At 47.7% G+C, this 109,653-nt stretch overlaps 1 protein-coding gene across 1 annotated transcript; it reads right to left on the reverse strand.

Annotated features, from left to right (window-relative positions):
- Positions 1-21,641: 21,641 nt before the first annotated feature.
- On the reverse strand, positions 21,642-74,094 carry LOC144120294 (monocarboxylate transporter 12-like). The gene is made up of 5 exons (XM_077652686.1): positions 73,962-74,094; positions 72,154-72,410; positions 35,329-35,472; positions 21,826-22,689; positions 21,642-21,745 (listed from the first exon to the last, which is right to left on the reverse strand). The coding sequence occupies exons 1-5, from the start codon at positions 73,994-73,996 to the stop codon at positions 21,642-21,644; spliced, it is 1,404 nt and encodes a 467-aa protein (XP_077508812.1). The 5' UTR covers positions 73,997-74,094.
- Between the last annotated feature and the right edge of the window lie 35,559 nt (positions 74,095-109,653).

The raw sequence follows: 109,653 nt of genomic DNA on the forward strand, positions 1-109,653 counted from the left end.
TTTCGGCGCATGCTCGGTGCAATTCGTACTGGCAGAAAGAATACAGTAGGGCTGAAAATGCAACACTTTTGTCATGCAGCTGCATTTTGCATTACAGACGAACTGAAATTCAATTGCTTGAGACAGTTGTTATGCGTGCGAGCTAGAGCAGTAATTATTCCTTAGCCATAGCAAATATCGACAAAAGCAGTTGAGCTGACAAGCACATAACAGACAGTTAAACAGATTGTGCACATTTCCTGAGGTTGTGAAGCATTGTTAAGTACAGACCTTTGGGAGGAGCTCAACGGGCCGCATGTGCCAATTTTAGCGCAACTAAAACGCGGTCTACCTTGTTAGCAGCAACGACAGCTCCGCTGATACCGCGTATCGAGAAACCCTTCAAGGTTCAAGGTTCGTTTATTACATGTTTATGGTACAAGGTTCGAGAAAAATATTGGAATACAGAAGGAGGTCCCAAAGTCAGAGACTGTGGACGGGACCTCCTGTAAGAACAATTGTAAAAATGAATTACAGACAGCAGATGCAAAAAAAAATTTAAGTTTTTGGCATCATAAATGAGCAGTGAGTGAAATACGAGAAATAATGCAAACCCTTATTTGAATGAAAAATGATTACACACCCAATATCATACAGACCAATACAAAAAATAACTCATTAAATAATATAAATGACAAAACTAGTACCATATACCAAGTAAAATACTATTAGGGGGATTGTAAAAAGTGACGGAGAGCGGATTTAAAGGCACAGATATTAGGTGATTGCTTAATTCTAACTGGTAATGAGTTCCATAATGTGGAGGGAGTGAAACGAACTGTTTGCTTTCCATAATTAGTGTTAGGCTTAGGGAGTAAAAAGTTAAAGTTATTAGCAAAACGCGTGTCGTTGCGAAGCGGATTTTGATCAATGCTAGTTAACGAAAAAGGAGGTAGATTTCTAACAGATTTTTACATAAGGGTACATAATTTGTAGTCGATTATTTTGGGCACTGATAAAATATTGTATGATACGAGCAGACGAGGGGCATTTGCAGAGTTGTGACTATAAGTGATAATTCGAATTGCTTGATTTTGAATAGTTTGCAGAGAAGATAAATGCGAATGATACGTGTTTCCCCAAGATGAAATGCAATACTGAATATAGGAGTGGATGAACGAGTAATAGAGGGAAATGAGAATGGCAACATGGAAATACGGGCGAACTTTAATTAATACTCTAATACCATACGCTATTTTTCGGGAAATAGATGAAATGTGGGTCTGAAATTTAAGATGTTTGTCCAGTACTTCGCCTAAAAAGGATACGTGATCAGCTGAAAGGATTGAGTTTGAACCTATGCTAACAGACGGGTTTTCTCAAAGAATTTTTTGAGGTGACCTAGAAACTATAAAGCTGGATTTGGACGCAATAATGGATAGCAAATTATTTATGCACCAATCGAATACATTCTGTGCATCAATGTTAAGTTTATCGACCACTTTATTTATATGTGAATCTGAAGTTAGGATCGTTGTGTCGTCAGCATAAAGAAAACAGTTGGAATTATAAAGACACCTAGGGAGGTCATTGATATATAATAAAAATAGAAGAGGGCCAAGAAGGGAACCTTGCGGAACTCCAACGTTAATAGTCTTGAATTTTGAGTATGTTCCCGAGATGTACACGGCTTGTTTTCTATTGAATAAATAGCTTCTGATTAGCGGAAGTGCAGGCACTGTTATGCCGACAGCGTCGAGCTTATTGAATAAAATCGCATGGTTGAGGCAATCAAAAGCTTTGGAAAGGTCAATAAATAATGCACCTGTAAAGTTACCTGCGTCGATGTAGTATTTAATTTTATCGTTGAGAGCGATCACAGCTAATTCGGTGGAAAATCCCATTCTGAAACCGAACTGGTTAGGTGAGAGAATGTCAAATTTTGTTAAGTAATTGTTTATTCGGATAACAATGGCTTTTTCAATAATTTTACTGAAAAACGAAAAAAATAGCGATTGGGCGGTAATTATAAATGATTTGTTTATCTCCCTTTTTGAAAACTGGAATTAGCTTTGCCTTTTTCAATGCTGTAGGGAAAGTGCCCGATTTCAAGACCAGATTGACAATATGGGGGAAGACATCGCAAATGAGATGCGCAATTAACTTAATATGGGATGATTGAATATTATCGAGACCTGGACTGGCGTCCTTCAGGTTGCGTATTATTTTGCCGATTTCATCAGGGGAGACAGGGAAAAGGAAAATGCTATGAGGAGATCGTTGTTAAGTTTGATTAGCGGCAGTATTTATTACTCCTGAGGCTAGAGCAAATGAATCACTAAAGGCTTCAGCAATGTCTGAGGGATTGGTATATGTTACCTTACCGGAAGTAATTGCTGATATGGGAGCTTTCGAGTTGTTTCTGTTTAGGAAGGAATTAATAACTTTCCATTGCTTATGAACGTCATTTCCAGCATGATTTATTTCTCTTTCATAATAATTTCTCTTCGCTGTTCTAAGGAGCAAACCTAATACATTAGAATATTTCTTATAACGCGTTAAAAGCCTTAGGTTGAATGGTTGCTTTTTGCATTTTCTATACAGGTTATCTTTCTCAAACTGCTTAAAAGGCCGGAAGTCATCCAGGGATTATTCGGAGTTGAAAACTTCTTATTGCAATTATATATTGCAGCTCCAATGCAGTGCACATGAAAGCTTTGTAGACTAGAAAACCATAAAATATTGCAAATTGTATGGGGTCACTTCTAGAAGCGATACAGGGGCATTGAGGGACGCCGTAGTTAAGGGCTTCGGATTAGTTTAGACGGCTTCTATCGCACAACACACGAGCGCCTTTCGCGCTCCGCCGCCATAGAAACGCGGCCGCCGCGTCCCGGATTGAACCCGCGTCCTCCGGCTCGGTAGTCGAGTGCTCTAACCACTATGCCACCGCCGCTGGTGTATAAAAAGTACCTCAAGTCCTCCGAGCATTTGCATGATGCAAGGTCTTCGCCGTCGCAGCCACTCGGCTACAATGTGAGCAGCAGTGCGCTCGTATACGTAATGCTAGGCTACGGTTGCTGGTAGTCCATATATTCACCGCCTGGTAGCGCGAAGCCTCTCGGAAATATATTGCAGATCAATGCAGCAGCAGAGTAAAAACAGGAGAACATTTTAGCGAGTGAATGAAGCGTCCTAAACTTCTGCGCGAATAGACGACGGACGCCGAAACGTTCGCACTTGCAACGCGTTGCAGAACGTCAAGCGCGGACAAAATAATGCTCACCTTTTTTACGACTTTATTCGCGGGTATTAACACATGAAGAACCAAATTCAAGCTTGTCAATTCCGCATTTCAAGCAAAGCGCTGTACACACGCATCTCGCTGAAAGTACCCAGCATGCCTTGCGGTTCGTTCAGATTGGACACCACCTATTGGGAGAGAGAGTGTATGGGAGGATGGGTGGGGGGTTTGAGGCATTCCCACGTGGAATGACAAAGGTCTGGGTGTCCTCCGCAGTACGGCACCCCTCTGTTTATCTAGCTGTAAAGGTGTGTCTGAGGCTGGGGAGTGTTAGTTAGAAGCTGGCAACTTCCGCATTAACATTGATTAATACGTCCTGCGTCGACAGCCCCGGTCGGAAACCGAACATCGCGTGTGGCAGTGAGGCGTGGTTGCTGTGGTGAAAGCATTTATTGGATGTTCAGAGCAAAAGAGGTATGCTTGGATCAGCCCGTAAGTGACCGGTCCTTAGGAGCACTAGGTGGAGGTCTCTAGTTTGGGACCCCGGCGGCGGTGGCCGCCGCCCGGGCGCGCCCGACTGAGACTTGTTGGGCCTGCAGGTCGTGGCAGCCGAGCAGGGTCACCTCCCAGTCCTCCCGGGTTCGGTTGGGGAAGCAGGGAATAGCCGGGTCCGAGGGCCAGGCCCACACTATGTGATAGGTGTCCGGAAACACCGCTCTACATTGGGTTGTATGGGGTTTTATGGCGCATAAGCAACTATGGCTATCATGCGCCAAACACAAGGTTAGATGATGCTATGTCAAGTGTACAGAGGTTACATTATAATAGATTTAAAACACTGGCTTTCTTTAGAAACTTACAAACAAGTGAAAATTCGACGAGTGTTTGCTCGCCTAAAAGCAATGCGGGATGAAATGGAATGTGTTCATTGTAAAATACCGTAAAAACTTTTTCTCTAAGTTCTTCGAGATGCGAACAAGAAATTAAAATGTGATTTACCGTGAGCTCTTCACCACACATTTCACACACAGGTTTGTCTTTTTTTGTTAATAAGAAGTTATGGGTGATGTGTGTGTGACCTATGCGTAAACGACATAAAATTACTTCGATAAAACGCTCTTTATGGTGGCATGATTTCCATTCTTTTATAATGGGCTTTATGGTATGCAGCTTGTTGTGTCCTTCATTTTCCCAAGAAGCTTGCCACTTGTCTCTTAGTCTGCTATGCACTAACTTCATGTAATCCCTAGGAGGCAAATTCACATCTTTTATTTCCATGGTTCTGGTTTGCGCAGCACACATGTCGGCTCTCTCATTGTCCTGAATACCAACGTGACTGGGAACCAAGCACAATTTTATAACATGTTTTTGTGTTGTGACCTTTACTATATTATGTATGATGCTTCCAATCAGTGGCTCCGTGGCATTTTTAGAGTTTAATGCTGTAAGGACGCTCAGTGAATCTGTATAGATGATGCTGTTTTTGATGTTTTCATTTGTTATTTTCTGCACCGCAACACTAATAGCATAACACTCCGCGGTGAAAACTGTAGCACATGAGGGAAGTCGTACTGCATTTTCATTTTTTCCTTGTATTACTGCGCTTCCTACATGAGCATGAGTTTTTGACCCGTCAGTATAAAATGGAGTGTAATTTCTGTATTTTTCTTGTAGTGCTAGATATTCTTGTATTATCTGGTCGTGTGGTGTACAAGTTTTCCTGAGGCGTGTTAGTGTGACGTCACACACTGTGGGAAGAGTGTACCACGGTGGTAGCGCTTCGCATCTTGGGGCAATATTTTTAATTTCATTTAGTATGTTTAGTGCTTGGCATTTTTCTTCGAAGCGCAAGAGCAACGGCTTAATTGCGTGAGGCTTGTTGTTGAAGAGTATTCTGGATGGGCATTTCGTGACGATTGAGTAACAGAGATGTTTGGGGTGAGAAAGGATTTTGAGGATGTATGTACAAGTTAGTGCAGTTCTTCGATCTTCTAAGGAAGGTTCATTCGTTTCCACATACAGACTTGCTATTGGTGAAGTTCTGTAAGCACCAGAAGACAACCTTAAACCAAGATTGTGGATAGGATCTAGTCGTTTTATGTAGGACGGTCTTGCTGAGCCATATACTATGCACCCATAGTCTAACTTAGAGCGAACCAGAGAACGATATATATGTAATAGGCATGCCCTATCAGATCCCCAGCGTTTTCTTGACAGTAGTTTTGGCACATTGAGGGCTTGGGAAGCTTTTTTCTTTAATGTGTTTATATGTGGCAAGAAAGTGAGCTTTTTATCGAAAGTTATCCCTAGAAATTTATGCTCTTGTTTGACAGGTAATTGGGTTTGGTTTAGATATATTGTGGGGTTGGCCTGTAGGCCTCGTCTCAAAGAGAACAGAACCGCTACTGTTTTCTGAGGGGAAAATCTAAATCCGTTTCTATCTGCTCAGGTAGCCAGTTTATTTATTGTTATTTGTATCTGTCGCTCACAGGTGGGTATGCTGGATGACGTGCATGCTATTTGGAGGTCGTCTACGTAAACAGAGTACATTATGGATTTTGGGATTACTTTTCCTATTGAGTTCATTTTGATGATGAATAAGGTCGTGCTGAGGATGCACCCCTGGGGTACGCCAGTTTCTTGTGTAAAAGTGTTGGAGAAGGTTGCACCTAGGCGGACTCGGAACGTGCGGTTGGTTAGGAAGTCATTCAAACAGCTCAGCATCCTGCCGCGGATACCTAGGTCCGCTAGGTCACGGAGGATACCGAACCTCCACGTGGTATCGTAAGCCTTCTCCATGTCGAAGAAGACCCCGATACAGTGCTGGTTGTGGATGAACGCTTCCCAAACTGTGTTCTCAAAGCGAACGATGTGATCGGTCGTGGAACATGTCTTTTTAAAACCGCACTGGTGTATATCTAAAAGTTGCCGGGACTGAAGTATGAAGGTTAGTCTGATGTTTAGAATGCTTTCGAATGATTTTGCTATACAGCTAGTGAGTGCTATTGGCCTGTAACTGGTGGGAGTAGTTGGTGGCTTGCCAGGTTTTAGGAAGGGTACTATGATTGCTTCTTTCCATGCTTGGAGGATTTCTCCACTCATTCATATTTTATTGAAAAATTTTAGGAGAGCCTCTATGGCAGTCTCAGAGAGGTGAGCAAGCATGGCATAATGTATATTGTCTGGGCCTGGTGCTGTCTTTTTACCGGATGTTAGTACTGTGTTTAGTTCCTGCATTGTAATAACCTGATTGTAGTCTTCGTGTATGCATGTTCCAAAGGGAAGTTTTTGTTTTTCTACTATTGTTTTGTGCTTTTGAAATGTTTGCGTATAGTTGGATGAGCTTGAAACTGTGGAAAAATGCTCACGCAATATGTTGGCCTGTTCTTCTAATGTTGTTTGAGTACCGGGTGTTGTTAGCATTGGAAATGTGAATGGAGTAAAATTTCCAGTGAATTTCCGCACCTGCTTCCACATTTTCTTGGATGTTATTGAGCTGTTTATGGAGGATATGTACTGTTGCCATGATGCCCTTTCTGTGTTGCGTCTGATGTATCGTGCTTTGGCTCTAGCCCTTTTGAAGATGAGCAAGTTTCCTGCAGTGGGATATCTGCGAAGGTTGCCCCAAGCCTTGTTTTGCTGCTTTTTAGCCGATGAGCATTCGTTTGACCACCAAACTTTATGTGTTTTTCGTGCAATTTCAGACGTTTGTGGGATGGCTTCTATTGCTGCAGATATTAAGCATGTGACAAATTTTTCATTTAGTTCTTCTATAGTAAGGGTTTCGGCATATTCTTTTTCTAGTGTGGCCTTCGTTCTGAAAAGTGCCCAATCGGCGAGGTGAATTTTCCATCGCCGTGGCTTCGTAGGGATGATGGATGTAGCTGATGTTAGCTTTAAAACTGTAGGTAAGTGATCACTTCCCCGAGGGTCGTCTAAAACATCCCAAATAAAATCATTAAAAACCGATGGTGATGCAAACGTTAAATCTAGGCAGGTCATTTTTCCAGAGCTGGGGCAGCAGTACGTTGCTTTTCCAGTGTTCATTAAACATATGCTATTTGAAAGAATAAAATCCTCGATGAGCTGACCCCTGGAATCAGTATGCTCACTTCCCCAGAATGAGGAGTGTGCGTTAAAATCCCCAATTATGACATATGGCTCAGGCAACTGTCCCAGAAGTTCTTCTAGGTCATGCATAGTAATTGTGTTGTGTGGTGGTATGTACACAGAACATATTGTTATTGTTTTATGGCTAATGATGTTTACTGCGACCGCTTCTAAGTTCGTCTTTAATGATACCTCTCTTGCAGGGACATCGCTTTGCGTAATGATAGCGACGCCTCCTGAGAGTCGGCTAGCTTGTTCTCGGTCTTTCCGGAAAATATTATATTTTTTTAAGATGTTTGTGTGCTGTGGCCCAAGGTTCGTTTCTTGCAGGCACACAGCTGTAGGTGCCATTGTTTTGAGCATATCGGTTATGTCTGTGTAGTTTCTGTGTAGACCTCTACAGTTCCATTGTATTAGATATGCCATTGTGATAAGTTGGGGATTGGGGAAAGTCACTTATTTTCAGGAGCAGTGATTCGTGGTTTCCCTTTTTTCTCTAGGGAGTCTCGCCGCCGCTGCAGCGGTGGCGAACTAGGAGTTGTATCCATCGCCACTTTCGTGGCGCCGGATTTCTGCGGAGATTCCGCGGATGCGTGTATTTTAGATGTCCGCGGACTTTCGCTGACATCCATCTCCTCCACGGTGGACGTGGAGGATGCTTCTTGGTTGCGATGGCCCGTGGCCTTCGCATTCGTCTTTTTTGCTGGCACCGCTGAACCAGGCCCTGCTCCAGCGGCAGAGTCTTTTGGGCCAGTAGTTGCCTTCTTATAGGGGTGGGGCGACAGGTCCAGTTCAGCATAGCTGTTCTGGGTGTCTATCGCCGAGGATGCCACTGCTGAAAGTAGGGCCTGAGGGCCTCCGGCGAGGATCGCGTGGACTTCCCGCGAAATTTTCAGCCCTGTGGACTGTGTCATTGACTTCTGTGGTGGGGACTTGGTTGTCGACCCCAGGTCCTTCGGATCGACCTGTGTGCCGACAGAAACCGAAGGCGGCGGCGGTCCCCGCGTCACCGCTTCGGAGTATGTCCCTTTCTGTTGGAAAGAGACACGTTTTTTTGCTTCAAAGTAGGACAGGTTTTCTGTGGTCTTCAAAGTTATGATTTGTTTTTCTGTTTTCCAAACTGGGCACGACCTGGAGTACGCGCCATGTGCGCCATTGCAGTTGATGCATTTTGGAGTGCGTTCGCATCTTTCTTCTGTATGTGCGTCTTCTGCACATGTGACACACGTGGGTTTGCCCCGGAAAGCCAACATGCTGTGTCCAAAGCGCTGGCACTTGAAACATCGTCTCGGATTTGGTATGTATGGGCGGACTTTACAATGGAGGTATGCGGCGTGGATGGAATCAGGGAGAGTTGTACTATTGAAAGTTAGGACGATGTGTTTTGTCTTGATTTCAGCATTATTTCTCCGGATGGTTATTCGTCGGGCTGCTATTACTCCTTGTTCAAGTAGTTCTTCTTCCATTTCCGCATCCGTACTCTGTAGGAGTTCATATTCAGATATGACGCCCTTTGAGTGGTTCAGGGTGCGGTGCGGGGTTACCTGTACGCTCATTTCTCCAAGATTCTGTAAAGACATCAGTTTCGCGCTCTGTTCTTTTGTGTTTATTTCTACAAGGAGATCTCCGGTTCGCTGCTTTTTTGCTTTGTAGTTTTTGCCTACACAGCTTTTTAGGGTGTTGGCGATGACAAATGCAGACAGGTTGGCTACCGGTTCATCAGTGTTTGAGTGAACCATGAAAAACTTCGGAAACGCTTCTGGTTTCTGTGGCATCAATTGTTTCGCATCGGTGCGACTCCTTTTTGGGAGCCGATCAGATTTTTTTGAAAATTTTTCCATACGGCATGTACTGGCTAAGGGTTCCAAATACTTTGTCGCCTCTGATTCACCCTTATACACAGAGGAAGGTCCCGGGACTCCCCCCCTGGTAGACAGACGAGGAGCCCATCGGCCGAGGATTGACCACTTCCTCGACCGCCACCGTTCAAGGTTTCTTCCCTCCACCTTTCAACCTATCGCCACGGTACGGATGACAGCTTCGGTATGGGGGCTAAGGGTCCGTGGTGGCGCCAAGCACCAACACCTCGTTACACAAGGTGCCCTTGCGGGACACCGCTCTACAGTGCGGGCAGCTGTCACTAAAGGAGGGGTCAAAATGTTTTTGGGCTGCCACGCAGAGCAATGCATTAGAGAGGTTAAGGCGGAGAAAGGGCCGCTCATCCGCATTCTTGAGGCCTTTACATGGGCGGGTGGTAAAGGCGATGGCTATCTTGATAGTATGTTACAATACCTTTGAAGGTATAGACCGGATTAAAATCAGGGCCCTGATCCGGTGGGGAGGAGAATAAAATTCGAGACCACCGCGATAACCCGCGATAACCTGTACCTCTATGGGAGCTCAAAGCATCATGGGACGATGAGCTACTTGGTGCAAGACAGTAGGTTTTTTTTTTCAGGAACACAGAGTGGCGTTACAGAGATATCCGATTCCGTATCCACGGCGCGCTCCACGCAAAGACGACTTCGGCGTAATAGTGTGCGCAAAAGTCATAGTAGCGAGAACGCAACAGCACACGATGCCAATAAAAGGTTTTTGTTTTCCGAAATGCTGTGGAAAAAACCTTTTAAATTGTTGAAGCGACAACATTTTTGTAAACATATTTCTTTTTAAAAGTGCGCCTGTTAAGCACGAAATATTGGCTTTTGTGGTCTGCAATGCTTGGCCAATAGGAGAGCAAGCCATCGCTTATTTTGGGCAAACTTTACATGTACATGCATTTCTGCTCGTTTGCTGCAATTTATAGACAGGATATTGAATGTTAGTGCAATATAGCATCACGCAGGAATGACACAACAAGAAGGAACGATTTATTCAGGCAGCCCCTTTTATAGCCCGCCGGTGAGGTGACGTTGTGATCACGTGGTCAAGCCAAGGTTTGCCGACGACGCATCATCTCTCCCCCCTTAAAGAGGAAAGCGTACAGGTGGCCGTCGCTGTCTGGTTGATCTTCGCAAACCAGGCGGGCCAGTTTCCGTCCCGGATGCTTCTGGGCTATCTTGCGACGTGGTCGGAGCGTCGTCCGCAGGTTCCCGCTTGCCAACTTCTCCAGGGGCTCTGTCTTCTGATTCAGTCCGACGTCTCAGTTGGTCCAAGTGCCGCCGCTGAAGACCTTGCTCCGAGTCAACGGAGACCATCCTGGAGCCCTGTTGACCATGCACTACTCCTGGAATCCACCTGCGACCTGCTCCGAAACTGCGCATCCAGACCGGTTCTCCCACATCCAATTTAGTCGCACCTACTCTTCGCTGGCTTTCTGCCGACTTCTCACCGGGCGTGATGCAATCCTTCTTTGTTCTTATCTGGTAGCCGAATAAGTGTTCCGCGGGCGACTTGCCATGCTTAACAGGCGTTCGGCGATATCGGAACAAAAACCGAGCTATACGCATTTCCAGGTCTTTTCCAGGGTTTTTCTTTAGCCCTTCCTTGAGCGTGCGCACAGCTCTTTCGGCTAAACCATTCGATTGTGGGTGATAAGGGGCTGTTGTGAGTTGCTTTACGTTGTTTCGTGCCAGAAACTCGCGAAAAACGGCGCCCACAAATTGTGGACCGTTATCTGAAACGAAGGTTTTTGGAAGGCCGAAGCGTGCGAATATTGACCGTAGTGCGTCCACCGTTGTTTGCGATGTGGCAATTTTCATTGGAATTGCTTCTATCCATTTTGTTTCAGAGTCTACGACGACCAATACCATATGTCCGTCCATTGGGCCTGCGAAATCTGCGTGTAGTCTGCTCCATCTTTCCCCGGTTGCTGGCCACGCCAAAGGTATCTGTGCCGGTGGCATCGCAGCGGCCTGTGCACAAATAGAGCATGATTTCACCAGTCGCTCTATGTCAAAATCCAGACCCGGGTACCAAAACAGCGTTCTCGCCGTGCTTTTCATGGACGTCATACCAGGGTGCGTCTCATGGAGCAGCCCCAACAAACGCTTTGCCGCCACCATAGGTAGAACAATGCGATGTCCCCAGTACACCAAATTGTGGCTCACGGTTAGCTCTGTTCTTCTGTTGAAGTACGCCCGGAGATGCTCAAGATCCTGCGGTAGATACGGAGGCCATCCGTCGGCAATCCACCTTTTGACCTGTTGAAGAGTGGCGTCTCGGTTTGTCATTTGTTCAACCTCCCGGGCGCCGACCGCCGTTTCCTCAAGACACTGGGCATACAAAACGTACTCGTCGGGAGCGACATCCCGCGGCTCCGTAACCGGCAATGGCAAGCGACTGAGGGCGTCTGCATTGGAATTCTCGCTGCCCTTGCGGTACTGCAATGTGTAGCTGTAGTTGCCAAGGAACAAGGCCCAGCGCTGGATTCTCGCAGCCGCCATCGGTGGTATTGGTTTGCCTGGATTGAATAAACCAGTAAGAGGCTTGTGGTCGGTTACTAACACGAACCGATGTCCATACAAGTAGTCCTTGAACCGTGCGACGCCGAACACCAGTGCTAGTGCTTCTTTTTCTAACTGAGAGTAGTTACGCTCTGCCTTTGTGAGTGTCCTGGACCGGAATCCGATGGGGTAGTCAACACCGTTCACACGGTGGGACAAAACGGCCCCAATGCCTACTGATGACGCATCGCACTCAAGCCGCAGTGGCTTATCCGGGTCGTAATGAGCAAGGAACTTGGAAGCCACAATTGCCTGCTTAACTTTCTGAACAGCTTTTTCTTGTTCCTTGTTCCACTCCCACTTGGCCCCTTTAGCTAGGAGGGCGTACAGTGGAGCCAGCACAGTGGCCAGATTGGGCAAGAACTTGCCGTAATAATTTACAAGTCCGAGAAAAGCTTTCAGCTCACTCACTGAAGTAGGTTCTGGGGCTTCGATAACAGCCTTGATGTTATCGTCCTTTGGTCGCAGACCCTTAGCGTCGATCCGATGGCCGAGAAAAGTGACTTCGTCTTGCCGGAATTTGCACTTATCCTTGTGCAGTCGAAGACAGTACTCCCGCAGGTGTTGCAGCACCCTCTTCAGCCTTGATACATCGTCCTTTTTTTCAGCGATGATAATATCATCCAGGTACACCTGAACTCCTGGAATATCGCCCAGCAGCGCGTCCATCCGCCTCTGGAATATAGCTGGAGCAGAACTTATGCCAAAAGGTAATCGGTTGAAACAGAAGAGGCCTTTCTGAGTGTTCAGCACTGCTATCTTTTTGGCATCCGCGTCTAAAGGTAGCTGGTTGTAGGCTTGGCGTAAGTCCAACGTCGTAAATACTTCTCCGCCATTCAGCTTAGCAAAAATGTCGTCCACTCGAGGCAACGGGTACTGTTCCATCACTGTGGCTGCATTCACTGTCATACGAAAGTCTCCGCACACTCGGAGAGACCCATCGCCCTTTAAAACGGGTACCACTGGTGTTGCCCATTCGGCGGTTTTCACAGGCGCCAGGACATCTTGCGCAACCAGTTGGTCCAGCGCTTCAGACATCTTGTCCCTCAAAGCGTAGGGAACCGTACGGGCCTTAAAAAACTTTGGACACGCATTCTCTTTCAGCTGCAATGTGACCGGTGGTCCCTTGCATACGCCGAGTCCTGGAGCAAACACGTCAGCATATTCGTTGAGCAGCTCTTGCAGTTCCGTGCTGTCAGCTTTTATCTCGACTGGTTGCACACTCGCGACCACACGCGACAGCATTGCCACCCCAGCCTCGTTGAATGCCTTGATTGTGTCTCTGCCGCACAAAGATGGTCCGACGCTGTCGACCACTACGACCGTACCCGGAATGCCTTTCCCGTCGCATGTAGCCGTCATACTGAGCTGTCCGACAACTGGAAGTTCGCCCAAGAGGCAGGATAGCTTAAGCTGTGATTTGCGCAACGGCGGCCACAGCGCCTCGTACTTCCGGAACGTCGCTACGGAGATGACACTCACGGGTGATCCTGTGTCCACCAGCATAGTAAGAGGGACGTTATTCCAATTAATGTCCTTGTAAATTGGCCGAACCTTGCGGATGCTGGCTTCTTGGTGGAGAACCGCTGCAATAGTGTACAGGGCTTCGCTGTCGTCCGAGCTCGTGTCCCCTGCTGCTGCCATTGCGTAGGAGCCCTGGCGTCGTTGGCCTCCCGGGTGCGATGCGTGCCGAAGGAAACTTGTGCTGGACTGGCACATTCGGCGCAGATGTCCTCGTTTGCCGCACCGGTAGCACACCGCGTGAAGGTGTTTGCATTCCGCCTCGGTGTGCGACTCGCCACCACACCTGCCACATGTATCGCACTTCTCCAGCCTTGGGCGCGGCTTCGATGAACGACTCTTTTGACGGGCAAAATGTACCTCTCCTGGCTCTGAAGAGTGCATGCTTTTGGCGTTCTGGGAGGCTTTCTGTGCCGAGACAACAAAGTCTTCCGCCTCTTCTAGTGTAAGCTTCCGTTGAGTCAGTAAGTGTCGCCGGACGTCTTCATCTTGCACACCGCACACAATTCTGTCCCGTAACATGCGCTCCAGTGACGTTCCGAAGTTGCACTTCTCCGCTAGCCGCCTAATTTCAGCAATGAAGTCCTGGGCAGACTCCCCGTCTTTTTGCGAGCGCCTGAAGAAAGCATAACTAGCAGCGATCTCGTTAACTTGCGGAGCATAGTGGTCTTCCAAATGCTGGACGACTTCTTGGTAACTCAGCTCATTCACTTGTTTTGGATGACACCGCCCCTGCACAACTCGCACCGCACTGTCTGTGAGCGAAGCTATGAGCAGCGCTCGCTTCTTCGTTGGTTCCGCGATGCTATGGGCTTCGAAGTAAGCCTCCAGCCGAACGCGATACGTAGGCCACGTACCTTCTGCATCCGTGAATTCCGGTGGCCGCCCGGCACTCATTCTTGCGCACGTAAGTTCGCCTAGCGCCGGCGCGCTATCTCGTCGCCACTGCAATATAGCATCCCGCAGGAATGACACAACAAGAAGGAACGATTTATTCAGGCAGCCCCTTTTATAGCCCGCCGGTGAGGTGACGTTGTGATCACGTGGTCAAGCCAAGGTTTGCCGACGACGCATCAGTTAGGACATTCTTGATTATTGAACAACGTTTGTTTTTTATTATTTTTTGGCCAAAAGTTGTGGTTCTGCAGTCGGCAGCTCTCCGCCCCATGATGCTTAGAGCGCCCATGGTGGTACAGGTGGTCTCGAGGAAGCTCCATTCAAGCTCCCATAGGCGGGGCACCAGCTTTCCCTCCAGTTAATAGTAATAAACTCTATGATGTAGCACAGTGAAACACGTTTACACAGCACGACAAACGACAGCAGCATCAAACGCACGAACACAGCACACCGGCGGCGAGAGAGCGACTGGCGTACGAGAAGCGCGCCCAGACAGGCTCCCAAAATTTGTTTTCTTGATGTTTTTTCCACTATTGCGTCACCGCTGGCGTCACGCTGGCCCAATTTCAAGGAGCCGCGCATGCGCACCAGCTCTCTCGATGGAAACCGCCTTGACGCGCTGACTCACCGAGATGCCGCGGCGGGCACGCTCCTCTGCCGCCCAGTGACATCACACCAACGTCACATGATGTCGCCTTGGTAACCGCGTTGTCTAAACGCCACTACATTTCCAACTCTCGGTCCAACTGCCTCAGATTTTACTTGTTGAACCTAATTGACATAATTATCGCATTTATCTATTAATATATAGATAACTGATCAATTAATTAGTAATTGTATAATCATAAACCGCCCTATTAAGCATGTTGTAATTAATACCTCATTATTACGATTAATTACACATTATCTGATTGCGTATCGATTTTCTCTGATTAGACCCCTTTCACCTTACTCTTCTTTTGTGTTTTCAAATTTGGCGCCACTTTTTCTCCGGCCCGCCCACTTTTGGATATTTTTGGCTCTAATTAAGTAACTAGTCATCAAATTTTGAATTTTTTAGCTCAGCATCCTCACACCATCCACTTTCGTTTACAACCACTCCTTTGATGCTATCTCTTCTGAGAACGTCGACGCTTCTGCCGACACGTTTTGATGACACGAAACCGCCGACATAGCCTAGAAATACGTTCGCATTAAAAAGGGTATACGGCCGCGGTAGTTCACAACACCAACACAGTTAACGGGCTCACCTTCAGAGCCCGCAGTGCAACACACGCAGAAGAGGTCGCGATTGCTCTCGTGGCCTCACATTCCTATTCAAAACATAACCATTGGCTCGCGAGGGGACTGTCGGAATGCCGAATAAGGCTGGACTCCCTTTCTAGCCTATCGCATCTACCAAAATTCCATACGGGATACGGACCCCGCATACCGTTACCTTAAATGGATTCATGCTCATCACGGGTTGGCCGGAAACGAGGCAGCAGACGCAGCCGGCCGCGCGCTCTCTCACCGGGCTGTTTTCTCCTCCCCACCCGATCAGTAGTGAGGCGTGTTCTTCCATGAACGGTTGTATCCTGGCTAGGACTGCGTGTTTGAATAACTTTCCTGCAATACGTGAGCTAGACGGGACACAAATGATTTAGGGACGGCTGCTTGTCCGATTTGGGTATCAAGGTGATATCAGCATGGCGCCACTCCTCGCGCGCGCCGACGACCACCCCTGATAAGGATGTGGTTGTGGATCACCCCAGGCGCAACCTCTCTGGGCGGAAGCTGTTGTGCGGCTGTGGCGAGGTACACGGCCGTTTCGTTTCCACCAATGTCGTAGTGGCCGAGCACCCACTGAGCACGAATGCTGCACATGCACTGCGCGATGGGCTCAATGCGCGCGTGTGCCATGCACAAAAACGGGTGTCACCACCGGAAGTTTGCAGTTGGCTGAGGACAGAGTGATTTGATAGGATCAGAAGTCCCTCGGGGCCAAAATCCATCATCGGTGCTCGAAAACATTGCTCACTGGCTCGAAGGAAGTGACGTTATCATTCTAGAAGTGACGTCACTTCCACTAAAGGTGCCAGCAGCTGCGGATGCTATCGCATTGCGACACACGACGGAATTAGGAGTCGCGGTTAATATTTGTGATTTTTTTGTTTTTTAGGAAACAGCGCAGTAGCTGTCTCGCTTCTTGGTGGACACCTCAAGCGCGCCGTAATGGGAAGGAGTAAGGTGGGAGTGAAAGAGAAAGATGCCGTAGAGGAGGTCTCCGGCATAATTTCGACGACCTGGGGATCTTTAAGGTGTACTGATATAGCGCAGCACACGGGCGCCTTAGCGTTTCGCCTTCGAAACGCGGCGAAACCAAAGCCACCTGCACGTGGCTCAGTGATTAGGGCTCTCTGCTACTGATGGTAGTGGCGAAAAACATTTATTTATGATTATTGACAAGAAAGAGTGGGAACTGGCCTGAAGGTCCAGCCCCCGTACAAATAATAGGCGGGGTCTTTTGTCCGGGGCCCCGGAGGCTTCCGCGGCAGCTCGGGCCCTAGCGACGAGGGCTCTTTGGCACTCTAACGTAGAGCAGCCGAGCAGGGCAGCCTCCCAGCTCTCTCGGGTAGGTGAGGGGAAAGGGGGCAAGCAGGATTAGAGCGGCATGCCCACACTATGTGGTACACGTCAGAGAACCAGAGAACGAGCATCCACAATGCGGGCACTCCCCGTTAAAAGCCGAAATAAAATATCGCAGCACTGGCGGGCACATACCGTGTTGGTATATAAGCGAAGGAGCCAACGCTCCTCGCTTTTGGTTAGCTATTTCTCGTGGGGGGGGGGGGGGGGGGATGAAAGCGCCTATGCTGTGCTTGATATAACTGAACAATGGGATTGTAAGGGATATCCGGGTTAGATTCTGATACCTCAGGCGGCGAATGTCGAGGCGATGCCCGGTGGTTGAGTGCGCGGGATAAGGCGTGTGCAGCCTCGTTTCTCTCTAGTCCCGCATTTGCTGGGATCCAGATGACACGTGTGGCCGGACGACCGCGATACACGCATCTATGTAAAATTTTGGCGGCACGTAGAGAGATTCGTCCTTGTTCTAGATTCCGGCAGTCTCCCCAGGAGTCGGCGATGAAAACCCGGGAGTCTGGTTCTGCAGCGGCGAGTGCTATGGCGACCTCCTCCGCGTGTGTAATGTTGGGGGCACGGAAAGTGAGTCCCTGAACGTGCGTGTTTCGATGGATTAACTGCGGCCGTATACTATCCCCTGTGATGTGGGCCAGCAGAATCCGTGCAGAAGACTCCGTGGCTACTGAGCCATAGTTCCCGTGGTCGAACCCGACCACGGCGGCCGCGTTTCGATGGAGGCGGAACACAAAAGGCGGCAGTGTGCTGTGCGATGTCAGTGCGTGTTAAAGATCTCCAGGTGGTCGAAAGTATCGTAATAGTGGGCGTCACTGGGATTCTCAGATCTCACGATAGTTAGGCGACAAACCCAGGCTTGGATAGGCAGGGAGCCGTCTCTGCTTGCACGAGCACAAGTTTGCAATATCTTCTTGGTTTCGAAGCGTATCTATGGCATGCAGGTGTTGCATTGTGCAAGGGGAAAGGTACAGGCAATGCATAGAATTTTTGCGACTTTTGCGTGGTGCTCTCAATGGGAGCCCACGCGTCGAGACAACTTGTTTCTCCCTCTGGAGGTTGGGGGAGCTGGTCTACAGCACTTGTTTTTTCATCCGCTTGTTTCAAGGTTTTTCTTTTGTTTAAACAGCAAACCATCCCTTCTTCCTTGCTTCGTTTAGCACACGATTAAGCGCTCATTTGCCTATTCTGTTTGCGCCCACTGGTCATAGGAGTTGGGGGCATTCGTGGGGTTTTCTTAAAGTAGTCTCTGACACATTCCATTTTCTCAGTGTACGGTTTTCCTTAGAATTCCTATACAACTTATCTACAACACAGACTACAAAAAACTCTGCTTGACACGTTTTTTGTACCGATGTATTGGTTGCCTTACCTCTCCTTTCTAGACAACAGTATTAAAGCCGGTGCAACGGATGTGTGTTTAAGCGGCCGCAAAGCCTTTCTTTTTTAAACTGCACACGTCAACCTTGCCTGTCAAAACGTCGCTTCGTGAAAAAGGGACTTTGTGCCATGGTCTGTGAACTGTCGCTTGTGTCAGCAGCCAGAAACTATTGATCGTTGCTTTGTGTTTTGTCGTGATACCGTGTTTGTTTGGGACGTTATTCAATGAACTGTTAAAAAGTACATCGAGATTAAGCCCTATACTATAAGATTTTTGCCTACAATGGAAAGTTCTAAGGTTCCGTGTGATCTTCTAGTGCTCATGAGACACAATAGCCTGTGGAAGAGCCGCATGACAGACCGCCACGCGGAGCCGCCATGTTCATCGAAGTCCCTGTTCAGAGCGGGCTATGGTGCGGGGGTATATGCTGCGCAGGATATACCTCCTACATGGCTCCCTTTCCTCGATGCATGCACATGTCTCCCTGAATTCTGATGTGCAGGAAAAATGAGAGCTATATGCTGGTGTGATTGTGTATGACGGGTTGCGTAATGCGATCTGGTTAAGTCGGACTTGAAGCCTGTCAGGGTGGGTACACTTCCATATAATAAAGAAAAAAAAGCCTTCGTAGTGTGTTCTGCGCGTGCTCGCCTCGCAATCTTAAAGGCCTTTGTTCGATTCCTCGTATCTTGACAAGATTTTTTATTTGGAGCTTTTCTTGTCACAACGCCGACGACAACGCCAATAACGCCCACATCGCCTTTTATGCGACAAGAGCTCCTTAACGCTATCGCGTTAAAAATCAAGGTTACTGTCCTTGGGCCGGAGCAAGCCCCACGATATATCATGCCGCTTGGGAATGCCTGGAGAAAGCAGACCCAATGTTAACAGTGCCATACCCGACACACGATCAATGGTAGGCCGCCCTGGCCAGCGACAGCCTAGGCCAGCAAGCCTGGATGGTTCAGCCAGTCCGCAAAGCAGCTTCCGGCAGCGTAGCCGTGGACTAAGGGCAGCGACCACCCAGCTCCTGAAAATTCTTCTGGCTAAATAAACATTTCTCTCTCTCTCCTCAAAGAGTCAAATCTTCTAAACAAGTTATATGACATTTAAAAAACTTAAAAGAAAAGTTATGGCATTTAAAAATTGCCCTTAAACCAAATCGCAAGTTTCTTACAATGTGCGCTTTTCAGTAGTAGTAGCAAGTGTTCAATGTAAAATGAAAACAAAAAGGATGGTAAAAGATTTTTGCTAACCCCGGCATCTGCCATCACTACGGTGGTGGTGGTGAAAAGCATGTATTTTGCTATGTGTACAGAGAGGTGCTCTGGTAACAATATTCGGCGGAGTCCCTCATTCCGCGACCCCGTTGGTCCTGACCGCTGCTCAGGTCCGCCGAAACAGGGCCTGTTGGACCGATAGTTACGGCGTTGGCACCTGAGCTGGGGCAGTGGAAATAGAAGATAGCAGGCAGTTTGAAGAAGTGAAATGAAAGAGGTGAGGGGACAGTAAGAAAGGATAAAGGAAGAGGTGATAAAAAACCATTTAAATAACAATACATTTGTACAATATGCACATGCGTGTGGAGTTAAAAGAAAAAGGAAAAACACAGGCGCACAACCGCTGGGGTGGGGCGCCCAGCTGTTGATCGTCCAAGGTAGCACACGCCTCCGTGAGCGTTCCGTCACTGCGCGACACAACCTAGAGCAAGACCGACGAGACGTCAAGCCCGTCTGTTCGAGAAATGCACAGAGGCTCACCAAGGTTCACTCACTGGTGCGCGCACTGCCCTGCGGCCACAATAGCGTCTTGAGCGAGTTGAAGTATGCCCGGCGCCCTGTAGGCCGCGAGGATATCACGACGAGCGTCGGTGAACGCGGAACAGCGAAGGCGCAGGTGCTCCAGTGTTTCCACTGCACCGCACCCATCGCAAACATCACTCGCCGCGATTCCGTGACGCACCCGTCGTTCCCCGAGCCACAAGCTGCAGCCAATGCGCGCGCGGAGGATCATAGCTGGTTGCGACCGCGTTGTTTGGAGCTCCTCGTGTATGACGCCTTTGCAGCGAGCTGCTGCACAGCACAGAAGGGTGTGATCCGCTTTCCAACGATGCTGACGATCTCTCGCTGTATCTCCGATGCAGCAGGCCAGGGCGGCCAGGGGCCGTAGGAGTGGCGACTTTAGTGAGGCGCTCATATTCTAGCAGCGCCGCGCCCATTCGAGAGCGCAAGTGCGTGCGCATGCACTGTAGTAGCATGCAGTAGCAGCGTAACCTGGTCCGCCGCGCTGGCGTACTCCAGCGTTGTGACAACGTCCGATATCGAATAAGCCGTGCACCGCACCCCACGGAAACCCTTATGCCACTCGTCAAACAAATCAGCCTCCGCAGCTTGCTCGTTCAAACGCTGCAACGCCATATGCCCCATGAGCTTACCCGCCGCCGATGTTGATGCCACTGGTCGGTATCCGGCCAGCTCCGTAAGTGGGCACCTTAGCTTTCGGATGGGACAGACCACCACGGTGCGCCAGTTCTCCGGTAGTTCCCCGCGTTCCCGCACCAGGTTGATTTTCTGCTAAAGGATCTGTCGTTGCTCCGCATTCAGGTTTCGCAGCATCTGGTAGGTCACCTCGTCCGGTCCAAGCGCGCGGTGGCAACGCTGCAGCGCATTCTTCCCTTCCGCCGCGGTGAAAGGCGCGTCACAGGACCTTCCGTGGTGAAGGGAGAGGGACTGGCGGCGCTTTTGGGGCAGTCGGGAGCAGCCATGCTAGCTGCGCTTGCGAGGCTGGGCGGCGCGAACCGGTCAGCAAACCGCTCCGCGAGCTCCTCGTAGCTCAGCCCGTGATATCAGTGATATCTTTTCAGTGATATCACCCTTTTATACAGGATCACTCCCATCTACATACAAAACGTGCGGGCAGAGAAGTCGTGGACTTTGGCATTTAAGGCACATCTGTTCGACTTTTTTGGGCGAAAAAACAAAGCCATCATTTTCGCGCAATGGTGGCGCAACATTTTCAGACTGTTTTCTTTTCTTCGTGGTCATATCTGCTTATTCTAAAGCAACACCTTCTTTCCTCAACAAACTGCATGTGGAACTAAGCGCATTTTCTTGAGCCAGTATGGATGCGTCTGGAGCTGTGAAGACATCACGGCTACAGCTCGATTTGGACTTAACGCACGATCATTTAGTGTATCTGACTTGTTGACGGCGCTAAATATTCGAAATAGTAAAAGCATACCCCTAGATTTGATAGAAGCGCTACGTAAAAGATCAATAAAATGGAAGACCGGAAGACTTACAGCATGTCGACTGTTACCGCGGTGACCTCGCACCGAGCTGTCATTACTTTCCTCTTAAATATCCAGATGGCCTATCAACTTGGAATTCCTGCGCTTTCCCCGCACGCAGTCAAGTCTGGCGTCGCTTCATTTGCACGCCAGACGCGACAGCAGAACGGCCATGCCAAAATTGAGCCCGGCAAGCGTGAAGTAAAGGTAGTCGTACGAGCCCCTTGCATCGCGGAAGAAACCTGCATGGCGGAAAATACGCGCTTGTCTCAGTAAGGGAAGGTTGCACTGCGGCACCAGGCCTTTCTGTGCTCCAACTCACCCAATATGGCGGGCCCGGCAAACCACACGGGTAGGCCGACGATGCCCGCCACGCCACAGCAGAAGCTGAATCTCTTCAAGCCAATGTGGTCAGCCATCAGCACGGGCTTGATGCACAGGATGTAGCCCTCCGCCACACCGGCCACGCAGCCCAGACCCACGACTTGTCCGAACGTCGAGACGAATGGAATGGCTACGAAGCACAATGCGCTGACGAAGATGCACCCGGCGGCCACACGCGTGCGATTGAACGCAATCTTGTCCATCAGGAAGGGCACAACCACGCGCCCGCAAGCCTGTCCCAAGCCGCTGTAGACCACTATTTTCTTGGCACTGGTGAGTGCCGTTCCTTTATCGACGATATAGTCCACGATGGTGGTCGCGTAGGTGGTGAAGGTGTAATCGGAGACGATTTGGAAGAGCACAAGTGCATAGAACATCGGCATGGTAAATGCGGAGAGCACGCTGTCTGAAGACACCAGAGGGTTCGTATTTGACGACGACGCGCTCGGTACCTCGGCCTCGTAAGGCGACGCGCTGAGGGCTTCCTCGCCGTTTTCAGCGATCACTCCTGTCGCTCCGTTAGAAGGCGGCCTGCTGTCCTCTTCTGCTCCGCAAATCCTAAATGGGCGAGGAGTTCTGGTCAGAATGATGACGGGCAACATATGCAGCATTAGACCGCCCATCATAAGAAGGCAGCCGTGTAGTCCGTATCTCCTCGTTAAACAAGATGCTATGGGAACTGCCGCCACTCCGGCGACGACAGTGCCGACGTCTTTGATGGCAATGGCTGTAGCTTTGTACTTGTCAAAGTACATCATCAAATATGTGGCGATGCCCAGTAGTGCGCTTCCGACGCCAGCTCCTGAAATGAACAAAAGTCAACGACACGACTGGAATTCGCTGTACACAGTACGCAGCCGGGATGGGTATTTTATTTTGAATTCTTTTTTGGCAGTCCATTTGATAGCAGTGCCTGAAAACAAACACTGAGAGCTTAATAACCTTCGCCAACATGATGTGCTTCCGTGACACACCGTGCTGGTCATTTATTCCGCCACTGAATGCTTCTTGACTTGCTTTCTGTTCATACTTTAAGATATACATATAGTTATATACTATATTATGCGATAATTAATATGGGAACCACTTTGCTTAAATTTCAGTGATATCAACTGCCAGAGATCTAATGCGCTGGTGAAAACCGTCTGAACGTACCCGCTACAGAATCCTGACGTGCCTAAGTTTCTATGACATCCTTTCGAAGAGCTGAAACCTGTACAAACACCTTGTATCATTCTCTCTCGTTTTTTTAATTCTGTAAACAGTCGCGCTCATGCGGACCTATGGCGCTTTAAGTCAAACATTTTAACACGTCTTTAAGGGGTCCCTGAAAAGGATGTCAGAGGTTGGCTACAAAATGCTTCCATTATGTAGAGTACTGGCCACCGAGCGTTCGTGCCGCGTACGAGACCTCGTGCAAGTTATATCGTGGAAGTGACGTCAGCATCTGGGGGTTATCATTGGTTCCCCACACCAACTCATTCAGATATCACGCAGCTACCATAGCCGCGGCCACTCCGGCCAGAGCCCTATTGACTCTGGCGGATCAGGAAGCTCCGCCCCCCGGCGAATTCCCGCGCGCGTCGGCAGCCGCCGGTGGTAGCGGGGGGGGGGGGGGGGGGGGGGGGGGCGCCACCGTTTCAGCATAGAGGGGAAGGCGTGAAAAAGCTAAAATTCGTATTTTCACTTCATATAACTCAGCTTCTACAAAACACATTAAAAATTTCTTGCTGGAGGATATTTGTAAAGAGGTATTCTGTGATTGCGGTATGCCTGTGATGTAACAGGACGCTGCTTTACGAATATTGTACACCAAGAAATTCTTTGATGCCCTTTGTGGAAGGTGAGTTATCTGTCGTCAAAATCTGAATTTCAGCGTCTTCGCGCCTTTCCCTCTCCTCTCGTCATGTTTTGCACGTTGAAAGGTCGACGCTCGTCCACCGCGCCGCCATATTAGTCGCGGCCATCGTAGTTCTCTGACGTCTGAGAGAATTTTACCAATATCTACCATTGAACTGGCATACGCAGGAGCGGCGCGACGGAGGATGGTGTGAACATGAAAGAGTCGCTAGAAAGGGATCGCAAAATCGCAAAAGCCAGAGTGGCTTGCAGAGAAAAACTTTGTTTTCTTCAAGCGGCAAGCCACCCAGCTCACAGAGGCCAAGTGGAGGGAGGTTCTAAAAGGTCTACTCTGCGATGCTAACAATAAAAAGGATAATAGGACGAGCCGTGTGGTGATGTTAGAGAACGCAAAGGTCCCTGATAGGTTGTTAGAAGTGCTTGAGAGAGGACCAAAGTACGGCATTCAACCAGTTGTGCCTGCCCATGAGCTGCTCGCCACAAACAGGAACATTGCTGCGAAAGTAAAGGGTGAAAACCAAGAACGGTGTTTGTTGGAAGGGGTGGACTGCCTAAAAAAGTGTGTTACGACTGCTGTGACCAGTAGACTGGAACGTGATGTTAGTCATGTTACGTCCTTTTTTAAAAGGAATGAGTCATGTCTCCTTCAGTCGGACAAAGATGGCAGGTTTGTGGTCATGGAAAAGGGCCTTTTCAATGAAAAAGCATTGCAAGCGGTTGACAAGAATTTTATTGCCATTAAAAAGGAGGCTGTGAGAGTTAAAACTAAATTCATTAACTTTTGTAGGCACCTGCAACTGCCGAAGCTGGCCAATGACATAGTGAAAAGTAAAAGGAACTCTCTTTCAGTTTTCTTCACTGCAATAACCCACAAACCTGACATACCGTTCCCTAATATAGTGAGCGAGAATGGTTCCTGGCAGCATAATGTTAGCGGTTTCTTGCAAAGGAAGCTTAACCTTCTTAAGCTGGACGACCCTTTTCGGGTTAAGAACTCGCTGGAGGTTGTTAATTATTTTAAAACACATCCAGAAATTAGGTCCGCGTTTTCAGTAGACATAGAGGATTTGTTTTATTCCGTCCCACACGCTGAGCTGCTGGCGTCTGTTATGTCGTGTGTTGAACGGACAGGTGAATTGGCCTTCCGGGATGCTGCAGGTATGTCTGTGGAATGTTTTTTGAATTTATTGGAGCAATATCTTAAGGTCACTTTTATTGTTTTTAATCAGCAGCCCTACTTGCAGAGAAAAGGTATATGTATTGGTTCCTGTGTAGCCCCTATTTTATGTGAAATTTTTTTAGCTGCTTTGGACCAGGATCTTGCACAGTTGTTTTTAGGAGGACCTGTTTTTAAAGCATTTAGATATGTTGACGATTTTTTTATTCTTTTATCCACCGGTTTTGACAATTCTTTTGAAGCTATTGTGTCCAGGATTTTAAGTGTTTTTAACCTCAAAGGTCGCGGTCTAGTTTTTACGCATGAAGTCCCAAGTGAGAAAAAACTGCAATTTTTAGATCTAAGCTTAGCGTTCCGGGAGGACCATTTATGATGGGGTTACTATCCCCGTACTAGCAAGGAAATCCTGCCCTTCAATACGGCGCATTTAAAAATTGTGAAGCGCGCCATCGCCTCTCTCTGCATTGAGTTTTCGCTTTCAAAGTCATGTCCGCACCAAATGCACGATAGCTTAAAAAATCAGATTGGCCGCCTGTTGGCTGCTGGCTTCCCCTCGGTGGTGTTGACTGCCGTCGCTGAAACCCTCCTCCAAAAAACAAAACGCTGTACCAGGCCAAAGAATCCGGATGAAAGGAGCCCTGCGGTAAAACCTGAAGTTATGCCTTATGTGCACAACGTATCACATATTCTGAAGAAGGTGGCTAACAGACACGAAGTACTGCTAGTATTTTCAGCAGCAAACAAGCTGAACAAACTTATACCCCGGATTTGTGGCACTGAGCGCCCTGGATGCAATATAAAACATCAGCGTGTTTTCACCCGTTGTATGGAAGGAGTGTGTACGAGATACCCCTGACCTGTGGAAAGTCCTATATAGGGCAAACGGGGAGGTGCATCAACAAACGCCTTGGGGAACATTGCAAAAAGGTTGAAAACAATAAAGATAAATATGCCAACTTGATCAACCATGTTAATATGTGCAAGTGCGAACCTCGACTGGAAAAGGCGAGGATTCTTGGCAGGAGCAAGATTAAACAGGCGAGGCTTTTATTGGAAGCGTTTCACGTAAAGAAAAAGGCGGCTTTGTGTGTGAGTGACACGTCAGTGAATTTGTATGCGGCGGAGTACAATTTTCTGTGCAAAAACTGATAATGCAGGGTGATAGGTTATGGCTGTGATAGGCACATGGAGTGAAAAAAAGTGGGCGTATCCTGAGACTATTTATCTGTGTGGTTTTCTTGAGTAATAAAGAGTTGAAAGTTGGCGCCTGTCCGTTGCCTCCTTGTCTGTCCTTTGTATGTGTGGTTTTACTTGCGCCAAGGTGGATTGTTTCCAAGTTTCAAAGAGACTTTCCTCCGCTTCTCGATGTGACTTAGTTACCGTGAAATCCTTGAGCAGCACTGGTAATTCGTCTGTTGTACTAACAAACATTTTTTTTGCGATCGCTTGAGACAGCATACGCACTCTTACTGTGTAAGGAAGACGACGAGCATACGCGCGAGCCGCATGGCCATTGCCTGGTGCACGCTCCTGGCTAGACTGGCTGCCCTCAGACGCTTCTTTGCTTGGACGAAGCGACAGGAGTGTGCGCTCTGCTGTGCAAAATTTTCTTCAAGAAACGCAGCGACTCCCACTCTAATTTCTTTTTCCCGCTCTCAGTCAGTACGACATTGCAACATTACAGGCATTGTGTACTATTATGCACATTAAGCAATTGTCCCGTCTTCGATCTCCAAGTTAACTGGACCCCTTTCCTTCCCTCTTCCAATCTATCAGACTACATACTATTGCCACTGCTTTTCCCGTCAAAACTTACCTGTATCCAGTAATTAACCGCCTGTGTCTTGGCCACTCCCCCGTAGTGGGTATGTGCCAGCAACGTCTGAGGCCTTCCTTCCTTCCTTCCTTCCTTCCTTCCTTCCTTCCTTCCTTCCTTCCTTCCTTCCTTCCTTCCTTCCTTCCTTCCTTCCTTCCTTCCTTCCTTCCTTCCTTCCTTCCTTCCTTCCTTCCTTCCTTCCTTCCTTCCTTCCTTCCTTCCTTCCTTCCTTCCTTCCTTCCTTCCTTCCTTCCTTCCTTCCTTCCTTCCTTCCTTCCTTCCTTCCTTCCTTCCTTCCTTCCTTCCTTCCTTCCTTCCTTCCTTCCTTCCTTCCTTCCTTCCTTCCTTCCTTCCTTCCTTCCTTCCTTCCTTCCTTCCTTCCTTCCTTCCTTCCTTCCTTCCTTCCTTCCTTCCTTCCTTCCTTCCTTCCTTCCTTCCTTCCTTCCTTCCTTCCTTCCTTCCTTCCTTCCTTCCTTCCTTCCTTCCTTCCTTCCTTCCTTCCTTCCTTCCTTCCTTCCTTCCTTCCTTCCTTCCTTCCTTCCCTCAGACTGCTGTTGGCTCTGCACCAGTTAAGAAGCTTCTGCGAATAAACCCCGCCTTACATTTGGTGCAGGTGCCGGGTAATATCCTCTCGCCTTGGAACTTAGCAACCGAACGCTACCCCCTACCGCGATGCCTAACCACCAAGCCGTACAAGCGAGCCCGGCCACCGTCGTCTGTGCTGGTTCTCTCCGCCAGCGAGACCCCGCTACCTTCAGTGGCACGGACGACCATGATATTGAGGATTGGCTCACATCGTATGAGCGGGTGAGCGCATACAAGTGGGACACGGAAACCAAACTGAACAATGTGATTTTCTATCTCACGGGCATGGCCAATCTGTGGTATCGGAACCACGAGGCAGACATTACATCATGGTCTGTTTTCAAAGCAAACTTCTCAGAGGCATTCGGCCGCCCGGCAGTCAGAAAACTCCGTTTCGAACAGCACTTGCGTGCGCGGTCGCAGCAGTTAGGCGAGAACTTCACGAATCACATCGAGGATGTCGTCGATCTGTGCAAGAGGGTGAACGCTCAGATGTCCGAAGCCGACAAGATCAGGCATATTCTCAAGGGCATTGATGACGACGCCTTTCAGATGTTGTTGGCGCGAGACCTGCGCACCGTCCCGGAAGTTGTCAGCTACGCAAGCAGACGGCTCTGACACGCGAACACACCACGAACGTTGACTCGCTTGCTGGCCTGAACGATGCAAGGGACCAGTCATCGCTCCTGCCGCACAACAAGAGCTTCATCGTAAAGAAGTTGCTCGGCAGATCTCGCTTATTTCGCGCCAACAATAGCTATCACCACACATAACTCCGAATCTGCGGCACATCGTTCAAGAACAGGTCGCTGAGGCTCTCCCGCAAGCCCCTCAGCCCACACCTCTCGCGGCCCCGCTGACATTCGGACGTTACGCGACCTCGTCCACCTACCAATGCTCCGCCTCCTGGTCCCGTTAGAGAGCCCGCTGCTTTTATTCCGCCGCCTGCTCATCTGCGAACCTCCTGGGGCACGCCTGATAATAATCGACTGCCTGCTCCACTGAGAAACTCCTGGCGCAAGCCTGAAAACCGCCCGATCTGCTACTTCTGCGGCTTGCCAGGTCATGTGGCGCGGCTTTGCCGTCGACACATGAACGTCTCACGAACACTTCCTGATGTTTCCGGTTACTGGTCCCAGCGTCAGTGCTCAACTCCTGCTGAGCCGCCCCTAAGCTGCTCTCTATGTCCTAAGCGCACCGCCTTCTCTGGACGCCGTTCGCCTTCTCCACGTCGGCGCTCCATCTCTCCGATGCGACGGCTTCCCTCGACCACTCAAGAGGAAAACTAGGTGCCACTGTTCCTGGGGCCAGAACTGCGGAGTTGTCGAAATTTGAAAAGCCTCGTTTGTCTGGCGCTAATTTAATTGCAGTTTTTGTTGAAGGCGCATATGTGATAGCGCTTGTCGACACCGGTGCTGCGGTTTCTGTCATGGATGCAGCGCTTTGCCTCTCTTTGAGTAAAGTGAAGACGCCGCTTTCTGGACCGTTGTTACGAACTGCAAGTGCGTATCTCATCCAGCAGCGTGTACTACTCGAGTAGTCATAGAAGACATTTTATATTTGGTTGAGTTCATCGTTCTGCCGTCATGTTCGCATTCGATCATCTTGGGCTGGGACTTCCTATCGCTCCAGGACGCGGTCATCGACCCTGCTCGGTCTCAAGTAGCGCTCTCTACGTTGCCGAATCCCGTGCCAGAGACTGAAATTTGTGCACGGTGCCCCTGTTTCTGCCAAAGCTTTTGTCGCCGACAGTACCGATATTCCTGCGTGCTCTTCCGTGATTGGGCCTCTCTCCTGTGCTTGTGTTCGCGATGCCAGGGTCCTCTTCACGCCGTCTGCTACTTTTCTGCGCCGCCATTGTCTGCCGCTGCCTTATGCCCTGCTCACTTTACTCGCCGGCCTCACCGAACTATTGTTCTTCAACCCGTTTTAAAGCCCCTTCGCTTTGCGCCGCTATGAATGCGCCGGCACCATGCAGCGGTTTATATTCAGTTTTAAACTACCCCGACGCTGCTGCAGAATCACCACCGGTCGCCATGGACGCCCTCAGATCACCTACTCCTGCGCCCGCCCCGTTGTTGACCGACCTATTCCTTCGCTCTATCGACGCCACTCTACCTCCAACTCAGCAAACCCAGCTTCTTGAGCCTCTTGAGGAGTTTCGCTTCTCCTTCGATTGCCACCAACGCGTTTTGGGGCGCACGTCGACTGTCGAGCACCGCATTGACACCGGCGCCCATGCCCCTCTGCGACAGCGGCCATATCGTGTTTCCGCCACTGAACGACGAGTTATTGAACAACAGGTAGACACCATGCTGCAGAACGGCATTATTCAGCCTTCCACCAGCCCCTGGGCCTCCCCGGTTGCCCTCGTCAAGAAGGATGGCTCCGTTCTATTTTGCGGCGATTACCACCGCATTAATAAGATCACACGCAAAGACGTCTACCCTCTGCCCCGTATTGATGACGCTCTGGACTGCCTACAAGGCGCGGAGCTCTTTTCTTCCCTTGATTTGCGCTCCGGTTATTGGCAGGTCCTAATGGCAGCTGCAGATCGTGCCAAAACCACGTTTGTGACGCCTGACGGCCTCTACGAGTTTACCGTCATGAAGTTCGGCCTGTGTAACGCTCCTGCTACTTTGGAGCGAATGATGGATACCGTTTTGCGTGGCCTCAAGTGGAAGACGTGCCTGTTCTACCTGGACGATATCGTTATCTTTTCACCTGACTTTCAAACGCACCTATGTCGCCTGATGGACGTCTTAACAAGCCTCACAAAGCAGGCCTGCAGCTGAACTTTAAAAAAATTCACCTTTGCAGCCCGTGAACTGATAATCTTAGGTCACGTTGTGTCGAAAGACGGTGTGCGCCCTGGGCTGCGAAACTTCGCGCCGTGACTGAATATCCCAAAGCTTCCACCAGTAAGGAACTTCGCAGCTTCCTAGGGCTCTGCTCTTATTTTAGGCGTTTAATTCGCAGCTTTGCCTCAATTGCTGCCCCTTTGACTCAGCTGCTCGGCACCAATGTCGATTTTTCGGTTTGGTCACCCGCATGCGATGACGCCTACACCACCTTGCGTCGTCTCATGGCGCCACCCATCTTGCGCCATTTCGACCCGGCGGCCCCAACTGAAGTTCACACGGATGCCAGAGGTATTTGTCTCGGTGCAGTGCTCGCCCAGCGCAAATATGAATACGATGAATGTCGTTGTCTATGCAAGCCGCACTCTCACAAAGGCTGAGTCTCACTACTCTGTGTCTGAAAAAGAGTGCCTCGCCATTGTGCGGGCCTTAGGCAAGTTTCGCCCTTACGTGTACGGCCGTCCTTTCGACGTCGTTACGGATCATCGCGCCCTTTGTTGGCTTTCTTCATTGAAAGATCCCTCCGGCCGCCTGGCGCGATGGGCGTTCTGTCTACAAGATTAGAACATTCGAATCGCCTACCGGTCGGGCCGCAAGCATCAAGACGCCGACTCCATGTCTCGCTCCCCGCGCCCCGCCGAACTTGCCAGCCTCTGCGAAATTCGAGCCGCTACGCCGTCTCCCGTGCACCGTCAGTGACATGCCTTCTCAACAGCGCAAGGATCCATGGATTCGTGCTCTTCTCGACTTTCTCTCCGACCCATCGATGGTTACACCATCCCGCGCCCTGCGCCGTCAAGCTTCCCATTTTGACATCTGAGATAACCTGCTTTATCGCCGTAATTATCATTCCAATTGACGAAAATGGCTTCTCGTCATTCTTCGCCACTTCCGGTCCTATATCTGCTCATGTTTTCACACTGACTTACAATGCGGTCACGCAGGGCTTTTCAAGACTTACACGCGCCTCCGCCTTCGCTACTACGGGTGTGGCATGTACAATTTTGTTTTGAAATGCGTACAGAGTCGATCACACTTGTCTGGAGCGCTCAAGAGGTACCGTCCGGGAGAACTAAGGTGACATTCTAAACCAGGTATTGACTTTCTCAGATAATGCTTGCGCTGGAGAGCAGCGAATAGACACGTGAACCGCACAGGCATCGACGCCTTAACGCTAGCAAAGCAGTTGCGAAAATATTTCACTTCATTTGCTCCGCAGCACACCGCCCGAGCGCTCTAGACAAGTGTGATCGATTCTGTACGCTCGTGCCTTGACTGCCAACGCCGCAAGACACCCACTACCCATACTGCTCGTGAGTTGCAGCCGCTATCTTGTCCGCCTCGCCCTTTCGACCGCGTTTGCATTGATTTATATGGGCCCCTCCCCTATACTGCTTCTGGCAAACGATGGATCATTGTTGCCGTCGATCACCTCACGTGGTATGCTGAAACCGCCGCGCTCTCTGCTGCCACGGCACAGGATGTGGCATCCTTTTTTCTGCGTCGGTTCATCCTTCGACACGGTGCCCTTCGAGAATTCGTCAGCGACAGAGGCCGTGTCTTTCTATCTGATGTCATCAAGTCTCTTCTCCGTGAGTGCTACGTCATCCATCGGACTTCCACCGCTTACCACCCTCAGACCAACGGCCTCACTGAACGCTTTAACCGCACTCTGGGGACATGCTGGCTATGTACGTCGGTTCGAATCACACGACCTGGGATCTTATTCTCCCGTATATTATGTTCGCGTACGATACTGCTACGCAATCTACGACAAGATTTTCTCCTTTCTTCCTCCTTTATGGCCGCCATCCCTCCGTTCCTATTGATATTGTTCTCCCCTACCACCCTGACGCATCTGAGTGCACCACCGTTTCCGAAGCCGCCAGGCACGCCGAAGACTACCGCCAGATGGCCCGGTCGCTCACGACAGCTACCCAGTCTCTTAAAAAAACGCGCCACGATGAAGATTAACCTCCCCAGGATTTATCGCCCGGCTCTCTTGTATTGCTGTGGATACCTCCCAGTACTCCGGCTTCTCCCGGAAACTGCTCGCTAAATATCAAGGGCCATATCGCATCTTGGAGCAAACATCTCCAGTCAACTATATTGTTGAGCCCCTAACACCGTCACCCGATCTCAAATGCCGCTGTCGTGAGACTGTCCATATCCAGCGCCTCAAGAGATACTACGACCCCGCTGTCTTGTCCGCCCCTTAAGTCGCCAGGATGGCTCCTCTTCTGTTCGGGGGCCATTGTAAGGAAGACGACGGGCATACGCGCGAGCTGCATGGTCATCGCCTGGTGCACGCTCCTGGCTGGACTAGCTGACCTCGGACTGCTGTTGGCCCTGCTCCCGTTAAGGAGCTTCTCCGAATAAACTCCACCTTACAACTGGAAGGTCAGTAAGTCTATTCTGCTCTATAAATCAGGCAACAAGTATTCTACCCTTCATTCCCGACCTAGAGCGCTAAAAGGCATTTTGTGCAAAATGATAGAACATCTTGCAAACTTTCTCGAGTGAAATTCATCTCTCAAATTCACAGCATGACGTTCGACGAACTTCTTCCTACGAAACTCAACTCGCTTCCTTTACTCTGGAGCTGAACACCATTTTTCATAACAGTTCAATGGCCATTTATATTTTCAATTATATTTCCTCAATTACTCCAAGGAATTGGATAAAGTGAATCAAAAACTCACTTTACGAACTACGCCTCTTTACCATAGATTCCAAGTTTGTCAGTTGGATTAGGACATTTTCTGTTCATAGCTTTTATTCAAACCCAGTGCATTCCGGCGCTCCCCAAGAGCCGTTCCTTACTGATCCTTTTCTTATTTACATGAACAATTCACTTTCTCGTAACTCCTCTAATATTTATTTATCTGCTCATGACTGTGTCTTTTTGTTAACAGAAACAACGTGCACCTATAAAGTAGCTATCCTTCAATCTGACCTCAAATACGCCTAATAGAAATTAACAAACGACTAATAATTATATGTTTGCGTATCGATCACTTCGAATTACTCCTTCGTTCATTTCTTTAATGACATCCTCTTAGATGTCTGACTTTGTGTAAGTACGAGTATCGTATTGTTACTCAACTATGACTTGATTCCTATAAATCTCATATCTTCGTCAGACCCGAGATCGGAAGGTAAGCGCTGATCTAAATACATACCCGAAGTCTCTGTGGTACCGCGAATGTACAAGCAAAATTTGGCAGATATACAGGCCCAAGAGTTCTTCCCTTACGAGTTTTCTCCATTCTGTGTGCTATCGGTGCCTAAGTCTACATAAAAATTCATCAACGCTTCATCACATATATTTAGTGAAATAAATGCACTAGAATGCGCGTAAATCAAAATTACAAGAAATTTGATGAAAAAGCGCGAGCGACTTCAGAGTCGGAGCTACTTGACCCGCAGGGGCCAGAAATCTTATTTAGGCAAATCCACCAACTTGGGAAGCTGCTCATAGCGCCCCTATTGTTTCACACTTATTAAAGTGCTGACTGTGTGGGAGCAGAGTGAGTGCTTACTGACTTCCAATGGCAGTTAAGCTGTAGGACTGGTGAGTTTTTTCAAGAATTCTGTAAAAGGCAAATGTGCATTATATTCTAAGCGAGGTGTGACGAGGATATAGTTAACTGCTAATCGTACGTTGTGATACATCCACTGCAACTTCACCAAAGCTCCTTCATGTCTCAAACTTTTGTGCCAAACCTCAATACGTCCTAAACTCGGATCAACGCATCTCTCTAGAATTCTTATCAAGAAAACTGCATGGGTTAACTAGCCCGAACAAAAGCAGAGTAGAATCGCCTTCTCGCACCAACCATGAAATACAACCAATTCTTCAAGAACGCCGCCGCTAACATTTTGTGAGTAGACACATCTGTAACTCTTTTTGATAACAGCAGCCCTATTCAGTTTTTTATTTGTTTTCCTTCATTAACATATCTCCAACAACCTCCCCCCATGCCTTTGGCCTTGAGTGTGTAAGAAATAAACGAATACAGGCTACTGAATCTTGAAAAAAGCTTAGCCAAATGTGCAATAGGCGTGTGAAACTGATCTGTCGTCGTCTAAGCTCCTTATGAATGAGATAGGAAAAAAATGGTTTTGGGGGAAAGGAAATGGCACAGTATCTGTCTCAGATATCGACGGAAGCCTGAACCGCGCCGCAATGGAAGGGATAAAGGAGGGAGTGAAAGAAGAAAGGAAGAAAGAGGTGCCGTAGTGGAGGGCTCCGAAATAATTTCGGCCACCTAGGGATCTTTAACGTGCACTGGCATCGCGCAGCACACGGGCGCCTTAGCGTTTTGCCTCCATCGAAACGCAGCCGCCGCGGCCGGGTTCGAACCCGGGAACTCCGGATCAGTAGCCGAGCGCCCTAACCACTGAGCCACCGCGGCGGGTTGTGAGATAGGCCGTAGCTTTCGTCTTTTTGCCATTTTGGCGGTCGAAGTCCACGACCGCCTTGAGGCATGAAGATGGCCGAGCGGCCTTTTGAATTCGCCTAATGCCTTGCACAATCCAGCGTGCAGCAGCAGCAAAGAAGTCAGCTCATTATTTCCAAATTCAAAGATAGGTTTCGTTCAATAAACTAAGTTTCGTCGCCGATTTTCAAGCAGCATTAAATTAAGATGTAGCTGCAGGCCATGGCACGCAATAACTAAAAAACCACGGATTATAGCTCAATATACGACTTAAATCCAGGATCAGCCTTCCCAAGAACAGTAGAGGATGATTATGAGGTAGGAAAAGCGATGTAGATTTCGCCCAGGGTATGTTGAAGGGAGTGAAATGTCGGGAGAGAAAAATGTGCAGCTACATACGACGCAAGAGGAAACCTTCAAACTAACAACCCACAGCAAGAACAGTGGCGGTAAGGCCCAGAAAAACTGCGCACCATTTAGCTTGCTGCATATCATGCACACGATATTCATTCCTTAGAAATGGCACGCAAAACGATCGGCTCCCCATTGATTTTCACTAAACCCGGGGCACAGTGCAGTCTCGCAGGTTGCGATTGGTATTTCCCGCCATGTTTCGGTAAGGTTTGCACGCTGTTATTTACAAAGCAGTCATGAACTACATAGGTCAGCCAAACTGAGGGTTTTTTTTTTCTTCTCTTACCTTGAAGGACGCCGAATGTAATTGTGAGCACGGCAATGTTGGGTGAGAAGGAAGACGCTATGACCCCTGTGGAAGCCACCACTGCGCCCATGAGAGTTATCTTGTAGACGGAGAGTTTCTGTTGCGCCAGGCTCACCAACAGACCTGGACAGACGTGGAAAAAGATGCGGCAAGGGCGATTTAGCAAGCATACGCAGCGGAAACAATGTAAACTCATTCGAAGCAAGCACAAGGTAGAACTGCCGTGAATACGTATTTGGAACAGTCGCATTGCGAGTTTTTCTGTCGTGCAGTAAGCAACTGAACGACCAGCCTCTGTGAACTCAGCACCAAAAGAAATGTACTAATCGCTGTAAAGTGCGCTAATTTATTCAATGACTAATGTATTCAAAACGACACTGAGGACACGTTCAAGTTTGAGTGTGTCGATAGCATGGTGCGCTCTAATCACAGAGGCGAGTTCTGCGAAGACTCACTCTTTTTATAAGCAAAAAAATAATAAGAAACAGTAGAATGTGGCGCCGCTACAGGCCGTTTACGCAAGTAAACTGCGTACTACTACTACTACTACTACTACTAGATTGTACCTTTTCTCACTCGAAAACGGTGAATCACGGAGTCCCCTTTGGTCTCTTCACGTCACGGGTTGAAATCGAGAGGCGAGGAAAATTATGTTCCATCTTTAAATCCCATTTCCTCAATAATAAACACGTTTTCTCCTGCCAAACAAACATCAGCATGATGAGAAAGAGGCGCGTTATTCATTTTTACCAAGAATAAGAATTGGATGGAGTCGCAGACCCTTAAAATTGCACTGACAGTTTATGCATATTCTATAAAGTGTTCTTCAGGCAGGGTTGGAAGACTCATGATAGGCTGTGCGAGTAAATGCATACTCTCCCTTCTAAAACCCGAATGTTGCGTACATTTTCCACCTGTATCCCTGAAAAGAAAATTTTTCTTCTCGCGCTGTTCCCACAGACCGTGCATCGACCGGCCGGACAAAAAGTTTAAACAGATATACGCGGACCTTTGTTCACTTTGGAACGTGGCATGTTCTGCTGAAATTCGCACTTCGCAAATATTCAACTGTGATTCACACTTGGTCCAGCCAGCTGCTTTAACGTACACACGCTGAGTAAGGGGCCTAATCAGCAAATGCAGCTCCAAATGAGCTGCTCTCGAACTGTCTTACTTAGATTCAGAAACGCGCCAGGACACTGGAAAAAAATCCATGGTGGCACATAATTATTTTATGTCTTGGCAATGCAATATCATTAGAATCTACTGATTTCTTTACCGGAAGTGACGTGAGTTCCCGTCTGGAGACGTCCCTTGCCTCGAACCGATCGGAACTATGTGATGGAGGGACGTCGCTTTTTTCCCCCATTACTTTGCAAAAATGGTCTATAGACCGTCTATGGCCTTTTTGCCACCCACCGGTAAAAATGAGTACAAGCGGCCCCCGGCCCGGCGCCCGACTTTCTTCAGGGGTGTTCGCTTGGGAGAAGCTCCGTAAACCGCGCTGCGCCCCTCGCGGGCCAAGCCCCAGTTTCGAACGACCTCACAGCCTGCTAAATGTGGTACCCCTTCGGCCACCGTGGTTCGAACGGCGAGCAAAGCCTCAATGCGCTGTTCCTGGGCGCGCGCACGACCCAGCGCAACGGCCTCTCCTCCTCCGTGAGGACAAAGCAGACCTTCCCCAGAGAAGGCAGCTCCCTTAGCGCCACGGTGTCTCCGCGACGACGCGAGACGCACACACCGTCGCCCGCAGTTCTCTCGACAGAACCTTGATTCGCCACCACACAGCAGCAGCAGCAGCAGCAGCAGCAGTAAAAAAATGGGGGGCTACAAATGGGCTTCTACCGCATGAGGCGTATTTAAGGTCGCTTGACGGCGGAACTTATCTCTGATTCGTCAAGGCAACTACGGTCAAGACCCTTTTCCCAAGCATCTCACCCCAGAAGAGCCGAGTACCAGGCCGGGGAAACCCTCTACCCATCAGAAAACCGGTGGGTACCTGGCGGCGGCGAATCGCACCCAGCACCTCCCTAATGTGAGGCGGATGCTCTACCACAAGGCCATCGCTTTGGTTTGAGCATCCGCCTCGCATTCGGGAGGTGCTGGTTTCGATCCCCAGTGCCGCCGGGTACCCACCGGTTTTAATGGGTACAAGCTTTCCCCTGGTCTGGTGCTCGGCTTATTTGGGGTGAAATGATTGGGAAATGGGTCTTGACCACAGTTGCCTTGACGGATAAGAGATTAGTTCCGCCGTCAATCGACCTTAAATCCGCCTCATGTGGTAGAAGCCCATATGTGGCCCCTTTTTTTCCAGCTTCGTTATCTCCGTCAAGGCTCGCACAGTGTTAGGATTTGAAGGCACGGGCTCCTTTCCCAGGCCATGCACCCTAGAAAGGATAACACCAGGCTGGGGAATGGCTTGTACCCATTACAGCATGACTAGTGGGTGACCAGTAACTATGTGATGGAGGGACGTCGCTTTTTTTTCCCAACCAGGCCCTTACAAAAATGGTCTATAGACAGTCTTTAGCCTCTTGAAAGACTTTATTGCCGTCCTATTGATATTTTTCTATTCAAAGTCTGTAGAATGTCTACAGACAAAAGTCTACCTAAAGTGTAATGCCGCACACACACACACACACACATATATATATATATATATATATATATATATATATATATATATATATATATATATATATATATATATATATAGACGGTCTATAGACGGTGTAAAGAAACTTTTGTAAGGGAGGCTCCTATTGCTGTCGCATTAAAGCAGTGTGCACCGTCGGTGACGTTAACGGACAAATAGGTGTGGTAGGGGCAGATGTAGGAACTGTGTACCATAACAATATGAAGCGATACGATAAATCTAGCGCCAGACACCTAGAACAAGAAAGAAAAAACTTTGTTCCATAGAAAAATGCTATGAAAAACCTTGTTTTCAATGACGTTGTCCCGGGTGTTTTTGCCTCTGTGTGTCTGACTCTAGCCACAACATTAGCAAAGCAACAAACTTTTTTTCAAATATATAAAAGAAGCATTGCAACTATATCTAGGAAACCACAGTTTTCACCCTCACCCGGGAACAGGAGCAGACAGAAAAGAGCGCCTTTCTATTAAACGCGCCAATGCAGCGCCCCTGCGGCCCGCGTGTGCAACGAATGGTCCGTGCTGAGCCAGGCAAGCAGAAGTAAGAGCATCGAAGAAACGCTGTTTTTCAGATGAGCACGTGACCTGACAGGCTACTTTGACACGTGCCCAGTGCGGCTGGTCCTTGCTTAAGTAAACAGGCAAACTTCATTTGTTCCTTTTGTTGCGCAGTGAAGCGTGTTGAACGCAAGGTTATATGATCTGTTATATTAAATGTATAGATGTTATATTATATTAGATCTAAACATTGACTTTCTTCATAAACTTACAAACAAGAGAAAAATCGATGAGTGCTTGCTCGCCTAAAAGCAATACGGGATGAAATGGAATGTGTTCACTGTAAAATACAGTCAAAATTTTTTTTCTATGTTCTTCGAGATGCGAACAAAAGATTAAAATGTGATCAACTGTGAGCTCTACACCACACATTTAACATAGACAGGTTTGTCTTTTTTTTCTAATAAGCTATGGGTGATGTGTGTGTGGCCTTTGAGTAAATGACATAAAATTACTTGGATAAAACGCTCTTTTATGGCGGCATGATTACCATTCTTCTAAAATGGGCTTTATAGAATGCAGCTTGTTGTTTTCTTCATTTCCCCAAGAAGATTGCCATTTGGCTCTTAGTTTGCTACGTACTAACTTCATGTAATCCCTAGGTGGTAAGTTCGCATGTTTTATTTCCGTAGTTCTGGCATGTGCAGCACACATGTCTGCTCTCTCATTGTCCCTAATGCCAACATGACTGGGAGCCCAGCAGAATTTTATAGCATGTTTTTGTGTCGTGACGTTCACTATTTTGTCTAAGATACTTCCTATCAGTGGCTGCGTGGCATTTTAGGAGTTTAATGCAGTAAGGACGCTCAGTGAATCTGTATAAATGATACGTTTTTTGATGTTTTCATTTGTTATTTTCTGTACCGTAATACAAATGGCGTAACACTCTGCGGTGAAACATGGAGGCAGTCGTACTGCATTTTTATTTTTTCCTTGCATTACTGCGCTTCCAACTTGAGCATGAGTTTTTGACCCGTCAGTATAAAATCCTGTATAATTTCTGTATTTGTCTTGCAGTGCGACATATTTTTGTATTATATGCTCAAGTGGTATACAAGTTTTTCGAAAGCGTGTTAGTGTGACGTCACACACTGTGGGGAGAGTGTACCACGGTGGTAGCAGTTCGTGTCTTGGGCAATGCTTTAATTTCAGTCGGTATGTTCAAAATTTGGCCTTTTTCTCCGAAGCGCCAGAGCAACGGCTTAATCGCGTGAGGCTTGTTGTTGAAGAGAATTGGGGATGGGCATTTCGTGACAATCGGGTAACAGATGTTTAGGCTGAGAAAGGATTTTGAGGATGTATGTACAAGTTTAATGCAGTTAATCGATCTTCTAAGGCAGGTTCATTAGTTTCTGCATACAGACTTGCTATTGGGGACGTTCTGTAAGCACTGGAAGATAACCGTAAACGAAGGTTGTGAATAGATTCTAGTCGTTTTATGTAGGGCGGTCATGCTGAGCCATACACTATGGACCCATAGTCTAACTTAGAGCGAACCAGAAAACAATATATATGTAACAGGCATGCCCTACTAGACCCTCAGCATTTTCTGGACAGTAGTTTAAGAACATTGAGGGTCTGGGAACCCTTTCTCTTTAAGTTGTGTATATGTGTTATTAAAGTGAGTTCTTTTATAGAAAGTGAAGCCTAAAGATTTATGCTCTTGTTGGCTGGTAGTTGGGTTTGGTTTAGATATAGTGTGTGGTCGGCCAGCAGGCCTCGTCTAAAAGAGAACGGAACCGCTGCTGATTTCTGAGCAGAAAAATCTAAATCAATTTCTATCTGCCCAGATAGCTCGTTTATTCATTGACATTTGTATCTGTCGCTCAAAAGTAGGTACGATGGAAGACGTGCATGCTATTTGCAGGTCATCTACGTAAACTGAGTACATTATGGATTGTGGGATTACTTTTCCCTTGGAGTTCATTTTGATGATTAATAAGCCCTGTGGACTTTTCACATATAATAGGCAGTTTGAAATAGAAGTATGAACAAAAGAGGTTTGAAGAAGACTACAAGGATGGCGATAAGGATGACGTGTATTAAGCGAATAATAAAGAAGATGAAGTATTCGGTGAGGTGGGAAGAGATGATTGGTGGAGAAGAGAAGAAGAGGACGACGACAAAGATGACGTGTACCAACGCCAAGGTTATAAAAGCGCGAGGGAGACCGAGGCACGGAGGGAAGAACAGAGAAGCGGAGGCTCCGGCAGGTCTGGAACACCTCGGCTAGAAGAGAGCAATGCCGGCTACTGCTCCGGTGATCTCGATTTCTACGGCGTCGCACCGTGGATTTCCTGCCGCTCCTGAGCCCGTTCTGGGGAGTCAACGGATGACGCAACCACCTGCTACGGCCAGGGGTGCCTCCAGCGCTGTTGCCACCCATCCCGGTGGTGCCCCCAACGCCAGCATCACCAGCAACACCTCCACGGGAACTTGGACCGGGAGCTCGTACGACGCCGCCAACGACGCTGCCAGCGACGCCAGCCTGAGCACTTCGACCACCACCTCGACGCCGGCTACTGGACCCATGCAACGCTGCATCAGCACCGAACCGTTAGCACGAATGCCGAACGCTAGTAGTAGGACGATAGTAGTAGACGCTCGTAGTAGTGTTCCCAGGTCGTGTATATTAGTAGTATCTGTGTTTTGTGTTAGTTTTGCTAGTTTTGTGTGGTAGTGTTTGTGTCACGTAGGGTGCATTAAATGTGTGTTTGTGTGCCGACAGAAACCGAAGGCGGCAGCGGTCCCCGCTTCGGAGTATGTCCCTTTCTGTTGGAAAGAGACCTTTTTGCCTCAAGGCAGGACAGGTTTTCTGTGGTCTTCAAAGTTATAATTTGTTTTTCTGTTTTCCATACTGGGCACGACCTGGACTACGCGCCATGTGCGTCATTGCAGTTGATGCATTTCGGTGTGCGTTCGCATCTGTCCTCTGTATGCGTCTGTTCTCCGCATGTGACACAAGTGGGTTTACCACGGCAAGCCAACATGTGTCCAAAGCGCTGGCATTTAAAACATCATCTGGGATTCGGTATGTATGGGCGGACTTTACAGTGAAGGATGCGGCGTGAGTGGAATCAGGCAGAGTTGTGCTAGTGAAAGTTAGGAGTATGTGTTTGGTCTTGATTTCAGCATTGTTTCTCCGGATGTTGATTCGTCAGGCTGCTATTACTCCTTGTTCGGCTAGTTCTTCTATATCCCCATCAGTACTCTGTGGTAGTTCATATTCAGATATGACGCCCTTTGATCGGTTCAGGGTGCGGTGCGGAGTTACTTGTACACTCATTTCACCAAGATTTTGCAACGACAGCAGTTTGTTGCTTTGCTACCAGGTAATCTCCGGATCTCTGCTTATTTGCTTTGTAGTTTTTGCCTACACAGTTCGTTAGAGTTTTGGCAATGACAAATGCGGACAAGTTGGCTACAGGTTCGTCAGTATTCGAGTGAATCATGAAAAACTGTAAATATTTCTGGCTTTTGTGGCATCAGTTTCTTGACATCGCTGCGACCCCTTTTCGGGGGCCGATCAGGTTTTATTGCAGATTTAGCCATACTGCATGTACAGACTAAGGGTTCCTACTATTCTGTCCCCTGATTCACCCTTATACTCAGAGGAAGGTCCCGAGACACCCCGCATGGTAGACAGACCAGGAGCCCATCAGCCGAGGCTTGACCACGGCCTCGACCGCCGGCGTTTATTGTCTATTCCCTCCACCTCTCAACTTATAACACCACGGTACGGATGACAGCTTCGGTATAGGAGCTAAGGGTCTGTGGTGGCGCCAAGCACCAACATCTCGTTACACAAGCTGACCCTGCGGGAAGGTGCACATAGGTGAAATAGTAAATCGAGCTTATGCCATTTCGCGAGACGCCTTTCAGATGGCCGGAAGCGACGGCAATCGTACGCCTGTTATGGTGAATCGTGATGGATAACCTGCCGATGCTGTCCCTGCTCGGACTACGCAAATCCCTAAATTTCTGGCTTCGGGAGGTGCTCACTCGTTATGCAGCACCACAAACTACGGTTTGCGTTTGAGGTAATGGGCCCAGGAGATAAAGCCAGCACTTCACAGAATTAGACTCAGCATAACACACCTTCATTCGCACTCAAGTAGCCTGGCGCAGCATGCGGCTCGCACTGCTGTCGAAATTTCAGGTCGCGAGTTTTCCTGCATTCTGAACACAAATACGCATATACGGGAGAAAAAGTGTGTAATATGTTTTTTATAAAAGGAAGTGCGCTAGAGTACAGCTTATTACTTTTTACTCCTTTTTGTTGCGAGAGTATAATCTCAGGTTATCAACACCAGTGTATCAATAGCCCCGAAGAGGAAGATGTATAACAGTTGTCTTTCTAGTTCTCATCTACCGAAGCACGGAAAGTAGCGAAAAAAATTGAAATTGTCCGAGAAAAACTCGGCGACCTGTGAAAAATAAAACGGTAAGGGTAATTAAATATGAGAGATTGGATCGAGGAGAGTAGTAAATGTTACGGAAGAAACATCAGTGAAGGATATCCTAAATGTAAACAAAAGGAGGAAACGCTACAAAAGCTACGTGTGCGAGCCGATCATTGATGAGGTCGCCGTGAATGGAGCGCAGTTCTTTCATGCCTCACGTGACCCAGCTATCAGCGGACGTTGATGTCGAAGTCAATGTTCGGTTTTGAAACCGAAACCGCAGGGGAAAGAAATTTGATTGTAAATTATTTAGCGATCTTAGGAGAATACCGCGTGGTAAATAATGTACACAAATGCCTTACGCATCATTACAGAGAAGAAAACACGCATCCAAAAGTTATGTTTAAGCGAGTGACAGAATCGCTGCAGCAGACACAGTAGGGCCAGGAGCTGCATAGGCTCCGTACAGTGGCCAGAGGGTGCTGCGGAGCAGCACCGCTTAAAATATCAAGCAGCTTTAGCACCGCTTTCAACGCCGCCGTAGCAGGTATGATGATGCTTGGTAGGCGAACACGCTGTCCACACTACCTGCTTTCAAGTCCTCGCTGCGTTCTGTATACGACCACCGGGCGTGTTCTTGTGTTGCACCATGGGCTGTGCTTTCCAATGCCGCAAGTGATCTTTTTCTGGTTTCATGTCCATTAAAGGCTTATAGCAACACGTTCAGTTGCGTTTTATTTTATCGCGGCAATTTACTCTTTGGCATCAGTGGAACGTAGGACTCCAATGATCGAATAGTGCATACCATGATTGTTATAGGATGATTATGGTGTATGAAGCAGGTCAGATACCTTTCATCTCTTGGAGACCTCTTGGTTGCGTAGACTCGGCTAACTATACCAATTTTCAGATGCGTTTTTTTGCATACGTTTGCGAGGTGCTGAGTGTAGATGCTTGCTGACTAATTCGGCACAAATTTGCAGCCATCGCTCTGAATATAAAACCAGCTAATTTGCAACACCTAATTTGCACTACGGCGAGATATACGCACGCCGCGTAAAACAGGCGAGCACAAAAGCTTATGGGACATGGGGATCGTAAAAAAACGCCTGATTGTTTGGCACTCGATCTAAGCATGCAGCCGCATAGTGGTGCGTGTTCTTTGCACTTCCCTGCGCGACCTGCACAGTGCGTCCCTCAATCGCTGGCCGCGCCTTCCAGCAGGTGAGAAAATCTAACTTTTTCGTAATTTCGATGCTCAGAAAACTTTTGCGCTCATCAGAACGTGCTATTGACAGAAAAAAGCTTACTAGATGCGAGTTCTCGGGTACAAAAAAAAAGTAGTAGCGTTGCCTCGCAACCCGGTCGGTAGGTAACAATGCCAGTTGAAGTACACGCCCCGTCATACATTCGTACGTTTCGGGTGATATGCTTACGTGACAATGCCGAAATAGCCCCCGACCTCGCATTCCATTAAATTCTGATTCCGAGGGTACGCACGTGTTTCAGATGATCAAAAACGTCAAAGAAACTGAAGCGCGACGAGAAGCCGCACAAATGCCAAAAGGGCAGTTAGACGCCCGCCATTAGAAAGTAGCTCTAACGCTATCAAAATTCGAAATGCAATGCCGCAGCAGTTGCAACGTGGACGTAATTTGAAGAGGCAGCTTTTAATGCACGGCACTACGACTGACGTTGAACGTGACAGAGATTGTCAACTTGACTTTCCGGAATGCTCGTACAATCCATTTCTCGGTGGTGCTGCCTACCCGAAAACTTTCATATTTTGATGTCAAGCTTCCTGCCCAGCGGTGACAACTATGGACGCAGCATAGCCGGCTGTTGTGTATTTCGCTTGTTGGAATTTCTTACGTCATTTTCTCCAGTGCTCGCCATCATTGCAGTGTTGTGAAAGCACCTGAAAGCATGCTGCAGTAGGCGGCGCTTCCGCTCCTCCGCCCCACAGTTTCGTGAAAGCTGCGATAGGTGGCGCAGGGCTCGTGGCCAAACTAGGGTGCCTGGATGCCCGCTCGCCTCCGCTTTTAGTGTGGGGCACCCTTTGTACTACCCCGCGCCGCCGTTTCCCTCTCGCTGCGCCATGTGGAGTCTCACGCGTCAGTTCGTGCAGTGCGCTATGCGTCTGGCACGGTTTCTGTGCGGTCGCGTGGCGACTGTAATAATGCTACTGGTCTCGAAATAGACAGTACATACTTGTTTCACTCGTGGCAGTAGTGTTTTGGCAGTTTTGGCCGTGTTTTATGCACGATGCATTCGCTCTGACTACACGACAAACGAAAGTTATGACGGACTGCTGAGTTTTTAAGTCAACGGCTGCACTTTAAAAGGACAGAAGGTATTTGGTTTTCCTTGATAGGATAATATGGACTATAATAAGGTCACCGAATTCCATATAATTATGCTGCCTTTGTTGTTTTGAACGTACAGACTGTTTCCAAGGCCCCAAGTTACCCTTGTATACAAGCAGCGCGGAGCATGCATGTCCTGCCAAATATAATATTTTTTTGCGTAGTCAGCATTCACTTTCCAACATTTTCTGAAGTGCCTTTGTCTTGTTGCTGCAACGTATGTGAAAAATTCCTTGTAATAATGTCACATTTCTCTTCCAAGTAATCTGTCACCTCACTGATCTGGAGTAGAAAGTTGAGGACACGTCTGAAGCCGAATGTTCATATTTTCTGAACTCCTTTCCTTAGTGGCTTGTACCGCAACAAAACATTGCAAATGGTTGCGTTTCCCTTTGGATGGTGTTGACTACACGTAAACTGATGCTGCGATCCGAAGACATCTTCCTAATTCGTAGTGATTAAGTCGTTTTATTCGAGGACGAATTTTACTAAACAATTTCTTTTTCCCTTCAAAACATGAAGAAAAATCATCAAAAGCGAGTGAAGCAAAAAGAGGCCTCACAAAATCAGCCCCTGATAACTATTTATTTTCAATACCATTGTTCCTGCCAGGGTAAACTAAGAAAGAGGAACCGGAGCAACGAAGGAAAAAATTGAAAATTGGTCTTTGAGGAAACGAAATGGTTTGTATTTGTCTCACATGTACGCCGTAAGCGAAGGGAGGAAGGTGGGAGTAAAAGAAGAGAGAAAGAGGTGCCGTAGTAGAGGCCTCCCCAATAATTTCGACCACCTGGGGACGTTTAACATTCACTGACATCGCACAGCACACGGGCGCCTTTGCGTTTCGCCCATCCCTGCTGCTGGTGTCATCGAAAGAGGAAAAAAAAGTAATCTATAGGATATGGTTGCCCAGAAACACGCGTGACGGATTTTACTGACGTGGCTGCGTGAGGGCAATGAAAAGAGCCTTTTTCCCCAGTTGTGGTTTCTTTAAAAATGATACGAAAAGGAAGAAAAATAATACCGTTACTGGAGAAAAAAGCCGCATTGCGTTCGCGTCACGCAGCCACGGCTTCTTTGCTTACTGACGCACAGAAGATAGGTTTGGCGCCAGGATATTCGTAGTGAGCTGGCGCAAAGAAGGAGAGTCTTCGTGCCTTCGTGGCATTATGATAAAACAAATATTAAACTGAACAAAAAGCTGCGACGAGAGCTTCACATACTTTCTTACCCGCAAGAGCGCATAAATAATACGGCTGCCGTATTGCCAAACGCCTTTGTGATCAGGTTGTGAAGCCACAGCCGCTCGGCAACTTTTGATGTGGCCTGGCAGGTTTTAGCACTCGCCTTTCAGCTTTCTTGACCTACGTCATCAGTGCAAGCGCTATTGGTCTGGTGGTCAAAACACGCGACTTTTGACAGCGTGGTGCAGAACGTGCGATATGTACCGAGGCGGCTGTAATCGGGAGAAGAAAGACCGCGACTCGTAATGACGACGGCGTACTTCTAATCGGAAGAATAAAGGCAGCGGAGAAGGCATAAAACTTGCAAAACCGAGGCGAAAACGGGCCACGCCCCTTTGCTTCAAGTGAGCTCGTAGTGTGCGTGATGTTGCAGTCAGAGACCAAGTTATGAGGGTCTTGTTTTTCCGGGTGTTCTGCCCGCACTATTGAAATGCACCGGGTATTTGGCTTTGCTCGTGACAGCGCGCGGCGAAAAAATTGCCAATCGCGGGTCAAACCAGACTGCCTGAACAACAGTAAACCTCAAAGTATGAGAGGTAAGGCATGCGAAACGCTTGTTTTTCCGAACAATTTCTACTTTGCACGGAGGAATAATGCACAACTTATTTTTGCATCCTCAAAATTATTTAAATTAGCTGCCATAAAACGCACCTTCTCGCATTGATTTCATGGCGAACGAAAAGCTGCCTGAATGGCAGTCTTTGGCCAATGTGCCACTGCAGCTCGAAATAAGTAATCCTGATTGTTGGAAATGTAATTGAAATGTAGAGTATCCGGGTCAAAAGATTGCACTGGAATATGCTACGCCAGTTGAAAGAAAGCTGTTATGAAGGAACACAGCGCAAAATAAACCAACACGCATGAGTGCACCGACTGTTCATTAGGCGCCACTTTCTCGGCAGGTTAGCTGCGAAAGAGAGTGTACTTTAGAGTAACTACCTCTGATTCACTGTTTAAACTATCTCTGATGCCACTCTGCCTCAGTAGAACACCAAATTTTCTGAATCCCTCGCGGCAGCTGCAGTTTTCTCATCGAAACGGAGCGCCGCCGCATTGCGCTCAATGAAACTGAACGGGAGAGTGAGACCCAACATGCCCCAACCGGGAGCGGTGTCTTCACCCTGAAAGCGGCTCTGGCCCATCGAGGCACCCTAGGCCAAACTTGACTGTACGGAGCCACATCCGTCACCGCTGTTCTCAAAGATGGCAGTGCCGTCTAGCCACCCGTAGCTGCTGAGAAGATTTGCTGGGAACTCGAGAACCCTTTCGCATTTCTTGGAAAGTCCCTACGCGCCTCTGCGTTTATGTGCTTCTTAAAGGCCGCGCCCAGCCATCTCCGTCTAGAGAATTTGAGAAGGTCTGAGTCAACTGGCCCCCCGCTATTCCCAGTGCTACTACAATTATCGCCATGCAAACGAATGAAGCACACATCAAGAATTTCGCCCACTATGCGTAGTCTCGAATATGCGTAGTCTCGAATGCGTTAGTTAGTTAGTTATATTGATTTTAATGGCGCAAATGCAACTGAGGCTATGATGCGCCAAACACACGGTTAGAGCTTTTGTTAAAGTGTGTTGTGTTGTGTTGGGTTTTATGGCACATAGGCAGCTAAGGCCATCATGCGCCAAGCACAAGGTATAGAATTGATTTTCTACAGAATGTTTTGGAGTATAAAAAAGAGGCGATGGTGCAGATGACTTAAAAAGATTGTACTGCCTAGTAATAAAAGGGAAGAAATTTGGAAATGGCTAATGGTAAAAGCCTTAAAGATGGTCAGGCAGCCTAAGCGACTTTCCTTGGCTAGCAAGGATCCTGAGGCTCCCAACCAATCAAATAAACAGCCTCAGCCTACTTCTCAAGAATGAGAAAGTGGCTGAGGTATATCATGTATAAAGGCGATCCAGTGGTTAAAAAAAAATTACAGCTTTTCAAGTACGCCTGCTGCTTTTAAAAAGCTAAAAATGGCAGGTATGTTAACAATGGCATTATCAGCTAAAAGCAATGTAGGGTGGAAAGGAATGCATTCATGATAAAATTGAGTGAAGTACTTTTTTCTTAGTTTTTCTAGTTTTATACATGAGAATAAAATGTGGTTAATTGTAAGTTCACCTCCGCATTCTTCGCAAACAGGTTTATCTTGTTTTGTTAGCAGGAAGTTGTGCGTAAGGTGCGTGTGGCCTATTCTGAGACGGCATAAAATCACTTCTTTAAAACGTTCTTGGTGCACACATGACTTAAATTCACCTAAAATCGGCTTTATTAAGTGTAGTTTATTATTCAATTCGCTGTTCCAAGCCGATTGCCATTTTTTCCTTAACTTCCTTTGTACTAATTTCATGCAGTCATTCAAGGGTATATTTACTTTTTTTATTTCCTTGCCACGAGCTTGAGCAGCACAGAAATCTGCTCGCTCATTGCCTTTTATGCCGACATGACTCGGGACCCAGCAGAGTTTAATGTTTTGTCTTCTAGCTGTGGCTGTTACTATGTTGTGTATAATGTCACCAAGTATAGGAGTGATTGCGTTTCTTGAGTGGAGGGCTGTAAGTATACTTAAAGAGTCTGTGTAAATAATAGCGTTTTCGAGGTTCTCGCTGAGTATTTTTTCTACGGTCACATATACTGCGTAACATTCTGCAGTGAAGATGGATGCGCACTGTGGAAGTCGTATTGTTGTCTCCGAATTCCCTCGCACCACTGCACTTCCTACATAAGTATCCGTTTTCGAACCGTCAGTATAAAAGGCTGTGAAACCATTGTATTTTTCCTCAAGTGCCAGAAATTCTTGTACTATTTGGAGTTGTGGAGTTTGCTTTTTGCGGAACTGTGTGAGAGTGAAATCGCACAATGTAGGCAAATCATACCATGGAGGCAGTGGACCTCGTCTTTGCGCAATGCTGGGTAATGTGTTCAGTATGCCGAGATTCTGGCAGATCTCTTCAAAGCGCAAGAGCAGTGGCCTGGTGGTTTGCGGTTTGTTGTTAAAGATTGTTCTGGATGGACACTTTGTAACTATTTCATAACAGATGTGTTTTGGAAGGGAACGGATTTTTAGGACGTATGAGCATGTAAGCATGCTTCTTCTATCTGTAAGTGATGGTTCGTTTGTTTCGACATAAAGACTGTTTATGGGCGACGTCCTGTAAGCGCCAGTGGAAAGACGCAACCCCAAATTATGCACTGGATCTAGATGTTTCAAGTAGGATGGCCTTGCAGAACCATACACCAGGCAGCCATAGTCTAAGCAGGACCGTACCACAGAGCGATAGATGTGTAGGAGGCTTGCCCTGTCAGAACCCCAGTGTTTGTGTGAAAGCACTTTGAGTATATTCAGCGATCGAGAAGCTTTCTTTTTCAAGGCATTTATGTGAGGTAGAAAAGTTAGTTTTCGATCAAATGTTATGCCTAAGAATTTGTGTTCAGTTTTTAAAGGTAACTGGCTTTCGTTTAGGTATAATGTGGGGTCTGTCTGTAGACCCCGTTTCAGTGAAAAAAGTAAGGCCACTGTTTTCTGTGGAGAGAACTGGAAACCATTCCTGTCTGCCCATGTTGCCAGTTTATTTATTGTTAGCTGTATTTGTCTTTCGCAAGTGGATATGTTTGAGGATGTACATGCTATCTGAAGATCGTCAACATAAACAGAATACATAATGGACCTTGGGATTATTTTCCTAATAGAATTCATTTTTACGACAAAGAGAGTTGTACTTAAAATACAGCCTTGGGGTACCCCATTTTCCTGAATAAAATTCTTTGAAAGCGTCGAGCCTAGGCGCACATGGAATGAGCGATTGGATAAAAAGTCTTTTATGCAATTTAACATCCTGCCGCGGACGCCAAGATCGGCAAGGTCTTGCAGAATCCCAAACCTCCAGGTGGTGTCGTATGCCTTTTCTAAGTCAAAAAAGACTGCAAGACATTGTTGTCTGTGTATAAACGCATCTCTGACAGTATTTTCAAGGCGGACTAGGTGATCTGTGGTGCAGCATCCTTTTTTAAAACCACATTGATGGTTGTCGAGAAGTTCACGGGATTGAAGGACAAAAGTTAATCTTATGTTTAGGACACTTTCAAAGGACTTGGCGAGGCAACTGGTAAGGGCTATGGGTCTATAACTGTTCGGAGCGGTTGGTGGCTTCCCGGGTTTAAGAAACGGCACAATAATAGCTTCCTTCCAAGCTTTGGGTATGCAGCCTGATACCCAAACTTTGTTAAAAAACTTTAGAAGCGCCTCTACGGCAGGTTCAGAAAGATGGGCTAGCATTTGGTAATGTATTTGGTCTGGGCCGGGGGCGGTATGTTTACCGGCAGAAAGTACTGTTTGGATTTCTTGTATTGTAATTAAACTATTGTACGGTTCGTTTGTACCGCAGTCTGTCGGCAGTCTTTGTTTCTCTGCTGTCTTTTTGTATTTTAAAAATGAATCGCTGTAGTGTGATGAGCTGGAAACTTCGGAAAAATATTCGCCTAAAATATCTGCCTGTTGTTCTAGACTAGTCTGTACACCGGGGGCGGTAAGAAGGGGGACTGTGAACGGAGAGTAGTTGCCTTTTAGCTTTCTGACCTTCTCCCACATTTGTTTTGATGTGGTTGAGTTGTTTATCGACGACACGTAATTTTTCCAAGAAGATTTTTCTGCACTACGACGGATATAACGAGCTTTTGCTCTCGCCTTTTTAAATTTTATAAAATTCTCCTGTGTGGGGTATCTGCGAAAAATGCCCCAGGCTTTGGTTTGTTTCTTTTTTGCTTCTTTACATTCTTTTGTGTACCAGTATTTGTGATTTTGTTTTACTATTCCAGAGGATTGAGGAATAGCTTGGCGTGCAGCGGCAATAATACAGTTTGTGAGACATTCGTTTAGTTCGTCTACACTCCCGTCGTCAAAAACTATTCTATCTAGGCTGGCTTTTTCTCGGAACAGTGCCCAGTCGGCTAAGAGCAGTTTCCATCGTTGTGGTTTAGTTGGGATTACTTCGGGTGAATGTGCTAAGCTAATTAGTATGGGTAGATGATCACTTCCATATGGGTTATCTAAGACATCCCAATTAAAATCTGTAAAAATCGAGGACGAACTAAAAGACAAATCAATGCAACTGAATTTTCCTGAGCTAGGGGAACAATAGGTTTGTTTGCCAGTGTTCAGGAGGCAAAGGTTATTGGAGAGTATAAAATCCTCGATCAGTTGGCCTCTAGTGTCGGTTTTGTTACTGCCCCAAAAACTGGAGTGGGCGTTAAAATCTCCGACCATCAAAAACGGTTCTGGTAGTTGCACTAAAAGGTCTTGTAAGTCTTGGAGTGTTATTTTAAAATGTGGATCAATATAAACGCAGCACACTGTGAGTGTTTTAAATGTGTGCAGGATGGCCGCCACAGCTTCTAATTTGGTTTTAAGCTTGTGTTCTCGGGCTGCGATTCCACTGTTAACAATGATGGCTACGCCACCCGAAAGCCGGCTCACCTGCTCTCGGTCACGGCGGAAGACCTTATAGTGTTTTAGAATGTTTTCGTGTTTAAAGCCTAAATTTGTCTCCTGTAAACACAAGGCGACAGGTGAGTATGTGGCTAATATGTCTTTTATGTCGCTTAGGTTATGTAAGAGTCCCCTACAGTTCCAGTGTATAAAAGCCATGTTGTATTATGTGGGTACTGAAAGGAACTAGGTTGGGTTTTCAGGCGCCCTTATTCGGGGCTTTTCTTTTTTGTTTCGGTCTATGGAGCCCCGCCGCCCTTTCGACGTCGACGCCTTAGGACTACTTTGACTTGTGTCCATCGTGTCCATCGCATCCTCCGACACGCTGGACGAACGTGCAAGCCGCACGTTTGTTTTCATGTTCGGCCTCTCCGTGTGGGGAGGGACCTTGGGGCCCGCGGACCTGGAGGTCCGCGCGTCCTGTTTTGTGGGTGGTGGCGCAGCGCTAGCTGCTGCCACCTTGGGCACGGGTGGCCCCACTACAGGCTCACTGCGTGTGGCCCGAGTGGGAGCCAAAAGCGGCTGTGGTGCTGTGCCCCTTTGCACCACATCGGAGAAAGTAGGTTTGTGTATTGAAGCTACCCTCTTTCGCGCTTCCCTAAATGTTATGTTTTCTTTGACTTTGATTGTGACAATCTCCTTTTCTTGTTTCCAAACTGGACATGTGCGTGAGTATGCAGGATGGCTGCCCTCACAATTTACACATAGGTGTGGTTCAACTGCACAGTTTTCGGAATCGTGTTCATGGGAAGAGCATTTAGCACATGTGAGTTGGCCCCGGCAACTCTGAGAGCTGTGGCCGTAACGTTGGCATTTGAAGCAGCGTCGTGGGTTTGGTATGTACTGTCTTAGTTGGAGCTTTATGTAGCCTATTTCTACGGAGTCGGGGAGGATACTAGATGCAAATGTCAGGACAATGTGCTTTGTGGGGATTTCTTTATTATCTCGTCTCATTTTTATCCTGTACACGTTGGTCACGTTTTGCTCCTTCAAACCTTCCAGAAGTTCTTCATCAGTTACATATTTGAGGTCATCATCTGAGATAACTCCCCTAACAGTATTCAACGATCGGTGTGTGCTGATTGTGACCGGTATATCTCCGAATGACTTCACTTCTGACAATTTCTCTTGTTGGTGGTTGTATAAAACTTCTAAAAGAAGGTCTCCGTTTGCTAGTTTTTTGATCTTGTACCCTTCTCCTATGGCACTTGTTAAAGTCCTGGTAACAATGAATGGTGACACTTGTCTAGCAGTTTGTTCCTCGTGTTCGCTGTGAACAACGTGGAATCGAGGGAAGCTTGTAGCGTTTTTTTTGAAGAATTTATCTGTCTCGGTGCGCCCTCTTTTTCGAGGGAGATCGGGTTGAAAAAAATGAGAAGCCATGGAATGTGTTCTTTGTTCGGCAATGGTGGCAGCCACCCACCATGGAGCCCTACATGGGGACGGGACAGGTGCCTTTAAAAAGCCCTGTCTGCGCCAGCTGTACACCATTACTATAACCAAATATGGCGTAACAAAGGTTTGTCAGCCACACAAGGTTAACCCTCGCCGCCAGGAAAAAGGAAAAAACCAAGAAGTGAGTGGGAGACAGGAGAGTTGTGAGAAAGGGGTAGGAAAGTGAAAGATGAAGTGGAGAATAGGAAAAGGCGACTGCCGATTTCCCCCGGTCGGGTCAGGCCGAAGGTGCCGTCTACAGGAAGCTGGGGCCAAAGTGGTGTGTTGCCTTTGCCAAGGGGCCTTAAGGGTCCAAACGCTCGGCATCGGCTCAACCACCAGGATCCCCTTTTCCCCGGACACGGCGATGCCACGCACGGCGAGGCGTAGGTGCTCGGGTCCGTGGTGATGCACGGTTCACCATCATCCCCTTGCGGGGATGTCCCTGCGGATGCTCGGGAACCCGCGGTGTCGCCACTCACCGTCGCGACGCCTGCAAGCTGCAGGCGCCCCCCTGCGGGGTCTTTTGTTAAAGGTTACGCTTTTTATATCTACAGTTTGTATAAAACATTGCCTTCTCTGAGAAATTTAAAAATACTTGAAAAATCAACCAGTGCTTGATCTCCTAAAAGTAACATGGGGTGTAGTGGGATGTATTCATTGTACAATATTTTGAAATATTTCTTCCTCAGTTGTTCCAGTTTTTTGCATACAATTAAAATGTGGTTTACCGTGAGTTCATCGCCACACATTTCGCAGAGAGGTTTGTCTTTTTTTGTCAGTAAGAAGTTGTGAGTAAGGTGTGTGTGTCCAATGCGTAGTCGACACAAAATAACTTCTATGAAACGCTCCTGATGTGTACATGACCTCCATTCTCCTAAAACAGGTTTTATAAAATGTAGTTTGTTGTTTGTCTGTTCGTCCCATGCAATCTGCCACTTATTCCTGATTTTACTGTGCAGTAATTTAGAAAAATCCCTCTGTGGTATGTTAACTTGTTTTATATGGCCAATTCTAGCTTGTGCTGCGCAAGCATCTGCTCTCTCATTACCTAAAATTCCAACATGACTAGGGACCCAGCAGAATATAATGTTATGTTTTTGCTTTGTAATTTTAACTATGTTATGTATGATTTTTCCTATTATGGGTTCAGCAGCATTTGTAGAATGCAGCGCTTTTAGCATACTCAGTGAATCGGTGTAAATGATGCTATTTTTTATGTTTTGTTTTACTATTTGTTCTACAGCTACAAAAATGGCATAATACTCCGCAGTAAATACCGATGCATACTGTGGCAATCGTATCATTTTTTCATTTGTTCCTTGAATTACTGCACTTCCAACATGACTTTCTGTTTTTGAGCCATCAGTGTAAAATTCAGTGTAAGTGTCATATTTTTCTTGTAGTGCCAAGAACTCTTGCAGTATGTGCTCGTGTGGCATTTTTTCTTTGTTTACGTGTGTCAGTGTGAAGTCGCACACCGAAGGAAGGCTGTACCATGGTGGTAGATATTCATGTCTTTGTGCAATATTAGGTAGGGCGTCCAGCACTGCTAAGTCTTCACATTTATCCTCAAAGCGCATTATTAGCGGCCTGATAAAATGTGGTTTATTATTGAATAATCTCCTAGATGCGCACTTGGTAACAATGGGATAGCAGAGATGTTTAGGGAGAGAACAGATTATTAGGATGTACGTGCATGTTAGTGTGACTCTTCTATCCTCTAGTGTGGGCTCATTAGCTTCAACATAAAGACTATTTACCGGGGATGTTCTATATGCTCCAGTTTATAGGCGCAGGCCAAAATTATGAACAGGGTCCAGTCGTTTCAAGTAGGATGCTCTTGCCGAACCATATACTATACACCCGTAGTCCAGCTTGAAGCGCACTAAAGAGTGCTATATTTGTAATAGGCGTGCTCTATCGGACCCCCACCGTTTTTGCGAGAGTACCTTTATTACATTAAGGGCTTGGGATGCTTTCTTTTTCAGGTTGTTAATGTGTGGTAGAAATGTAAGTTTCTTGTCAAAAGTGACGCCTAAAAATTTATGTTCCTGTTTGACTGGCAGTGTGGTTTGATTTAAGCACAGATTGGGATCGACCTGTAGGCCTCGTCGTAATGAGAACAAAACAGCTACTGTTTTTGCGGGGAGAACTTGAATTCATTTTTCTCTGCCGAAGCAGCCAGTTTATTCAGTGTGATTTGTATTGGTCTCTCGCAGGACAGTATGTTGGAAGAAGTGTATGCTATCTGTATGTCATCTACATAAACTGAATACATTACGGACTTAGGTATTACTTTGGCCAAAGAATTCATTTTTACTATAAAGAGTGTCGTACTTAAAATGCATCCCTGGGGTACGCCATTCACTTGGGTGAATGTTATTGATAGAGTTGCTCCTAGACGGACTCTGAATGTGCGGTTAGTCAGGAAGTCGTTCAAGCAGTTCAGCATCCTGCCGCGGATCCCTACCTCTGCTAGGTCATTGAGGATGCCGAACTTCCACGCGGTATCATAGGCCTTCTCCAAATCGAACAAGACCCCGATACAGTGCTGTTTGTAGATGAACGCCTCCCGGATGGTGTTTTCTAGGCGGACAAGGTGATCAGCGGTCGAGCATGCTTTCTTAAATTCACATTGATGTAAATCTAAGAGTCGACGAGATTCAAGTGTGAAGGTCAGTCTAATGTTTATTATGCTTTCGAAAGATTTAGCAATGCAGCTGGTGGGGCCTATCGGTCTGTTAATTGTTAGGACTTGTTGGTTGTTTTCCGGGTTTCAGAAAAGGTACTATTATTGCTTTCTTCCACTCCTCAGGTATATTCCCAGTTGTCCATATTTTGTTAAAGAATTTCAACAATGCCTGCACGGCAGCCTCAAAGACATGAGCAAGCATAGTGTAATGCACATTATCTGGGCCTGGTGCTGTCTTTTTACAAGAAGATAATGCCCTAATCATTTCCTGGAGTGTGATGGGTTGATTGTAGTCCTCGTGCATACCTGCTGCAAATGGAAGTTTTTGTTTTTCTGCTATTGCTTTGTACTTCTGGAACGTGTTTATGTAATTGGACGAACTGGAAACTTCAGCAAAATGCTCACCTAGTATGTTGGCCTGTTCTTCTAATGATGTTTGTGTCCCGGGTGTAGTCAATAGAGGACGTGTGAAAGGGGTATGGTCACTACTGAATCTACGAACTTTTTCCCACATCTTTTTTGAGGTTATTGAGCTGTTTATTGAGGACACATATTTCTGCCATGAGGATTTCTCGGTATTTCGTCGAACGAATCGCGCTGTGGCCTTGGCCCTCTTAAAGGCAATCAAGTTCTCCGCTGTTGGATACCGACGCAGAGAGCCCCAAGCTTTATTTTGTTGTTTTTTTGCTAATGTGCATTCTTGCGTCCACCATACTTTATGTTTTTTTGTGTACGGGTCCTGTTGTTTGTGGTATGGCTAGTGTAGCGGCCGATATTATGCATGTAGTAAACCTTTCGTTAATTTCGTCTATAGTGAGGTCTTCACAAAATTCTTTTTCTAGTGTGGCATTAGCTGTAAAAAGTGACCAGTCGGCGATGTGAAGTTTCCAGCGCCGTGGTCTTGTGGGGATGACTGGAGTAGACGATGAGAGGCTGATGATAGTAGGCAGGTGATCACTTCCCACAGGGTCATTTAAAACATCCCATATAAAATCGTTAAAAAGCGATGGTGATGCGAAAGCTAAATCGAGAAAGCTCATTTTTGCCGAGATTGGGCAACAATAAGTGGCTTTTCCCGTATTTAAAAGACAGATGTTATTTGAGAGGATAAAATCTTCGATTATTTGTCCCCTTGAGTCACATCGTTCGCTTCCCCAAAATGGGGAGTGAGCGTTAAAATCGCCAATTACCAGATATGGCTCCGGCAGTTGATCAATCAGGCCTTTTAAATCTTCGACTGTTAATGTGATGTGCGGGGGAAGATATACAGAACATACTGTTATTGTTTTGTAGGTAACGACGCTAACTGCAACTGCCTCAAGTTTTGTGTTAAGTTTAATTTCTTGAGTAGGGACGCCGCTTTGAATGACAACTGCGACACCACCCGAGAGTCTATTTGACTGCTCGCGATCGCGTCGATAAGTTTTATAGTGTTTTAAGATATTCACATGTTGCGGACCAAGATTGGTCTCCTGAAGGCACAAAGCAATGGGCAATATTGACCCTAAAATATGTGTTACGTCACTGTAGCTTCTCAGTAATCCTCGACAGTTCCATTGAATCACAAAAGTCGTGTTTGTGTTCTTGAGTGGGAATGGAGCAGAAGGAATTTACTTTTCTGGGCCCGTAATTAGGGATCTGCCTTTTTTTCGCTCGAGAGATCTGTTGCGCCGCTTCAAAGCAGACGGGCTGGGAGTTATATCCATCACCTCAAGATAGGTGCTGGAGGACCGCGAAGCCGCGGGTGTCTGATTTTTAGGCCTCCCCCGTTTGGGGGGGAAGTCCGGCGGGAGGCCGACCCATTGGATGGATCTCCCTGCTTTGGGGATGACAGAGCAGCTTTCGCTGTCTCTGCCTGGGGCGTGGGTGGCTCTGCCATAGGCTCACTGAGCGTGGCCTTGGCAGATGCCGGAGTGCTGTGTGGCGCACTGCCCCTGCGCACCACATCAGCAAAGGTTGTTTTTGTAGAGAAGGTGAAAGTGTTCTTCGCGTAGAAGAGTCGTCTCGCTTCCTTGAATGTGATCTTTTGTTTTGTTTTCATTGTAATGATATCTTTTTCAGTTTTCCATGTTTGATATGACCTTGAATATGCTGGGTGATCATCTCCGCAGTTTGCGCAGCGAAATGCTGCTCCTTCACAGTTTTCGGAAGCATGGTCTTTGGAGGCACATTTAGCGCATGTTTTGTGGCCACGACAACTCTGTGACCCGTGTCCATATCTTTGACAATTGAAACACCTTCGTGGGTTTGGAATGTAATGGCGTACATTTATTTTCAAATAGCCTGCTTCTATGGACTCTGGAAGTGCGCTGCAGTTGATCGTGAGCACTGTGTGTTTCGTTGGGATTTCTTTGTCCTCTTTTCTTATCTTTATACGGTGTACGTTTATGACGTATTGGTCCTTGAGGCCTTCCAGCATCTCTTCCTCAGTGAGGTGGATAAAATCTGTTTCAGAAATCACACCACGGACGGTGTTCAAGGATCGGTGTGCAGTGATAGACACAATGTTGTCCCCAATTTGCACTTGGTTAGAAAGTTTGGAGTATTGGACGATGTCTTTTAGTTCAAGTAGTAGGTCACCATTGGGCATTTTTGACAGTTTGTAGCCTGGACCGATGACATCAGTCAGACATTTTGAGACTAAGAATGGTGACATAGTTTTGCAGATTTTTCTGTTTCCTCACTATGGAGGACATGAAGTTTTGGAAATGATTCCTTTTTTCCTGAAGCATTGAATAGATATATCTTCGGTCCGCACTCTTTTATGAGAGCGATCAAGTTTTGAAAGGGGGGGAGCCATAAAAAAAGTTTGGTGTTCGGCAGCGGTGCTAGCCGCCCACCATGGAGCCCAACATGGGGATGGGACAGGCGCCTTTAAAAAGCCCTGCACACACCAGCTATACACCGCCACTATAACCTAATACGGCATAACACAGGGTTGTCAGCCACACATGGTTAACCCTCGCCGCCTATGAAAAGTGAAAAAACCGAGAAGAGGAGGGGACAGGAAAGTTGTAAGAAAGAGATAGGAAAGTGAAAGATGGAGGGCAGGACAGGAAAAGGCGACTGCCGATTTCCCCCGGTCGGGTCAGGAAGGAGGTGCCGTCTACAGGAAGCTGAGGCCAAAGTGGTGTGTTGCCTCCGCCGAGGGGCCATAAAGGTCCAAACGCTCGGCATCGGCACAACCACCAGGATCCCCTTTTCCCCGGACACGGCGATGCCACGCACTGCGAGGCGCGGGTGCTCGGGTCCGTGGTGATGCACAGTTCACCATCATCCCCTTTTGGGGATGTCCCTGCGGATGCCCGGGAACCCGCGGGTTCGCCACTCACCGTCGCGACGCCTGCAAGCTGCAGGCGCCCCCCTGCGGGGAGTAGTCTCGAATGCGTCTTTCTGCAAAGCCCATTCTGTACATCGGATCTGGTTTTTCTTTGCGAGAATTCCCAGCAATCTTTAAACATGGTTAATTTTACCCTGCGTTCAGGAAGAAGGAAGCAATATGATATCGAATGTTTTTTTGCTGAAGTTAGGCTGCCGATTCGTGCGCTTGTGTTTTCGAAAGCCTGGCTGCACAGCGGGTGGACGAGGCATTTGACATATACTATCTTTGAAGATACGACGCAGCGATGGCGTAGAGGTAGAACATCCGCCTCGCGTGCAAGAGGACCGGGGCTCAAATCCTGGTGCCGCGCAATTCTCCACCGGGTTAAAAAAAAAAATCCGCGTGTCGTTGGAATTGCATAACCAGGCCTGGAGTGCGGCCTGATCTCGGTAACAAGAACCGACCACGCACTCTCTCACCAGAGCAGGATTTGGCCACCCTGGTGTAGTACTTGGCTACAACCTTCTATGATCATACCAATTAACCCTCGGCCCTCAGTTCCCAGCGGCTGCAGAGCAACTGACCACGGCGGCGGTCAGACCTGTGACGCAGCGGAGGGTGCTAAGAATCTCTGGCTCCGGACAGGCCGCCATTGGAATCTGAACCTGCCAACGTTTAACGCTAGAACTTTAGCTAGTGAGGCTAGCCTAGCAGTGCTGTTTGAGGAACTAGCGGGAATTAAATGGGATGTGATAGGGCTTAGCGAAGTTACGAGGACAGGTGAGGCGTATACAGTACTAAAGGACGGACACATACTGTGCTATCGTGGGTTAGAGGACAGACGAGAACTAGGTGTGGGATTCCTCATTAATAATGATATAGCTGACAACGTAGAGGAGCTCTACAGTATTAACGAGAGGGTAGCAGATATAGTAATTAGGCTGAATAAGAGGTACAAGCTGAAAGTGGTGCAGGCCTACGCACCCACATCCAGCCATGATGACCAGACCGCTGAAAGTTTCTATGAGGACGTAGAATCGGCAATGAATAAAGTAAAATCGCAGTACACTGTACTGATGGGCGACCTCAATGCGAAGGTGGGTAAGAAGCAGGTTACTATGGGATAGGCTCTAGAAATAGCAGGGGAGAGTTATTAGTCGAATTCGCGGATAGAAATAATTTACGGATCATGAATACCTTCTTCCGCAAACGAGAACACAGGAAGTGGACCTGGAAGAGCCCCAATGGTGAGATTAAAAATGAAATTGACCTCATACTATGCGCTAAACCTGGCATCATTCAGGATGTGGCCGTCCTCGGAAAGGTGCGTTGCAGCGACCACAGAATGGTAAGGTCTAGAATTAGCTTAGACTTGAAGAAGGAACGGAAGAAGCTAGTGAAGAAGAAGACCATTAACGAGTTAGCCGTAAGAGGGAAAGCACAGGAGTTTAGGATAGCGCTGCAAAACAGATATTCGGCTTTAACTGAGGAAGATGATCTTGATGTTCATTCAATGCACGATAATCTGACATCAATAATTACGGAGTGCGCAGTAGAAGTAGGTGATAGGACAGTTCGAAAGGATACCGGGAAGCTATCTCAGGTGACTAAAGATCTGATTAAGAAGCGCCAAAACATCAGGGCATCTAACCCTACCGATAGAATAGAACTAACGGAGCTATCAAAGTTAATAAATAAGCGCAAGGTAGCCGACATAAGGACGTTTAATATGGAGAGAATCGAGCATGCTATAAAGAATGGAGGTAGCCTAAAAACAGTGAAGAGGAAACTAGGCATAGGTAAAAACCAGATGTATGCATTAAGAGACAAGCAGGGCAATGTCATTAGCAATATGGATAAGATAGTTAACGTAGCCGAAGAGTTATACACAGACCTGTACAGTAGCCAATGTAATCACAGCGTTAATGAGAAAGACAGCAGTGCACAGCAATGCGTCATCCCACCAGTAACGAAAGATGAAGTAATGAAAGCCTTAGAAGCAATGAAAAGGGGAAAAAGCAGCTGGGGAGGATCAGGTAACAGCAGATCTGTTGAAGGATGCAGGGGACATCGTGCTAGAAAAACTAGCCACCCTGTATACGCAATGCCTTGTGACCTCGACTGTACCAGAAGCTTGGAAGAATGCAAATATTATCTTAATTCATAAGAAGGGAGACGCCAAGGACTTGAAAAATTACAGGCCGATCAGCTTACTATCCGTTGCCTACAAAGTATTCACTAAGGTAATCGTTAATAGAGTCAGGACAACATTAGACTTTAATCAACCAAATGATCAGGCAGGCTTTCGTAAAGGATCTTCCAAAATAGATCATATTCACACTATCAATCAGGTGATAGAGAAATGCGCAGAATATAACCAACCTCTATATATAGCTTTCATTGATTACGAGAAAGCATTCGACTCAGTGGAAACCTCAGCAGTCATACAGGCATTGCGTAATCAGGGGGTAGAAGAGCCTTATGTCAAAATACTGGAAGATATATAGCAACTGCACAGCTACTATAGTTCTCCATAAAGTCAGCAATAAAATTCCAATAAGGAAGGGCGTCAGGCAAGGAGACACGATCTCGCCAATGCTGTTCACCGCATGTTTACAGGAGGTATTTCGAGGCCTGAATCGGGAACAGTTGGGAATAAGAATAAATGGAGAATACCTAAATAATCTGCGATTTGCTGATGACATTGCCTTGCTGAGTCACTCAGGAGGTGAACTGCAAATCATGATCAATGAGTTAGACAGGCAGAGCAGAACGATGGGTCTAAAAATTAACATGCAGAAAACCAAGGTAATGTTCAACAGCCTAGCAAGGGAACAACAGTTCACAATTGGCAGCGAGAGCCTAGAAATTGTGACGGAATACGTCTACTTAGGGCAGGTAGTGACAGCTGATCCGGATCATGAGAGGGAGATAACTAGAAGGATAAGAATGGGGTGGAGCGCATATGGCAAGTTCTCGCAGATCATGAGTGGCAGTTTACCAATTTCCCTCAAGAGGAAAGTGTACAACAGCATAATCTTACCGGTACTCACCTACGGGGCAGAAACATGGAGGCTAACGAAAAGAGTTCAGCTTAAGTTAAGGACAACGCAGCGAGCCATGGAAAGAAAAATGATAGGTGTAACGTTAAGAGATCGGAAGCGGGCAGAGTGGGTGAGGGAACAAACTTCGGTTAATTACATCCTAGTGGAAATCAAGAGGAAGAAATGGGCTTGGGCAGGGCATATAATGCGAAGGCAAGATAACCGCTGGTCCTTAAGGGTAACGGAGTGGATTCCAAGAGAAAGTAAGCGGAGCAGGGGGCGGCAGAAGGTTAGGTGGGCGGATGAGATTAAGAAGTTTGCAGGCAAAGGGTGGATGCAGCTGGCAAAGGATAGGGTTAATTGGAGAGACATGGGAGAGGCCTTTGCTCTACAGTGGGTGTAGTAAGGCTGATGATGATGATGATGATGATGATGATGATGATCTTTGAAGAACTATTGCTTGAATCGCCAGGTTAAGCGAGGTTGTGGCGTATCTCTGTTGGTCAAAAATGAATTACATTGTGAACTTCTTGATAAATTTTGTGTTGTAAACGCCCAATATGAGACACGCTCAAATTCCGCTCATATGTGTTTATGCGTGCTATCGCGCCCGCCCTCTGGCAATACGAATGTATTCTTTTCTTTTCTGGCTTATCTTCTTGAACTTGTGAATCATTACAAATTTAATATTGTTCTTGGTTGTGACCAAATATTAAGCTCTTGTCAAACAGCTAGCATTGCGACACGGAAATTAGACGCACTGTTCAATGTTCACTGCTGTAGGAATGCTATAAATGCCCCAACGAGAGTAACAAAAAAACAGAAACATTATTAAATCTTTTCATTGCAAATTACAACAAATATCACTTAAAGGTGGACTAACGAGGAATCTGAAATCGTCTTTTTACCGCGGGAACTTGATCTACACGTTTCGAGCATTCTTAGAAACCTTAAATTATTGTCCTGTGTGGCCGATTTTCCTAATTTAGATCAGATTAAACGTCCCGGCTCCCGCCTTTTTTTTTTTAACTCAGCGATTAAGCTAGGAGGAGTCAATAACGTGCGGAGTGCCTTTCAGCCAGTTTCACGGCGGCTTCGCATATGCTTTTATTATGTTTTTTTTAAGTTTCTATGAATAAATAGTTCAGTCGCAGGCAATATAGCTGCAAATTAGGCCCACTGACATAAAGATACGCGTGGACACTTTGATTTACGTATCACTCCGCCGATGGCAGAGTATCGCAGAGCATCTCGTTCCCCCTCGCCGTGTACCTCTTACAAGGAACGTTTATTTCGTGTTTTGTTTCTTTTTTCATCTTTCATTATGTGCCATAGAACCTAGCAACACATCTTTCCTTTTCCCTTATCTTCATTTTTTTTTCGATACTTTCGTTCCATCACTGCCAGACCGACCCAGTCTTCTCCTTCTGCGTGGTTACAGCGACCATTCCAGCCCTTCCGGCGTCCCTCATAGCCTGAGTCGCTTTGGGACGTTAAACCCCCATAAACAAACAAACATTCCACCCCTTCCCTCCTTTTCCTTCCCCTTTGAAGTATATCCTTCTGCGCTTCTTCAGCTCTGTTCTTTTTCTTGTTATCGCTGCCAGCTTTCGACCTACAGATTCTCGGCATACACATAGGCGGTGCGCGTCTTAGGTTGTACTGGACTGGTTGTGGACACGGGCCCGCTGAAGAGTAGGGCGCGTCCCATCAACGCCTCTGAAACGCATGCTAGAGGTTTCTGTTCGGTAACGGTGCGTTTTGGAAGCTTAGCGAGGAGACTGGAGAAAGTCGTTGTGAATAGAAAGCGGGAGCCGGAATAGATAGCATGAAAGTGTACACGGCTCCACTCTCGATTCTAGGCTGTTTCTCTCAATAGCGACCCCGCTGAAGAACTTTGTTAGTGCTAGAGAGCAACTTGGATCCTTAATTGCAAAGCACCCCCCCCCCCCTTCCAGCATATATCTCTTCCAAGGAACAGGAAAAACTACTCTTCCTTGGCAACACGGTACAGACGCCCCCACTGCTCTTAGAGTGGACAGCTTGAGAGAAGAAAGCTCACTCGCCTTCCCACCTTCTTGAATGAAAAAAAAGAAAAAATGGCGCTCTGAGCTCCCATACCGGTAGGGCAGTTCCTACCCACTGTTCTAGTCATGTGACTGCGCATCAACCCCTCCCCAGTCCCGTACGCCGACACGCTACATCACCGCAGTCACGTGATTGTGGCTGACATTGTAAAACTGTCGCGTTTTTTCGAGCCATTATTCGGAAGGTAGATTAGAACGGTTTCGTTGTAGTCCAACCACCCTCGTTGTCGTTCCAAAATGCCACATGTACTTGTGAAATGGCACGAAGAGCAGAAATGAAATGTTTACGCGGTCCGTGCCGTAGAGGCCGATGTTGGGATGAAGCTTTTCACAAAGGAAAGGAAAGAACTGCGCGGCACAACTGTCAAGGTGGAATTGAAAGCCGGCCAGCCACCAGCACCGGCAACCCCTCTGGATTTCGGTAAGTGTCATCATTTACTTTTGGGTCACATTTGTGAACGCCAGGACTGTCATAATTTGGTGAGTCGCATAAAATGCAGGCACGGTGCGCGCGATGGAGCGCCAAAGGACGAGACTCGTTCAGGAATCGAAAGTCAGCGCCATCCCGGACAGTACTCCCGAGCCCGAGAGTGGAACAGAGCCGCCACCGAAGAGACAAAAAGTATGTTGTTTTCGTCATCCCCAACATACTCTCCACCTATTTTGCTTGGGTAATCTGTAACGCTATAATATGTCGAGATAAATTAAAATGTCAGTTCTCTCGTGCAATAATCATTACGTGTAATACAATGCACTCTAACCAAATTCAGAAAACCAAATTTCCTTTGATGAACACAGGGCTACGTTTCGAGCAGTGCGTGGTCTCTTCCACTAGCCGAACGAAGAGTGTGGATGCGCAGGTACCAGAGATATTCCCTCCTCTATAGCAGGGTTGAGCATCTTTGCTGTCCCAACAGACCGATGTGCTACACTAATGCCCTTATGAAGCTCGGTCGATGCAGGTACTCAATATCCTACGTGGTTCTGCACTCGCCCGCCTCCCAGCACTTCATTGTCCAGTTAGGTTTGTATGTTTCCCTTGTGTTCCTCTTAAATGGATGAAATGGTAATGGCGTGTTTTTAAAATGCACATTTTGCTTCTTCGGTTCTTCCACCTTTTTCTTCTTCCACCTTATCCCTTGAAACTGAATTCAGAGCATGTGCATGCTACAACTGCTCTACACTTGATTTTGCTTTTATATTTTAGGCTACACATGCTCGAAGTTTCCAGGAGTGGCGGTGCAACAAGCCAGATCGAGCCTTTCGTCGATAGTGTCACGATAAATAAGGTGACAAGGCTGTGGACAGTTGTTTTTAACGATAGATGTTACCGTTTTAGAATAAATAAGTATTCAAAAGGTGTACTCGATCAATATATTGATTGCTTGCAACATTCATATATTTTTTGGTGTTTATATAAATTCATTCATGGAGTATTTTACTGTTTATTAAAGATACAGATCCACACAAGTACCACCATTATGGGCTTTTTGCACAATAAAATCAGATGGCGGCAATGTTTTTAAAATTATTTCTCTCATCGTTAATCTCATCAGAAAATCGCACATCACATCCACATCACAAAATCAGGCACCACATCTACATCAGGAAATCTGACATCACATTCACATCACGAAATCTGACATCACATTCACATCACAAAATCGGACATCACATTCATATCACGAAATCTGACATCACATCCACATCACAAAATCGGACATCACATCCACATCACGAAATCTGACATCCCATCCACACCACAAAATCGGACATCACATCCACACCACGAAATCGGATATCACATCCACATCACGAAATCGGACATCACATCCACATCATAAAATCGGACGTCACATGCACATCACAAAATCGGCTTCAAATTACCTGGAGACTTTCTACAAAACATCATCCCCAGAAATCCATCAAAGAGATTCATCATATCCTAATCAGATATTTAGTCAGCATGTGCACATTATGAAATCGGCGCCAAATTTTCTGGAAACTTTCCACAAAACATCACAACTGTTCACCAGAAACCCCTCACAGGATACATCATATCCTCATCACACAATTGGTCAGCACGTGCACATCAGACGGCAAATTTTCTGGAAACATTCCACAAGACATCATCACAGGTCTTCACCAGAAACTCCTAGCTCACAGGATGCATCATATCCTCATCAGGCAATTAGTCAGCACGTGCTCATCTGACAATCGGAGGCAAATTTTCTGGAAGGTCTCGACAAGGCCTCTACACAAACATCAACACCACAGAAAGTATGTTTTGTGTGATGCGCTTGAGCAATAAATATTCTGCAGAAACACCATACTTGTTTTGTAAAAGAAAGAAATGCTTTGTTCTTACTTTCTCGCAATGTGTATGAGAGTAAGATGTGGTTTATTGTCAGCACATCTCCACAACCTTCACATATCGGTTCACATAACTCTTTCATGAGTTGTGCGTCTGCTACGAAGGCGACATAAAATTACTTGCATTAGAGTTCTTGATGACTACATTCGATCCCGGCTGCGGCGGTCGAATTTTGATGGAAGCGAAATTCTGGAGGCCCGCGCACTGTGCTATGTCAGTGCACGTTAAAGAGCCCCAGATGGTGGAAATTTCCGGAGGCCTTCAATACGGCTTCACTAATAGCCTGAGTCGCTTTCGGACGTTAAACCCTCATGAACCAAACCAAACATGACTTCCATTCCTGGACTATTGGTTTCAGAAGGTGTAGTTTTCTATGTGCTTTGTTGTCCCATGAAGCCTGCCATTTCGCTCTCAGTTTTCTGTGTACACATTTCATAGAATTTTTACGTTGTATATTTCATTGCTGCATTTTAGCATTACGGACTGCTGCGACTCATGCATCAGCTCTCTCGTTGCCGCTGATTCCAACGCGTCCTGATATCCAGCAGAAGGACGGAAAGATCAACATGCAAGGAGTAATAATGAATTTGAACTCAAATAAACGCACGCCAAGTCCCACGCTGAAAGTAAAAGGGGCGTTCACCTATCCTCAGCATACGCCGATAGTGTTTCCAGGCTCGCGCGCGACCACCGATAGCTTCAGAATCCCTCTCAGCATTTTTTGAAGCGAAAAGATTCACTACGCCAGCTTCTCGAGCCGTCAGAGGGGCCGCCACTTTGACCTTGAATGTAGTTAGAGGTCAAACCATGAGCATAACTGGTGGTAGCCAGGTTCGACACATGACGTCAGCTACAGCAGCGACACCAGCGGCTGTTACACGAACTCGTGAGTCTCGACTTTGACCTTGACCTTTGATCAAGCAGGAAAGCATCTGCCGGCTTCGCATGCGCAACTCATGATTGGGTTGGATTGGAAAACATTTATTCGCCGACAGAAAGTGGTAAGCTGATGTCTTGGTCGCGCTAGATGGCCGTCATCCCGTGGCTTGGCGACCTCGTTGGCTGGCTGCACTGCCCGGAGTTGGGTCTCCGGGTCGGAGCTGAGCAGCACTGCTTCCCTCTGCTCGGAAGTTAGGAGCTGAATTATGTACAGGGGAGGCGGATCCTCCAAACAGCTCCACAGGATACTGTCTACTGTGGCTCTGTCGCCGCACTTGATACAATAGGGGAAGTATTGTCCCGCGGTCATGAGCGACAGTACAGCCGGGTTGGGGTGGGAATGGGTTTGCAAGTGACGCCAGGTAGTCTCCTGTGCATTTGTGAATGATTTATGTGGTGGAGGGAAGGTGCGTCTTCCGAGGCGAAAGGGGTGTTTTATGTCGTGAAATCAGTTCAGACCATGCTTCGAGAAACTCAGGTCAGAGGTGCCCACTGCCCGGCCGACGAAACCTCGGGCGTAATCGTGGGCTGCCTCGTTCCCCCGGTTGCTCGAGTGGGCCGGAACCTATAACAGCTCGATCTCCCTTGCGGGGGTGTGGTGGGTGCTTCTGAGGATTTGGAGGGAGATGGCGGAGACGCGGCCCCTCGCAAAGTTGGGTATGGCTGGCTTTGAAACGCCGAATATAATGTCAGCTGAGGTGTTGGCTATGGCTAATGCAACTGCCGCTTCCTCCGCCGTCTCGAAGGAAGTGCTGTATATTGTGGCGGTTGTAAGGGGCAAACCGGTCCCGGTCACTGCGCCTATCGCGTACCCTTTGTGCGGTGTTAGATATTCCGCCGCGTCCACGTAAGCGGCCGCGGGGTAGTACTTGTATTTGGAGTGTATAGGCGCGGGCTCTCGCCTTGCGCCTTCCCTCGTGGTGCGTAGGGTACATGTTCTTGGGTAGGGTTTTGACAGTGAGCATTCTGTGTACTTCGGGGAGGAGTTGTTCCTAGTCTTCGGTTAGGGGACCAGTCGGCAAAGGTCGTTCTCCCTCATTCCGCGTCTCTCATTGGCTATTCGTCGTATCATCCGGGTAGTTTGATTGACCGGGGCGGTCAGTTTGTATATCGTTTCGTTATTCTTGCTGTTGCCCTGAATGAGCATGCCGAAAATTTTTATGGTGGGTACTTCCTTGATAGGATGTCCTCCTACAATTAGTGGAGGGGTGCCTGATCTCTGAGGCTGCCTCTCGGTCTGTCTTCGAGCACCAGCAATTCCGATTTGGGATGCGAGCATTCAAGTCCCGCGTCCGAGGCATGCATTTAGATGAAGTTCACTGACTCCTGCTGCGTCTCCTCTATTCGGCCTTCACTTCACGTGGACATACGCAGGGTGATATCATCCGCGTATAAGCTGTGTTGTGAAACCTCCATTGTGGCCAGTTTCGGTGGTAGCGTGATTAGGGAGAGGTTCAATAGGCAGGGCGAGAAGACAGCCTTGCGGCGTGCCTCTGCTTCCCAGGGTGATGGGATCCGAGATGAGACCTCCGAGCAATAGCTCAGCCGTTCTCTCCGAGAGGAAAGAGCGAACGTAAATGAACGTTCCCTCCCCGGGGTCGATTCGCGAAAGGTTTGTGAGAATGGCTTCGTGCGAGACGTTCTCGAAGGCCTTTTTTAGGTTTAAACCTAAGATGGCCTTCGTGCCTTTCCTGTATGCGGGGTCTAGAACGTCCCTCGCTAGTTGGAGCACGACGTCTTGCGTGGCTATAGGTTCGCTCTGAATCCTACCATCGTGTTTGCGATGAGGTCACGGTCTTCCGCGTAGCTTTGTAGCCTGTCGAGGATTACATGCTCCATGAGCTTTCCCACACACTACGTTAGGGATGAAAGTGGGTTCTGCAAAAAACGCCGGCGCACTTTGATGCGTTTCCAAGTGGCGATCACCGTCACCAATCCGCTTAAGAGCACAATATCCGTCGCGATGTCGGGAAACCCAAATGTTTGCCACACAAAATGCGCTCCAGGCTGCGCACAGCCAGGCGGGATGATCCGCAGCGGACCGAGTGGTGTCGGATCCACGACCGGAACTCGGGATCTGAATTCAAATTTCCCAGTGAAACACGTCTTTCGGTTCGCGGAACAATAAAAGGTCTTCCGGGTCGCCGACTCGAATCCGCCATAAGTTGTTGCCGGCGCCGTGTGGACGATGTGGAACCGCCACTGTCTACCACAACTACTCAAGAAAAATGCACCCAGCTTGGCAAGAATCCCGCCTTCTCCTTCGCGTCCACTCCTTTCCGTCCTGGCGCGTTCGTTTTCTTGTTGTGCGTGGATGTGGTACCGTTTGCTTTTTTTTGGGCGCAGCCACATTTCTACGGGACTGTGCCAGAACCGTGTACGGGCATCTACTGCGCATGCGCAACATATTCCAACACGCACGCGTGCTCAGTAAAGTTGTCAACAGAGAAAAGGTCTATATAGTCTTTCCGCCCTCATCTTATCTCTTTCGTGCTGCTTAAAAATGGTAGCCAGCATGTATCCACATAGCCGCACGCCGTTGCATCACCCGCAGTTTTCTGTCGATTCATATTTCCCGCGCATATACTTTGCTCACCGCTATTCCGTCACTACCTGGACTCATACTTCGCAATGATTCATTTGGCGGTTCATTTTTTGATGCGAAAGCACTACTGAACTCATAACCAGGAAAATGCCGGTATGTGGTGAAGCCTTTAAAGTCAGACACGTTATGCGGGAAATCGTTGGAAATAAACGAGACTTTTAATGAGCGTAAACGTGGCCAACCGGGAGAAATAAATATTGCCGCGACTGGGTTTCGAACCGCGGCAGCGCGAACAGATTAGCATCGCTGCCCACTGGAAGAGAGCACTATGCTATGACCGCTGTTTTTTTTATTCTTTATAGCATGGAAATCAATCCAGCTGAGCTACCGAATGCTTCATGTAGACGCGCCGCAGCCGATCGCACCTCCCGCGCTGTGCATTGCACGTGGTCGCCTTCATAAAGTTCCATTTGTGTGCAAGTCAAGCAAGGAAACGCCGGTTCAATCACGCTTTCAGGTGCGTGTCGTTGGTGTCCACCTGCAAAAACATGCTGTCGCACAATATTTCGTGGTTTGTAATGCTAAACTGTCAGCAGTTTTTTTTTTTTTGCTTCCGGTTTTGCGATTGGTCAGCGCTATGTCTAGTACCATGCAAATCCGGCAACTTACGCGTTTGGTAGAGTTTAACCTTGACGTCATAAGTGGCGGCTGGCATCGACAAAGCGGCGATAGAATTAACCCCGTGGTAAGCATTCTTGTTTGACATTTCGTAAGAGTAAACCCGTGCACCGTTAAAAGTTTTGGGCCTTACTCATTGCTGTCCGCTGTGAAACAGGTTCATTTCAATGCACTGTCCCCCACACAGCGCTTTGTTCTTCCTGACGCCGACCGGCATAAGCCTGGTCTGCATGATGTAAGCTCTGCTCGTGCACCTCACGCAGCTGCCTTTGTGCAAAGAAGCGCTTGTGTGTCATCCCTTCCCCTCGTTCTTATTCATCCTCTCTTTCCGCGGGCAATTTTATGCTGTTGTGTTCATGTAGCGGTTGGTACAAAGCCACGGAGTTGTACGCGGTCCGAACGCACCTGTCGCCGGCCCGTCAGGCACAAAGCACGATTAGAGCGAGACCCGTTACGAATACATCGCCCGCTGCGGCCTGGCTTCGGTCGTTTTTTTTTAATTGGTTTTTGTGGAAAGGAAATGGCGCAGTATCTGTCTCATATATCGTTGGACACCTGAACCGCGCCGTAAGGGAAGGGTTAAAGGAGGGAGTGAAAGAAGAAAGGAAGAAAGAGGTGCCGTAGTGGAGGGCTCCGGCATAATTTCGACCACCTGAGGATTTTTAAAGTGCACTGACATCGCACAGCACGCGGGCTCCTTGGCGTTTTTCCTGCATAAAACCGCAGCAGCCGCGGTCGGCTTCGAACCCGGGAACTCCGGATCAGTAGCCGAGCGCCCTAATTACTGAGCCACCGCGGCGGGTCTTCGGTCGGTTGTTGTTTGCCTCTTCTGACATCCGCAATCTCGCGGCCCCTTTTCGCACGTGGCTCGCGCTACCTTCGTCGTCTTCGAGTGGGGCGCGTGCTCATCCTTTATTAATAGTATAATATTTAAATAAATTAACGAAACTTTCATGAAATCGCATATGAGAAAATGTGGAGCCTCACCCACGGATCCGCCGGCGATGACCGCCCCGCTCTGCGGCCACGCTGCTTGCTGGCGATTGACTCCGTACGTGTCCATGAAGAGCACGTACAGGTACCCGTAGCTCGATGTGGACACGAATGACAGGAAAGCCACGATGGCGCCCGCGATGGGCACGCCCCAGCACCGGTCCACCTCAACAGCGCTGCCCGGCAGCCGCTCGCGCACGGTGGCTAAGGGCAGGGACCCGTACCGGGACACTTCAGTCGGAGATGGGTTCCTGAAACACGCAAACGCAAACATGCAAGTGAATGTCTGGCTGCAGGCAAGCTCTTTTTTTCTCATCATTTCTAGAGGCCGGCTTCAAGTTGCGGCTCTGCACTATGGCGCGTGGTGAGGTGATGCCCAGTGACGCTGCATTTCCATCCAGGAATCTTCCGCGGTCATCGTATTGTTCCTGTACGACGTAACGTGAGGGACGAGCAAAGAAATACGACACGGGCGCTGATGATATGATAATCAACTTACAAAATTCTTTGTACTATTAATATTCCGCAGCACTTAACTTGTTATTCTCTCACGGCTTCCTCGGTAACTCTTTCGCTATATGTCTTCTGTTGTTCCCCCGGCGTAGTTTTCTGCTTTTTACGCCATTCTGCTCCTTTGAACGCCTGCTGTTCTCTGCTTGTTCGCAGTTCTCGCCGAGTGTTCAAACCCGTAAATGGGAAGATTAGAAGCAACACAACCGCTGTTCAACGAATTATTTCGCCACATACAGAGCGTGTATTGTTGTTGACAGCGCTGAAAAACACGGACAGAAGACAGAAAACATGGAAGACGACGTCCCAGGCGCTGATAAAACCGAAACCAAACTAAAACCGAAATGCAGCAGCAGTAACTGACCTTAATCTAAGAAAAGAACGTACGTTACGAAACCCGTACTCATTTCTTGTTCAAAATTAGCGGGACAGTAGCGGTAGTGTATTTATATGCGAATAATGTGACGTAGCGATCGGGCGTAGGTGCGTAGCATGTGACCGTTGTTGTATAGTAAAGTTTCTGACGTGGTCTTGCATAACGCCCACCGCTACCACTTACCGCGAGCCACCAGTGCTCGCGGGCAAATGATACCGACAGGGGAGGTGTGCCTTGTAGCTGGCTCGCACCTGCAATGCCACAGGGGCCGTATGCAAATGCACGTCGGCAGCTGTCGGCACACGGTATTCAATATTGCGCCCGTCGCGGTGGCTATTGTGCTCGGTTGCTGAGCCTGAAGTCGCGGGAATGAGCCCCGAATGAGGCGACCGCATTTCGATCGAAGCGAAAAGCAAAAGGCAACCGTGTGCATTGCGATGTCAGTGCGCCTTCAAAAACCCCAGGTGGCCAAAATTAATCCGGGACCATCTGCCATACGACGTCCCTCATAGCACACATTCAACTTCTGGACATTAAATCCTACATATATGCCATACCGGTCGTACCAATTAATATTCAAGGACATCAGTAATAATTTGCTTTACCTACACCTTGAAAATAGCGCAGCGGCGGAAGGAAACGGACACACTGAAATAATTTCAGCTCTAGAGAACACGGATGGGCACAGTAACTTTTCGGAAGCAATGGTTTCGCTACACATCAGCTTAAATGACTGAATTTAAGCTTATATGACAGAAGAAAGAAATATACTAAAAACGCGTTTGGGCTAACATATTCGTCAACGCGAAATTAAGCAAAACTCCCGTTATGGCCTGAGGAAATAAATAACGTTATCAAAAAAATTATGCCCGAGAACGAACTGGGAGTAATTAATGTTTCGAGTTACGGCGCTCACCGTGGAGGAGGACACAGCTGTTCGAGCTCCGCCATCGTAGGTCACTCGGTGGTCGCTCGTCGAGAGAATGAATCGCGCTGTGGAGCGGCTATAGGCGCTTCAGTGCCGCCCTTGCTCTTTCGTTCACCGCAACGACCCCCTTCCAACGCGACGCGCGCTCATTGTCGCCAATGAGGCTGCACTTATAAACCAGGCGGCAAGACCCGCTGCAGCACCCTTTGCCCAAAATGTGAAATCGCCTTCGCGCGCCTAATCAGCCACGTGAAGCTTCCTGCCTCGGGCACGCTTGACAAGGGCGATATCAGTCAGTGTACCCCAGATTACAATGCGCGGTAAAGCTATATCTGTGAGCGCGCACGCCAACAGATACAGCGTTACCGGTCGCACTTCAACGTCTCCTCCTCTATCAATGCCTGTCAGATCACCCTCCATCACTTTCTTCAATCGAAGTAGCCGAGCAGCGCCGACGCCTCGTCTACCGGCCATCCGCGATGCGGTACGCTCCGGCACTGTGGAGGAGAGACCTGGGTTGAATTTACCGTACAGCAGACAAGGACTAACTATATAGCCCAATGTCTTCCGGGTTCAGTGTACGCGGGACAATGGTCTGTGGGAAGGAAGCAGCAAACATTAGATTGCAATTCAGTACTGAAAAATAGACAATCGATCACACGATATGATGCGACAAATCTGCTCCAGCTGGGTGTCGACCATCTCGCCTCCGGCTGCGCTTGGCGGTTTCTGCCCATGGCTTGCAATTCGACTTCTTGCATCGCTGGATCAGCGCGTCTTTTCCGCTTCGGCCCGCTCGCACCGCTGGTGTCTTGCTTTTGCAGCTGCCGCCTTAGCCGCCGCGATTGCGCACACTTGGCTGTCGAAACATAGTCGCTAGTCGAGGCCTTGGGATCATCCCTGGCAAACTAAAGCTCGGGCACGATTGAGTGCCAAGCGTAGCGCGGAGCCCGACGGGCTGAGCGCCGAGCGCGACGTCGATGGTGTGATGGCGTGACGTCGATGGCGTTCTTTCCTCTCACTCCTCCGGCGTAACTCCGGGGCTACTTTAGTTGAGTTCCGTTCTGTTAGCGGCATTGGGGTGACCACACACTGACGCCTCACAACCGCGTCTTTCGCGAGAGAGATCCATTATGTTGTCGCATTAAAACGGGGCGTAATAGTATTCAATTATTAGGGGTCTGGAACGGTGTCAGTAGAGGGACGGGAAATGCCGTGAGAAGACAAGCGCAGATATACGCGGGAGTGCGGATTAATGAAGAAAGGAAATATTTGCAAGAATAAAAACAGAATAATAAGAATGGGGTGGAGCGCATATGGCCGGTTTCCTGAGATCATGAATGGTAGCTTACCAATATCCCTCATGAGAAAAGTGTACAACCGCTGTATCTTACCAGTACTCACCTAGGGGGCAGAAACGTGGAAGCTAACGGAAAGGGTTCAGCTCAAGCTAAGGACAACGCAACGAGCTATGGAAAAAAATGATAGTCGTAACGTTAAAAGGCCGGAAGCGAGCAGAGTGCGTGAGGGAACAAACGCGGGTTAATGACATCCTAGTCGAAATCGAGAGGAAGAAATGGGCTTGGGCAGGGCATGTAATGCGAAGCAAGATAACGGCTGGTCCTTAAGAGTAACGGAGTGGATGCCAAGAGACGGCAAGCGTAGCAGGGGGCGGCGGAAGGTTAGGTGGGCGGATGAGATTAAGAAGTTTGCGGGGATACGGTGGCCGCAGCTGGAAAATGACAGGGTTAATTGGAGAGGCACGGGAGAGGCATTTGCCTGCAGTGGGCGTAGTCAGGCTGATGATGCTGATGATGATGGTGATTATGATGAAAAACAGAACACTACGAGGATACACAGAGCTGAAGTAAAAGTTCGGCAGAGACACCTAACACCTGTACAACGAAGGGTTGCATCACAATTCTGATACGAAAGAGTGGAAAGGCATACAATTGAAGGTGCATACGTCGTCGGTTCGAATCGCTGTCGCGAGTTAAGCGGTCGTCGTTGTGTTCATCCCTCCTTGCCCCTCGTCTTTTTGACTGGTTATTCTCCTATGTACCAACTGGCCCAGATCTCAACTCTTCTCAAAACTGACTACCACGTGTAAGCTACATGCAACGAGAAATGTTATGACGCCAGCCGGAACGCAGCACAACAAACGTTTGCGTCGCAATTTTGGTACGAATGTCATCACATAAATTCACGTTGAGGTCGGCCAGTGGCGGTCATATACACAACACAACCGATTTCCACGCGTGCAAAAAAACCAATGACGCGTGGAAATCGGTTGTTGTGCTTCCTTTTGTTGTTTTTGGTGTTTCCTTACGCCTATAAAGCTTCCTTTCTGTGAATAAAGATTCAGTTGATAGTTTGCGCTTGTGTTGTGTCTGCTCGTTCCCTTTTGTCCTCGTTTTTTGCGCCGCTAAGCAAGAATCCACAACAACTAGCTAGCCCAACTTTCTGTTCTTATTCTGACCGTCTTCCCACACGAGGAGCCGACAGGGCCACGTGTTTCCCAGCACGTGCATCTTTGTACAATGAGAAACCCTTTGGGTGGATCCTTGGCAGGTTCATCTCCGGCAGAGTGGCGCCGCTCTATCTATCTTCTGTGGGGTAGGCGTCATACACTAATAAAAAAGAATGTAGCCCAAACAAGCATCGGCCTTACAAATACATTAAGAACATTGAATTAATGTTCGACCAAACAAAAAGTAACATTGCCATAATATTTTGGAGCTACCTGGAATATTCTCAAATGGTCATCTACAAAGTCAGGGCAATAGAAAAATGATAGGAGAAAACTTGGAAAACAAGGATACACATATTCCAAGCTAGATGAGGCAATTGCTACCGCACACTAAAAAATCGTAAGCTACTGCCTGCCACACCTTTGCATCATATCCACTGATATTGATCCCATGTAGGACCGAAACATTATAACAATATTACTTTTTTTTGCTTTAGTCAAGAGGTCAATGTAAGTGCTTGATATACTTTTTCTAATGTTTTTATAATGTTATGTATTTAACGTTTTATAGCACTATATAATAATCAATAAAAATTAATTTCAACTGTTAAGCAACCTCCTAGGGGTATGCGGGTCCACAAGTTGTGACGGTACACAAGTTGACACTTTTCAAAGACGAACTACGGGGGCGGCACTTGAGCTCCACGCCCACCACAGTGTGCAAATCATACATTCGCCTCCGAACGGGTACTATCGTGTCAAGCCTATACACCCATTACGAACGGGTGGCTAGCGAGTAATAGTGACGAATGGGTAATAAAGAAAACTTCCTAAGAAAATATTGGAGCTGTGCATAGGATGCATGGCAGGCACACTATAAGAGATTTAGTTGCAACGCACAGCTAGTCGAATATTATATTTACTGTGGGAACAGTGATAAAAGGTCTAGGACAAACATATTGCACTTTTATTTATATTTATGATTCCAACATTGTTATAAAGTTTTGCGGACTATATTAAAACAATGTTCATTTGGAACATTAAACCAATGTTTTGGCACAACATATAACATTGTTTGGTAATATTTAAAAATATACTAACATTTAAAAGTAACCATATCAAAATAATGTTTACTCTCAATGTTGGACTATTGCTTTCGTTATAACATATAATGTTATTTAATAATGTTCAACATTAATGTAATATTCCAATGCGGCATTTAACGTTACTGCCTGCCATTATTATAATGTTCGATGGGACCCGCGACCCACCCACCTCGTATGAACGCTATTGTAATCGAGGGCCCTTTACATGGTGTTGTGACATTCCTTGTGTGCTACGAGGTACATTCCTTGTGTGTGCTACAAGGTTCCACGTTCGACGGCGCGGCGTAGACGGAGACCCAGATGACAGGCATCATCAATTACCCAGCCATGCTCGTTGAGAGTGACAACCAGAACGAAGGGGTTTAAGCCCAACCGGACCCAACCGGACCCGCCGCCGCCGCCGCGGGGAAACAGGCTTTATCCTCCCCAATTGGCGTGGCGGTTCCAGGGGCGGCCCTCCCGAGCACATTCCAGGACAAGGGAACTGTCAGCGATCCAGAGCGCGCCTTACCTTGAGGAGCGAGTGTCAGTTGATGGATGAAGAATGGAGGCCGGTGACCCGCGGGAACTGTCAGCGGGCCAGAGCGCGCCTTACCACAGCCGACGCTATGCGCTACCTCGAAGACAACATTCTTTCCCGCGGACTCAACACGTGAGGGGGGCGAGACCACGATGCGGTGGTATGTTTGTGCGCCCAAGTGAAAGCCCTAGCCCCCCCTCCTTCCCCTCCGGCGTGGGCGTCCTCACCCTAGGGAGTGTGGAGAAGAGGATATAAAAATCGAGAAGCAGTACGGAAGAAGCACGCTCAGGACGACATCGTTCGCGAAGAGGGCCTTCAGCGCCGAAGCCCGACGGCGTGCAGCTTCTGCCAGCAACCGCTCGAGCCCAACTCCGGAGCCACTCCATCGCCCCCATGAAGTCGTCGGCACGTAAGCTCGGACGCCCCAGCCTCTGAATCTTAATCATGTATAATTATTGAATATATCTGTTTGTTTAAACTGAGCCATACGGTGTCTCTTTGCCTCTCCGTCCCGTGTGGACCTGCGCATTATGGGAGTCATCACAGTGTCCTTTCCGTGCGTATATGTTTGTTTCTGTGAGTGCCTCCTTTACATTTTGCGACCAGAGCCTCGGCGCGGTGGTTCGGCGGTAGTGCTCTCGACTGCTGAGCCAGAGTACGCGGGTTCGATACCTGCTGATGCGGCCGCGTTTCGATGGAGGCGAAATGCAGAAGGCGCCCCTGTACTGTTCGATGTCAGTGCACGGCAAAGAGACCCAGGTGGTCGACATTATCCAGAACTCTCTACTACTGTGTCCCCCATAGCCTGAGTCGTTTTGGGACTCTATACCCCATAAAAACACTCAAAACAAATTTCACGACCGGAGTGGCGAGTATCCCTTCCCCGCGGAAGTCGCGCGGCGTTCCTTTCACCCGCAAAGTGCACACTCGGGGACATTGCGGCAAGTAAGCCCTTGCACGTGTGCGCGCCTCTGTGTTTGTTTGTGCTTGGGTCTTTTTAAGTGGCCAGTTGTCAACGGAGCTGAGAACAACCAAGACAGCGGACGAGAGAGCGACGAGCGGCGAGCAGTGGGTGTGCGGTTGCTCGACTGTGCGGATGCATGAACAAGATCGAGCGAAGTTTATGAAGTTGCGAGCGTGCATTTATCCTGCAAATAAGTTTTCGTTGTATATATAGCCTTTTTTTGTTTTCAACGTACGCGTTCAACTGTTTTTCTAATCAATGTGTACATATTTTCTAGCAATATCAACCACGGGGAACTCCATAGCGAGCTTTGTCTCGCGTGGTTCCGGATTATGGACATCCGACGCTTCTTCGAGCGTCAGTCGTTGTCTGACGAAGCGTTATCCAACTGCGCCCCTGAAGATTCTGGTGTGACATGTGACAAGGGTGTAGCATTTTACCAGAGTGATGCAAGCTTTCATCACCGGACAGTAGCCGATGTCGTCGACTCCATGGAAGGAACTCCACCAACAGCGAGCTCCAGTCACACAGTAAGCCGAGATGGTTCCCTTTCTCCTTTTTTAGGATTGAAGTCCGGATTTGACCATAGTGATGCAAGCTTTCCACATCGGACAGTAGCCGATGTCGTCGACTCCATGGAAGGAACCCAACCAACAGCGAGCTCCAGTCACGCAGTAAGCCGAGATGGTTCCCTTTCTCCCTGCTTGGGATTGAAGTACGGAGACAACAGCAGGAAAACAACCAACTTGCCTCGAGAATATGACTTAGGAGTGTTTCTAGGCAAAGCTGAACTCACTGGCATCCCGGACATTTTGAAGTTACGTCTTCTTACTAAGCCATGGTCGCCAAATGTAACCTGCGACTTTAAGAAGGATGTAACACCTGGAAAGAGGCCTTTTCGCCACCAATGGCTGGGAGATTACGCCCCTTGGCTTGCGTACTCAGCGACAGCGAAAGGCGCCCTTTGTCGTTTTTGCGTCATTTTACCTCCGCGTGTTCACCGGGGTACTCAAGGTGGTTTTATCGTGCGCGCAGTAACTACAGAAAAATGCACGAAGCGTGCAGGGATCACGTAAAATCCCAATGGCACCAGGAGGCAATGACGGCCTCACAGAATTGTATGGATGTAACGAAAGACAATCAGCTACCCGTTGTACAGCAGCTGAACAGAGCACTGCATGAGCAAGTTGAAAGGAATCGTGAGAAACTATTCCCAACAGTTTCCACTATTGTCTATTGCGCGGCGCATGACTTGCCATTTTGCGGCAAGCAGCCCGATAGTGGAGTCTTCAATGATCTCCTTGACTTTCGGGTAGAATCTGGACATGCTCGACTTCAGCAGCACTTCGCTTTTTCTCCTGGAAATGCTAAGTACACTTCTGTCCGCGTCCAGAACGAGATCATCACAATCTGTGGCGACATTCCGAGAGAGCAGATAGTTGCCGAAGCTAACACAGCTTTTGCTTTTTCCGTTCTTGCTGACGAAACTGCAGATATTTCAGGAAAAGAGCAGATGTCTATAGGCGTTCGCTTTATTGACAAGGCGGGGCCAAAGTGTGCGTTCGGCAGCAGTTTTTGGGATTTGTGGAGCTGGAGCAATTAAACTCCGCTTGCATAGCCACTGCCATCTTGAAGCTTTTGACGAATGCCGGGCAGATTCCTTCGAACCTCGTTGGACAGGGGTACGATGGATGTTCTACAATGGCTGGAAAAGAAGCTGGATGGAACAAAATAGTACAGAAACAGTTCCCGAAGGCACTATTTTTCCACTGCGCAAGTCACAAACTAAATCTCGTCATCAACGATTTGAACGACGTCTCTGAAATTCAAAAAACAATTGGGATAGTCAAACAAACCATAAACATCTTCCGCGAGAGCGTGCTCCGGAGAAAATTGGTGCCCAAGATTCCAGTGCTGTGTGAGACAAGATGGTCTGCAGAATACAAGTCTATTAGGATCTTCTCTCAGCATTACGGGGCCACAGTCGAAGCACTCGAGGAGCTCGCGACAACGGAATCATGCTCGAACGCTGCAAGTAGACAACGAGCTCACATCCTCTACCGCGCAGCAAGCTCATCTTTCATCGTATGCTTGCACATTGTAGCGAAGTACAACGCTCGGCTCTAACAAACGTTCTGCAATGTGTATCCATGGACTTCCATTCTGCGCATGACCACATCACTGAGCTCCAACGTATTTTTCGCGGCCGCCGGACATACACTGTAGAGGAGTTCTCTGACATCATGAATGCAGCAAAGGACGCAGCCAATTAATTAAATGTGGTGATATCTGTACCAATACAAGTCTCTCGTCAGGCCCACCGAGGCAACTACGGGATTCAGTCGCCGAAGGAATACTACCGCGTGGCCATGTATGTGCCGTACTTGGACTCTCTCACTGCTTCTTTAGCTCGCCGCTTTTCTGAAAGCAATGAGAGGAGCTTCAAACTTCTCCAGCTGCATCCATCAAAAATGAAGCACTTGAGCCCTGCTGAGTTCGCTGCCCTCGCCGAAAGACTCCAATGCTTTTACGGCATCGACAACTTCAAAGAAGAGGCCATCTCTTGGTACGAGATGTGGTGCAATAAAACTGGGGACCCATCAGAAATAACTACTGCGAGCTTCTACATCAGGCCAAGACATTCTTCCCCGGTGTTGCAAAAGCCATTGAGGTGGGTCTTGCTTTGCCAGTTACTACCTGTACTGTGGAACGCTCCTTCAGTACAATGAGGAGGGTGAAAACCTGGCTACGCTCAACGATGACAAACGACAGGCTGGACGGCCTTGGTATGATGAGTGTGCAACGAGAGCGTGTAATAAAGCACAGAAATGACTTTATCCCACGTGTCATCACGCAATTCGCCCAGAAAAATCCGAGGCGTCTGCAGTTGCTGTTCAAGGAAGACTGACTGAGTGACTGTAGCTGTGTGTTTTTGAACGTATTGTGTTGTGTGCTAGTCATCAACCCGCATGCAGCAAGACTGAGCACTCTTCTCTACAAAGTGCTAGCATATGTTTGCATTTTTTATTATTTTTAATTGTTTGTTCGTTAATAAACTCCAATGTATTTCTCCAAGCCACGCATTAATTTGCTGTTTGTAATTTTTCTTTCATGTGTGTATTTTACTTATTTATTCATAAATAAACAGCCAAATTTACTCCGCAAATAGTGCCTTTTAGATACGAACATACCGCTGCCCCCTCCCCCCACTCCGGCATCAACAACCAACGCCCCCCCCCCCCCCCCCCGCCCTGCAAAACATTCTGGGGACGCCCATGGCATTGGGATATGCGTCGACGACTCTGCCCAGGGGCCGCGCCCAAGAAACTTGCTGCTTCGCGGGAAAGGGCGGGCACCAGTGGAGAAAACGCTATAAAAGAGCGCCTGTCTGCCTCATCGGGAGGACTTCCCTCATCATGTTTGCCGTGTACAGTCTTTCATGTGCTCCATAATGCAAACAAGTGTAAATAGGAATGTCTTCTTTTCCCTGAGTCTTCCTCCCAGTCTCCTCCTCATTTCTCTTGCGGGGCACCACTGCGGACCATGGCACGCAACAACGTGCGTGCGACGAGCACCTGACTATGCACTTGTAGACAGTGGGCGCGCCGGGAAAGCGTGCATGTCACGGCGACGCAAAGGAACAGAAAGGAGCTTCTCCTGAGCCAAGGCAGAGGAGAAAGTGGGAGAGTGGGAAAGTGGGAGGAGGAGAATGTCTCCTCCGTCTCCACAGCAAATAACTAGAGTTTGCATACCTTCCTGGCTATCTGCTAACAGTACAATATCGTCCGCATACATTAAACTCGGTAGTTGTTGCTCAATAACCGTTCCGCCTAATCTCTACGAAAGTTTATAACCTAGATTGCTTCCTTGTAGCCTTCTTTCCATTCTTATCACATAAAGCATGAACAGCAGCGGTGTGTACCTAGACAGTTGTCGTACTCCTAATTCCTTTCCATGTTATTTCAACTTTATTTTCTCGGTATATTTACTGTAGAAGCTCAATTACCTCGTGACCGATACCTTCATCATTTTTTAATATGTACCACAGGAGTTCTCTGTTCACGTTGTCGTATGCACCGCTTATGTCCAGGAAGGCTAAATACAGAGGTATGTTTTCCGCCTTAGCTATTTCTATGCACTGGGTAAGCACGAACAGGCTATCATCTAAGCGCCTACCACTTCTGAACCCGTTCTGAAGTTCGAGTATTTATTGCTTTCAACCCATGACTGCGTTTTTAGTTTCACCGCCTGCATCGCCAGCCTGTATATAAGTGATGTTATAGCAATCGGTCTAAATGATTTTATGTTCGTCTTATTTGATTTTTCTTTATAAATCAAATTCATTTTACTCTGTTTCCAGCTGTGCGGAATTTGCTTATTTGTTATGACTGCCTCCAATGCTTTTATCAGCGTTTCCTTGCCTCTTGGGCCAAGTTTATTAATTACCTTGATTGGAATTTCGTGTATTCCAGCGGACGTGCGTTTTGGAATATTTGCTTCCGCCTTTTCCAGTTAAGATTGGTTAGTTCTACGCTATTTTTTATTGTGCTGTCCTGTGTTACTCCCTCATTTGGGGCGATTACCCTATCGTCGTTCTTAAATGACGCAGCTATAACTCATGAAATGTTCACGGCGTCATCTCCCTCTAAGCATTTTCCCTCGGAATCGTGAATCTGTTCCAGCTTTCTGTGATTCGCTTTGCCCAGCCAGCTTATATGGCTCCAGAATTTTCTTGGCCCCCCTTTAGTGCATCGCGAACTTCCGCCAGCCAGCGATCAGGGGACTGCTTCATTTTAGCCTGGATGAGGAACTGCACTTGTTTCTTTTGTCGATAAGATTCCCATTTTCGGCCTATTTCCTCTTAAGATAACTGCGGCCTCTTTGCTTCTCAGTGTTCCCTTGATGCCAACCGTCGTTGTTCAATGGCCTCCCTAATTTCCCTATTGCACCAACTTCGTGGCTTCCTCTTCCCCTCCAGCGGTTTACTCCTTTTACTTCTTTTACTTTTGTACTAATGAGTAGTTCTGATTACAATCCCAGTTTTCCTTGGGCTGTGTCTCTATTGCGTCCTCTATGCCGGCCGCTATTTGTGCTATTTGTTCGTCATTTAATTTTGCGTACTCTTTTTGACTTCCCTTTATATCTATATTGAGCAGGGCGCTGAACTGTAGACTAATACGCTTATGATCACTTCCGAGGCTGTACTTCCCCTCTTCGTCTATTTCCATTATTTCGAGCTTGCTATACATCCCCTGCGAGATTAAGCAGTAATCAAAGGTCATTTGCCTGTTACGGGATTCCCAAGCGATTTGTCCCTCACATTTAGTTTCTCTATTTACAATAACTAGGTTGTGTCGCTAACAAAAGTCTAGCATCAACTTCCCGTTACAATATTTATATCCATTCAGATCCTCGATGTGGTCATTCATGTCACCAAGCAGAATAATATCGGCACCTTCTCCAAACTGCTTTATATCGTCATTGAGACACTTAACTAGATCCTTGTTTTCTTGCCTGCATTTGTCCCCTGTCCCTAAATAAACTACTTCTAGCCGTGTCATTTTACCGGCAATTGTACCGATATCCGATTTTCCGGTGCCAGCGCCGCCAACGTCCCGCGCTACATCGAGGCTCCCTATACCCTACCCCCCCCCCCCCCCCCCCCCCCCCCCGCTGCGGCTAGGAGTGCGTGTGCGGTTGCTCGACAGTGCGGTCAACCCCGAAGAACTCCCCAGCCAGCTCTACCTCCGGCAGCCTCCACATGGTGGTTATCGACGCTTCTTCAAGCGTCAGCAGGTGTCTGGCAGAGTTTTATCTAGCTGGCCGGCCGAAGATGCTAGTGTGTCACGTGACAACACTGCAGCATTTGACCAGAACGATGCAAGCTTTCATCAGCGGACAGCAGCTGAGGTCGCCGACTCCATAAAAGGGACTCCACCAACAGTGAGCTTCCGTGACATAGTGGGCCATGATGATTCTCTTTCTCCTTGCTCTTGACTAAATTGCGGTGACAACAGCGAGAAATCAACTAACCTGTCTCAAGAATGTGACTTGGGAGAGTTTACAGGCAAAGCTAAACTCACAGGAATCCCGGACTGTTTGAAGTTACGCCTTCTTATTATCCCATGGTCGCCAAATGTTACATATGGCTTTAAAAAAGACGTAACACCTGACAAGATAACTTTCTGCAACCAATGGCTGGCAGATTACGCTCCTTGGCTTGCGTACTCAGCTACAGCGAAAGTAGTAGTAGTGGCTTATCAAAATAATAATAAAAAGACGAAAACAATTTTTTCTAGCCCCGGCATCTGCCATTGATACTGAGGCACCTGAGCCGGGGCAGTGGAAATAAACGATAGCAGGCAGAATGGATAAAAGAAATGAAAGAGGTGAGGGGACCGGAAGAGCGGATAGTGGCAGCGAAAGGCGCCCTTTGTTGTTTTATTGCGAAGCAATACTACTTTAGGTCGCACTTCAGCCCGTTCCGTGGCGAGGGGGTGGTAGGCACCATTGACCTTTAGCGTGACCTCGCTGCGTGACGTCACACCACGTGACCTAGAGTGACGTCACACCAGCTGTGTAAAAACGGGGCCCCATCTCACGCCGTCGCGAGGCGAGGCATGGGATTCGCATGTTGAGAAGATAATAAAAAACCTCTCGTTGGTAACAGGTGCAATTGCTCGTTGCCGCGCGTTCCTTCCTGGTAAAATAAAGCTACAAATATATAATGCATTATTTATCTCGCAAATAAGCTATTGCTCATCAGTCTGGTTGACAACAACTAAGACCAACCTAGAAAAAATTTACCTTCTGCAAAAGAAAGCTATACGTCACATTGCCAATCTTGATTACCTAAGCCACACACGGCAAGCTTTTGAAACATTCAGTGTGTTAAAAATTCAAAGTATGTATGAATTCCGAATATTGCTTTCATTTCATCTGTCGTCATCCTTTAGGTCTATGATAGAAGGCACTGCGCTACTGAAACAGAACGATCACACAGTTAATACTCGCAACACACACACTTGGTTAGTTCCCCATTTTCGCACTGACTATAAGTTCCAAGCACTACAGCACAATCTTCCAGTAATTTTAAATAGATATAAAGACATAAATAACCCTACTAAGAAAGCATTGCGTGAATTATTTCTTCAAAAATAATTCCTGACGTATAATTCGCGCCCAAGTACAGCTGCTCCCTTGTATCTTATGTAAATATGTTTTCTGTATTTCCCTATTGTAATTTATTGATGATTTTGTGCTTTCTGGCTGTCCTGTTTTTTTTGTGAAAACTGTAACCTGACTATGTGTTCGTTTTTTTGTGTGTATGTAAATGTTCTCAACAAAGTCTGCTTCTATGCCTTGTAACGGCTGCCTGGGCCTCGTCAAGCTGTATACCTACAGCTTTTAGTCCAGGCAGCCGCCAGAATTTTCTGGAAAATAAATGGAATTGAATTGAATTGAATTGAATAGCCACCAACGGCGGCCTAACTCCCGCTACTCTCACCAGGGGCGCTACGGTCAGAGTGACGTCACACCAGCTGTATAAAACAGCTCCGCTCCTCTCGCCAAGGCAGTCATACAGCCACATGTTACAATGGTGCCTACGAACAAGGCAGCTCGGCAGAATGCAAAGAGGAAGCATCAGCGAGCTACGGAGACGGAAGAAGAACGAGAAGAACGACTTTCTAAGCGGCGTGCCCAGTATGCAGCTCGGCGACAACGTGCAACCTCCTCTGTGGAAACAGCAGAAGCAAAGGAAGAAATTATGAGTTTGCCCGACAGTGGGTCTCCTTCTACTAGTTCAGAACGCTGGAACGCGACTAAACGGCAGAGGCGTGTCCAAGAAACCCCGGAACAGCGGCTCGAGAAGGAACGTGCGTTTCGAGAGAAGGAAAACGAAAAGCGAAGAAAACAGCGTGTAGAAGAAACACCCCAGCAGAGACAAGAGCGTTCGAAGAAAAGACAGGAGAAATCCCTCACCAAGGCTGGCCCTGCTTCGCAATCACCAGGCTTAACCAAGCTAAGCCACGGCCGTTTTTTTTTGCGTTACTTTTCCTCCGAATGTTCACCGCGGTACTAAATGCAGTTTTATCGTGCGTGCAGTAACTACAGAACAATGCACATGGCGCGCAAGAATCACGTAAAATCCCAACGACACCACGGGGCAATGGCAGCATTGCAGAATTTTATCGATGTGATGACTGGCAAGCAACTACCCGTTGTACAGCAGCTGAGCAGAGCACTACACGAGCAAGTTGAAAGGAACCGTGAGAAGCTATTTTCTCTAGTTTCCACCGCTATATTTTGCTAAACGCGTGACTTTCCAGTTCGTGGTAAGCAGACTGACAGTGGAGTCATCAATGATATTCTTGATTTTCGGATAGAAGCTGGAGATACTCGACTTCAGCAACACTTTTCTTCTGCTGGCAATGCCAAGTACACTTCCGTGCACGTTCAGAACGAGATCATCACAATCTGCGGCGACATCCTCCGACAGCAAATAGTAGCCGAAGATGACACGGCGTTTGCTTTTTCCCTCCTTGCGGCCCCAACTGCTTATATTGCAGGAAGATAGCAGATATCTATAAGCATTCGCTTCATTGACAAGGCAGGAACGGAGGTTTGCGTTCGAGGGAATTTTTGGGATTTGTAGAGCTGCTGGACCTACTGAACTTGCTTTTATCGCCGCTGCGATCTTGAAGTTTTTAACGGATGGGCTGATTCTTTCAAACCTCGTTGAACAGGGGTGCGATGGATGCTGTACAATTGCTGGAAAAGAAGCTGGAGTGAAAAGAATAATACATAAAGAGCTTCCAAGGGGCACAATTCTTCCACTGCGCAAGTCACAAACTGAATCTCGTGATCAACGATTTGAACGAGGTCTCTGAAATTCTAAATACAATAGGAATCATCAAACAACCCATAAACTTCTGCCGTGAGAGCATGCTTTGGAGGAAATTGATGCCCAACATTCTGATGCTGTGTGAAACAAGATGATCTGCAAAATACAAGTCAATTAGGATCTTCTCTCAGCATTACGTGGCCATAATCGAAGCACTCGGGGAACTCGCGTCAATGGAATCAAGCTCGAACGCTGCAATTAGGCAATGAGCGCGCATCCTCTATTGTGCAGCAACAAGCTCATCTTTCATCGTTTGCTTCCCCATTTAGCGAAGTACATCTCGCGACTGCAACCAGTTAAGAACGTCCTGCAAAGTATATCTATGGATTTCCATTCTGTACACGACCACATCACTGAGTTGCTGAAAATTTTTCGCGGCCACCGGACTATCGCTGAAGAGCAGTTCTCTGACATCATGAACACAGTAAGTGGACAAGCCAATCGCTTAAACGTGTTGATATCTGCACCAAGACAAGCCTCTTCAGAGCGGTTCCGGCAGCCGTGGCTACCACTTCTGCTAAATCGCTGTCTTCACTTGTTGCAGGCATGTGATAAAAAGCGGTCGTCTGCAGCAGCCCAATCATCAGTAGCTATGCGCATGCGCATCGGACACCATCGCAACGGAAGGTGTCATTGTGCTACGGCAGTTCAGCGACTGGGGGCGTCATCTTCGCCAATATAAAGGGACTGAGCGCCAGTCAAGGGACATTCAGAGCGGTTCCGGCAGCCGTGGCTACCACTTCTGCTAAATCGCTGTCTTCACTTGTTGCAGGCATGTGATAAAAAGCGGTCGTCTGCAGCAGCCCAATCATCAGGAGCTATGCGCATGCGCATCGGACACCATCGCAACGGAAGGTGTCATTGTGCTACGGCAGTTCAGCGACTGGGGGCGTCATCTTCGCCAATATAAAGGGACTGAGCGCCAGTCAAGGGACATTCAGAGCGGTTCCGGCAGCCGTGGCTACCACTTCTGCTAAATCGCTGTCTTCACTTGTTGCAGGTGGGCGCACAAATCTATTATCTGTTATGTTTCTATGGCTGCCGGGCTGCTCTGAAATTCCAAGTGTTATTGCCCTTGTTTGAATTGGCCGGGAGAGATACACCCTGTCATAATGGAAGGCAAAAGTGATCCTTTAGCCGAATTTGCCAACACTTTCGCTGAAAAAACACCAAACAGTATAAAAGAAATAGTCAGAGTTCTAACAGATATGACTTCTAGGTTCGTGGAAGTCATGACTGAACTAAAGGATGAAGTAAAACAGTTGCAGTCATCAAATACTACCATTCAGACGGAACTTACCTCGGTCAGAACAGGAATGGACTTCATGAATGAAAACTTCGAAGAATTCAAAACTGAAGTTCAGACTCTCCGTAAAGAACTTGACGATGCGAAAAAACTGGGCCTTGAGTGTCAGAAAGAGAACCGGATTCTAAGTAAGGAACTCGCTGAAACCAAGAAGCAACTAATTGAACTAAAGCAGTACAGTAGGAATAACAACCTCGAACTGAAGGGCATACCTGTTGCTGACAGTGAGGACCTTAACAAGGTTGTTGAAACAGTCGCTTCATGCTTGTCTACAGAACTACCCAGCCATGCCATCGAGGTTGCACATCGTGTAGCTACTAAGGCTAAAGGACCACCAAATGTGATTGTACGGTTTGCCTCAAGGACCAACCGAGACAAATTCCTTGCTGCTGCGAAAAAGTCACGACTAAACGTATCAATGCTTGGGTTTGAAGGAACTGATCCTATATTCGTCAATGAACACTTGTGCCCAGAAAATAAGATACTTTTGGGGAAAGCAATCCAAACCGAACGCGATGTCGGCTGGAAGTTTGCTTGGGTGTCTGAAGGAAAAATATTAATGAGGAAAGCAGAAAAATCAAAGGTGGTTCATGTGACCTGCGAAGCAGATCTAGAAAGAATAACCCGGGCCCAAGGGACACAAGCACAAAGCGATAATAACCCTGACTTGAGCTCATAATGGCTTCCAGAACAAACATATCCATACTTCATAGTAATGTTCGCAGTCTGAACAAAAACCTGAGCCCCCTACTTTCGTTTATAGTTGAGGAGGGGAAGTCTTTTGAAATCATAGCGACCACGGAAACGTGGCTGAAAAAGAACGAAAATATAACAATTCCTGGTTACACGACATTATCACAACCACGGAACTCGCAGTTTCGTGGTGGCGGTGTGGCGATGTTTGTTACAGATAGCCTGCATTACACTATCTTATCATCAGTTTCATCTTGTTCGCCCGAACTTGAAGCACTATTTCTGAAACTTGAATGGGGACTAGTAGTGGGCGTAGTTTACCGACCCCCGAGCTCAAGTCTTACCATGTTTTTTGACAAATTGGAAATAATCTTGTCATCTCTAGCCAAGAACTACAAAAATGAAGTTATAATCGTTGGGGACGTTAATATTGACACACTTTCTAGTAACACCATGGATTATACATATCTACTTCAGTCATACAACTTTCGCAATTTGATTAATTCTCCGACGCGTATAACCACTTTTTCGGCAACATCTATCGATCATGCACTGACAAATATTGACACAGGCGCACACGCAGGTGTATATCAAACCCCAATTTCGGATCACCTGCCGATTTTCGTTAACGTAGACACACCTCCTGCAATAAAAGAGAATAAATCGCGAACTGACATTAAGCTAGATTATGAATCATTCCGCAAAAAGTTGTTATTACTCAATACTGACCTAATCTATCATGAAGATGTTAATATAGAATTCTCTAACCTGATTACAACCCTTGTGGATCTAATAAAAAACAGTAGCCGAAGTACAACAGCCTCGAGGCGTTACAAGCCAATTTGTCCGTGGATGACAGAAGAAATTTTGAACGTATTAAAGAAGAAGGACTATTGGTATCACAAATGGCTACATCATAGAAGTAACCAGTACTACTTGTACCAGTTCAAATGCGCACGTAATAAATCACTGTCGTTAATGAGAGCCCGCAAAAAGGAATATTTTGCACGCCGAATTAAAGCCGCCACTGGGAATTCAAAGGAAATGTGGCAAATTGTAAATGAGGCGACACATAACTTTAAAAAACGTTCTGTACTTCCCTCCAATATAACTGAGCAGACAGTAGAAGACTTTAATACATTTTTCACCAAAGTTGGCCCTGATCTAGCATCGAAACTTCCTGATATAAGTACTAGCAGTGATCTTCCGCGGCCAGTTTTAAACTCTTTCTTTCTGCACGAAGTCGAATTAACTGAAGTGATGTGTGTAGTTATGGATTTAGTTACAAACAAGGCGGCAGGCTACGGTGGCATTCCTGTGAAGGTAATTAAAGAAAATATTGATGTTCTAGGACCCATATTATGCCATTTATTCAACCATTCAATACTCAACAGCACATACCCATCATCCCTAAAGATAGCACGTGTTACTCCTGTATTCAAGGACGGCGACTCCTCTGACCCTTCCAGTTACAGACCTATCTCTGTACTTAGTGTTATTAATACCATATTCGAAAAAATTCTTAACAAACGTATTCATCAGTTTCTTCAGAAATATAACATTATATGCCCAGAGCAGCACGGATTTCGCCCTCAGTACTCCACCAGCTCAGCAGTCATGACTCTTACCCAGGCAATTAATGATGCTTTACACAATAACAGACTCGCAGCAGTTATATTTCTGGACATTAAAAAAGCTTTCGACACAGTTAACCATGACATTATGCTAAATAAACTAAAATATATGGACTTCGCGATAAGGTGCTTGACTTTTTCTCTAGCTACCTCACAAACCGCCAACAAATTGTTTCAATGAAATCTTTATCGTCATCCATTCAGCGCCTACTCACAGGGGTACCACAGGGGTCTACTCTTGGTCCGCTGCTCTTTTTACTGTACGTAAATGATCTGCCCAAAGTATTAACTTCATCCAAAGCCATCATGTATGCTGATGACACTGCCATTGTTGTTACTGCTCATCATACGGTCGAACTTGAAAACATAGCAAATACAGAACTGGAAAAAATCTCCGACTGGTTTCTCACAAACAAATTAACAATCAATGCTAAGAAAACTAAATACATACTGTTCCACTCAAAGAAAAAATTAATTCTTTCAAGTGATATTACATTAACTATTAACCAGACCCAGCTTGAGTCAACAAATACTTTTACTTACCTTGGAGTCACACTGGATAAACATTTACACTGGCAACATCATATTGAGGCGACTTGCACTAAGATGGCATCCGGTTGTTATGCTCTTCTCCAGACGCGCGAATACTTTGATACCAATATCCTGCGCGTCCTATACTTCACATTAATACATACTCACCTTTCATATTGCATCGAGTCGTGGGGCTGGACGTATAGTACATACCTAGAGCCTATTAAAAAGTTACAAAAGAGAGCACTTAGAATAATTTCATTTTCTAGTTACACTGCACACAGTAAGGCACTATTTACTAAACTACGCGTCTTACCACTCAATTTACTTCGTGAGAAAAGAACTGCTGAATGTGTTTATAAAATAGTAACAAACAACCTTCCGTTTGATATATCAATCTTTAACATCCCGCCACTTTCAACACGGAGCCGCACGTACGGCAATTTTAATTTGCCAGTGAAAAGAAATGTATATGGAGAGCGTCTCCTAGAGTTCACGGGCGCAAAAATTTAGAATAATTTACCACATGACCTAAAGACTGCCTACAACTTTTCCATTGGAATAAAAAATTATTACCTTATAAAGAATGACACACTTTGAATTCATACTTTCATTCTTTTTTTTTCTAGTCGTCTGATATTATTTGCATGTAGCAGAAACCTGATACCTTGATTTATTTATAGATTTATAATTTTGCGTCTATTCTAAAAGTGTTTTGTGATTAAAAAGTGTGCACTGAAATCATTTTATCCTCCTCTCGTGTGTTGTACCCTTGTGATGTTTTGTAAATAGTTAACAACTATTTTCCTCTAGCTTTTTGTGATGCCTTAATTTTTGTGTAAGTTCTATGCGTTTTGTTTGATCTGTAAGTTTTTAGTTTATATAATCTGTAATATATGTGTTTCTTTTGTTGATACTCTTACAAGTGTTGAGAGTGATGTATAGCCTTTTTTTTTACTAACTTGCTTACTTTATTTTGGTATATTGTTGCCTGCATGCTTGTATACATTTTCTCTATTGGACCCGGTACTAGCCGTTGGCTATGGGTCCGAGCAGTGTTTGCGTACAATTGTAAAGCAACAAAGATCAATAAATCAAAAAAAAAAGTCCCACCGAGACAGCTACGGGATTCAGTCGCCGGAGGCATACTATCGCGTGGCAATATATGTGCTCTACTATGACTCTCACTGCCTCTTTGGCTCGCCGCTTATCTCAAAGCAATGCGAAGAGCTTCGAACTTCTCCAGCTGCATCCAGCAAAAATGAAGTATTTGAGCTGCGTTTAGTTTGTTTCCCTCGATGAAGAACCCCAAGGCTTTTACTGTATCGAAAACTTCAAGGAAGAGGGTATCTGTCGTGGCACGAGATGTGGAGAAGCGAAACTGGAGACTCCTCAGAAATAACGTGCTGTGAACTTTTGCTTGAAGCCAGGGCATTCTTTCCCGCTGTTGCAAAAGTCATTAAGGTGGCTCTGGCCTTGCCAGTTACCACTTGTACTGTCGAACGCTCCTTCAGTACCATGAGGAGTGAAAACCTGGCTTCGCTCAACAATGGCAAATGACAGGCTAGACGGCCTTTGTTTGATGAGTGTGCATCGAGAGCATGTAATGAAGCACATGGATGACTTTATCACCCATGTCATCACGCAGTTAGCCTAGAAAAACCCAGTTTGTCCAGTTTAATTCTTTGTGCATTAATAAAATCTAATGTATGTTCTCAGAGCCTAGCCCTAATTTCCTGTTTCTACTTTTTGTTTCATGTGCGTAGTTTAGACCACGAATAGTGCCTTTTGGTGCTTACCTACCATCACCCCCCTCCCCGGCCATCGGGTGCCCCCCTTCCTGCAAAAATTTCTGCGGAAGCCCTTGGCAAGCGCAGTCGTGATGGCACTTAATGCATGCGAGCCCTATAACCTAGTGGGTGTGGTGGTGAAACACTTTTTTTAATGTTCAAAAAGAGACTTTCGAAGTCAGAAGACCCCGGTACATGGCCGATATCCTTAGTCCGGGACACCGCAAGACGAGGCCCCGTATCGCGCCCGGTTTACCAGAGCCCTTTAGGACTCCAGTGTGGAGCAGTTGAGGAGGGCAGTCTCCCATGCCTCTCGGGTAGGGGTAGGAGAACGTGAAGATTCTAAGTACGTGACCACACCATGTGAAAGATATCGCAGATCTCTCCACAGTGCGGGCAACGCTCATCTATGTTGGGATCAAAGTGTTTCACTACGGCAGGACAGAGAAGAGTTCCTGTCTGCAGGCACCGCAGAGTTTGCTCCTCCGCCTTACTCAGCCCCTTGGCAGCGGCCGGGTAGAGGAGGTGGCTGTAGGCGCGGTTCAGATGTCCGCCGATATGTGAGACAGACACTGACTGCACCATTTCCTTTTCCCAAAAACCAATTTTAGCAGTAACGGATTAAAATAACTAGGGTGCCTCGAAGCCAGCGAGCATCCAGGCACCCTACTACAGTTCCCGTGCCGCCATCTACCAGCATGGCCTGTAACCAGCTCTAATTTGTTTTTATTAATGCGAATACATTACTAGGTTAAGTCGGCAGCTGACGTATCCATAAAAAATTGGAGGACGCTACAGCTTCGTCTTTAAGAGTGGAATGCGACAGCGTGTTGCAGCACTGCCAAGGAGTCCACGGAACGCCATCGCCCGTTCAGCGCGACGCCTTGCTCATTAGACAAACCGCTCTGCTACGTACGGTGAAACGGACGCGCGGAGCGGCAAACCACGTATGCGCTGCCAGGCGCCTTGCAGAAGCGCGCGGGACTCAAGTTTCAGTCGTAGTTCGTCGGCACATCGTTCTCGACAAACCCGATGCCACGAACGCCAGCATAGCTTCCGCGCCGAACGAACGGGCAGCAAGCCGCAAGCTTCGTGGTGAACGCGCTTTGGATGTGCGCTGCGTTGTTCGCTGCTCACTGCGTGATTCCTGCGTGCCCGCACTGCCCCACTGCGCCCGAACGAGACGAGCGGGAGGCGCTGCAGTCACGCGCCATCTGTAGGGCCGGTGGCGTACGTTGCGAGGAGGAGGAGGGATTTTTCGCTCACGGGGAGGAGGAGAGATTTTTCGCTCACGGCCGACGCCTACGACACCGGCTTTTCTGCGACACGAGCTCCTTAACGCTGTCGCGTTAAAAAGTGGACGCAACATGTGGAACCAAAATGTGTCGCACAATATGATGTCATCAGCTAGTGTATAGTAGTCTTTGCTCAGGGCCCTGACGGAGTCATGAATAAGACGCTAAGGAGTTAAGACTATGAATCAATTAGACTCTTAACCGAATATATGGGAGAACTTTGGAACAAAGGCAAGCTACGCGAGCAATGGAAGACAGCCAACATTATAATCATACCGAAGCCGGGCAGGCCCCCGCAGCTAGACAACCTAAGGCAAATTTCCTTTACGCCATGCATAGAGAAATAGGTTGAGCACGTCATTCAAACAAGACTGACGGTTTTTTATGGAGCAAAACAACCTGTGGCCACACGAGATGGTTGGTTTCGGGCCACGTGTACACTTGTGCATGCAGTACGTGATGCTCCGACTTAAACACATCATTGACTCGCGCTCCAAAGACGCGAAAGTAATTTGGGGCTAGACCTCACCAGAGCGTTTGACAATGCCAAACATGAGGCAATCCTCAACGGGCTGAACGAGCTGGGAGTGGGAAAGAGAACCTACGAATATATCAAGGACTTCCTATCGGGCAGGAATGCCAGTATGAGATTCCAAAGCTTATAATCACCCCCGATTGAGCTGGGAAGCACGTGAACGCCGCAGGGATCGGTCTTGTCGCCGTTTCTCTTCAACATGGCAATGAGAGGCCTCCCGGGTAGATTAGATGAGGTAGAGGGGATAAATTTCAGCACGTACGCGGACGGTATCAACCTCTGGATAAACCGAGGAAGCGATGCGCACTCGGGACAGCGATTACAGGCTGGAATAGACATCATTGTCGAGTATGCAGTCGAAAGGGGACTCGCGTGTTGGCCGCAAAAGTCAGAACATTTTGTATATAACCCAAACACACCCCTGATGTAAACAACGCAGGTATATTAAAATTAAGGTGGCGGACATGCAGGTGCCAAAGGTGGATAAAATAAGGATATTGGGTTTAATAATCCAATCCCACGGATACAACGGGGAGGCCCTTACCAAGTTGCAGCAATACGCGATGCAAACTTTAGGCCTCATAATACAAATCGTGGTTAAAGGTAAGGGATTGAAAGAGAGAAACTTGTTGACACTAATACAGGCGTACGTAATCAGTAGAATTAGTTACGCGACGCCCTACTTAGATATAAAAGCCGGAGAGAGAGAGAGACAAAATAGGTACCCTCATTATGAAATGTATTAAAAACGTACCAGGGCTACCCATGGGTGCCCCGACGTAGATACTGTTTGGGTTAGGGGTGCATAACATGTGGATAGAACTAGTGGAAGCGGTGCGCGCCTCTCAAATTGGGAGACTCAACGCAACAGAAACAGTCAGTGTAATCCTAGCAAAAGTTAAAATAAATCCCGAAAGAGGGATCAAAATGAAAGTTGAAAACGACAGAGACCAAAGGGATGCCTTGGTGGTCCCCTCCTTCCCGAAAAAATATGAACCTGGAGTTCAACGTAGAACGCAGGGCTGAGAGAGCCGAGGCTCTAGAGCTGAGGTTCGGTAATGTCGAGAAAGCGGACGTAGCGTATGTTGATGCGGCGGGTGGCTGGACGGGAGCGACAGCAGCTTCGGTCGTCAAAGGCCGAGGGGCCCTAGTCTCCGCGGCAGCCATCCAGGAGCGCAACATAGAGACTGCGGAGGAAGTTGCTATAGCGCTCGTCTGCATAGGAAGAAAAGCAAAATTCGTAGCTAGCGACAGTAAAACTGCCATTTAAAATTTAGGAAGAGGCAGAATCCCACCGGAAGCTGCCAAGATCGTAAGCCAACAACCGCTGCATTGCAAAATTCAGTTAATTTAGATACCCGCACAAGCCTAATCAAACCCTACCCCACCCCCTAACTCAGTATCTTCCTTCGGGCTCTACGCCCAATGAGGCAGAGGAGACCGCCATCGCCCTAGCTTGCACATTCGGACGCCCAATACAACTTCAGCGACTCCAAAACGGCTCTGTCCAACTTTGCCAGGAGCATTATTCACACCTCTGCCTGGCAGTTGTTGAACACCCCTACCCAAAATTCACCGCGCTGGGTAGAGCTCCAGTGGGTGCCGGCTCACTCTGGGAACCCTGGAAACGAGGATGCCGATAAATTGTTCCGAGGTTTGATTTGCCGGGCTCAGGACAGTCTCGATCCAGGATTCTCGAGGGAGCGGGCGCACACCTTTGCAGAGTGCATGTTGTTGGGCGAGTCGGTCGTACATCGTTGAGTAAACGTACTGCGCAAAATAATACAAAACACGGACGAGAAGGGCACCAGGACGGGCGGAGACTCGCGACTGGGTTTATTCAGAAGAAAAACGCATACTTATAACTTCCACACCGCCATGTCAATGTCACTAAGCGCAAGCCAGAAATCTTCTTTCTGTCTGATAAAGTCTTATCGAGGCATCACTCTCGCAGTCATCTCTTTTGTTCCTTATGAAAAAAGCCTCGGCAAGTTCACGCGCCATCTCGTCACGGCTACACCTCAAAATCCTCGTTTTCGGTAGCACAGGCAGGCACGGGTTATGACGCGTAGCCGAAGGGCATGCGCTGCAGTGTAAGGGCAGATTATACCGTTTTCCGGTCTTAATTGAAATTCAACAAGGTAATTGAAAGCTGGTGTTCCCTCAGGGCCGGCCGGCCCGCCCGCTTGCCCGCCTGCTGCCTGGCCTGCTGCCTGGCCTGCTGCCTGGCCTGCTGTATAGTGTTCTAGAAGGGGGTAGTGGGTTCAGCAGCCGGCGCGCCCCATACATTGCGGCGAGGCGGCGAGTGCGGGCGGGACCCGGATGTTAGCGGCGGCGCTGTAGTCGCGTGGGCTGGCTGTTGGTGGTGCCCATGTGCTGCCTCTCGCACGTTTGTTCATGCATGGTTTGCGGCTTAATAATCATAATAATAATAATTGTTTTTTGGGGAAAGGAAATAGCGCAGTATCTGTCTCATATATCATTGGACACGTGAACCGCGCCGGAAGGGAAGGAATAAAGGAGGGAGTGAAAGGAGAAAGGAAGAAGAGATGCCGTAGTGGAGGGCTCCGGAATAATTTCGATCACCTGGGGACCTTTAACGTGCACTGGCACCGCAGAGCACACGGGCGCCTTAGCGTTTTTCCTCAAAAAAAAACAAGGCAGCCGCCGCTGTTCTTCGTTTTTTCAGCGCATCATTTTAGTTTGTTTCGCCGGCTGCCTTCTTCATTCGTGAAAAATTGGAACCGTCAACGGCAACGACACTTCTTTGCTCCCGCGGGTGTCAAACCGGCTACAAGTGGACTAAAGGAAAGAGCCGTCATTGTTTGCCGTGCTGAAAGATGAGGAAATACGCCGAATTTGCCAGCCAGGGGTTTAAGTACATCATGATATCTGGATTGAGCCAGGATCCGCTGGAAAATTTATTTGACATAATCAGGCAATCGTGCGGGTCCAGCGACCACCCAACACCAACACAGTTTTTAATTGTCAACTGCTTGCCGTTTTACAATCTTGCCAAGACAGTGCGCTCAGGCAATGCTGACCTTAATGGAGGTAGTGGTGAAATAAGTTCTCTCCTGGATGCGTGCGATGCTCCTGCTCAAGAAGACAGGGTTGCTGCAATCGACCAGCTCGTCGAGAAAGGCAACCTAGCTTCAGCCGAGCGCATGCTTCAGAGTATTCCTGCTGAGCACAGAGAGTATCTAGAGCAGAAGAGCGACGACCGCCTTATACATTATATGGCATGCAGGGTATGTTGCCCGAAAGTGTCTGACACGATATCACTGCACGCAATGGAAAGCCTATTGGAAAACTCCAATAAGGAAGGCAGAAATTCGGAGTTCAGTGATATGTGGCAAGGGTGGCTTGTTGTATCCTTCGCAAGAACTTTTCCGGGCAGTGAAGAAGTTAGAGGATATATTCACTGTTTTCTTAAGTCGCGCGGAACTCTGCAGTGACAGCATAGTAGATGTAATGCTGCTTGTGAAGGCAACTTTTGGTTATGCCTTAGGTTGCAGCCACCACGCAGATGAGCTCACAGCAGAGTTGATGAAGTTCTATGTGCTGACAAGGCTGCACTTTTATGTAAAAGGGCTGAGCCAATCGCGACAGGAACGACGTAAAAAGAAATTGTACACGAAGATAAGCCGTTGTTCATAGTGCCTCTCTCGTAGCAGCCGTAAGCAGTGCCTTGAGAAGGAGGTGGCTGCCCGTTTGTTGTACCAATAAAATTGTTTGGTGCAGCTCCCCCCCCCCTCCTTTTTTTGCAGGTGTATTACGAAATTTCGCGCATTTTAGGAACCGCCGTGACCGCCTACTAATGCCATCACCGTGGCAGGAATTATCTTTCTAGATTTCAGTGAATGTGTACTTTGGAAAACAAAAGCTGAATTTGATGAAATAAAGCCTCGTCGATTCGGGATATATCTCTGTTCAGGATGCGTAAGTACGCGTGCCGGAATTGTTTGGCTAACATTAACAGTGAATGTGATTGCGCATGGACGTGGATCGAAAATTTTGATTGGAAATTAAGCGAGTTACTCATCCACAATTTTACTTCTGCCCTGTTTGTGAGCTCTGCGTTTAGAAATGCAACCGGATCGTCGTACGGCGGTTCTGTCTCTTCGTCGGGTCGGCCTTATCTCCGCCCAAACTTGCGGCATGTCCGCCTTTCCACTTTTTCTGGGCTCTTTGCCTTGAGAGGTAGGTTTTAAGAAAACATGCATTAGAGCTGCAGACATCCGATTTTCGGTGTTACACCAGATGCACACCGCTTTCTCGGCGCTTCGAATGCAGCGCGTATCGCGGGTATGTCGCGGGTTCTTTACAGCCAGTTCTCCGGTGGCGCCATCTCACGCTGTCGACGTGAGATGCCGCACCAGCGGGCTCTCCCTGACCCACTACCCCCTTCTAGAACCCACTACCCCCTACCCACTACCCACTACCCCCTTCTAGAGTTTCCAGCGATGCGTCTAGCGGCGGCGCAGCATTCCGTGTGGCAAGTGCTGGCATCAACCCTCCTGTTCGGCAGAAAGAAAAAACTTTATTGCCATAGAATGTCGGGATTTAGGGCAGGTGGGCTTAGTGTGGCCTCCAGGGGGGGGGGGGGGGGGTGACTTCCTGAGCCCACGAAATGAGTGCCAGTTGGATGGTCTTGTCTGGCTCCCTGTCCAAGGCCGAGGCTAACTGTTCAGCAACCTTGCCATCATCTGGGCTACGTCGAAATTCCGCCCCTACCTGTACGGACGACCGTTCAAGGTGGTCAGCGACCATCCCGCACTGTGCTGGATAGCCAGTTTGAAGGACCCCTCTGGCCGCCTCGCCGTCGTTTACAAGTCCGTACGCAAGCACTCTGACGCCAACTGCCTGTCACAAGACCCTGTAGATGCACCGCTGCCGGACGACAATGAGGACGCCTTCCTGGGACCCATCAGCCCCAGCTCTTTTGCTCAGCAGCAACGGTCGGACCCCGACCTAGGACCCCTCATCGAGTAATCGAAAGGTAAGCTTTCTTCACCCCCCGCCTCGTTTAAGCGAGGATTGTCTTCACTCTGTGCAGAGAATGATGATAAGTATACTTTTTTTTATTTCGCTTTTTGCCATTACAGAAAGCGTGGGTGACGAAATAAAAGCGGTTCACAATAACCGCTTGACGGGCTTCGTCACCCGAAAAAGTCGACGATGACAGCGGCGGCAGTTCTTGCGGCATACAAATAACAATTCACATCTCAAACAAAACAGATTGTGCTATAATGCAGGTAGGGGGTTAGATATAATAAACAATGACAAGGAAAGAAAAAACGGTCGACATATGTATTTCAGTACTAATACAACCTAATCAATAAAAGTTTCACGAAGTGCATGAAAAGACATTGTGTTTATATTGTTATAAAGAGAAGAGTTCAAACATCTTGGTAGTATATATTTCAGCATAGCAAAACCATAGTTTGTTCTACATCTGGGTACCGAAAACCTTTCAGCGTTTCTAGTAGTATACGGCGTGTTGTGTGGTACCAGCTGCACAATATGGGACAAAAAGGGGTCATCTCTTGCAGTCTGTTTTTTTATAAAAACAGGCAAACCTGTACTCAAACAACCTAGGAACTGGAATTATTTTGTATTTTATTCGAATGGGGCGAGTTGGAGTGTCATAGCAGGAATTTGTAATGACTCGTAGCATTTTCTTCTCCTGAAGAAAAAGCTTTTGCAAATTGGACACTGTAGTATTTCCCCATACCAAATAGCAGTACCCTAAGTATGAAAAAAAGAATGCATAGTAAAGGTCAAATTTTGTCTTTGTAGGTAAGATATATTTATGGCAAGAGACGATACCTATGAATTTAGAGAGCTTGATGCAGATCTTGTTTATGTGAGCATCCCATGATATTGACGGGGTAAAGTCTACGCCAAGTGATGTGAATGATTCAACATATTCAATTTGTGCGCCACTGAAAAAGATAGGTGGTGCATTCTCTACCAACTTGCCCTTAGCATGAAATATTATCGCCTTTGTTTTTTCCTTATTTACTGTCAAGGAGTTTGAGGATGACCATTCCTTCAGAGCAGTCAATACTAAGTTTGCTGAATCGGTTAATTGGTTAATGTCAGTGGAGGAACAGAACAAAGTGGTGTCATCAGCATAAATAGTAAATTTTATCTCGTTGCTTATATTAGTAATGTCATTTATATATAAGTTAAAAAGTATAGGACCCAAGAGACTACCCTGTGGCACTCCATTTGAAATTTGTAGGACATCAGAGCGGCAGTTATTGATGGCAACATATTGTGAACGCGAGGACATATATGACTTGAAAAGGTTGAGGGCATGGCCACGTATACCATTGTGACATTCCTTGTGTGCTACGAGGTACATTCCTTGTGTGTGCATCGAGTTGGGGCTTAAGGCCGCCCCTCTTTTCCAGCTGCATACCTTTGCAGAAAGCAGGACGCCGGCACACGCGGAAACCGAGAGCCCCCGAGTACATACGGGGAACGAAAATTGTCGCTTGACGCACGGACCCCCCCCCCCCCCCTTTCGACGTGGGCTATCGCCGGGAAGGCACCCACAGCTTCCCGCCGTGCCTCGTGAACAAAAGCGCATTCCCAGGAGGGCCGTGACGGACACCTGTCATGGCGGACAGGCAAGACTCGCCAAGAATGTGGGAAGACAGGGGCGACCCTTAATCTGGTTTCCCGGAGCGACAGACGAACCCCTTCATGCTATTTAGCTGTGTCCCGCCGTCGGTAGCCCGGCAGCATCGTGGGCCCTTTCGCCCCCTCCTCTGTTCAAACGGGCGACGCGGACCGATGGTGGGTGGCGGTATGCATGCATGGGGCAAGGATTAGCTCCGAAGGGAGAGCCTGTGGATACTCTCACTTGAGAGAGAGTTGTGGCGTTTTTGTTTATTTAGTTTGTGTTGTTAACAAGACTCTGGGTTCGAGGCTAAGCCCAACCCAAGGAGTTGTCCCCATCTCGCATGTTATTTTTGATTGGAGAATTGATGCTTTGGGCGGGCCACTGAAAATGACCGCCCTTAGTCCTTTGTTAATCAAGTGCTTAAAAGCGCATGTAAACGGATGCAGCCCAGTCTGAGCTGGGGCTCCATGCTTAGCATGTAATGTGATGCTACTTAGGCACTAACCTGCCCGATCGATGAGTAAAGTAGTGCAAAGTTTGTTCTTTTGTAAATTCAGTTCTGCTTTTTCCAGTTTAACTCTCTGTATATGTATGTTGTAAAATTATGCTCTGCTGTCATCATCTACAAGCTCGCCTCCTGTTCATCTTCCAAGCCGAACGACACTAGAGGAAGGGTTTGTGAACCATCCTCGAAGAAACGGACGACTATTGAAATTCTACTGCATAGACGCTCAGGACGACATCGTTCGCCAAGAGGGCCTTCAGCGCCGAAGCCCGACGGCGTGCAGCTTCTGCCAGCAACCGCTCGAGCCCAACTCCGGAGCCACTCCATCGCCCCCATGAAGTCGTCGGCACGTAAGCTCGGACGCCCCAGCCTCTGATGTATAATCTTAATCATGTGTAATTATTGAATATACCTGTTTGTTTAAACTGAGCCATACGGTGTCTCTTTGCCTCTCCGTCCCGTGTGGACCTGCGCATTATGGGGGTCATCACACCATAATGTTCAAGTTTTGCAAAGAGGGTGTTATGATTGAGGGTATCAAACGCCTGGCTGAAATCTACGAAGATTCCAAGAGTGAGCTTCTGGGATTCAATATTACCTAATATACATTCTTTTTGATAAAGTAATGCATGTTCTGTTGATTTGTTCTTGGTAAACCCGTATTGGCAGTCATTTATAATAGAGTGCTTTAGAAGAAAATTATGAGTTCGATGATGAATTACGCGTTCTAGCCCCTTGAAGAAGAAAGGTAAGACCGATATGGGCCTGTAATTACTTATATTATTTCTATCCCCCTTTTTGAAGATTACTGCCACCCTAGCAAGTTTCATATCAGCAGGAAAGTGGGCTGTAGTGAGCGCCGTGTTATATATATGCGTTAAGCAGGGAACTATTGAAGGCAGGACATACTTCATTGGGCGACTCTGGAGATCGCAAGAGTCTAAGCCTATCGTGTCTCTCAAGTTTTTTACTCGTGTACTCGTGAAGAACTTCACAGTGTACAAAACAGCATACTTCCTTGTTGTACTTGCAAGTCTGCGCGAAGTTCTTCAGGCTTGACACAACGAGCCGATAGCTGGACACCTCCGGTTTTCTCGCACCCTCCGCCGAATTCAAGACAAGTATTACTGGCTCCGACTATCTGCCGATATCGCACATTATGTGAAAACCTGCCGAGATTGTACCCGCCGCGGTGGCTCAGTTGTTAGGGCGCTCGGCTGCTGATCCGGAGTACACGGGTTCGAACCAGACCGGGGCGGCTGCGTTTTGATGGAGACGCAACGCAAAGGCTCCCGTGTGCTGTACGATGTCAGTTCACCTTAAGGATCCCCAGGCGGTCGAAACTATTCCGGAGCCCTCCACTACGGCACATCTTTCTTGCTTTCTTCTTTCACTCCCTCCTTTATTCCTTCCCTTATGGCGCGGTTCAGGTGTCCGCCGAGATGTAAGACAGATACTGCGCCATTTCCTTTCCCCAAAAAACAATTTTCTGCCGAGATTGTCAGCGACAAAAGACCCGTCCCATCCAAGCAGCAGGATTTCTGAACCCCATTAAGCCCCCTCAAAGCCATTCAGCAGATCGGCATGGACTTGCTTGGCCCTTTCCCGAAGTCAACTTCTGGAAATAAGTGGATCATCATAGCGACCGACTACATGACCCGCTGCGCCGAGGCAAAAGCCGTACCGAACGGAACAGCAGCAGAAGTCGCCAAATTTTTCGTAGAGTGCATTCTTCAGCGACACGGCGCCCCCGATGTGCTCATCATGCGCAGAAGAACAGCATTCACGGCGGAACTGACGCAAGCCATCCTGCGTTACAGCCAAACCAGCCACCGGAGGACCACTGCATACCATCTGCAGACCAACGGATTGACCATCGCAGATATGCTCGCCATGTATATCGATGCGGAACATAAGACCTGGGACGTCATCCTGCCTTACGTCGTCTTCGCCTATACCACCGCAGTGCAGGAGGCCACCCAGATGACGCCACTTAGGCTCGTCCATGGCAGGGAGGCCACGACCACGCTAGACGCCATGCTACGTACCCAACGTTACCGAAGAAGAGGACGTCGACGTCGCCGCCTACATTCAACGCGCAGAAGCCTGAAGACTTGCCCGATTACGGATCAAAGGCCAGCAGCGGACTGACGCCAAACGCTGCATCCTACGAAGACGCAACGCGGAATACAAGCCAGGTGACAGTCTGTGTTCGGACGCCGATTCGCCGGTGCGGATTGAGTGAAAACCTTTTGCGCCGCTATTTCGGCCCGTACAAGGTTCTTCGTCGGCTGGGTGAACTGCAGTATGAATTCTTCCTTGAGGAAATGACTGCATGCCAGCGACGCCTTGTACGAACAGAAGTTGTCCATGTCGTCCGTCTAACGACTTAGTTACGCGCTAAAAATTAAGGACGCTGTGTTCCAACATTCGGTGTTTATTTTGCGCAATTCGTTTTGTTTCTAATCACCTTATGTTTTAAAGAGTCGGGTCGATGCTTCTTTGAGAGGATAGAAATGCCGCAACCTTTGTACAGTTTATTCATACTTCAAAGCTGCCGCCACGCCGCTTTATCACTTTGTGGATACAAGACGCGACCAGATTTATCTCGATTGATCGCGTCCAAATGTAGCTCATTCTGTCTTGTTCCAGAATGTTCTAGTAACTTTGCACGCTTTTTCTCGAGAGTTCGCTTTCAGCTTTAAATTGAGCACTTCCGACAGCGGCAGGCATTCTGTTCGACGGCGACCGCCGAGCACGCTTGTTGCTACGCCACCGCCGAGTGATTCAGTCCATTGTGGGCGCAACTCAGCCCAAATAAAGAGTTTTGTTTAGACACCACCTTGACTGTCTTTCTGCTCTCCGACCAGTTCTTGACAGTATAATGCTGTTCACATCTTCCTCGTCCTTCCGGCGAAGGTGATAGTATGGGGTAAGAGTAGACTATACTGCTAATGAGGAAAGCTTGCCTGCAGAGGTCGTCCTCTTTCACACCGTCTGCGGCGGTTGCCGTTGATCTGTTTGGCTGCGGTGCGGAGGCGCTGAATGGCCGTAGAGTTTTGTGTGTTCTGTATTAGCATGCCCAAAACGTGCGTGGTCTAGACCGCCGGAGGTAAGGGATGTGTGTCGACTTGGAGCACAACAGGCTCTTGCGGGTCGGGGACTGGCAGGCGAACTCGTCTGTCCCTGATGTAGCAGTTTGGACTTCGGGGGGGAGCACGTAAGCCCGTTCGCCTGTACAAAGGCGTGAACTTTGTCAGTTGCTCTTTGGAGAGAGCTTTGGATTGCCCCGTCTCAGCTGGAGTTCGTCCAGAGATGTCATCGGCATATATTTAGTGTTCAATGTGAGGTATGTCCTCCAGGAGGGGAGGGGGGGCCTCTCATTGTAGTGTTGAAAGGAACGGAGATAGGACTGCTCCTTGTGGCATTCCTCGGGTGCCTAGGCTAATCTTCTCGCTGTGGAGGTCTCCAATGTGAAGTTCTGCTGTACGCGGTTATGAAGAAATTCGGTGATGTAGTTATAGGTGCGGGTGCCTACATCCATTTGAGAAATTTTCCTAGATGTAAGCATCCACGTTGTCGAAAGCCTTCCTGACGTTTATGCCTAGTATGGTTCGTGTAGCTCGGCTGGGGCTCGGATCGAGAATATCGTGTTGGATTTGCCACATAATGTCTTGGGTGGAGAAGCCGGTACTGAATCCGACCATAGTGGGGGGAAAAGGTCCTCTTGGTCTACGTGAGTGTGAAGTCTTGAGTATTACGTTTTCCATGACCTTTCCCAGGCATGACGTGAGCGAGATGGGCCGGAAGTTGCCCAGCTGCAGTCGTTCGCGTGGCTTAGGTATGAAGATCACTTCGGCATGCTTAATCCCGGGTATCTGCAAGGTGACTCTCATGCCAGTGTGGGTTAAAGAGATCCGTGAGTGCCTCGACGTACTGATCGTCGAGGTTACGAGGCATCTTGATCGTGCGGTAGTCGCTGGCGGCACGTGGCGAGCTCTGGTCGCGCGGGTAAAGAAAATGAAAATTGATTTTCAGGTAAGGATATGGCGCAGTAACTGTATCAGAAATGTTGGTCGGCACCCGAACCGCCCCGTAAGGGAAGGGTCGCCATACATAAAAAAATTAATGTGGATTAGCTCAGCTAATCCAGGATATACAGAGCGAAATATGTCAGCGTTCACTGGGTTCATTGGCGTTGGCGTTGACAGGGTTCTAGGGTGGTGGTGGTAGTGAAAGCATTTATTTGAAAATTGCAGAGAGGTTGCGTGGGGAGCAATCCCTAGTGGGCCACTCCCCTTACAGTACTAGGTGGAGTCCCTTATTCAGGGACCCCATTGGTCTCAGCCGCCACTCGAGCTCGCTGAACTAGGGCTTGATGGGCTGGTAGGTCCAGGCAGCTGAGCAGGGCCGCCTCCCAGTCCTCTCGGGTAGGGGAAGGGGTTAGGGGCGGAAAAGAAGGATTGTGTTGACATGCCCAGATCATGTGGAACGTGTCAGCCACCTCCCCACAGAAAGAGCAGAAGCCAGAGAAAGAAGTGTCGGAATGTTTCAGCACTGCCGGGCACAGTAGAGTGTTAGTAAAAAGTCTAAGCAGTATTCTCTCGTCCGCTTTCTCTAGCCCCTTGAGAGGAGCCGGGTACTGACGGTGCGAGTCCCGGTAATAAGCTTAGATATCTTTGAAAGTTCACAGAGGATAGGTGTCCTGGTCCAGATCGGTAGGGTCTACGTCGGGGCCCGGTTAGTGAGTTCGTGGGTGACCGAGTGAGTGGCCTCATTCCCTGGTAGGCCCTGGTGGCCTGGAGTCCAAATGAGAAATCGGGTCGTGGGGTCCTGATCTCGAGCTGCTCTCCGAAGTGTTCGTTGCGCTGTTGGCGTTATCGAGCCCATTTCATAATTTTGGCAAGCCCCTCGCGAGTCAGAAATGATGAATTTAGATTGAGCGTGGGATGTGGCTAGGGCAATTGCTACCTCCTCCGCGTTGGTTGTGCTAAGTGCCTTAAAGGTGAGGTCGTTCACCTGTCTTCCCTCGTGAACGACTGCGGCCGTGTACCAACCTCTTCTGGAATGATCTGGGCCCGCAACGTCTAGATAGAAAACGCTGTGTTTGGAGCCATAATGGCGGTGCAGGGCATTCGACCGCGCCTGATGCCGTCCATTGTGGTTCTCTCTGTACATTTTGGTTGGAAGGGGTCGAACACGGAGGGCGCCTTTCAATAGTTCTGGCACTCGTACCCTTTCCTCAATGTGATGGTCATGTTGAATATGTAGCCGGCCCAGGAGGCGACGACCGGACACTGTCTGGGCAAGACGCGTGTATTGATTAGTGATTGATCAGTGAGGTGTGCCTCGCGCAGCTCCCGATAAGTGTTCACGATCCCCAGTGCAAGGAGCCTCGCATTGGAGGTAGAGATAGGGAGGTCGAGCGCACTTTTGATCATCTTGCGGAGAGTAACCTCCAAGATGTCTTCATCATGCTTGCGCAAGTGCAGGTATGGAGTCGAATATAGAATTCTACTCGTCACAAAAGCATGTGCGAGTCGCATCGCATCCTTACTTCTGAGGCCCCCACGCTTGTTGGAGACGCGGCGGACCATACGGCCCACTTTATCGCCAACCTTGCGAAGCTTGGCTATGGTTGTGTCAGCGCGACGGTCCTGGGGAATAAATAGTCCGAGGACTCTAATCTCATTGGCATCGTGTATGGGTCTGCTAGCCAGAGAGAGAAGTATTGGAGTTTTGCATCTCTGCGAGGGGCGGATATGCACGAATTCTGATTTTTGAGGAGAGCACTGGAGACCACAGTACGTAGCATAGCTTTCTTTTTATGGTTTATGAGGGATTTAACGTCCCAAAGCGACTCAGGCTATGAGGGACGCCGTAGTGAAGGGCTTCGGAAATTTCGACCACCTGGGGTTCTTTTACGTGCACTGACATCGCACAGCACACCCGTAGCATAGCGTTCCACTACGGCCGCCGCTGTTTGCAGGCGATCTTCCAGTTGACCAATGTTGCCCTCTGTTGCCCAAATGATGATGTCGTCGGCATACAGCGCATGCTGTACACCTTCAACCTCAGCCAGTTTGGCTGGGAGATGGAGCATTGCGAGATTAAAGAGTAGTGGGGACAGCACTGCGCCTTGGGGTGTGCCCCGTGTACCCATAGTGTAAGGACCGTGCTCCTTGTCCTGAATGCGGATAATGGGTTCGCGGTCCGTTAGGAAATGTTTAATGTAATTAAAAGTGTTGTGTCCACAGTGTGTATCGCTGAGGTGAGAGAGAATGGCGCTGTGTTTCGCGTTGCCGAAGGCACCCTTCAAATCCAAGGCGAGAACCACCTTGTCATTGTGAGGGTGCTCGACAGGCGTGAGTACCTCGTGGCTGAGTTGAAGCAAAATGTCTTGTGCCGACTTGTGAGGCCGGAATCCAAGCATCGTGTCTGCGAAAGTGTTACGGGCCTCCAGATATTTAGAGAGGCGATCTCGAACCATGGCCTCCATAAGCTTGCTCACACAAGACGTTAAAGAGATAGGTCGGAGATTGTCGGTAATTATGGGCTTGCCTGCCTTTGGGATGAAGGTGACAAGAGCCGTTTTCCATTCTAGCGGGAGGGGTGTATCGTTTTTTCCAGATTGCTTTGATGTATTCTAGCAGGGCATAATACGCCGGCTCAGGAAGGTAGGCCAAAAGCTTGACCGTAACCTTGTCCCTGCCCGGCGCGGTACCTCGTCTCATTTTAGTAAGAGCAGCCCGCAGATCGTGGAGCTGGAACGGACGATCCAGATTTCGA

Source organism: Amblyomma americanum, chromosome 2 (assembly GCF_052857255.1).
Source record: "Amblyomma americanum isolate KBUSLIRL-KWMA chromosome 2, ASM5285725v1, whole genome shotgun sequence".
Taxonomy (NCBI): Eukaryota; Metazoa; Arthropoda; class Arachnida; order Ixodida; family Ixodidae; genus Amblyomma; species Amblyomma americanum.

Excerpts from the sequence above, each read along its gene's own strand:
- LOC144120294 (XM_077652686.1), bottom strand. The coding sequence starts at position 73,996 with ATGGCGGAGCTCGAACAGCTGTGTCCTCCTCCACG. Across the intron at positions 72,411-73,961 it reads CAGCTGTGTCCTCCTCCACG|GAACCCATCTCCGACTGAAG; the intron begins GTGAGCGCCGTA and ends TGCGTGTTTCAG. Across the intron at positions 35,473-72,153 it reads CATCGCCGGCGGATCCGTGG|GTCTGTTGGTGAGCCTGGCG; the intron begins GTGAGGCTCCAC and ends ACGTCTGTCCAG.